Source organism: Tiliqua scincoides, chromosome 1 (assembly GCF_035046505.1).
Source record: "Tiliqua scincoides isolate rTilSci1 chromosome 1, rTilSci1.hap2, whole genome shotgun sequence".
Lineage (NCBI taxonomy): Eukaryota > Metazoa > Chordata > Lepidosauria > Squamata > Scincidae > Tiliqua > Tiliqua scincoides.
Window position 1 is genome coordinate 76,228,226 of NC_089821.1, and position 144,179 is coordinate 76,372,404.

The window sequence follows — 144,179 nt, forward strand, 5'->3', positions numbered from 1 at the left end:
CTAGAACAGTAGAGGGGACAAAAGAGTCAGGTAGGGAAAAAAGCCTGCTTGCGACCCACTCTAGGCGTGCCACTCCCACGAGCAAGTGGGCAGTGAAAGGAAACCCCTCTGCACATTCTGTTCTCATTGCAGCTGCTTTCACTGCCAGAGGGGTGATTAAAGGGCACGTTTGGGGGTTTGATGGGCTGGTGGCAAGGAGGTGGACTTTCCCAGATCAATTCAGAAGCAAGCTTTCAGGCCTTTAGTGGTACATTCTTCAAATAAGCCCCAAAAGTCATTTCCGAGCCTGAGCCGGGATAACTGCTCTGACATCTGTAGTACAGAGCCTTTTATGATCCTCATGTCTTCAGCTCCAGTTTTGATCTAACCAGATCAGACTAGCATTCTCAGTATGTTTGCCTCCTTACCCACAGTGGCAGACTTGGGGCAGGGTGGGGGGGGCAAAGTATTATTTAAGGCTTCTCGGCTGCTGCTGAGTGCTGCGTGAGGCTCGATTATGCCTCAGAGAGTATCCTGGGGAGGGGGGCGTGCTGGAGGGGGGCGGCTTGTCAGGGCGGGCGGCATGTCGCAGACCTGCCCCAGATCGCAATGACGGCAGGTCCACTACAGCTTACCCGGATCTTGCTCATGAGAAATACATTCACTGCTGATGCAACGACTAGCAAAGATTTTAAATTCACACAGAGGGTTCAGAACAAAACTGCAAAGATCACGTTTGCTTCCTAAGCCCTGTGAGAGTGTTGCAGCTCAAGAAAATGTGTAGCTGCTGGTTTTCAAACAAGTGTCTTTGTTTATGTCTTATGAAAATCTCACCTTCATTTCTCGATGTTAATGATTTAATTTAAATTATAAAACTGTACAATAATTGCATCTAAACTGTGCCCATCCTGGTTTGTTAATTCTTTTTAGAATGCTCCAGAATGCCATCTCTTGACATTCCAGTTTATACTGTATTGTTGCTTTTAAAATAGAAATAAAAATACATTTATATGTCTGGCCAAGACAGAAATGAAGTACTGTTGTACCTTTACAGTCCAAACCTGTGCTCCTCCTCCCCCCACTGATAAAGGTACACCAAATTGGCTCATGCTGTGTCCTGGGGGAGGTTGTCCTGCTGGGCTCCTCTAGGTAAGGGAACATTCATTTCCTTACCTGGGGGTTAGCCTCTGTGGTGTGGAGGGAGTCTATTTGGATCTAGTGCAGTGGTTCTCAAACTTTTAGGACCGGGATCCATGTTTTAGAATGAGAATCTGTCAGGACCCGCCGGAAGTGATGTCAAGATTGGAAGTGACATCATGACGCAAGAAAATTTTTAACAATCCTAGGCTGCAACCCCACCCACACTTACCCAGAATAAGTGTCATTTACTTTCATTGTTAAAATTATATACATGGTAGCCTCTTAAAAGTACAGATCTATAACATTTCCCCAAATGCAGTCACATACCATGGAAGCATCAAGTCTAATATAGTAAAAATAAAATATTGAAATAAATGGGGACCCACCTGAAATTGGTTCATAATCCACTTATTGCATCCTGGTCCACAGTTTGAGAGACACAGATCTAGTGAAATTGCTGGCATAGGTCTACATGATCCGGGGCCATGGGATTGGTTCCAGGAAGGGGGCTAGGATTCGACAGATGCCACTGCTGCTCAACTCACCCCCTTCCCAGACCCAATCCACCCTCCCATGTCACTGCCCTGTTCTGTCCTTCCTTACCCCGTTCGACCCTCCCTCCACTTTCCTGCCTCCCTCACTGACTTACCTGGGTCGGTGGGTCTTGACAAAGTCACTGCCATATGCAAGGCCGCTGCAGCCTCCCCACTGATGTTCCAGCAGTACATAGCTCTGTGTGCTGACGGAAGCCCTTTTGCGACTGCTATAAGACAGTTGACACTGACACTCTTTTTGCCAGAGTTAAAGCCCAGTAAGATTGAGCTGTTATGGTGTTAGGTAGTCAGACTATTGTTGCTACCACTGCCAGCTCTGGTGCTGAATGAATAAATATTTTGGGGCATTCTTGAACTTATACAGGCACATAACAGGGTATAACATCTAATTTTGTGTGTGTGTGTGTGTGTGTGAGAGAGAGAGAGAGAGAGAGAGAGAGAGAGAGAGAGAGAGAGAGCACATGGCAAAGTATTCTTGAACTCAGTGAAGTTTCAAAAGAAGTTTTGAAGTTCTAATTCTACAGTATATCAAAGTCCCATGGAAGTGGGCAAGCTCTTGGGTGCTCTTTCTACTTATTTACACGAGGTACTGTAGTGAAATGTCAAGACCTCCCTGAAGAACACCTCCATCACTCCAAGCTGATCACCAAACTCTCACAGGTCCAGTAACTTTCCCTGGAGAAAAGCAGAATTCAATTTCCCTCTAGCTGCTATTAAAGCAACCATTTCGCATTCAAAGGAACAAATAGCAGCCTCGAGGTGGGCACAGACTAATGGGTTTGTTCAAAAGCCACTCCACAGTCCATGTAGCATGAACACTTTCCCCACAGCCCAAGAAAATTGCCCAGACTAAAGATGTCATCAGTGGAACAATCGCACAAGCATCCGTTTGCCTTTGATGCTTTGTGATTGCCTGCCACCGCCGATCTGCCGAGCAAGAAAATTCTCCTTGTTAGGTTAATATATAATTCCTCCCGGAGAAAGGATGCTCTGGAAGAATTCATTCCTTAAACCTGTAAACAGTAGTTTGATGAGACAGTTCACTGAATCACTTAATGACTGAATCACTTCATCTCTTTAAGGAGCTGCAGTTCATTTAGCTTTTCATGGATATTTTATAAATCATCCATTGGAGAGAGAATTTTGGACGTTTTGCTTCTCTACAAAACAAGTTTTGATGCAAAGGAAGGAGAATATGCAAGAGATATGATGGAAACCTTATGTGAACCTCATGTGGTTCACACATCACCCATTCACTCATTCTTCTGTTTATCAAAAAGTCAAATAAAATACTGATTTTCATTCCTGTGGAGGTCTTTGCCTTTCTATGCATTGTAACAATGTATTTTAGGTCATCATAGCTTATGCAGAAAAAGGAGTGTTGCAATGCCATTATTTTTTTTCCCATGGCCTGGTCTGTAGCATACATATATAGGATGGGATGTTCACACAGCCCTACTAATTTCATGTCCTTAATCATACTTCAGTCCTTTTTGTTTGGCAAATGTTGGTGCTAATAATAGCAAGAACACCAAAATTAAGGGGAAAATGCCAATATTTGAATGGTTTGCACCTGCCAATTACTCCTAGTACCTCTTATAATGTAATCATCGTCGTCATCATCTCTTTATTTTTTAATTTGTAAATTTGAATGTTTGGGTGAAGCAAATGACTATTTTAAGAAAATAAAAATCAGATTAAAAACCTCTATCCACTTCTGGACTTGTCCCACCATCTTGGGGACTCCAGCTGTCCCATCACAATCCTGGTGGGGGAGCAGCCATTGGCATCATACAGCCAACATATGGCTGAATGTCCAGTCCACCCACAGTCCCCCAGGCCATCAAGGCACAGGGTTGGCTGCTCCAATTCGGAGTCATGCTTCCCTGATTATTCTGAAAATACATGGCTGTGTAACTTCAGCCCTGCCGGGCAAATGATACCCCTGAGGTTTCAAAGCTGATTCCAAAGGCTGATGACAGAATTGGATGGAAACCCAAGTGGGCAGAATTAATGTGGTCATTCGATTCACAGCTTTTACCAAAATCCATCAGGAGAAAACAATAACGTAGGGCTCCCATTACCAATGTCTTATCTGCATATAGCAAATATCTTATCTGATGTATACAATTCGTGTTATAGATTTTCAGATTTGTTTTCCCTTTGTATGTCTTGATGGAGCACTAGGTATGAATGTATATAGTTCTTTCGTCACTATTACTGATACACACAAAACAATCTTGCCAATACACATATGTAGACTGAGGTTTTATGGATAATGCTCATTTGAATAGCTCTGTCTACATCTCCAGTTTGTATTCTTTATATGGGTTTTGCTTATTTATTTTCATATCAGCATTCAAATACATGCCATTTGTCATTCAGATTGCCCTCTAAATGGCAGCAAGCAGTATCTTATATAGGATATGGAGAGTGACAGAAATATTTAGAAATGCACTTAGAGATGAAGAGAGTCAGAATTTACTTTGTCAGCATACTTGAACATACAAGTATGTTTGTATACACCTCTAGATTTCTAATCTAGGTCTTCAGCTTGGGGTTCTCCTGGATTCGCAGCTGCTCCTGGATGCCCAAGTAACAGCTGAGGCCGGGGGGGGGGGAGTTGCCCAGCTTTGGCTGGTGCACCAGAGGCAACCATACCTGGATTATTCAGATCTGGACACTGCAATTCATGCCACAGTAACATCAAGATTAGACTACTGTAGCACCCTCTACATGGGGTTGCCCTTGAAGACAGTTTGGAAAATGCAATTAGTACAGAATATGATGGCCTGAGTGATCACTGGAGGTAGGCAGTTCAACTCTGTCAGGCAGTGGTTCAACTTCGGTGGCTGCACTGCCTGCCAATTCGTTTCTGGGCCCAATTCAAGGTGCTGGTTTTGACCTTTAAAGTCCAATACAGGTTGGTGCCAGGCTATTTAAGAAATCACCTTCTTCTTTTGTAATCTGGCTTCTCCTCTCTGGTCATCAGAGAAGGTCCTCTTGCAGGTGCTGTTGCCCATGAAGATAGGAGGTGTGACAGCAAGAAACAGGGCCTTCTCAGTAGTGGCACCAACTTTATGGAATTCCCTCCCCCTCAGTTTATGAACTGCTCCCTCCTTAGAAGCTTTCTACCAGGGTCTAAATACATTTCTTTTCAGACTAGTCTTCTGATTTTATTATAGTTATTTTAATACCAGATGTCAGGTTCGCTGGGGATGTATTTTACAGGCTTTGCCCTTCCATTGTTTTATTAAGTGGTAACTGCTTCTAGTTTGCATTTTATTTATGATGGTTTAATTGTGTTTTGTAATGTTTAATTGTAAACATTTGTAATTTTAATTATGTCTTCTAATGTTTTTTAAGCATTTTATAATCTTATGGTTCTGTAAGCCACTTTGAGAGGCCTACAGGGAGAAAATGGGTACAAATTTCATAAATACTGCTTTTACCTAGAATAGGCAACGCGCGTTTGAGTGTGGTGGTGGGGGGACCTTGTTTGCAAGTTATTCTGTTCTCATGCTGCTACCTATACTTTTTCTATTGTAGAATCTGGACTCTTGCATCCCTTACTCAGCGGCAGTAGATTTTACCATTTATTATACATAATGAGGTCATTTTATCATGAACAGGAATGCTTCCAAAACTATCCTCATCCAAATTTCTCCCTGGATTTTGGATTTACAAATTATCCAGTTATGTTTCCAAAGTGGAACCAATGCATTTGGAAGCCCCCACCATCCCATTCCTGTCAATCATATGATTTGATCGTATGCATCAATATTTTTTATGAGTGGCATTTTCTTATGGATGTGTGCACTTGATAAAACGTCACAACTAACCCCCCCTCCCCAACAATGCCATTGTACATTTAGTTGTTCTCTATTGTGGCTGTTCACCGATACGCAGGCGAACAGGCATACTTCAATAAAACCTCCCGCAAAAGGAATCTTTGCAGCACATAAATTCAGATCCAGATTTGTTTTTTGACACTCTTTAATCAATGCACATATAATGCACATCGGGGACACAGAGGGGGGGAAAAGGTACAAATAAATGAAGGGAACTGAGAGTCGATGCAAACTGCGCATGTTTTTATTCTGGAATTAATTGTAATAATTATCCTAGTTAAATAAGAATTCAGGAGAAGTGATGCCTAGGGCACAATGAACTCGAGAATCAGTAAAGGAACAGAATGGGAGAAATACTTTTGTGCCTAATCATGACACATGGCCTGAAGAAATTCCCACTCAATGAGAAAGAGGCCAGGTTCATGAGAACACTTGCTTTGCCTTAACAGCTCCGTGCTGTGTTGCTCCCACTGAGAACCGATTTACCCTTCTCTGCAGTGCAATGGGAGCCACATCCTTAGAGCGCAACCCATCAGTGGAGTCAATGATGTGATTGCTTCCTCCACAAATGTTGTTCTCGCTCTCAGCTGGTGCAACATTTGCGTGGGAAGGAACTACACCCTCGGTTTCATCTGCGTGATTCCTTCATATATGCAATTTTGGAGCAGCAAGAAATTGCAGTATGGAAATCCATCTCCCACACCTCTCTGTGGAAAAAGGAATCAGCCCTTAAAGGGGAACTAAAGTATAAGGGGAAGCAAAGGGAAGGATTTTGAAAAGCGTTCTGCTTGGACTTCTGTGGTGCATGATAACAATGTCGAGCTCTGAAAAGTGGTTCTGGTACTGAAACTAGGCTTGAGATCAAGGATGACAAACTTGTGTCATACAGAGGGCTGAATTTAACATTCATGGTACCTGCTGAGGGCTGGAAGTGACATCATTAAGAAGCAAGTGACATCATTAAGCAGATGAAATAAGCACGTAGAAACTCATTAGCTGCAAATGACGGAAGAGAAAATGTGCCAATCTTGTACATATTTTCAAGATAGCAGTGGTGGACCTCCCATCAAGGTGCCCTGGGATAAAGTGCCATGAAGCTGCCCCCCCCCCCACGTGAAGCCACCCCCCACTCACCTGATCACCACGGAGCCTCGTGCGACTCTAGGATTGACAGGAGAAGCCATCTGAGTCTTCCCCACAGTCTTAAACTGTGCTTCTGGAAATTCGGAAGCACAGTTTCCAACCACATTGGGAGCTTCATTAGGGCTTCCCACGCAGTCCTGGAGGTGCATGAACTCTGTGCCCAGGGCTTTTGCCCTATTCTTCCTATGGGAGGTCCACTGCTGTGACAGAGACCAATTATTAAGCAGGGAGAGCCCAATTATAATGGGGGCTGGATAAATTGCTTCTGGGGGCCATATTTGGCCCGCAGGCATTATGTTTGACACTCCTGCTCTAGATGCTGGTGGTCTAAAATGAATACATCTGATTGTCAGAATGCACTGAGTGTACACATAATTGGTCTTTGTTTGCCAAAATACATAGGGAGATTTGAAATGAATCAGTGTTTCTGAAATTCACTTATATGTACGCTTATATTTCAACCAGCTTTTTTTCCCCCTGCCTTCCAAAGAAAATTAGTTAAAATGAGTTCCTCAACAAAAAGAGGAAGCCATTTTGTCCTTAAGGCAAATATTCCCAGAGTGGGAATCTGGGGAAAACTAGCTAAGGGTGCGGTCCTATCTTGCACTGGAACAGGCAAGCCAGGAGGCTTGCACTGTATCTAGCATGAGATAGGGCTCCACAGTGGAGTGAGATAGGGCTCCACAGGGCTTACCCCTGGATAAGCCACTGCAGCCCCTAAGGGTCTCCTTGGACTTGCTCCATCTCCTGAGATGGCACAAGCCTGAGGAGAATGGAGCAGCTTGAAGCCACTCTGTGCTGCTCGGGAATGGGGGTTGGGAACCGGCATAAGAGCCAGATCCCAGCCCCGCCACCCGCTCCCTGCCTGCCCGCTCCAGGGCTGCCCATCACCTGCCTCCCCGCCCCAGAATGCCTCCCTCCCGCCTCCTCCCCACCCACCCTGAAACCAGGCTCACCCAGCAAGCCATCACGGAGGCTGGATGCAGCCTCTGTGTGCCAGTGCACCTCTGTGTGCTGGCACAGCTTGATGTAGAGGCGGCATAAATGTGCTTTACGGTATGTTTGCGACCCTCCAAGGCGTCTAAGTCTTGGTTAGGATTATGCTGCACGTTATACAGTACTAGAGTTTTTTCTGTGAAGGAATGAAATAATCAGTACAGGCATATAACAATAAACACTGACCAGCTTATCAAGGGATAATGAAGTAAGAAAAACTATAGAAATAGGGACAGTATGTCGTATCCTCACAATATTTTGTGATTGAAATGTGACACATCAAGTGAAAGGAGAAGAAGAAGAATCTAATAGAAGATAGACAAGGAGACAATAAAAATGGATGTGGCTGTCATGGAAACAGGTGACACGGGGTCTAAACACACATGATGATAGACAGATGGAGAGGAAGTCATTTGTTGTCCCATATATCTCATGACAGGTAAGTGCCTTTCTAGTCAACAACATTTATTCATTTGATTAAGTATCACAGCACACCAGACATGAGCCAAATTCTTGTGAGCCTCCACTTTTATATCAAAATGTGCATATTTGATGCAAGCGAACCATAGCTAAGCCGAGTGCACGCACTTTGAAAGTGTTTCTCTGTCTATGTCCTGGATGCTGACCACAGCTGAAACAGATCTGGGCAAACAACTCAAGCCTTAATTTTGAAGGCTACAGGAACTGAGCAGTCCCCAGACTTGCCCACAGAATATAGCTCAGAGAAGATCCTGAATCTTAAGAGGAAGAGGCCTGTACAGTTCTTGAATTTTCCTCAGTAAATCTGGGAAAGTTCCCCAGTTAGGCTGAGCATAGCTTAGGCACAGTTTCTTTATGTTCTCTTAAAGTTCCCTCCCTCATCTCCTGTGACTTTGGCAGGGATGGGGAAGGTGCAAGGAGTCCAGTCACATGGACTATGGAAAGAGTGCTTGTATATTTAATTGCTCAAACTGGGATGCTCGCCACTCCTTCCCCCAGTTCTGTCCCACATTTGGGTAAAGCAGTAATTTTCAACCTTTTTAATCTCACAGCTCACTGACAAGGCCCTAAAATGTGTGCCTAAAAGGCACACCATCAGTTTTTTGACCACTGACAAAGCGCACCATGCTGCTGGTAGGGGGCTCAAATCCCCAATTGCCAAACTAATAAATTACCCTCCCCCAAATCTCGCGGCACACCTGAGGACCATCCATGGCACACCAGTGTGCCACAGCACAGCGACTGAAAATCGCTGGGGTAAATGGTTTAAAAAAAATATTACACAAGTAATAGTTAAACTGGTGCTTCCCAAACTTTTTAACACTGGGACCCACCTTTTAAAATGACAATCTATCGCAACCCACTAGGCAAAAAAAAAATCTCGAAATATTTATCTATTTACTATCAATAAATTACTGATTAGTACTTACCGAGGCCCTGTGCTCCAGAGGCTGCTACAGACCCTACATATAGTGTGTGTAGAAATGGAGTTCAAGGATTGTTCCCCAAAACCTTGGCAGTCATTCCAGGGTACATAGAAGGCTGAGCTGGAGAGAAAACTGTGCAATTAGGGACTTCCGGGCCAAACACAAGGCTGAAACTGGGTTCACATGTGGTCTACAGCGTGCCAATTACTAGAGAAAATGGGGAAAAGGACATTTTAATATGGGGTGGTGGGTCCTGACCCACAGTTTGGGAAACACTGTGTCAAATGATTCAGAACGAAGCTATTTGCATATGGAGTTACTTCTGGGTATAGCTGCATAGAACTGGAACTCACGCACTCACTTCTCAGTCTTCTTTCTCCCTTTCTCCTGAATCCTACTTTCTTAACAGTACAATCCTAACCTGCCCTGGAGCAGGCAGGCCAGCAGGCCTACACTGCATCCAAGGCATGATTGGGGCTGAAAGTGGTTCAGCCCAGGGCAAGGGGAATTCCTTTCCCTTAGTCTGGGTAAAGCGACAGCAGCTGTAATGGGGCTACTCGATTCTGCACCACCTCAAGAGGTAGTGCAAATCCAACCAGCACAGGACTGCCCCAGGCTGCTCGGGAATGAGGTTAGGATCCGGCATAACTGCTGGATCCTGGCCCCACCTCCTGCTCCCCATCCACCCCCAGGAAAGCCTGCCGTCACCCGCCCCAAAATGCCTCCCTGCAGCCTCCTCCCCGCTCTCTCCAGACCCCCCCCAGCCCCTGCATTAGCCGAGCTCAGCCGACACAAACTTACCCCACCAGACCTGGATCCGGCAAAGGGAGCAGCACAACTCCTTGTGCTGGCCTCCCTGACTCTTAAGTCAGCACAAATGTGCCTTATGGCACATTTGCGACACCCCTGGGTTGGCACAAGTGACTTGTGCAGGCCTAACCTGGGGGTTAGAATTGAGCTCTAAGAGAACGATTAAGGCCTTACCTCGGGAGCTTATCATCGGGAGCTCTCCCTACCTTTGAGAATGCGTCGTTTTCCCACAAGAATAGGACTAAGGTTGATTGCTGCTGATGCCATGTTGAAAGTTGCAACTTTTTCAGAAGTAACATGTCACAAAACACAGAGCTCTGTGGGGCAGCTTTAATAATATCTGATGTATAGAGAGTAGTAATATTATCCATACTGAGCTATAGCTCTGAGAAAATGCTTAGTGGATAACGCAAACCAGTCAATTTGCTCTACTGTGTTTATTGAAACCAGTGATTAATTATGTAATAAAAATTTCTAGGGCTCAATTTGATTTGAATCATATTTTCCAGACTTAGATATGTATTTCATTTGGGCCCTTCCCTAATATCAGTGGTTGGGGGCTGCTGGTAAGGCTCTCAGTATATGTTCAAAGGCAGCCATTAGTTCATTATTATTTAACCTGTGCAGTAAATCTGCACTGTATTATTTAACTTGCATGACTGGTTTCCAGTAGGGTTTAAAGACTTATTTGTTTCACTTGGCTTTTGAAGACGGAGGGATACCTTTTTCATTTCTTTTATGGAGTTGCTTTTATGTTATGGCTGCTTTATATCTTAAGTTATTCCTGTATCATTTTAATTGTTTTATCGTAATGTTTTTATTCAGATGTTTTTACTTTGAGCACCAGAATAGTGGAATAAAAATATTTTAAAGAAATAAAGAAATAAACTCTTCTATTTGAATTTTTCAAAAAGGGAGTAGGACATATACAGTGCTGCGCCAAGTGGTGACAAGCAGCCCAATCCGATTCTCCCTCCCCGTGCTGATGCAGCAACACTGCAATGGCTACTGCCGCATCCTGTGGGGGGTACTTATGGAGATCTTCTGAGTAAGGGAACAATCCTTTCCTTATCCGGGGGTAAGCCTCCACGGTGTGAGGTCTACTTGGACCTGCGCTAGATAAACTGCTGGCATATGTTCATGTGAAGCCACACCATGGCATTGGGTCCGGAAAGAGGTTGGGATATGGCAGCCACTACTGCCGTTGAACCCGCTCCTTTCCCTGACCTCATATACCCTCCCCTGCCTTTGCTGCTGCCTCGATTCTCCCTCACTTGCCCCTATCCCCACTCCTCCACACCTTCCCACCACCCCTGCATCCTAATCTCCATCAGTGGCTTCTTCCACTGCTCCGGAGTATGCTGGGAAGCTCCAGCCTTCCCTCTCATGCTCCAGCAGCATGCTGCCAGAGCGCCTTTTACGGCTGCCATTGACTGCTGTACAGCAGCCAGAGCCAGCAAAGTGTACATTCTGCTGCCGCCCGACCTGAGTGGAATTTGGTCGAAGGTCTAGGCAGGGGCAGCAATCCCTGGATTTCAGTTCCTAAAGTATCAAGTGGATACAAGCAGCATGTGACTTCCTAGAAGTCAGGAGGTATCCCAAGGAGTCTTCATCTCACTCTCAGTTCACTCAAGAGAGCTGTCCTGGTATTTCCCAGTCATTAACTCCCATTAAGGAAACACTACCTAGGCATCTAGAACTATTATCCAGGAACCTGAACAACAAAAAAGATGGCTGGCCAGCTGCCATTGCAGTATTATAATTTTGTTTCCTCTTTTCAACTGTAAGCAAACATCCTTTCTCCTTCAGTCATTAGTCATAATCCTCCTCTCCCCCCCCTCCCATATTTCCATGGATCAAGATGGATTCTTTCTTCATTATTTCAGTTGTTTTTTCTAAAGGAATTGATTAGACCATCAAGAAAACCATACATGATTTAAATTGGAAGGCAGAATTTTTACTTCGTCCTCCAAAATTGACATATGTATCTTTCCTTCATCCACAAAAGCTTGCTGAATTGCTCTGGAACAATTTGTCGGGACCCATAATAAATTTCACAGCATAAGCTCTGTAGATGTAAAATGACAAATTTAACTGCATTTATATTAAAGCAATTTTCTGCCCATCAGAGAGATGAACAAATTAATATGTAAACCATTAACTTACATCCAGATGCACTGCGCACGACTACTGAAATTGAGATTTTTTTTTATGTTATCGCTTACATTTTATTGCTTTCTCAAAGTAAAATGCTTAGAAAAAAATTACAATCACTGCATTTAGAGTAGGCTCATTAAGAGAATATATACTCTGAAGCAAATCATCCATGAATTATGGAAAAGTCATGTTCACAATCATTTCTTCCTACGTTTTAAATTTGTTTTGTTTGCTGTTTGTTTTACCAGTGTACAGTCAATACATTTTTGGAACATAAATATTTAAAATGTGGCTGTAGAGTAAAATATGAGTAAATGTCCTGAATTGCAGGTTGGCAGATACACTGGAGCAGGAGATTGTGATCAAGTGGTGGCTTGGTCCTACTGAACGCCTCAGTGGTGAGTCCGTGAATCCAGCTCAGAATTGGGCTGTATACCTGTGAAAATAGACGTGTTCCTATCTGGATGGGTTCTGTGCATGGGCTTCCTAACTTGATCCAGCACCTGGGGCTGCATCTGAAGTAAACAAAACTAAGATCCAACCAATCAGCCGTTAAGGAGGAAACAAAGATGTAGCACCCTCCTACTTCACTGTTACAAGCTAAGTAGTCGGACTGCAGCTTCCAGGCTTTAATATAGCAGGGCAGAATAAGGAAGCCACCCTACCTCTGCTTCTCCCTTGATCTCCACTCTTCTCTGTTGCTCTGCTTCAAGTCAGAAGGTGGCAGAGCCAGAAGGAACAGGTGAGGGAGCAAATTGAGGTCATCCGAGGAGGCTGCAGAGGTGGCCAATGGGCAAAGGGTGCCGCTGTGCCCGCCATCTGAAACAGCCCATCTCACCTTGTCTCATCCCTAGGCTGGCCCTGCTGTAAAGCCATGCTATTTGTGGACACTGTTAAGCACCCCTAATAACACTTCTGAAAATGTTCATCTTGTCCTTCACCACTTGCTACCTTAGCATCTGTATGTAATCTTGAGTCAAAATGGAAGGGAACGTTAAGGGTGGACTGTGCCTGTTATGTATGCAAGTTATGCAGGATCGAAATCCTGCATAACTGATTGGCCCAGACTTATGGCTGGCCAATCGGGTGATGGATGGAAATCCTACCATCCGATCGGCCCTCTAGTTAATGTTTCAATTGCACCAATCATGGGGAGTCTGGGCGGAGCTGAAGGGTAAAAAAGCCAGGAATGTTTAGCTTGTGTCAGGTTCATTGCCAGGTCCTGTTCTGAAGATGGAATAAATGTATTGAGCTGTTATCTCTATGCCTTCCTTATTTTGCATGGACCCACTATATAACAATGCCTCTCCCCGCTCACAGTGGCCACAGAAGCACCAACTGCCTTGCGAGGATGAGGAGCACCAGAAGAGCAAATGCTACTGATTTTATGATGATTGTTAAAGCATAAACAATCATCATAAAATCAGTAGCATTTGCTCTTCTGGTCCTCCTCATCCTCGCAAGGCAGTTGGTGCTTCTGTGGCCTGTTGGCCAAGACAATTGGATCCTGTTCCCATGAGGGCAGCTCATCATCCTACTGCAAGGACATCTGCGTGCAATCTTAAACTGTGCTGGAACAGGCAGGCTGACTAGCCTGGGTTGTATCCAGTGCAGGTTTGGTGTGGCCCTGGGCGCAACTCAGAGTAAGGGGATTTTAGTTCCCTTACCCTGAGCAATGCCACGGACAGCCCTATGTAGCTAATTGTATCTGCGCCTGCAATTTTGCGGGCACAAATCTGAGCAACCCAAGTAACATTACTCAGGCCTGGGACAGGGGTTGGAATTTAGCCTGCACTGCTTTGGCAGCCCCCCCCCCACTGCTCTCTCCCACCCCCTGTGCCAGCCTGCCATGCCGGCTCTGCTGGGCCAGCACTTGTCCATGCGCTGGCCCGGCCTCCTCCTGAGTAGCCATGAAAATGCTTTATGGCACGTTTGTGACACTCGGGAGCTGACACAAGAGACTTGTGCCTGCTCAGGGCAGCAGTAGGATTGCGCTGTCAATCTGGTTACTTTAGCAATGAGAATGGTTTGCCCTCCATAAACGCACCAAACAGAAACGGACTGCAGAAACATTCGCTCCATACAAATGTGGAGAAAAAAAAAATGCTTAGTAGGGGTGAAGATGGAATGGTTACAATTTTGTGCTCTAGAATCATCCATAGTAACAATCAAATCTTAAATAAATTCGGCACATTCCTCTTATATTGCTACTGCTACAGTGTTCAAAGCACTTCATGTACGTTATTTCAGTAAACCTCACCAAAAAGTAAAGAATTAATTATATTTCTATCCTACCCTTCCTCCAATGAAATCAGGATGGCGTTCAACTGAGTCAGACAATAGATCCTCACCCCCTCTGCTGGGTCTGGCATGCAGCAGCTGATTAAGCACCCAAGGCCATCTGACCAGATCAAAGGATGGGCAAAAATGGTTGTAAATCCTCCAATCAAATGGAACTGTGACCAGAGCCAGCCCACTTATGAGGCCAACAGAAGCAGTCACCTCAGGCAGCAGATTGGTGGAAGGCACACTTCCCTGACCATCCACTTTCATCCATTGCTCCTTCCTGATTTGGAAGAGAAAATGAGGAAGGGAAGAGAGTGCTGAGCTAGAACTTGGCATGCAAGGCATCAGGAGGACTTTGGCTGGCTGTGCTAATGTTACCGTCAATCATAGATTTTTCATGTGTAAAGATGCACGATTTTAAATTTCCCAGTTAACCTCAGCCTGACCAGTAAGATAAATGAAGCAAGGGAGAAAGGGCTGTTGCTAACTGCTGTTAGCCCAATTCACCACAATGCAATGGTGTCAATGCAGTATCCACTGAATCTCATAAAGGAGTTTTGGCCCCCAGGGGTCTCCTTGGGGGAAGGGATCATTTGTTCCCTTGCTCTGGGGTAAAGCCCTGTGGGCCCACTGAGTCACTTCAAATCACTGGTACAAATCCACATTGACTCATGAAGGTGAACAGGCCCAGGAAGGGGGTCAGGATTTGTTGGGTGCCACTGTCACTGAACCTGTCCCCTTCCTGGGTCTGATCCACCCTCCTCTCTGCCCCTATCAGCATCCCATTCTGCCCCCCTCCCTCTGGCCCTGAATGCAGCCTTATCTGAGCCAATGGGTTTCTGTGGTGTGTCATCACAGGGACCCAGCCGCTAGTCGCTTCCAGTGATGGCTGTGCTCTCTTGTGCAGTCACACTTGACAGCTGGAAAGCACACTATATGCTGGCAGAACACACTGATGGCAAAGTGCACCTTTAGGATTGGGTCCTATACCCATTTTGCCCTCCAAACCCCCTCCTCTTTCCTTTACCCCTAGTTTTCTGTTCATTTGATCAAACTGTGTCACTGTCTTCAATATAAACTAAAACTGTATTTTAAAACATTGATATAGCACCTTTATTTTAAAATCAGTATCGCCCCTTAATTTCATTCTCTGACTAGATGGGCCTATGGCCTGATCCAGTGGGGCTGTCCTTATGTTCTTAAATTAATGCACGCACGTGTGTGTGGCCAGAGATTTGCATATCTAGAGTCCTTTGCTTTTGATGGACTTTGTACTTCAAATCCCTAACTAAGAATTATTTTGTGATAAACTTATCTAAGCTTCCTCATCATTAACTCCCTGAAATTATAGTGTCTGAAGATGTTTATATGGATTAGCTAAGTAATCTCATATGAGGCACAAACTGCAAACCAAAGTGAAATTGAGTTCCCAACTGACTGGGGAAAGTAATTAATGATTTAACTGCACAACTGTTAGTGGATCTATAATGCAACTTAAAAGCTAATTGGGAACTGAACAGCCTGAGGAGAGAGTGAGGCGAGTGGAGTGAAGCCACAGTGCCCTTTCAGGAGCATTTGGTCAGCCTGCTGTCAAACGGAGTCAGAAAATGCTCTGCCTGTGTGGCTCAGATGAGGCGGAGGCTAATGTCCTGTGGAAACCCCTGGCAGTCTTTAAGGCTCCTTTTTTTGGTTGTTTCTGGTGAAGCAATTAAAAGAGCAGCACAGAACCAGCTTACAGAAGTTCTTCTGGAAGGTTCTATCCTCCTCCCTGTCCCTTGTGCTCAATGCTCTGTACTTGTACCAGAGCCAAGATTGGCAAGCCATCAGCAAAAAGAGAGTCACGAAATGCACTTTTTTTTTTTTGCCTCTTCACATCCAGGTTACCTTAATTGGTCTCAGGAGGCTTTCTCTGCATGCTGACTTCCTCCACTGGCAGCTGGTAGGCACCTTAGGGGGAGAAAAAAAATTTCCTTCATCGTACCCCGGAGAGAATGCCAAGTTTGTGGCCTTTATTGGGATTTTGATTCATCGCAGACCCAAAGAAGAAATCTGCACACTATGGCCTCAAGCAGAAAACTTGGAATTTTGTTCATATGCCTGAGATTCTCCATTAAAATAAAAAAGGGTCTAGCTTCTGGTTGTTAAAGGAAAGAGGGGGCTGGGAACCAAGTGCGAAATGTATGGCAGTGTGCCCTTGTGTACGAGGAACCAAACAAGGGATTCTGGGAAATGATGGTGCTGCTCTCATTGATAGTTGATCTGCACAGTTAACTACTCATGCAAGTGTTCCATGACTTGAATGAACAGTGTAAAGACTCTGTGGATTCAAACTGTTCCAAGAGATGATGGGCTTCCTTAGAAACTTACAAAGCGTTCTTGGATGAGGATATTCAGATTTTAAAATCTGAACTAGCTAAATGGCTGGTACCGATTCGAGTAGACCCATAGGGAACTATGCGGGAGCAGAGGAGCATAAATGAAACATTATGTTACTTCCCTCTCCACCCCTGCATGCTCTCTGGCTGCCCACAGTATGCACACAGCAGAGACTGATCTGCAGGCAGCATTTAGTTTGGACTGGGCTGTAAATCAGTTATTGGCACATGCAAGTGAGAACTGCCTTCAGAGTCAGCGCTTTCTTTGAAGTTTTCACCATAGTGACTCCTGCAAGCAAACAGAGAACCCAACTTTCAAATGAAATAATGACTTGATTCTTTGGCAGTGGGAACTATTTAGAAGCAAAGCTTCTAAGAAAGCTCTGGCTGTGTATACAGCTGCGGCCCATATAAACGTACAGCTCCTTGGGCTCATGGCCAATATCGAAAGCTGCCGTGTATAACTGTACATGTATAAGCCCCATCAAAGTCATTGGAACTTGTCTGTGCATAATCAATAGGAACAGAAGCAAAAGTCCCCTAAAATTATGAAAATAATCATAATCAGGCTTAACTCTTTTGTCACTATTACCACATTAGTAAGGTGAACTGTGTATTGCGATATATTTCAAGCAAGCTGAACGGCATCAGACTTTAATCCTACAGAAATGCTCTATTTGTGTGATTAAAAATGACTACTGGAAAAAAAAAAATCCATAATGCTAACCTTGTGTTCCCTTTTTTTCATTGTGAGCTGTAAAGAGCTCAATGCTGAATGCTCTGTGGGGATTACAAAAGGCCATCAGTTCTTCCTTCCCAGTTATTAATCCCAGGAAATGCCCTGAATTGCAAATGCGGCTGCTTGAATGACTGTGTGCTTTGACTAATTGCATATTAATTTGAACACTGTTTGCTAAAAGCACAATGTTGCTACTGGGCAAGGGGAAAGATAGGTGAGAGAGAGAGAGAGAGAGATGATTTGATATTGAGCAGTATGTTCCATAAAATAAGCTTGTATACAAGTACATTTTTCTATTAGTTGCAGAGCAAGTTACAACAGTTTTCTGGGTAACTTGTACACACACACACACACACACACACACACACACACACACACAGAGGTGCACCTTCATAAGTTAATCTTGTGTCTAGCAAAATCTCTTGGGGAGGTTTTGATAGAATTTGCTATCTTTGAGGAAAAAATTCCAGAACTGTTTTTGGATCAACCCTTCCCATGGGACTAGTTTTAGGTGGAACACTTTTCAGTTGTCAAACATAAACAGAGTCCCTTAGCAATAGAAATATTCCCTAAACATATCTCGCAGGACTACTAATAAAGTTCACAAAAATTGTAGTTTGAGTGATGTATCTGGGGATTTTTTGTTTTTTGTTTTTCAGCATTCTGAGTGGGATGTGACGGCTTTGTTTACACTTTTATTTGACTTTAAGCTGTATGCCACATGAACAATCATGACTTCCCAGGAAGAATCCTGGGAGCTGCAGTTTGGTGAGGTGCTATGGATTCTAGATCCCCAGATGTTTCCTCAAAACACATTCTACTCACTGGGAAACGAAAGCAACTATTTATTCTGGCCATGAGGTCAGGTGGCATCAGAGGTCAACCAAGCCAAGCACTAGGTGAGGGTTCCAACTCACCACAGGCCCACATAGCCAGGCCATTCCTTGAATTCTTAGTAACAGGGGCAGGGTTGCATCCCCAATGCATCATCAGGGATGAGTGGGAAGTGCTATGGGGGCCCAGTGCAGGATTTTGCCCCAGGGTTCCCAGCAATGATGTAGAGGTTAGGTATATCCACAGACATCTGATATGTGGGATTTTTCATTTCTACATTGGGAAGAAACTGGATTTGCAACATGCTTAAAATAACCAGGCCAGAAGAGGGGGGAGGATCCATCACAGATTGCCTGTGCCAGATCTTATCCCCTCTGGCAGAAGCTTCCCCACCCCCTTTCTCTCTTTGGACTTGCGCTGGCAAATGTGCTGACACAGGTCTGAGCAGATGCATTGTGGGTACACAGTGGTAAGGTAATTTAAAACCCTTTTCCCTATTGAAGCTTCCTACCCCCTACCCCCCCCCCCCATGCAGCTTTGCCAGTTTGGTGTGACTGCAGTGGTGGAGGGGGGAGAATAAGATTGGGCTCTGAGTTAATTCTGTTGACACTTGAATTTGTTGTGCTGCTTTTAGGTATCAGTATTTGCTGAAGGCCAACTTTGGGTGGCCCCCATCAAGGTTGAAAGATGGGATAGACAGTTTGGATTGTGCCTTGAGAAAACTGCTCAAATGAAGTAGAGACTGGTGGCATGATATCCATATCGCAATTTTAAAAAAGAATATAACTGGTATAGACAATATAGTGATTAGTGTTACTTTCCAGGAATGCTCAGAGAGGAGGATGGGCAATCATCTTTTGAGAAAGAAATAAAATTGTGCAGGCAGATAGAGCAGAACTCTGACACTGAGAAAAAGAATTCTAGGGCCAACTCTGTAAAGCCATATACCATATACAACCTTAGTACTTCATGATATTGTCAGAAATCCAAGCTGTCACAGGGTCATTGTGATCAACATGAACAGAATTGGGAGAATCTGTATTGAATGAATTAAAGTTTCACCTGTTCTTTAACATATATACACTTAAATAATTCACTGATAAAAAAATATGACCTAAGGAAATGAGGAACCATCCTGTGTCAAGTATGTTTTCTGATACCTATGTTTCTGTTACAGCCTCATGAGGGAATGATGGTGGTAGATTTGCCAAGGGCTGCCCATTATGGCAGGCACAACAGCGAACACAGAAAATGAAAGGACAAAGGATGCTACTGATGTTACATCCGAACGATACCCTTTAATGAGTTCCAGTATCTCCATGGCAGGAGGTATCTGACAGAGATTTTGAGAGATCTGCCTTGCTCTGTTTGACAACCACAGCTATAGGGGTTGACGGGGAGAAGTCCAGAGACCATATTGAAGAGATGGAGACAGTTCTGGGCTGGGGACCTGCATCAAAATGGTGAGCTCAGAAGTCCAATTAGCAAAACAAAAAGCAGATTCCGGGTAATGACCAGAAAGTCAAATGACACCCTTGACCATGTGTTCATAAGACCTGAGGTGCAGAAAATAAGACCACTAACAGATGTTGATGCCACCATTGTTGCAGTGCAAAAAGCTTTGCCGCTATGGCTGGACAATAGGAACACTCAGACCTATTTTGAGACATTCCTGCCCAACGTTGCATATACGCAACAGGGACCAAATGCATACACCTGTGGGCTGGGTAGAAATGAATTAAGTACTGTACACTGTAGTGAGTAACTCAAGCTGTAATCCAATTACCCTTACCTGACAGCCCAATCCTATACCTCTCTCCCCAATGATACAGCTGCACTGATTTAAATCCCCCTTTCTCTTCTATAAGCCTCCTGCCTCGCAATGGGTCTCCTTGAACCTGAGCCAGCAAAATTGCTGCCACAAGACTGAGGAGAGAAAGAGGGTGGGGAGGCTGCTGCTGGAGGGGATGGCATCTGGTACATGCCTTCACTGCCAGATTTACCCACTCTTGCAGCCTCCCTGCCACTGTTCCTCTGCTCTACCCAACCAGTTTTCTCCCCTCCACACCCCTGTTCTGCTCTCCCACCCCTCCCACCTCCCCCAGCATCCTACCTGCCTTGGCAGGAACACTGAGTTCCTCCTATGGGTGCAGGAAGGCTCTGGCCTTCCTGTTGGTGCTCTGGCAATGCGCTACTTCACATGTTGCAGGTGTGCCTTTGGCAGCAGCCATAAAGAAGATTGTGCAAGCAGAATGCTAGTTCCACCAGTGCTTGAGTCTCACTGAACTCACTGGAACGTACTCTTGAGTGGACATGTATAGGATTGCATTGTTTGTGATTTAACATATGTGGTCATCTATCTTCAGTTGGTATGATGAACTTGTTTCTCTAGACTGACAGTTCCTAGTCTTAAAATCTCACCATATAGGCACACTTCAATCAATGGCGGATGACATAAAATCAATGTATGTGCAATAAAATAGACAAATAGGTGAATTGCTTGAGGATGTAAAAGCACCATACAAAACAAGAAGATGTTCATGAAATCTGCAAGCATTTGAGAACCTTCCAGGGGATCCAGCCCATCAAATTTCAGACAGATGGGACCAAGGGAGCCTGTTTTAAAGGACATAAAAAGGTCATACAGACACAGCTTATCTAAATGGCTGCCTAAACTATTGATAAATAACAATAAAAACTGATGTAGTGTCAAGTTGCATTCTTTGAACCTTACTTGGCAATCTGCATTTCTTCAACTAAAATGCTTCAGAACAATGTCAAGGCAATGAGTGTATCTCAGTGAATGTACCCTAGCTCTAATCTGCTGGGCAAAGGGGCATAAAGACCTGTCTAAAGGGTCAAGGCAATCAACCAATCCCTGCACAAGGCAGGCTGCAGAGTCAACCGTGCAGATACTGCTAAATAGTGGGTCCATGTGAATAAAGGAAGCATAGAGATAATAGCTCAACACATTTAGGGTGCAATCCTGACCCCTTATGGCAGTGCTTTCTTTCAGGATGCAACACATGTCCCATTGGCACCACTATGCCAGTGCTGGAAAGCACTGACATAAGGGGTTAGGATTGCATCCTTATTTCATCTTCAGAACAGAACCTGGCAATGAAAACACAAGGTAAACACCCCTGGGTTTATACCCCCTAGCTCCGCCCAGATTCCTCATGATTGGTACTATTGAAACACTAAACTAGAGGGTCAATCGTACAGTAGGATTTCAATCCACACCCAATTGGCCAGCCATAAGACTGGGCTAATCAATTATGCAGGGTTTTGATCCTGCATAACTTGCATACATAACAGATACTATCCCCATATCTTACTTATTTTCTTTTTGCTTTCCCCTCCCCCAAGGGTTGTTGTTTTACTGCAGTTTTTTTTTTTTTTTTTGCATAAGCAACTGTTTCACTGCATTTCTGTGTACCATTATCATTCACTTTTGTGTAAAGTTTTTCTGTCCTTTTTCATCAGTGGGGTTTTTTTTTGGGGGGGGGAGACTCATTGTGTTTTCTTGAGTGTGCCTTTTTTCCTTTTTCTTAGTCAGAATTCTCAAATGCTTTTATGGCTAAAGGCTATTGTGACTGGGAATAAGTTAACCAATTGAAATGGGAAGCTTTCACAGAATGTAGAGAAAAAGGATGGAAAAATTGAAAGGTAAATAAATAAAGTTGAAAATAAATCAAACAGCCTAAGCTCAAAGAAAAGAGGTCGGTCCAGTTAAAATTTTCTGAATCTGCCTAACCCATTTTGTGTCTAGTACTAGAGTCACTGATTTTTGGTCATTCTAGAAAGTGTGTGTGTGACCAAGGATTGTGTGCATGTGGGATAATTAAGTGCTAGATATACCACAATCTCTTTAATTTGTCTTATGATGTCATTTGAGAGACTGACAGCTGAAGCCTATGCATGTCTACTCAGAAGTCAGTCCCATTTGAGTCAATGAGGCTTACTTCCAGGAAAGTGTGGATAGGATTGGGCTGGCCTACTGTAATCCTATACATACTTTCCTGAGAGTAAGCCCCAATGAACACAATGGGTTTTACTTCTTTGCAATGCATAGAATTGTGCTGTGAGGTTATTGCTGGTGCCGGTCCAAATTGACGCATGGGGACAGCAGGGGCTTACCCCTGGGGCAGGGAATGAATATTCCCTTCCCCCTATGAGATTTTTGAAAGCCAAAACTCCTCTGTGGGATACAGCAGAAGCCATGTTGGTGCCGCTGTATCACCACACAAGAAATTAGGTAGGGTTGGGGGTTGCCCGGCAATGATTTAGCAAGAGGAAAGATCCAAAAGATGTGAGAGGAACAAGTCTATGAAGAGCATATTAAAGTTAAGAACACAAATTTTGTACTGTAGCCAAAGAGTGAAGGGAAGCCAGTGATGGATATTGGGACTTCATCTAGTTAATTATTTGACTAAAATGGCTGAATTTATGTAAAGACCCACACAGATGCGTACACATGTCCCCTAGATGGTACATATATCATTTTATATCAAAAATGCATTGAATATGTTCCCAAGCAGGGGACCTCCAATTTCACCTCACAATGTCACATTAGACAGAATGTAGTGGTAACTATAAACCAAGCTCTTATCACCTGCCCTAGATGTCCTACTGAATAATAGCGGTGCTGGTGAGAGGCAGCTTTTACCCACAGAACAATCTTACAAGCAACCTGCTTTATTGTTTCCTCTTGATTCCAGGGCTGTGTGGAACCCATTTTCAGTTTGACTAACACGATCAAAAATGGTTTGCTATCGCCTCTACATTGGATTCAAAATTTCACCTCAGGCAACTTTTTCCTGGTAATTCTAACTTAAAACAAGTGCTGACATTTCCAAAGAAGAGAGAGGTGATTAAACAACAATTTAAACTTACCTGTAGCAGTGTGAAAGCTGCTTCCCCATGGTGCATTCTTCTGCTAACTATGTGGGTGGGGCAAATAATATGAATAATGTGATTTTCTCATGTGAAAATCACCCAGCAGGGGTTCCTACACCACTACAAGTAACTACGAATTAAGCATTTTTCTGCATTTTAATTCTGGTTAAGAATGCATGCAGTCTAAATGTCTGCAGTGCATTTGATCTTGAGCTTTATTTTTTTTTTCATATCCCCTACACATATAGTTTTCCACAATCATTACTCAAAAGTAAGTGGCTAAAAGTGAAGCTCTGCAAAGTGGATAATTTACAACAAAATGTATGGTGGTGTCATGAGATAATCATATCCTTTGGGTGTACATTCAAGTCAAAAGACTTTTTAGAGTTGGGAAATGTAGTTATCTCTACTAAACACAGTCCCTAGAGAAGTAATTCCACTCTGAATACGGTATAATTGACTTTGTAAGTGGTCAGCACAGTGAAGCTAAGTGGTGCTGAGCTCAGTAGCATGCCATAACTACCAACATCAGTCGCTTAATTAGCCGTTTGCATGGTTTCTTCTGGAATACATACCCTTTGGATTCAGCTGAATGGTGTTTCGCCAACAAGAGCAATGTTCAGTGCCTCAATTATTCATTCTCCAAACAGAGAGAGACCGCCGAAGAATCTGATGAAGTAAACTGGTCAACTGGCCAGCTGGCTCTCAATTAACACAAGGTGGAAATGTTAATCTGTTGAAAGTGGTGGACCAGGAAAAAATGCCAGCCAATAACTGAAAAACAGGGGACATTCAGCAATGCTTTGATGCTGGGTGAGCTGTGAATGGCAATAAGAAAAGACATCCACATTGTGATTTTCCTCTAAACTTAAACTCTCTTTTTTACAGCCCAATCCCACAGAAAGCAGTCCCATTGCCAGAACTAGTGTTCCGATGGCAGATGGTGTTTTGTGGCATCGTGAAAGGTGCTCTGGAAGCCCATGGCGCTGTGCACTTTTTGATGGCCTCTGGAGAAGCTGCAGGAGCCCAGAACATGCCACCTGACAACCAAGTGTTCACTGACAATGGTGAGTTGGCAGTAGGAGCAGAATGGGGCAGAGGATGGTGGAACAGTAAGAACATAAGAACATAAGAACAGCCACACTGGATCAAGCCATAGGCCCATCTAGTCCAGCTTCCTGTATTTCACAGCGGCCCACCAAATGCCCCAGGGAGCACACCAGATAACAAGAGACCTCATTCTGGTGCCCTCCCTTGCATCTAGCATTCTGACATAACCCAGTATAGAACGGGAAGAGACAGCTGCAGGCGTGTTGGAGCTGATGCAAGATGGCCACCAAGATCTGGTGCCCACTGAACTCAGCATGTGCATGCTGTGTATGCCAATCAGTGGTCACTAGTTGCATGGAACAGAGGCAGATTAGGGCTTTAGAGTTTAATTTCCTGTGTAGGCCTGGTTAATAAAACCACACTCTGTTTTCTCCATTTTGGGGACACTGTGGCTTATCCTGTTGTAATGAGAGAGTGATGCAGGCTGAGAGAAGAGAGGACTAGAGGCTTCCCCTCTCCTGCAGGGGAAGGGCTTGATCTGGGGTGGACCTGCCCTCAAGGAGCCACCCATGTTGCCAACACTACTCTCATACACATGCACATGTCTACCACTATATATGTATACACATGCACAGTTCAGTTCACAGACCTGAGGTTTGCCCAGCCCAGAACTAAACTAAATTGGAGAATGTAGAACTTAAGAGGCTGAGGACCCAATCCTATTCAATTTTCCAGTGCCGGTGCAGCCATGCCAATAGAGCATACGCTGCATCCTGTGGTGGGGAGGGCTATCATGGAGGCCTCCTCCAGGTAAAGGAATATTTGTTCCCTTTCCTCAAGACTACATTGTGGCTGCACCAGCACTGGAAAGTTGGATAGGATTGGGCCCTGAAATGCCCCTCCTAAGTAAAACACTGAAATGACTCTGGAGGATATTTACCTTCTTAAGTACATGCCTAATGTATAGGTTTGAGCTGCCTGGTTTTAGATTTAGTAAACTTATTCCTTGAGGTCCTGGTGCAAGAAACTCTTCCTTACTCTTTCAACTTCTTACATACTTTGATCCAGAGGATCACTGTCTATTTTTCCACATCAAAGGCTCGTATGTGGGAAGGAAATAATGGGACAAAAGAAGCACCTGCCTCAGTGCAGGAGGCCGGTCGATTCAACATATTCATGTGATGTAACCTCACAAAGAGCTTGAGAAAACATTGTCTATACCTCTGAAAAAGCCCTATTCAGTGCAGGTCAGTTTTGTGTTGCTGTTGTTTTTTTGGACTGCTGAGCAGCCATTCAAGTATTCAAGCAAGACAAATTATTACTGGAAGAGGTAACTTTGCAACACTGAAAAGAGTCTCACTCTTTTGTAGCAGCAGCCAGTGATATTGCTTAATACGTGAAGTATCCCTTAGCTTTTTGTATGAGCAGCCCCTAATAGCAGTGTTTAACTGCTTTTAGTAATAGGATGAGAAGTTCCCTCCCTGTATTCTTTCAATGTTTGTTTCTACTTTAGAACCGCTTTGTGAACTTTTTGTTGAAAATCGGTATATAAATACTGTTGTTGTTGCTGTTGTACTTGGAGTGAGTGCAACTAGTCAGCGTGGGCTTCGTACTAACAGCCTGTTCTTCTCATGGTCAAAGAAACCTCTTCAGCCAACACTGGCCTGTGCATTCAATGTTTTTTCCAGGCTTGAAATGCACAGTGTGGTCCTTGATCACAAGGAGGTCTGTGTGCATAAAACTGAACCCCACAGACAGAGTTTCAAGATTGAAACTCAAAATGTCTTCTTCAACCATTAGCTAGGCTTGCCATCCTCTCCCAAGTACATATGCCTTTTGTATATACGGTGGATTTTGAGTGAGAAATATTCTACCTACCAAACCAAGAACTGTAAAAGAAAACAAAATGGTAATATCATACCATATATAAACGCAGGCCGGCGTTTCTGGCCTGGCTTCCTCCCGAGAAGGCGCAAACGTGCCTAACGGCCAGTTAGGATTGCACCCTAAAACTAATAGCGTAATTTTGGGCCCAGTCTAATCCAACTTTGCAATGCCAATGGAGCATCCTGCAATGGGGAGTGGGGTGCAGCCACAGAGTCCTCCTCAAGGTAAGTGGGTATTTCTTCTCTTACCTTGGAGCTGCATTGCCGCTGCATCGGTGCTGGAAAACCAGATAGAACTCATCCCCCAGTCAAAATTAAGCACCTTGAAGTAAAACAATTTCAATGGGAAAATTAAAGAATCCTGCATGTGTTTAAACCTCTATCATTGAAATCAAAAAGAGCTCAAAATGCTTATCTTTGGCTAGATTATTTGTGATATTACGTTCAATGGCATGAACAACACCTAAGTGGCTTGATGTTGGGAAGATCAGAAACATTTTATGATATTTGCAGTATAGCCAAGTCACCTATGAGCTTGGTCAGACTGAGTACGAAAGCGTTTAAACGCTGAGTCCAGAACTCACAAGAATTGCAAAAATGGCATTAAAGCACATCAATTTAAAAAAACAATGTCCCTTTGCTAGGTGATTTAAAAACAGCCTTGCTTACCTTTGTGATGTAAGACAGAGTCATTAGGCAAATCCATCAATCAGTCTCTCTCCAGGCACTTAGAAAGGCTTCACTCCAAACCGGCAACCCCTCCCTTTACCCAGCGCAAAGCACTGGGAAAGAATGCAAAGTGATTATCTTTCTTTCATGTGCTCAGGGGAAGGGAGGGGTTGTTTGCCTTGGAGTGAAGCTGTTCTGAGTTCCTGGAGAGAGAATGGTTGATGGATTGCAAGCCAGCAGCCCTCTCTTGCATTAAGGAGGCTATTGTTAAATGACTTTTTCCTTTAATAGAAAGAGCCCTTCAAATCACATAAAACCACAGATGAAAAATCCGTGGATAATTAGGTTATACCTGGATGTTACTCTTTACATCCAAATGCCTTCCACTTCCTTTGTATCATGTAATTTTTTCTGCTCCCATTCCTCAGTCAAGGCTAGTTGTCCTAGGAAATAATATACTTCTTGAAGATGGTATTCAGAGGACAGGTATTTTTCTCTGCATCTCTATAATTACTTTCTGCACATACAAGCAGAGTATAGAGTATTTCAATCAGGTTTGAAGTGATACTATAATTCCCCACACTACCCTGAGTGATTTGTACTTCGTGGGATGTGTGTTGGCAACCTTCAGTCTCGAAAGACTATGGTATCGCGCTCTGAATGGTGGTTCTGGAACAGCATCTAGTGTGGCTGAGAAGGCCAATTCGGGAGTGACAATCCCTTCCACACTGGGAGCAAGTGCAGTCTGTCCCTGGTCTGTCTCCCTGGCTATGGGCCTTCCTTCTTTGCCTCTTTGCCTCAGACTGTTGGCCAGGTGTCTCTTCAAACTGGGAAAGGCCATGCTGCACAGCCTGCCTCCAAGGGGGCTGCTCAGAGGCCAGGGTTTCCCACCTGTTGAGGTCCACTCCTAAGGCCTTCAGATCCCCCTTGCAGATGTCCTTGTATCGCAGCTGTGGTCTACCTGTAGGGCGCTTTCCTTGCACGAGTTCTCCATAGAGGAGATCCTTTGGGATCTGGCCATCATCCATTCTCACAACATGACCGAGCCAACGCAGGCGTCTCTGTTTCAGCAGAGCATACATGCTAGGGATTCCAGCTCGTTCCAGGACTGTGTTGTTAGGAACTTTGTCTTGCCAGGGATAAACAGTGCTTGAATATTCATTTGGTGCTTTAGGCATTTTACTTTGCCATTTTTGAGCAAAATCCAGAACACTCATTATGCCAGTGCAGACCCCCTGCATCAGCCTAGGAGTGTCGTAAACATACCATAAAGCACGTTTGCAATGACTCTGGAGTTGGCTAGGCCAGTGCAAAGGCCTGTGCTGGCTCACAGAGTCCAGATCCAGCTTCCACACCACTGGCACAGGGTATGTTTGTGCTGACCCAGCCAGGCAGGTGTAGGGGGTGGGAGAGGGTGGCAGAAAAGAGGTGGGGAGGTGGCATTTTTGGTGGGGGGAGTGCAGGGTGGAAGGTACGAGATTGGGCCTGAGAGAGATTGGGCCTCGTAGATTGGGCCTGGGAGAAGGGTGGGTCAACAGCAGCAGCTTGCACCTTATTTCTAACTTCCACTCCCAGGCTCCGCAGCTTTACACAGGCTGCTCGAATTTGTGTCAGTGAAATTGCTGGTGTAGATCTGAGTAAGGTAACCCCATAGGGGTGGCTGGGGCATTACTCAGGGTAATGAGAAAAATATCCCCTTACACTGAATTGCCCTGCAGCCAACATCTAACTTGTACTGGATACAGCTCAGGTCACTTGGCCTGGCTGTTCCAGTGCAAGTTAGGATTGGGCTGCCTGCCAGTTTTCTCTTTAAAATACATTTCTATGTTGCCAAGGTAAAAAAAAAATAAGTTATGATATGACCTATCTTGAGCATGAGGTAGATGCAAGAATGAATAAACAACCAAAATGGATAAAGAATTTTACTGCTGTTCAGTGCATCAGAATCCAACAACAACAACAGGTCTTTATATACCGCCTTTCTTGGTCTTTATTCAAGACTTTATTCAAGGCGGTTTACATAGGCAGGATTTTATTTAAATCCCTTATTAAATAGGGATTTTTACAATTTGAAAGAAGGTTCTTTCTTTCAAGAACCACTACATTCAAGGTGTTTCGTTCCGATCTGGCTTCACATTCTGGCCTCCATCCTCCCACACTCAGAGCAGATGGAATAACTCAGCTCAGCTTTTCAGCTGCTTCAAGGTCGCACGGTGCCGGTGGCCTCGAACTGGCAACCTTGTGGATGTTATCTTCAGGCAGATGGAGACTCTACCCTCTAGACCAGACCTCCTGCCCAGACCAGAATCCAGCATATGTATAACACTAGATGTGCGAGTTGTACAGTTGACCAATAGCATGCTTGGGGAGGCTAAGATTGGCCGAAGCAGACTGGAAAAGGGAAGGATTGCAGCACAGTGGTAGAACCCATGCTTTTCATGCAAAAGGCCCCACATTCAATCCCTTGCATCACTGTAGAGGGCTGGGAAAGACTCCTTGCCTGAAACCCTGAGAGCCATGGCCAGTCAGCTGTGATGAAGTTGGCCAATGTTCTGAGTCCGAATGAACTAACTTCCTGTGTTCCTCCAGGATGTCACTCCAAACAGAAGCAAACACTGGGAAATAGCCAGGGTGGAGAAAATTATATGGAAGCACGTGATTGTTGCAGCTCTCAGAACTGACTCCAAATCAAACACTGATGTAACAATAATTATTGGTGCTCAGGTAGAGTTCTAGATAAATAAAAATAATACACATAAACTGAAGGTAATTTTGTACAATATTTCAATAATTTTCTGCATGAAACACAGTTTGTGTACACTGAACCATGATTTCTTGTTCTGTTATGAATTTGTTCTGGCTGGTGCCCAAGGTCATGTTATGTCATGCCAGCGCTCAAAAAGGTTCTGGATTTTGGAGCATTCCGGTTTTTGGAATTCTGGATAAGGGGTAATCAACCTGTATGACCTTCATCACTGCATTGCAGATTGAAGGGGGAGGTTGTAGCTGATGTAGAGATTTTCATAAACTCTACCCTGCCCCATAGGTTCATGGCTAAGGTGAGACTGGAACTTGGGACTTCCAGGTATTGCAAATACAGGTCCAGCCTTGTTATACACTGATTTTTTATACACGGATTTGACTCAACACGAATGGCCACTGCAAATGAGAAGGAATGTGCTGATCCCTGGAGAAGGGGAAAAATGCACCCCTTTAAAATCAGTTAAAAAAACTGAACAGTCCTTTAACAATAGCCTCCTTAATGAGAGAGAGAGAGAGGGCAGCAGGCTAACAATCCATCAATCCTTCTCTCTCCTTCGGACCCCTCCCGTCTTCCTGAGCATGTGAAAGAAAGGTGATCACTTTGCATTGGTGAAGGGAGGGACTCAGTGAAGCACCTTTGTAAGCGCTTGGAGGAGGACTGATTGATGGATTGTCTTCTTAAGGACTCTTACCTTACATCACAAAGGTCAGTAAGGCTGTTTTTAAATCACCAGAGCAAAGAAACTTTGTTTTTTAAATGGAGTTGCTATAGTGCGTTTTTTGCCATCCATGTGAGTGCTTGGAACGGAATCCACGTGAATAATGAGGCTCAACCTGTAAAATCATATTTCATAAATTCCACTTGAATCAGTAGACCTAATTTACAGATTTCAACAGTAGCTTGGTTGACTTCAAAACAGAGAACTGCTCACACAACTGCCATTTTTGCTATCATCAGTGGGTGCCCTGTGTCCTGTAAAGGTAATCTTCACTTCCTATGGGCAAGGATTTTAACCCAGTTCAGCCCAGCCCACAGGTGTACACATTTGATCCCTGTTGCGGATCTGCAACGTTGGGTAGAAATGGCTTAATTAACCATAGAAAATCACATCTGACTTTTTGAGTTTTGCTTCACTACTTTGCTGTTTCCCATGTGTTTCAGGGGTGTATGTTGGTTAATTAAAATTAATTGCATAGCATACCTTGCGATTGTGCACACTCTCTCATGCTTCTACACAAGGGAAGGTTCTTCCAACTATTCCAAGTGTAAATATTCCGGCAACTTTTTTTAATGAAAGGGGGGGAGGGGAAGCTGCAGTAACAAACTTGGAGGTCAGACCCTGTTCTTCTCCCAAGTCGTGTTTTACGCTACACAGCGCTGATGGAAAGATATCACATAAAAGAAACAATCTGCCTCTTCTCTAACTTTTATGCTCCCTGACTGGCACAAACAGATGAAATTAAATGTTTTGTGCGCTTTGCTAACAGTGTGCCTTGGGGGAGCAAGCTTGAACAGGCAAAGATGAACAGAAAAAAAGAAACCCAACAGTGAGGTTTCATCCCAAGTGTTTTAGGGAAGAGGGAAAGAGCGGTGTAAAAAAAAATTATTTCAAAGGCAGGAGTTAAATTGTTTTCCTGCAGTTCCTAAGGGCAACATCTTTCTGTGTCTGACTTGTTCGGAAGTCAGCCTGTTTTCACACAACGAGTGTCCAATCTGCATATAAGCTTCTCACTCCTTATTTGGCATGATGCTCACTCAGAAATATGGGAACTACTGCTAGAAGAAACCATGTAGGATAAACAATGTGTACTGACATCACACATTAGACAGGACCCAGGTTAGTTCCTCTAGCCTGAGCAAGGCTAAAGGTTACTGACCTATATGGAGACTTCCAGTAGGTGGGCTATAGAGAGTGATTGACTCCCAAATGCACAAAAATGCTGCATGCCTTCGGAGTCTCTCTTGGTGTGTGACATAAATAAGCACAGGTGAGCCATTGTATCCAGGAGGGCTCAAAAATGTGGCTTCTCCTTTCAAATGGATTGACCCCCTTTTGAGTTTGACTCAGCTCCCCAAAGTCTAAATTTGCACATTCTGTGGCAAATTCTTCTGCCAGGTCAGAAGCCTGACCAACTTGTTTCAGAAAACCTTGCACCAGAAACCTTATTAGGATTAGCAGGATTTTGAGCATATGCACATGAGTCAAACCATTGGCCCATGTAGGTCAGGATTTTTGACCCTGATTGGCAAATTTCAGACAAAGGTGTCTTTCCCAGCCTGACCTGGAGATGCTGAAGATCACATTGGGGATTTGTGCATGTGCTCTGCCATAGAGCTATTGCTCCATCCTAGATTTTTATGAAACTCTCTGATGGTCTAAGGCACATGATGGGGAAAAAAACCTCTCTTTTTATCCCATCTCTTATTCCACAAACAATCTGACTCAGGAAAAATACTTATGCATCCCATATATAACAGTCATTTTAACTCACTTATTTCTCTGAAAGCTGGATCCATCCATCAAGTCTCTACAAAAAATACTTTTCAGCACTTTGGAGTCACAAGAAAGAACCCTTTATCAGCATTGTTTTCTATGCACACAGGCACATGCATGCACAAGCAACCATAATTGCCCTGTTCAAGTTGCTGTGTTTCATCTCTTAGCATGTAGAGCAGTTCGGATGATGCTCAGCACCAGCACTTCTCTGGAAAAGGGGTTGGGGTAGGAGGAGAAAGAAAAGTCTATTTCTGACAGTTGCCATGTGCAAATGCTACAAGAGTCCTGCGGGGAATCCTACACTCAATTTTCCTTCTTTGAAAAAGCTCTGGGGCCTGGTTAGGCCTTCCTGACATTTTAGTTTCCTGATGGGAAACTAAAATGTCCCCAGCAGCATAAACTCACACGTTTTAAATAAGTAAAAGGGCCTTTAAAACTCAATGTGATACAAAGGCATTTTATCTAGCAGGCATAGCTCTGAATAGGCAATGACAGGAGAGAAGAAATTCAGCATAAGACTTTCCATTCTGTGTCACACTCTGTTTTGTAGTGATCCAGCTCTTTGGGGTCAAGGTGCATGAGGCCTGTGGTCTCCCAAAGAAAGACGTGACGCCCATGAAACCCTCACCCCAAACTAACACTTACATAAAATTCAGAGCCCAGCACTAGGGCATCTCCACCCCTCAAGGAACAGGAACACCCCTGATCCCCTTCAAAAAATCTGATAGCTAAAACTCACTAGACAAAGAGCTCCAGGAAGCAAATAGGCAACAGCTAAGGTGGTGAAGCTGCAGCAAAACACCAGGAAGGAACACACGAGGAAGTAAACTAAGCCATTACAGCTGGACTTCATGATCCAACCCAGATACATGTACACTTTGTCCTTTTCAGAAGCTGTTAGTCTAGCTCCATGGACAGGCCTGGCCCAAGCTGTGCCTGAAATGGCATGAAAGCGCCCCCCCCCTTTTTTGTTATCTTTTCCTGTACACTTTGTACCCCACTTCCTCTCTCCATGCTCCCATCTTCACAATTCTCTTTCTGGTTTTCTTCTTTCAAGAAGACTTAAAGCCCAATCCTACACCTGACTACTCAGAAGCAAGTCCCATTGTAGCCAGTGTGGCTTACTCCCAGGAAAGTGTGGATAGGATTGCAGCCTAAGTTGCCAGAATGAGCGTTCTGTCGGTGTAAGATCCTTTACGGCTGTCGCAAAATGTGACAAGCATTCAGTGCAGAAAGAACTCTTCTCACTTCCATGTTTCCTCTTCCTCTCCAGCCCTGTCTTCCTCTTCCAATTGCAGGCATAGAAAGAGAAGGAAAAGCAGTGGAGGCAAGGATGGAAGTGAAAGCCCTCCAGCACTCTGCTGCCTGAGGGCCAAATCCTACCCATTTTTCCAGTGCTGGTGCAGCTGTGCCAATGGGGTGTACACTGCATCCTGTGGTGGGGAGGCAGTCAAAGAGGCCTCCTCAAGTTATGGGAACATTTGTTCCTTTACCTCAGGGCTGCACTGTAGCTGCACCAGTGCTGGAACGTTGGCTAGGATTGGGCCCTGAGGCAACTACTTCAGTTGGCCCCATGGATGAACCTGTCCTGTGAAAATTCACAGTAAAATATTTACTGTGAGCAGTAAATAGGCAGAGAAGAGAGCCCCAGGTTAGGGTGATCAAGTGTTTGGACTCAGTATAAGGCAAATGTGATCTTATTTGTGTAATCCACCTGCGTCATCCCCTGGGGGCTGGGGATAAGAACAGGCCCTCAGTTTGGCTGTACTTGTCGTAAGAGGCGACCAAACAGCCACCAGGTAGATGGGACTCGTTAACCTGGGAAAGCAGCTCATCTGAGAGAAGGAAAACTCTGACCTCAAACCTCCACTGCCTTGTGGCTACATCCAGTTGTGGAAAAGGCTTCAGGAGTCAACCTCAAGGCAAAATCAGGAGCCGGAGTCCCTGAGGCAGTTCGCGGCTGTACACAGCCACAAATCCTGCGACGCCGCTGGAACCAACCGTATTGGCCTCTGCCTTTCCATTGGACCATTCCAAGCGATGTGGAGAGGGGGGATTTGCTGCATGGGTAACAGCCTATCCTCCATACCTACTTTACCCAGGCTTTGCGCACTGGAGAGGAACCACCATTCAGAGCGCGATACCATAGTCTTTCGAGACTGAAGGTTGCCAACATCACGATCTTATTTATGTTTTTCTCCTTAAAAAAGCAGGATTACTGCTTAAGTAGGTTTTGTAGAGATGTTAAAACAATGTTTTAAAAGCCCTGTTTATAATTCAGTTTCCAGTGAATTTGATGGAGGCAATGGAATGACATCCTGTGGGCCCACCCAACTGCCAACATTTAGCAGTAAGTCTGAACTTACAGAAGCCCAGTCACATGCCCTGCACCAGTGGTCACCAACTTATATGCTGTGACACCCAAGGGGTGCCACAGGATGTCCCTGGAGGCCTCTACCTCCTTCTTCCCAGCCTCATCTTCCTGGGTCTCACACAATCCAAGATGATGGCACCCAGGAGAGCCAGGAAGAAGAGGCTATCATAAAAGAAGGGTGCCATGACCACACCGTTTCAGAACTGCTAGCCTACACACAGTTTTCAGAACTGCTAGCCCACACACGCACATCTTGGCCTTGTGTAGGCCTTCTTCATGTTTTCAGGAGTGCATACATGAAGACTGGGAGGAGGGACAATGGACACAATCCCAATTCTTTCCTCCCACAACTGAATGTGTGAAAAGGATTTCAAAAAGTTTGTCATTTGTTTATCATGATACCATTCATGTTCACAAAGCAAGCATGGGTAGAAAATATTGTTGATGCACTAAGGGTGCAATCCTAACTCCTTATGCCAGTGCTTTCCAGCACTGGCATAGCAGTGCCAATGGGACATGTGCTGCATCCTGCAGTTGGGTGACACTTATGGAGGCTTCCTCAAAGTAAGGGAATGTTTGTTCCCGTACCTCTGACTGCATTGCCCTTATGTCAGTGCTGGAAAGACCTGACATAAGGGGTTAGGATTGCGCCCTAAGCCATCTTAAAGTGCATGTTCCTCAGTGATCATTTAACAGCTTCTGTTACAGTGGCTTTCCACATGAAATCTTTTTCTACGTCTGTACCTGTATCCTTACATAACTGTTGAGGGAGAGTACAGGATGGGGTGGAGAAACCCCATTGCAAGTAAAATGATCGTTAAGACAAATCCCTTCCAAACGAACTGAGAGAACGCCAAGTTTCAGCATTTGGTTATTGTTTTCCTTTACCCCAGGCTAGCACACAGCTGTACACCTCATAGGAAAAGACAAACACTGTGACCATTTGTGCATTAATGGGCTCATCATTCATGGAGAGCTCAGGATCATTATGTATCCACGATCTTGTTTTTGAGACATAGATTTGAGTGCTCTCACAAATAGAATTGCAGAGGCAAATCAGGACAAAGCTGGTAAACAGCAAAAGAAACTTATGTAGGATTGATAGTATCCCATGAGACAGAGGGAATTTGCATGTTCAGAGATATGCCAAGAGAGTAATGAAAGTTCCAGCATTTGGGGATGTTTTTTTTCTCTTTATATACTGCAGGAAAATAGAACAAGCAAGCATCTGAGGTTTTTTAGGTTTAATTCTACATGGTTCTGTGAATTCTCCAGTCATTGGAGACATTCAGCTATTGAGGCCTCAAACACCAGGTGTATGAAGCTGTAATCATTTAACTGGGCCTTTTTAATCCAGATTCTTACATTATTCCACACATGCGTTTTGTGTCCCTGTACCATATGTTGGTGTTTTTCAACCTCCTGTTTGCAGATTGGTGCTCGCCATGCAGCAAGGGAGACAATTCCTTTGTTCTCCAGAAGCTGTCGAAGCTCACAGTGATGCATGAAGTGTAAGGATGGTCTAGTGGGGACAACTGGATTATTGATTGAGTGCCAATGCAGTGGAGAGGACAGCTACTTTTGTCTAATTGGAGTACTATCTTTATCTAGATGGACGTTTTATAAGTAAAGGTTAGCTCCAGCAAAACAATGGAAGGAAGATTCTACACGGTTCTCAAAGTCAGTTTACATGGATGTTAGGAAAGAAATATCTCTCAGAATTTCCACTGTGATGTAGCCAGAGATGTCCCTGGGGTGGTTGCCACCCAGTACGGTGCTTACCTGGAGCAACTCAGCATTTGGAAGTTCAGGGACCATGTAATTATGTAATCACTTGCCCCTGACTTTATGGGCTACCACATTAGTTTAGATGCAAAAGCCCATCTTCTGACCACTTCCATTCGGCGATCTTCAGCCTGCTCTGGGCAAGAATTCTGTGTTCTTGCTGGTGAGTGGCAAAAACCCCAATCTTCTGTGAGAGAGTCAGGTGCTGGGCCCAGAGCGGGATGAAGAGGCTCAGGATGGAGGCTCAGGCCTTTCTGAGAGTGACACCAACCTAGTGTGGCCTGCACCCCCGTCTTGATGCTACTGGGTATGGTTCCTCTGATTTTTGCAGACTAGTTATGTGCCTGAAAACATGTGGTAAATTCAATTTTAGCCAGGATGTCAGAATTGGTCAGTGCTTTCAGGCTTCAACCTTTCAGACATCACAAAAGACTACGGTGAGAGACAATGTGTGAAGCAATTTCCGTGGTTTGGTGGAGCCAACTGAGGGCCCAATTTTGTCCAATTTTCCAGTGTCCGTGCTGCTGTACCAATGGGGTAAGCACTTCCTGTGTTGGAAGGCAGTCACAGAAGTCTCCTCAAAGTATGAAGACATTTGTTCCCTTACCTCGGGGCTGCATTGCGGCTGCACCGCTGCTGGAAAGTTGGGTAGGATTGGGCCCTAAGTGGCTGTTGTATAAACAGGGGGCACTTTCATACAAAAAGGGCAATTTTTGCTCATCTCTCCCTTTATGCACTTTACTTTCCTGGAGGGCCTCTTGCAATCTTACTGATGTTGGGACTCTCAAAGCCATGCTGTATGGCTAGCTACAGAGCTGGTGTAGATCTGTGGAGTCCCAATGTGGCCGCCAGGAAGGTAATTAAAGTTTTTCTTTTGTTACCTCTCTAAGCTGGCCTAGTTCCCAATTGCCATGCAGGATGTGGGAAATGGTGCGCTAGTAGCCCTGCATTGAGTGCACCAGCGGGAGCGATAAGTGTCAAAGCATGCCCCACAGGAATAGAGAGGGGGTTATTGGGCAATTGGCTCCCAGGCAGATAACAGGGAGCCATACAATACTTTCAGGGTGGTAGCAGGTTTATTATGTGTGCTCTGGAAAAAACTCAGGGTCAGAAGTCACAGAAAAGACTCAAGGTCATGACCAGAAACAGGTGAATATTTGGTACAGTCCTTCTATCAGAAAAAAGGAGTTCTGATCGTCACGTGCCAGGCTACCACTTTAAGGCTGTAATCCTATATGCACTTTCCTGAGTCAGTCCTACTGAATTCAATGAGACTTACATCTGAGTAAACATGCATAGGCCTGTGCTGGATGTTGGTTGTTCACAGCAGCATTTTTTATTTCGTACAGAATCTTACAATTGCCTGCAGAGAGCAAAGCCTTGCTGCAGTTATACATCTTGCTCTGAACTGCATCATTCTATGATCACTTCTGTGCATGTGGCATGGAGCTCTTAACTTGTACATCACAGCTCCCTCACCCAGCTTCCAGGCAGCCGGAGGTGGGGAGGGGAATGCTTTAATAGAAGATGAAATGTGCTAGTTGATATGCATAGAATAGCTTTTACCCCATGCAGAGCCACATTCTGTCTGCAACATTAGGTATGTACAGACTTCCTGGGCATGCAGCTTTTCACGTGAAGGACAATGGGGAGCGGGTGTGTGTGTGTGTGGGAAGAATACAGTGGGGCACTTTCCCCATGTCTTGATCATGCACTCAGTGTTGGAAATACTCCAGCTTCTAAGATTTAAAATCTAACAAGAAATAAAATAGAACTTGAAAAGTCAAATGTGCCACACAGCTTAGTTCAACTCAATTTTTTAGCCATAGGAAATTGACCAAAGTGTAATCTGATGGCAAGATCATGTTCATTGCAAATATGAAGCTGGTCAGCATATTGAGCTTCTTCAGTGAGAGATCTGTGCTCTTGGGCATCATTAAACACAAATGCAAGACACATTGAGTCAGGCTCCCCAACTGATTTAGGGAAAAAAAAATACTGTGACACTAATAATACAACTAATAATAAAAGTTCATTCAAAAAAAGGCTAGGTAATCTACAGAGCACATTAAGCCGGTTTATAATCTAGCATAGGCTGTCTAAAATAGACCATAAAATACAAAAATGCAGTGTGTGCATTTAAGATGTTATTAAAATCAAAGGAAAAATCCTGGGCCAGCAAATATGTTTACAGTGACATGATACTTGGCCCCCAAAAGCACTAATGATTCTAAGGCACAAGATGCTGCTCATCATTTAACCTTACATAGTGAATACAAATGTGAAGATGATGGACTAGTGACTGGGCAGGTGGCTGGAAGCAATGACTGGGTGTGGGGTGCAAGGACAAATTTGCAGCCTTACCCAAGCCATCACTCAAAGCCAGTGCCTCAGTGGGCTGCCCCTGCAAGTTATTTGGTGGCAAGTGAAAAACATGTTCTCCATATTTCAAGGTGCTCTCCTTTCTTTGTTCACATGTTCCGGGCTTGAGCCTTCTAACTCAGAAGTGGACAGCTCAATCATAACCTGCACTGGAATAGGCACGCCAACTGGCCTGCACCATACCCAGGGCAGTTTAGGAGATGGTTAGAGCACAACACAGAGTAAGGGGATATTTATCTCCTTACCTTGACCAGTCACCTCAACGGGGTTACTTGGATCTGCATCCACAAAATCACTGGCACAGATCTGAGCAGCCTGCTGTAATGCCAGGCTGCTCGAGAAGGAGGTTAGGATCTGGCCTAAGTGCTGAAGGCTGGTCCCACCCCCCTCCTAGGCCAAGTCTGCCCACTGTTCCACCCTTCCCTGCCCCCAAATGCCCCCATTCCACCCTTCTACCACCGTCCCGAACCCCCTGTGCCAGCTGTCCTCAGCACAACCTTACCATCTTGGGGCAATGCGGAGGCTGGATGTGGCCTCTGTGGGCCAGCGTGCATTCTTGCACCAGACCAACCCACTCCAGTGTAGTAACAAACGTGCTTTATGACACAGTCATGACACTCCCGGGACGGCGCAAGAGTCTTGCGCTGGCTGAAGAGAGAGAGTTTGGATTGTGCTCTGAGCCAGTACAAAGTCCTAGTGAGTTCTGATTACAATCTGTATATCCATTTGTGAAGTTGAAGTCATCCCTGTATATTCTTTTTGGTGCAGAGAGTAACAGATGAAATATCAAAGTATAGTACACGTAGGTTTCCTTGGGGAGGGGCTAATGTGTTTCCACCTCCACCTTCCAATTAGATAAACTTTTAAAAAATCCCTGGAGTAACTGTGTTTTTGAAATCTTTGCAGTTATTGATTGTGAGAGCTCAGGCTTCAGTTGAATGAAACCCCTCGCTAGTCCTTGCTTCAGATACTGAGATGCTCAATGTTATTACAAACATTCTAGGACGTGTGCACCAACTTGCGTATGTGAAGGATCTTTAACAGTTTGCTTGTGGCAAAGCCACACTATATATTGGCACTTAAGGAGTTAAAAAGGTAGAAGCCAAGAATATGAAATGAAATGAAGATTATTGAGGGATTAACAGCAATCTTAACGGGAGGAGGAAAAGCAATAAAATCAAGTGGAGGCAATGGAACAGGCAGGGGCTATATAGAAATCCCTGTTTTGCAACTGAACTAGGATGAGAGAGTGCAGACAGACAATGTGTTCTGTGATTGGGGTGGGGGGGGCAGAGAGAGAGAGAGAACACATTCTGTGCCTGCCCCCCCACCCAATCACAGGTCCTTAGAGGGAAAGGGGAAAGAGGGAGAGCAACATGTTTTGAAACTGATAACAATCTCTCTATGGAGTGAGGAGGGGAAAGGAGTAAGAGAGAGAAGCAGATGTTTCCGTGGCCTTGGAGAGAGGGAGGCAGATGCTTAGTTAATTGTTTGTTTAAAATATTTATATCCTGCCTTTCCTTCCATAAAAATGGGAAGTCTAAGACAGTTGACTACAAAGGTAACATGCAATACAACAAAAGGGGAAAGAGAATACTGTATGTATGAAACGACAAGGAAGTCGGGGAAACACACCTTGTACAATTAAAAAGAGATGGAAAAATACAGACATTCCAGGCATTGATTGGTAGTTAGATTGATTGAGTGATGGTGGTGGGGGGAGGGAGAGAGATATTAAAGGTGGAGACAGATGTATAGATTAGCCCTGCGGCTTTCAAACCCGCAGTTTGAGTTTGAAACCCGCAGTAAGTCTTTGCGGGGGGAGGGGGGAGGCAGCAAGCGTAGGGGGAAGGCAGCGAGGTGATCCCCAGGATCATGTCCCTCAGGGGGCTGCAGGGACTGGGATGCAGTCACCAGTCCCAGGTCAGGGAAAGGGAGAGTGGAGCGTTCCGCTCTGCCTCCGCAAAAGCAGAAGCGGAGCGCGATCGCCCTACTCTCCCTTTCCCTGAGCTGGAGCGCCCTGCAGGTGCTCGCACAGGGCTTCCCGCACACAGGAACGGCTGCTGCAGGGACTGGAGGGTGCACCCCAGTCCCTGCAGCCCCCTCAGAAGGGAAAGCAGAGCGATTGTGGTCCGCTTCCGGTTTTGCAGAGAGGGCACGATTGCTCTGCTTTCACATTTCCTGAGCTGGGGAGCCCTGCCTAAGGTTGCACAGGGCTCCCCACACACCTGGGAGGCTGCAGGAGGCTTGGGCAAGTGCACCCACGCCCCTGCAGCCCCCCTGAGCGGCGCAATCCTGTGGATCACGCTGCTGCCTTCCCCCCGTCTCCAGGCTACCCCCTCCCCTTAAAGGGGCAGAAGCCAGGACCCATAGGCTGGGGTGTCACAATGCTCCAGTTTGAATACCACTGGATTAGCCCAAGAAGTGGAAGATATTTGAGATACGGAGCATAGCTTTCTTTGCACCACTGTTTTGCATGGTCACCAAAGTATCCGGATGAATAAAGATGTCTGAATGCATCACAGCAGGAATTTCAGACATCAAGACAGACTAATGAAGGAAGAATTTGAATTGAGCTTTCCAAGATAGAGCAATTGTAAGCTTTTTGCACATGCAGTGAGCTAATCTGGATTGGCTCAGGGGTCATTGTCCCCCCAAAGTGCAGATTCTTTCCAGGCATCTTCCCATCGGTCAGTTTCCTGCTCAGCTTTACCTGCTGAGTAAACTTCTTGGGTAGGAGGGAACAATAGGCTTTAGTTTGGGGAGATGGCAGATGTCTAGACTTGGATGAAGTGGGCTAATTTCTACAACCACCAAAACTAAGGTGAGGATGGAGTGATGCTGGGTCTCGCATTGGCTGAGGGTCAAGATCCTTTGTTCTTTGGCTTGTCCAAACAGCCTTCTTTCAACTTTGATAGCAGGATGGCACACTGTTTCTTTAGGTTCAGATAGGATTTCAGCCTAAGTGGTGGTCCCCTTCCTTCATGTGGCTTTTCGTGGAGAGAAGGGGAATAGGAAGCGAGAGAGAAAGGAAACATGGCTCCTTAACCATGCCTGATCTTCATCCTCGTCCCAACATTAACCCTAGATCAAAATACTTATATAAAGCATTTAAGATGAAGACAAGGAACCTCTGCAACCATGTCCATGAAGTTTGAAGGGCTCAGAAATTGCACAAAGTATCAGCGTATGTGGCTCGGACTTGGCATTGAGGACTATTGCATTAATATTCTTAATCAGAATAAGATAATATTTAATATTGTTTTAGAACATAAAGATAGATAGCACCGTGCAAGTCTTGATTACATATTAGACAATGACAATGTTGCATTGTGTGCACGTATGGGAGGAGAATGTACATGGTATGCATGAATACAGATAGATTGTGCATATGGGCATGTGTGCACTGAAGGTCATTTCTATTATTCCACCTAATATTAGGAGAACCATCATAAAATATAAGTGTGGCAGGTATAAATTTCAGTTCTCGCTGTACATGGTGCCAAACAGTCTCCAAAGCTGGTCTGAAAATATAACAGCGATTTTGTAGCATTATGCTTTAATGCCCCGTCTGCTGTTTCTTTCAGTACAGTTAGTGATCTTATAGCTAATGTGCAAGAAGAAAGAGAAAGAATAATGTTATTAGAAGTGGGGCTAGTGTACCATGCAAATCTTCATGACAAACACTGTCCATAAACCCCAACGGATGATAAACTGTATGTGGTAGAAGAGCCAAGTGATTACACTATTGGAGTCTGCACACACCGGCACACATACAAACAGGAACAGCTTTGAAGCCATTAGTGGAGCTCGAAAGAGATTAAGAAGCATGCACAAGGGCTACAAAAATTCTATTTTTAAGATGGAGTGTGAAAGAAATGGAGAGTCAATGAAGTGAAGAAGCACTTTCCAAAGTACTATCTTTTGTTTAATCTACTGTATACTCCTCCATTCCATCTTTGCCACACTCTCATGCAAAAATATGGAAAAGCACGCTCGCGCCAAAACAAACGTATTCTAAGAACCCACAATCAAGCAATAGTATCTCACAAAATGACCAAAAAACAACAACACTCGATTCAGTTAAAAACCTTGAGTACTTTCATGTGGGCAAGACTGATAGCCACGTGCCCACTTATATACAAACAAGATGAAACACAATATCTCTTCATCTCTCCTTTGCAAATACAGAAAGCCTTTCTGTTTCTCGCCTCTTGCCGTTCATTTACAGGATCAAGCATCTCTCCCGTTCCAGATTTGGGTAAATGGATGTTTCTGCATTCTCCAAAAACCCTCACACACCATTTCCAATACTCATTTTGTTTTGTTCCTCTGGATTCCTCATACATATTTTAGGCGCCTGAGTCATGCATCTGGATGTCTGGAGATTGGAAAACTATAATAAGGACAGTGGTGGACCATAATGAAGATGGAGCATCCTTATGAAGAGGCTGTGCACATAGGTTAGGAAGGCAGAATATATCGCAGTCATAAGATTTTATGTGGAAGGCAATACACAGAAATGCAATAAAGCCAACTGATGGACAGACGGAACAACAGCAATAAACATTAATATGAGAAGCTTGAGACTTGGGAGTCGTACAAATTATCAAAAATCACACTGGTGGGCAGACTGATTCTCAAAGCTCTCCACTATGTGGGTCATTTCTTATGCTGGACATTACAGCTGCCACAGCAAACTATACCAAGTGTGACCAAAAAGTGTGTCACTACCAGCCCAATCCTAACTGGCAGCCCCAGTAGCGTAGCTAGCAAGGGGCAGGGGGTGGTCCGCCCCAATTACCAGCCTTGTGGGGGTGACACCACAAATGACTCAAGATCGCTAACATCGTGGAGGTTACAAATAACCTCATCATGGTATATACCGTTGGATGTGGAATTTCCAGCAGAACACAATGGAGAAAACCAGAGCGAAATATCTCCTTTCCATCAAAAGTTATGGCCAAAATACCGGAAACAAAAAAATGCATGAAGCCCTATGGAAAGTGAAACAGAGCCATATTGCGCGTTTACTCGTGAGTAGGCAAGCATGCCTTAGTCCCTTGGAAAGGGCAGGCTGAGAGGAATTCAACGACACCATAATGGTTCCTATCCAATGAAAGCAACCTTCAAAAAACACCCAAGAAGGAAGTCCCCCCCCCTAAGCAGAGGAATGTGTTGAGCCTTATGAAAAATGAAAGTAAGCCACATGGTCGCATTTACTCGCAAGTAAGCAAATGTGCCTTGGCTGCTGGTCAAGCCAGGCAAAGGGGAATGTAAGGCTAGTAGCCTGGTCCCGATCTGATGAAAGTGGAGTTCAACAAATTCTCCAGAAGGCAGCACCCCCCTCCCAGATAATAAAACAGAGGCTTGAACTGGTAAGGTGAATACATATTTGTTTTTAGACTTGCAAAGCCAGGTGGGTCCTGATAGTGATATGGTTAAAACATAAGAATTTACATTGAACTGGGCACTGGGAAGGGCTGGAAATCTCACTGATATTTTTGTGGGCGTGTTATTGCAGGCAGGCTACAGGGAAAATTCACTTGGTGAAACAGGGCTGGCTTCCCCTTATTTAATTATTTGTTTTTCTTTAATTTAATTGTTTATAATTATTTATTTTAATTTGCTTGATGATGTCACTTCCAGCCATGACATCACTTCTGGTGGGTCCCAGACAGATTGTCATTCTAAAAAGTGGATCCCAGTGTTAAAAGTTTGAGAATCACTACCTTAACTCAAAACAGACCAATGAGACGTCCTTGGAGCAGGTGACACCCTAGCGACCAAAATTCTGGAAATCGTGGCTTTTGGAAATAATACCATCATGTTATATACCATTTGATGCAGAATTTCATCCATTGCTTGTGGGGAAATATTCACTGCATTTATTTTCTGGCCATTATTATTATTCATTTCATGTCATGACTATTATTATCTCTGTCTCACCTGCCTCACAAGGTTGTTGTGAGGACAGAATAAGGGGAGGAACCATGTGCACCACCCTGAACTGCTTAGAGGAAGGGTCGTATAAATATGTGAATGAATTACTATAATAAATTAATAATTAATAAATTAATAATTAAATAATTTATTAATTATGCCATATGGGGTGACAAAAATTTATGAGCCCCGAGTGTCAAATGACCTAGCTATACCACTGGGTAGCCCAATCCTGACTGCTGCAAGACCGCTGGGTGCAGCGGCACCAAAAGGGCTACCACTGCATCCAGTGGTCCAGGGGAGTCCACCAGAGGTCTCCTTGAGGGAAGAGGATACTTCTCCCAAGTAAGAATGCAGGCCTCGCAATGGGACTCCTCAAGTCTGTAGCAGCTATTTCGCCAGCACAGACTGGAGATCTGTGTCAGGCTTTTCAGCCCAACACAGAAGACAGGATTGGTGGAGGAGGCAGTGGCGTAGCTAAGGGGCTGCAGGGGGTAGCAGTTGCACCGGGCATCAAGCTTTAGGTTGGCAACAACCTGAGCTTGACACTAGTGACCAATGTTGTGAAAATCTTGGTATGTATGAATAATACCATCATGTTATATATCATTGGAAAGGTAATTTAATGCAGAATGCAATGAAACAAACCACATTATAATATCTTTATTCTATCAAAAGGTATGACCAATTAACCAGAAAATGAAAACACAACTCCCTTAAGGAAAAAAAAGTGGATTTCCGACCTGTGAAACCAATTGTTCTGAGTGCCAATGAGATGTTATGATACAGCATGGAACCGCTAAAGTGTTAATATGTGTCAGCTCTCATTTCCAAGTATCATAATACAGTTACCCCTGTTAACTGGGTAAAGAGGAACTCTCAAGTGGTGCTCCTCTTATATTTAGCAGTGGGAGAATAACTGTCCCTCTTCACCCCAGCACAGTGTCTTTAACCAATAAGGGGCAAATGTTTTATTTACTTAATTAAATTTGATTTAGTTGTGGGGGGGGGGGGCTTTAAAATCTTCTTTGACCTCAGGTAGCAGATAGATGCCTTAGCTATGCCACTGGCTGGGAGAAGGCAACAGAGCAAGTGGGTGGTGAACTTCTGGGGGGGAGGAGACAGGTTTTCCCCCAATTCGCACTTTTTAAAAGCCCGGGTGCAATGTCACTTCCAGTTGTGAAGTTCCGGTTGGGCATCATTTTGAGCTCTGCACTGGGCTACGTGTTCATTAGCTACACGACTGGGAGGAGGCCTCTACCAGTCCCATCAGTCCTACCCTCCTCCCAGGTCGGTCCCTCCCCCTGTACCGCCCTCTATCTGTCCAATTCTGCCTTCCTCACTCAGATAAAGCACTCCACCAACCAGGGCAAAGACTTACCATTGACTGCGCTGTGGAGTCACCTTTCTGGTACTGAGGTCAGCGCTGGCACTTCCTTCTCACCTGGTGCCATAAACATGCTCTACACAGCACATTGACAACACCTAGCACTGGTACTAGGATCCAGGGATTGGGCCCATGCATCAGTGGCATGCACACTTTATTCTGCAGGGAGGGTAAACCTGAAAGCCTCCTTGAGGTAAAGGAACATTTCTTCATGGCATTGACATCCTTACTACCACTTGCTTTAGCTAGGCCTGTTCTTAAGATGTTCTCGAGAACCAAATGTTCTCTTGCTCAACTGAGATGTCAGCTTTTGAAGGTTTTCTACCTGTGAACAAAAAGAGTTCTCCTATGTCTTCTGGCAAAAAGGTACACATTGTATTGCCAGTTACAAAAGATTTTAAAGTCACTCAAAGCTGGGAGCCAGACATGTACAGCATTTGCATGGAAATTTCTAAATAACTGGACTGCAGCAGGGGCTGCAGCATTTGTCCTATTCTACAGAGTTCTTAGTATAAAGGTTAATCCTGCCCAGAATGGCTGACATTTACTGGCAAAGTGTTTAGTAGGGTATCCTAAATAATCATCAGGAGAGATAAACTGAGCAAGGCAAGTCACAAAGAACAGCCTTGAAAGTTATAGCAAACCCTTTGCACTGGATTCAAAGTTTGGAGAATAGACATTGTTGGTCTGATTTCTGTTGTATGAGAAAGAGTCCAAAAACATGGCAATTAATAATTAGATCCAAGATCCAGGTCTACAGAGCTTGCGTCCTGAGTACACTTCTGTACTGCAGCGAGGACCCAGGTCTACAGAGCTTGCGTCCTGAGTACACTTCTGTACTGCAGCGAGTCATGGACTCGTCGCTCACAACAGGAGAGGAAACTGAACGCTTTCCACATGCGCTGCCTCTGACGCAACCTCGGCATCACCTGGCAGGACAAAGTTCCAAACAACACAGTCCTGGAACGTGCTGGAATCCCTAGCATGTATGCACTGCTGAAACAGAGACGCCTGCGTTGGCTCGGTCATGTGAGAATGGATGATGGCCGGATCCCAAAGGATCTCCTCTATGGAGAACTCGTGCAAGGAAAGTGCCCTACAGGTAGACCACAGCTGCAATACAAGGACATCTGCAAGAGGGATCTGAAGGCCTTAGGAGTGGACCTCAACAAGTGGGAAACCCTGGCCTCTGAGCGGCCCTCTTGGAGGCAGGCTGTGCAGCATGGCCTTTCCCAGTTTGAAGAGACACTTGGCCAACAGTCTGAGGTTAAGAGGCAAAGAAGGAAGGCCCATAGCCAGGGAGACAGACCAGGGACAGACTGCACTTGCTCCCGGTGTGGAAGGGATTGTCACTCCCGGATTGGCCTTTTCAGCCACACTAGACGCTGTTCCAGAACCACCTTTCAGAGCGCGATACCATAGTGTTCGAGACTGAAGGTTGCCAACAACAAATTAATAATTAGAGGTAGGCTTGAAATTAAAATCAGTGCTCGAAGTATAGGTGAGAAGCTACTTGAGTGAAACTGAAAGGCTGATTTTGAGTTTTCATACCCAAATTCTGAATATGAAGCATGTGCATTAAAAATGGGGTTTTTAACTATCATTAATGAACAGCCAAAGCCTATCCCTTGCAATGTTATAGCATGCAGTTGTACCCAGGGAGAGTGAATTGCATGCTGTGGTGGTGGTGGGGTTATCAGAAAGCCTGCACGAGGTGAGTACAAATATTTCACTTACTTCTGGGAAGGCTGCCTGATTGTTGATGTGTCTCCTTGGACCTGCACCTACCATTTTGCTTGTGCATCTGAGGAGAGCCAGAGGGCAGGGCAGGTTGGAAAATGGGGATAGGACACAGCAAAACTCACTGCCACTAGATTCACCCCTTCAACCTGTGACACACAGACCAATTCCTCCCTCTCCCCACCCAGTTCCTCCCCTTACCCTCTCTATACATGCACTGCTCCCCACACCACCCTACCTGCCCTGGTGCTTCCAGTGTCCCCAGTAGTGGGGATCTGCCACTCACGTCATGTGAGACCATCCAATGCAGGTCACTAGTGCAAGCCTGAGGAGAGAAGGGGGAGGTTATGCACCATCACTGCTGGATTTACCCCTTCTTTCAGCCTTCCCACCCCTAGTTCCGCCCCCCCCTGCCCCACCCAGTTTCACCCCCCCTGCCCCTGCTCCACCCTCTTACCTGCCTCAGCAGATCATTTTGGGTCATCTGTTGACCCAGCCTTCCTACCAGCTCTCCAGTAGCACCCAACTCAGGGCCCAATCCTATCCAATTTTCTAATGCCAGTGCAGCTGTGCCAATGGAGCATGCACAAATGGGAACATTTGTTCCATTACCTTGGGGCTGCATTGCATCTGCACCGGTGCTGGAAAGTTAGATAGGATTGGGCTCTCAGTGAAGCTGTGGGTGCTTTTCAAGTGGGTGCTCCTTTTTTATTCAGCAGGGGGAGAGTAACTGGCCCACCTCCCCCCAGCAGTGTCCCCCCAGCATTTGTGAAAACATGCAAGAAGTTACTGAATCAATTGAGGAAAAGGAAGTAAAGGGCAGAGGGCAAAATGGAGGGTGATGAATTAATCTATTCCCAGAGGACTCTTCTAGCTGACAATAAAAATGCATAGTAGATGGGGGGAGAACTTGGAAATGTAGAGTAATCAGTGGAAAGCAGAAAAAAACACACACAAGAAATTGAAAAATCAAATGCAGGACAGAATACAAGAAACGTTTGCTTTATTCTCACTGCCATTTTACATCCTTATGGGAAGAAAACTTTTATTTTCTCCTAAAATAAAATGGGCTAATGATCAAATGATTTTGGCTGTCCTATCCACATCCACCTAGGAGTAATTCCATTAAACTCAGTGGGACTTCTGAGCAGGCACACATAACACTACACTGTAGCAACTCAATCCAAGGCATGTCTACTTAGAAGTTTCATTGTGTTCAATTGGGCTTACTCCCAGGGTAGTGTGTATAGGAGTGCAGCCTAATAAAATTCCCCCCCCCCACTCCATTGTACCAGGGATTTCCATGCACATCAGGAGGTACTACCAGGGGTGGGTAGATTCCCACTACTCCATTTCTTTGCTGTTCCAGGGGTTCACTCTGCTCTGTATTTCATGCCTTCCTCATTCTGGTTTAGCTAGGATTTCTAAAATTAAATCAGAAATTGGCACATATGCTGTTTGTCACAGGCAGCTATTGGTTCCTTCTGTTGATTTGCTTCTTTTCCCTTAACTACTTTATGAATGTGCACAGATAAAACTAGGGATGGAGACTGATCCCCTGGCTTGGCCTGAAAAGGCTTCCTGATTATGTATGTTCCAAGGATGTTTCCAAATTAGCAGCACTTTGGGAGCAAAAGCACCTGATCCCGACTGCCGAGTCTTCCCCATCTCCTGTTCCAAGGCTCCCAGAAATTTGCCCTGGAGTTGAGGGAGGTAGCTGTAGATGCTGAAGGCGCTCTAGGCTCTCCCTCCACCATCATCACCTCCCTTTTAATGTGTCCCAAGATACTCCAAAGCTTACCTGGAAGCAGCAGGAAAGGTATCCCTAGTAGGTTAACAAGAGATCTTAAGGAAAGGAAAAGGTGTGTGGAAGGTTTTAAGGTCACAGCATAAATTTGACTACATGTGAGGGGAAGGCTGGGAGAAGGGTTGAGAGACCAAAGGTTACCTGGCGTTGAGACACCTTCAGAGGTGTCTCAAGGGCAATAAAGCCAGCAAACACCAGTCATAGGGCTAGGTCATTAGGCAATCTGAACCAAGGGCTGAGAACAGATGCAGAAAAGGTGAGCCTAGAATTCCATCCAAGCAGTCACTTGAGAGACCTGAGAAGGAGATGACATATTGGAGAAAAAGGGCAGGTAACGTCTATGATATGCTTAAGGCAAGGATGATAATTTTGAGAAGGTGTTTGCTTGGGTGCCAGTATGCACTGTGTGAGTTAGAGTTCCGGAGTCACTGCATGGCTCTGGTTCTGATTTCAGCCCAGCACGGCAGCTCAGCTTAAGGATGTTTTAATGTGGTCACCAGGCAGATGCGGCTCACAGCGAATCTAGAATAGACACACTCTTAAGTTGGGAAAGGCAGGGGTAAATATAGGGCTTCTGGGGCTTGAGAAGGCAAATCGGGTCAGCCAGGGTAAGAAAACAGATAGGAGGGGCAATGATGGGCAAAGAAAATGTTTGTGGACATAGTCAAGAGTAGCCAGACACAGACACTTCAGCCCCAGAGTAACTCCATCTTGCTTTTACCTGTAAGACAAAGTCTCAATTAAGGCACAGGATAAGGCAAACAGGAGCAGATGATTGAATACGGTAAACTGACATAAACCACTGGGTAGGAAAGAAAGGGTCAGCAGGTTTCTGAAGGCTTCCAGGCTCACCTGATTGAATTAGCAAAGGTAGCAATCTGCCTGATTACATCTGGCAGGAAGGTTCCAATGTTTGCTGGGCTCTTCTATTCATGGGAGGAAGACACAGTATTCACAAATGGCTCACTAAGACTTCCAGTATGTGGTCAAGGCTTTTTCTCCACTGTAGTAGAGGGCTCTGGGTACAAACTTGAGTCTCTTGGACAGTGCTGCTAAGCTCTTGTCAGGAGCCCAAGCTGGGGTGTCCCCCCTGTGATGTCCATCTTGGGGGCAGACTCAAGGGGTGCAGTGTCTGCTGTGCAGTCCAGGCCCACCCAGTCTCTCCCTGACCAGCACTAAGAACGGGGAGCGGAAAAAAGTGGTTTGTTGGCCTTTTTTACTTTAGTTGAGGTTTTTACATTCATCTGTGGGGCCCTGTTTCATCACAGGAACCCTCGGGGCATTCCCCATACTGTGCCAGTTAAAGTCCATAACAATCCCCTCAAAAGGGGTCAGTTACTCTCCAGTAATCCTCACCATGAGTTGTGGTGGGTAAGTTGTGCTCCCCGCTGGAAGGTCCATACACCAGGGCAGTCTCCTTGGGATGGGGTTGCCTGGAGAGGGGTTGGGATTGCTTGCTGAGCCCCTTCTCATTTCCCCAGGTAATTTCTGACCCAGTGGTCACCAGGTTCCTGGTCCAGCCATATGGGGAATAGTCCTCCCCCCAGGTAACAGGGGTCAGGCTAGATATGCTCCTGGGGTCCCCTCCTGTTGGGATTCTCCAATTGCCCTGGGGGGCTCCCCTCGGCCAGCCTGTGGCTGTCTCCAGGCTGTGTCGGCTTCCAAGTTGCAAGGGGCCCTGCCTCCCTCCTCTTCTCTATCTTTTCCCTATCCTCCCTGCTGGAGCTCAGGAAGGTGCTTCCTCCTCTGGTCTCTTCTTATCCTCCTGAGCAACCCTTCCAGCCCTGCCTCTTCCTCATCTTGCCTCGGCCTGAGATCTCAGGTCCTCCTATTGCAGGCCCCACCCTACTTGTTAAAAGGGGTAGCTGCAGCTGGGTTGCCCCACCCAATGGGTGAGTAGGCTGGCTGCATTCATGGCCCTAGAGCCTTACTGTCTCTGTGTGGCTCCTTGGGCTGGGCTCCTTCTCCCTCAGCTCATCCTCCTCCTTCCCTGCTGTGGGTTGCCACCCAGGGTAAGTCCCTGGGTGACACCCCCATACAAGGGTAGCAGACTATGCTGCACCTCCAGAGCCATGCCCACCTGGCTTGTCTCTTCTGAACTACCTTCTTCCTCCCCTAGACCTCAAAGCAGAGGCAGAAGGAGGTTTATAGCACCCACCTCAGTGCTTTCTCCAGCCTCACTGGCTTTTAGGACTTCCTTTCCAGTCAGCCATCCTCATCCCTGGCCCTCTCTTTATATTCCTCTGACTGGTCCCTCCCTGCTTCCACCCACCCAAACGGGTCACCTTCAGGGTTCTAAGCCTCTTCTCGTGGGAGGTGGGAAAGGAGGGCTTCTGCAACCACTTGCCGCAAATTGCTGCTTCTCATCTATTCCACACATGTGCCACTCACCTGCCAATGGCCCACACCCTGCCCCCTTGATGCCTTTCCAGCCTTTGATATCCTATGCCCTTTTTTGACCTTGATCCACCTACCCCAGCCACCCTGGACTTGCACCAGCAAAGTAGCTGGTGCACATCTGGAATAGACCCACCAGGGGAGTGCAGCCTTACCCTGATGTTCCCTTACCTCAAGGAGTCCTCCAAAACCTGAAACTCTTCTGTGGGATAGAGTGCACACCCTGTTGGTGCAGCTGAACTGGGACCAGGGGAAATTGGTAGGATTGGGCTGTCTGTTAATTCCCTGAAACTCAAAATCTCCTGTTGGCAACCTTCAGTCTCAGAAGACTATGGTATCGCGCTCTGAAAGGTGGTTCTGGAACAGCGTCTAGTGTGACTGAAAAGGCCAATTCGGGACTGACAATCCCTTCCACACTGGGAGCAAGTGCAGCCTGTCTCTGGTCTGTCTTCCTGGCTATGGGCCTTCTTTCTTTGCCTCTTTGCCTCCGACTGTTGGCCAAGTGTCTCTTCAAACTGGGAAAGGCCATGTTGCACAGCCTGCCTCCAAGCGGGCCGCTCAGAGGCCAGGGTTTCCCACTTGTTGAGGTCCACTCCTAAGGCCTTCAGATCCCTCTTGCAGATGTCCTTGTATCGCAGCTGTGGTCTACCTGTAGGGCGCTTTCCTTGCACGAGTTCTCCATAGAGGAGATCCTTTGGGATCCGGCCATCATCCATTCTCACGACATGACCAAGCCAACGCAGGCGTCTCTGTTTCAGCAGTGAATACATGCTAGGGATTCCAGCACGTTCCAGGACTGTGTTGTTTGGAACTTTGTCCTGCCAGGTGATGCCGAGAATGCGTCGGAGGCAGCGCATGTGGAAAGCGTTCAGTTTCCTCTCCTGTTGTGAGTGGAGATTCCATGACTCGCTGCAGTACAGAAGTGTACTCAGGACGCAAGCTCTGTAGACCTGGATCTTGGTATGTTCCGTCAGCTTCTTGTTGGACCAGACTCTCTCTGTGAGTCTGGAAAACGTGGTAGCTGCTTTACCGATGCGTTTGTTTAGCTCGGTATCAAGAGAAAGAGTGCCGGAGATCATTGAGCCAAGGTACACAAAGTCATGGACAACCTCCAGTTCGTGTGCAGAGATTGTAATGCAGGGAGGTGAGTCCACATCCTGAACCATGACCTGTGTTTTCTACAGGCTGATTGTCAGTCCAAAATCTTGGCAGTCCTTGCTAAAACGATCCATGAGCTGCTGGAGATCTTTGGCAGAGTGGGTAGTGACAGCTGCATCGTCGGCAAAGAGGAAGTCACGAAGGCATTTCAGCTGGACTTTGGACTTTGCTCTCAGTCTGGAGAGGTTGAAGAGCTTTCCATCTGATCTGGTCCAGAGATAGATGCCTTCTGTTGCAGTTCCAAAGGCCTGCTTCAGCAGAACAGCGAAGAAAATCCCAAACAAGGTTGGTGCAAGAACACAGCCCTGCTTCACGCCGCTTCGGATGTCAAAGGGGTCTGATGTGGAGCCATGTGGAGCCATCGAAGACATCAAAATAGTAAATGATGAATGCAAACATATATATACACCAACTTAACAATAAGTGTACATTTTAAATGTCTCTTGTAAATCTTGCTACTGTTATTATTCCTTCTTAATTTCAGGACAAAAGTTCTCCAATCCAGCTGTGGTAAAATAATCCCTTTGTCATCTTCTGTCTACTGGCATTTTCATGGAAGGCTTTTTCTCATCATGGGGCATGTAAAGCTTGTCATTTGTCAAGAACAGAGCATGGTGTTTGCCCATGTTGACAACACAATGAGATGGAGCTCATGTGAGGTGCAGAAAAATCTTTTTCTTTAAAGAGAACTTATGATGAATCTGTCACTAGCATGAAGTGGAAATAATAATGTTACCGTCTATAGATAAGTTGGCTAAGCACAAAACAAGCAAACAAAAAACCTCACAAAATACCAAGCAGAGGCAGGTGTACTTCTCTGAGATATCTCACACCTGTTTTTTCTTTAATTGTGAAGAAAGAAAAAGTAACTTTCTGGGTAGTGTGAAGATCTCTCAAATAATTACTTCAGCTGGATCTCTTCATACATCTTTGTGGGAATCATTGTGATTTGAGCTGAAATTCAGATGTTAATTGCATTCAGTACAGTAGCTAGAGCCGTAGCCCCCCTAACTCTCTCCCAATTCTTATGCCCTCCCAAATCCTAGCTCAAAACTTCATTTCAAAGGACCAATCAATTGAAAAGCTTGGGGATCCACTGCCCACTTAGGACCAGATCCTATTGGGCCAGTGCCAGTGCTGAGTGTCACAAACATGCCGTAAGGCACACCTGCAACATTCACTACATGGTCACCAGCTCAGCACCAGTCTATACTAAGCCTGGGCCAGCTGGAGGCTTGTTGCACGTGGCCCAGAACTCTTCCTTTCCTCTGGGCAGCGGAGAGGTGAATGGGGACAGGGGGAGGCATTCCTGAGTGGGGGGAGGGCAGGGGGAAGGGAGGGGGTGGGACTTCACCAGATCCAGACCCCTGCGTTGGGCCTCCCAGCCCGACATGGGACCACTTTACCTTGCACCAGCAAAATACCCAACATAGAGTGAATTGCAGGGCCTGCTTCTTTACCTGGGGGAATGTTGAATGTCCCCTTCCCCCAAGGAGCTGCCAGCGGCTGCCCAGTGGCCATTGGATGCAGTGGTCGCCATTCTGGTGCCACTGCTTCTCTGGGCACCCTGCTGCTCAGGTTTGGGCTACCCACCACCATGCGTTTAGTGTAGTGGCCAGTGTGTCAGACTGAGTCAGGAAGGTCCATCTCCCAAGTTCTTTATGGGAGATCCGCATAGTTTCCTGGGTTGCCTTGGGCCAGTCACCACCTCTCAACCTGACCTATCCTTCCAGGTTGTTGAAGGGATGAAAGAGGGGGCTGCCTACATTCATGGGGGCTGTCCTGAACTGCTTGGGTGAAGGATGGAATAAAAGTTGGACATGTGCCTCTTTATACCATTATCGGAGGACTGAGGCTTCTTTAGACAAGGGTGGCCCAAGCCAATCCACCAAATCTGACTATCCACTCCCTACGCTGCCAGTGATTACTACCATATTTATTCTGCAATAAGAGCAAATGGAGGACAAAGAGATTGCTGGATGCAACTCCCCCTTCCTGCCTCATAATAACTGGAGACAGAGTTTAGAAGCCTCCACGAGCCAAGGTGGGCCAGGATTCAATGGGCAGATAATAGGCCAGGCAGTACTGTGTGTTGTTTTTTTTCTACATTCTCAGCTGTCAATAACTGAAACTCATTTATTATAACAGGACAAGAGGAAGCTCTGGACACTTCTGCTGTTAATCCAATTCCCCAAGCCAAGTCCAAATCAGCATGAATCTGAGCGATTTTATTGACAAAGAACTCCACAAAGCTGTTGTAATGAGCGACTGAGGGCTTTAATGTGCAAGATGAACTGAAGCCCAGTTGAAATAGCTCTTACTTCACTCCAAAAAACACCCCCCCCCAAAAAAAAAAGAGGACATGACTCTGCACAAGAGCTGTTAAAGGCAAACCGGAACCACTGCATCTGTGGTATTTCCTCTGGAGTTTTCTTGTCAAAAAAAAATGCTCACTTTTGCCATCACAGGAACACCACTCCAATGGGGATTAATTTGTTTCTATCATTATTACCAAGTCTGAGTAAGTCTGACAGAGGTCAATTGTAGGAATCAGCCCTTCTTTTTTAAGTGAAGTCAATTGAGGGGCTTTGTTAGAAGTGCCAATTCATTTCAAATCAACGTGTGATGTGTTTGTGCACAGCCATTTCAAAGAGCCCTGTTGAAGGATAAGCCTCCGTTTCCATCTCGTTCCTCTCTGAGAGCATCAAAGAAGGGAATAATTGGCAAAGAAGTCATATTATTTTGATTACACCTCTTGGAGGTGCCAAACACATTTCCTTTATCTCTTTGAGACTAAGGTGCTTCCTTTAAAGAGCTGCTTAAACAAGGTCCTGAAAGAACCATCGCTAGTTTGAAGACACAGGCCACAGTTGGGAGCCACTAAATAAACATCCTCTTGGAATTCCCATCTAAACATTTAAAAAGAAAATTGTATTTCATCAAAAAAGGATATCTGCTTGTCGCTTGCTTTGGGAATTGCTTGTATTCCTTTGGCAGGAATTGACCATAAAAGGCCTGTATGGCCACACCTGCCTATCTGCAGACTTCTGAGGGGAACTCCAAAAACACATTGTTTGCAGCCCTAGATCTGCATCGCTATTTATAGCCATAGATTCAAAGGTACAGTAGAACTGGTGCCAGTTTTCCCCAAGCAAAGGCATTGGGAGCCAACTGAAGCCAATATGCCATGCTTGCTGGCCCATGTGTTTGACATGGGGTATAGAGAGACATCTGGGGTGCAAATGGGATGCAGAAAGACTTATGGGCTGAGTAAAATGAGGTGGCTAACAGCCCACTTCTAGCCCCCGCCACTCCATCGCCTGCAGCCATGCCAACAGAGCGCATGCTGCATGCTATGGTGATGGGGCGATCAGCCAGTGAGAGGTAAGTAAAAAACTTTTTATTTACCACCTGACAGGCTACCTGATTTCCCATGGGTAGACCCATACCAGATATTTTGCTGGCATTCGTCGGAGGAGAAGAAGGGGTGGGTGGGTTGGAAAAATCAGGATTATGATCCAGCGTGCACTTTTGGCAGTGAGATCCACCCCCTCCAGACTGGTCCCTGCCCCTGCCCACCCCACCCCACCCCAAACCACCCATGAACCACCTCCACCACCATCTTACTTGGGCCAGTGGAGTGTCCAGCTCATTCTGGCGCATGGAGCCTCTGATAATTTCTGCCGGTGGCTCCATCACGTGCAACGGCGGTATGCCATTTGAGCCACTGCAGGGCCAATTACAATAGCAGGTTGATAGATCGAGCGAGAGCACAGCCCCAGAGGAATGCAGTGGTTTAGAGAATGTCTAGGGCAAGAGAGAGAGAGAGAGAAAAGAAAGTGCCAAAGGGCACAGGAAGAAAACAGTGAGTGAAAACTGTAACAAACAAAGATTTTTTCCCCCCAAGTAATGTGGTTTGAGACCCTTCTGTTACTAAAAACAGGTCTCCGAGTGATTTGGCTTGCCCTACTCTGTACTGCTGCTCTGCATCGGTAAGGAATCTTCCTGCATAATGTGATGCTTGGAGCATCCTCTGACAACTTGATTTGGTTTGATACAAACAGCTGGTCTGATGCAAATACGGGGGGGGGGGGGGAAATTCCATCATGAATCAGCAATAGGTCAGCATGAATCATTCCTGCAGTGATGTACTTGCCTCTAAAAATGGTTTGAGCACAACTAGGGCTCCACGTGGCTGCAAGAATATTAGAGCCAGTATGTATTAGCCAGATTATGTGGTAAGTGTCCACTCCAGTAAAGTGCAGTGCTAGTGTGGGTATTGGTTTTATTTATTATTCTCCATTTTTATACTACCCTTCTTCCAAGGAGCTCAGGGTGGTGTACATAGGGCCCAATGCTAAACAGTGCACATTGGCTTACCGCCAGTGCACACTGTTGCAAATGTGCCTTAAGGCAAGCCTGCAGCCCTCAGCGTTGGTCCAGTGCTGATGCTAACTCAGTGCCAGCCAGCACTGGGCAAGTGCCGGTGGACCACCACTGCTCCATTGCAGTCGCCCGAACCACCTCGTGGCAGAGAGGTAGGTGGGGAGGTGGGGAAGATGTGTTCCGGGGTAGGGCAGGGAGTAGGGGAGGAGGCTTGCTGGGAGAAGGGAGTGGGGTGGGAGGGAGGCAGGACCAGAGGAGCTTCACTCTTTTGCATCCAGAGGAGGCTGCAAGCCCAATACAGAGGCTCTTGATTCTATGGCAGCCCAAGGGTTGCTGCAGAAACAAGTAGCCCCATTGCAGGTATCGAATCGAGTAGCCCCATTATGTTTCTGCACTGTGGCAGACCTGGTGCAATGGGAAGCTCAGAACTGGGCTAAGAGTTACTCCCCTCCTTTTGTCCTTACAACCCTGTGAGGTAGGTGAGGCTGAGAGAGAGTGACTGGTCTAAGGTCACCCAAAAAGCTTCATGACCAAACAGGGATTTGTCTACCACACCGTCCTGCTCTTTGCTGTATATTTGCTGTATGGGTTAGCCATATACAGCAGTATTGCTAACAGCATGGGGAATAATGTCTCCAAAAGTGGAGTGCTGGACGAACCAGGGGTATAGAATAAATCATTAATCTAATAGGCAGGAAATGGGAGTTGATTGGCCCAGAATGAACTGCTCCCATAGGCTGGATTGGCTGTCAATTATGCTGGGAGAAAGAGTGCTGTAATGAATCATAACTAAAGAAAGCTACATTATAGGAGGGAGGACTGTATGTGGGGAACTAATTGAAACATTCCCATATCCCCATAGGAACATATGAGTGTTTTTCAAGATACTCAAATAAAAGGGAAGGGTACATATGCTTTATACATATGCCTGGAAATTACACAATATTTTACTCTTAGCCTACTTTCTGAGAGTTTGCATTTAGCAGCTGCTTGAGAAAAGCAAAGGAACTTGGAGCTTAAACAGCATCATTTAGCATCTTATTGATACTTAGATTTTGCAGCTTGTATTACAGAATACTAGTGTTCTGGGTCAGGCCCATACATCTTCCAGTCACAAAAAGAGATGGGGTGTGATATAAAATGCTTTTCGCCTGAGGGAATGCAATGGGGATTTGATCAGGGCAAGGATTTGCATGAGCAGAAAAGCAATTTGCACCAATTCCCTCTCCATTGGCAGCCACTTGCCGTATCACAAGCTACAGGTCCAGACTATTTATACACAGATTTGACTCAAATGCCCCCCTCCTTGAATTTGCTGGGTCTTACTTCCAAGTCATGCATTTTGGTTTGGATACTGGCATTGGTTCCCCATAATACATGCTCATGATTGCATACCCGAGTTCCATAAATTACCGGGATCATTTTGCTTCCCATCACCTATGCTTTGACTTTTCTTACTATGGCTTTTAAGGGGGAGGGGGAGAGGCAAAAAGAGAGATGTGGGATAAACCCTTAATTGGGTGTGTGGAAATTAGGGTATGACTAGAGGTGTTTGTTACTGGTGAGTAAGATAGGATTTTACAGCCCGGTCTTACTGAACACAATGGGTTTACTTCTGAGTAAAATAAATAACACTGTTTTCAAACAGCTTTAGGAAGAGTAGATAGAGCAGGGGTGTCAAACTCGTTTCTTAGCAAGGGCTGAATATCATTCATGATGCCTACTGAGGGCTGGAAGTGATGTCATTAAACAGGTCATAACCAAAATAAGTACTTTTCAAACTTAGGAACTCATTGACTGCAAATGACAAAGGGAAAATATGCAAATCTTGATCATTTATCAAGATACAGGAGAGCCCAATTTTCATGTGGGCTGCCCTTTCAGCAGTAGCACCTCAGTACTGCTCAGCAGCTGAGAGCCTGAGGACCAGATAAAAAGCTTCCACAGGCTGCATCCGGCCCCCAGGCCTTACGTTTGACACCCCTGAGATAGAGTCTCTTTTCCCTCTCACATAACACCTGAACCAGGGGACATTCACGAAAATTGAGTGTTGGGAGAGTTAGGACAAACAGAAGAAAATATTTCTTTATCCAGCTTGTAATTAGTTTGTGGTACTCCTTGCCACAGGAAGTAGTGATGGCATCTTGCCTGGATGCCTTTAAAAGGGGATTGGACAAATTTCTGGAGGAAAAGTTCATCATGGGTTACAAGTCATAGTAGGTATGTGCAAACTCTTGCTTTTCGAGGTAGGCTGTCTCTGATTGCCAGATGCAGGGGAGGGCACCAGGCCGCAGGTTGTGTCTGTTGTCTTGTGTGCCCCCTGGGCCATTTGGTGGGCTACTGTGAGATACGGGAAGCTGGACTAGATGGGCCTTTGGCCTGATTCAGCAGGGCTCTTCTTATGTTCTTATGCTCCTGCAAATGAGAAGTAATGTGCTGATCCCTGGAGAAGGGGAAAAATGCATTCCTTTAAAATCAGTTTTAAAAACTGAACAGTCCTTTAACAACAGTCTCCTTAATATGAGAGAGAGAGAGAGAGAGAGAGAGAGAGAGAGAGCAGCAGGCTAACAATCCATCAATCCTTCTCTCTCCTTCGGACCCCTCCCTTCCCCCTGAGCATGTGAAAGAAAGGGATCGTTTTGCATTGGTGAAGGGAAGTGCTGATGGATTGTCTTCTTAATGACTCTTATCTTAGAGTCAAAAGGTCAGCAAGGCTGTTTTTCAATCACTGGAGCAAAGAAACTTTGGTTTTTAAGTTGATTTGCTATAGTGCGTTTTTTTTTTAAATCCACATGAGTGCTTGGAACGGAACCCACGCAAATAATTAGTCTCAACGTGTATTTCCAGTGGTCTCTCAACCCTCAGCATCCTCTTTCAGGGAGGGTCTGTAGAATGGAGGAGAAGATGGGGAAAGTCCCAGTACATACATGGTGTTCTACTTGTCTTTGTCTGATCTAAAGCATAGTGTGTGACAACAGTAGGTTAAAACATAATGAGACCGTTGCTAGTCTTGCTCAAAACGTGTGACGCATGTAAAGCTTGTTCATATAAGCACGACGTCTAACCCAAATCATGGCAGTTTTCAAAATGATTGCCAGAAATTTAGGATCAGAAATGGAAAATGATTGATTCATAACTGAATTTTAAAAAATCATGGCCCTATCTAGGTCATCTTAAACCCGAGAAGGAGGATTGGCCCATCCATAAGGCCTACTGAGGCAATTGCCTCAGGCAGCAGATTGGAGGGGTGCCCATCTCGGTCTGCCTACTTGCCTCTACTGATTCTTCTTCCACTTCCTGGTTTGGAAGAAGAAGAGAGAAACAAAGAGAAACTGTGAAGGAGAGGACGGTGCTGAGTTAGAATAAGTGGCGAGCAAGAGAAGCAGAGGTGGCCACCTCAGTGGGGAAAGGGGCAGGCCAGCTCAGGCATTAGGCACTCTTGTGCTAGCCCTGGCTGGTTGGCAACCTTCAGTCTCGAAGCCTCATTTGAGGAACTGAGCTCTGGAAGGAATCCTGTACTTGGCTACCACTAAACATCTCTTGCACAAAGTCAAATGCAAAGGCATTCAGGGAAGGTATACTTTCCTTGCCAGCACATTTTCTGTGTTCCTAAACCTGCTGTTTGGGAAATCACAGACTGCATCGGGAAAGTCAAGATGTTTGTTTGGGGATGGATTATATGTTTTTTTACACCGCCAATTGTAACTGTTTGCTTCCTTGCCTGTAATGAAATAAGAAGATAATGACTTCTTCATTGTTCACTAATTGTCTGCTAAAGATGAGACACAGTCAGCCAACTGTAAATTGCTGCTTTACTGTAATGCGTGGAGATTTCAGTGCAAATAGTCACCAATACATCTGTTCCTTCATAAACTCAAATGTTCTGTTATGAAAAGAAGCTGATGTAGGGAGCGATTAAAAAAATAACCAGGATGGCTTCTGTGGCTTCAAACTTGGCGAACTGTCAGAGCTGCTTTCAACATCTCTGAAGCTCTTCTGTGGCTGCAATCCTTAAAGTAAGTCCCACTGAGCACAATGGGATTTACTTTTAAGTAGACACGCATAGGATTGTGGTGTAAGGATGCGATCCTAACCAACTTTCCAGCACTGGGGTAAGGGCAAAGAAGCTCAGAGGTAAGGGAACTAACATTCTCTTACCTTGAGGAGGCAGGATAGCATATGCCCCATAGGCACAGCTATGTCAGTGCGGGAACATTGGTTAGGATTTGGGCCGTAGGGCGCAATCCTAACCCCTTATGTCAGTGCTTTCCAGCCAATGGGACATGTGCTGCATCCTGTAGTTGGGTGTCACTTCTGGAGGTCTCCTCAAAGTAAGGGAATGTTTGTTCCGTTACCTCAGAGCTGCATTGCCCTTGCTGGAAAGCACTGACATAAGGGGTTAGGATTGCGCCCTTAGTCTCAGAAGCTAAGCCAAAGTGAACCTAAATTACAGGTTCTTCTCTCATGATATTGTGCCTTAACACTGTTGCCCTGAAGATCAAAAGAAGCTATACTCTTGTAATGTTTTAACCTCATCATGCCTAATTGTCTGTGCTTTCACGAGCATGCAAAAATATATATACAAGAGAATAACGTTTAAGCATTGTTAAAATTTTTATACAATCCTCGATTCAGTGGAAATGCCAGCAATTCATGCACATGTAAAAATGTCTTCGTAAAATCATCATTATCATCATAAGTTCTTTTAACAGAAGAAAGCCATTGACAAAACTGAAATGAAATGAAAATGAATTTCAAAATTCAGTTTCAATTTGAAAATTCAAATGGAAAATTTGAATTTGAAAATGAAAATGAATGAAACTGGTCACAGTTTTTTTTTACTTTTCACATGCCTCCATCTGTGTAAAAGTCATGGATTTTGCTTTGGAAACTCTTTCCCCCAATTTCCCTTAATTTCCCTCAATTTTCCTCTTTCCCTGACTTTTCATAAAGTCAGAGGCATGGATTCCATGAACATAAGAACATAAGAACAGCCCCACTGGATCAGGCCATAGGCCCATCTAGTCCATCTTCCTGTATCTCACAGCGGCCCACCAAATGCCCCAGGGAGCACACCAGATAACAAGAGACCTCATCCTGGTGCCCTCCCTTGCATCTGGCATTCTGACATAGCCCATTTCTAAAATCAGGAGGTTGCGCATACACATCATGGCTTGTACCCCATAATGGATTTTTCCTCCAGAAACTTGTCCAATCCCCTTTTAAAGGCGTCTAGGCTAGATGCCAGCACCACATCCTGTGGCAAGGAGTTCCACAGACCGACCACACGCTGAGTAAAGAAATATTTTCTTTTGTCTGTCCTAACCTGCCCAACACTCAATTTTAGTGGATGTCCCCTGGTTCTGGTATTATGTGAGAGTGTAAAGAGCATCTCCCTATCCACTCTGTCCATCCCCTGCATAATTTTGTATGTCTCAATCATGTCCCCCCTCAAGCGTCTCTTTTCTAGGCTGAAGAGGCCCAAACGCCGTAGCCTTTCCTCATAAGGAAGGTGCCCCAGCCCCGTAATCATCTTAGTCGCTCTCTTTTGCACCTTTTCCATTTCCACTATGTCTTTTTTGAGATGCGGCGACCAGAACTGGACACAATACTCCAGGTGTGGCCTTACCATAGATTTGTACAACGACATTATAATACTAGCCGTTTTGTTCTCAATACACTTCCTAATGATCCCAAGCATAGAATTGGCCTTCTTCACTGCCACCGCACATTGGGTCGACACTTTCATCGACATGTCCACCACCACCCCAAGATCTATCTCCTGATCTGTTACAGACAGCTCAGAACCCATCAGCCTATATCTAAAGTTTTGATTTTTTGCCCCAATGTGCATGACTTTACACTTACTGACATTGAAGCGCATCTGCCATTTTGCTGCCCATTCTGCCAGTCTGGAGAGATCCTTCTGGAGCTCCTCACAATCACTTCTGGTCTTTACCACTCGGAAAAGTTTGGTGTCGTCTGCAAACTTAGCCACTTCACTGCTCAACCCTGTCTCCAGGTCATTTACAAAGAGGTTGAAAAGCACCGGTCCCAGGACAGATCCTTGGGGCACACCGCTTTTCACCTCTTTCCATTGTGAAAATTGCCCATTGACACCCACTCTCTGCTTCCTGGCCTCCAACCAGTTCTCAATCCACGAGAGGACCTGTCCTCTAATTCCCTGACTGTGGAGTTTTTTCAGTAGCCTTTGGTGAGGGACCGTGTCAAACGCCTTCTGAAAGTCCAGATATATAATGTCCACGGGTTCTCACAAATCCACATGCCTGTTGACCTTTTCAAAGAATTCTATAAGGTTCGTGAGGCAAGACTTACCCTTACAGAAGCCATGCTGACTCTCCCTCAGCAAGGCCTGTTCGTCTATGTGTTTTGAGATCCTATCTTTGATGAGGCATTCCACCATCTTACCCAGTATGGATGTTAGGCTGACCGGCCTATAGTTTCCCGGGTCCCCCCTCTTTCCCTTTTTAAAAATAGGCGTGACATTTGCTATCCGCCAATCTTCTGGCACCAACTTTTGAGGGACAAGTTGCATACCTTAGTCAAGAGATCAGCAACTTCATTCTTCAATTCCTTAATAACTCTTGGGTGGATGCCATCAGGGCCCGGTGACTTATTGATCTTTAATTTATCAATGAGGTCTGAAACATCTTCTCTTTTAACCTCTATCTGACTTAACTCCTTGGTTAGGAGGGGCCGTTCGGGCAGCGGTATCTGCCCAAGGTCTTCTGCCGTGAAGACAGTTGCAAAGAACTCATTTAATTTCTCTGCCATCTCTAAGTCTCCTTTTATCTCCCCTTTCCCTCCCTCACCATCCAGAGGGCCAACCGCTTCTCTGGCGGGTTTCCTGCTTCTAACATATTTGAAGAAGCTTTTATTATTCCCCTTAATATTGCTGGCCATGCGTTCCTCATAGTCTCGCTTGGCCTCCAGTATCACCTTCTTACATTTCTTTTGCCACAGTTTATGTTCCTTTTTATTCTCCTCATTAGGGCAAGACTTCCATTTACGGAAGGAAGCTTCCTTGCCCTTCACAGCCTCTCTAACGTGGCTGGTTAGCCATGCGGGCACCCTCCTGGATTTAGTGGAACCCTTCTTTCTTTGCAGTATACACCTCTGCTGGGCCTCTATTACTGTTGTTTTAAGCAGCCTCCATGCACTCTGGAGAGATTGGATTCTTTTTACCCTCCCTTTCAACCTCCTTCTAACCAGCCTCCTCATTTGAGGGAAGTCCGCCCGTCGGAAGTCAAGGGTTTTTGTTAGAGATTTGCCCGGTATTCTTCCCCCAACGTGCACGTCAAAACAGATCGCAGCATGATTACTGTTCCCCAATGGCTCAGTAACGTTTACATCTCTAACCAGGTCCTGCGTACCGCACAATATTAAATCCAGAGTCACCTGTCCTCTGGTGGGCTCCATGACTAGCTGATCTAAGCCACAGTCATTTAACACGTCAAGAAATCCGGTTTCCTTATCATGACCAGAACACAAATTGACCCAGTCAATATGAGGATAATTGAAGTCCCCCATGATTACAACCCTGTCCCTCCTTGTCACCTCCCTGATCTGTTTCCTCATTTCAAGGTCCCCATCAGATTTCTGGTCTGGAGGATGATAGCACGCCCCCAGTATTACATCACTGCACAAGCCTGGTAATTTAAGCCACAGAGATTCTACGGTGGAGTCGGACCCACCTTCAATCTCTACTTTGCTGGATTCTATCCCTTCCTTAACATAAAGGGCCACCCCACCTCCAACATGCCCCTGCCTGTCCCTCCTGTAGAGTTTATAGCCCAGGATTGTGGTATCCCACTGATTCTCCGCATTCCACCAGGTTTCCGTTATGCCCACTATGTCAATGTTTTCCCTTGTCACCAGACATTCCAGTTCTCCCACCTTTGCTCGTAGACTTCGGGCATTCGCATAAAAGCATTTGTACATGGAATGCCCCAGGATGCGCTGCTTATTCGCTCCTTTGTCCCCGCATCCTCTCATTGTGCCAAACCGTCTATCACATCCCATCACACTACCTTTCCCAATTTCTTCTCCTACTCTGCCTTTGTCTTGTTCTCTAACCTCCCCATCCTCATCCCATGGGGATGAGGAGTCCCGAACCGGATGCCCCTCGGCTCCTGTCAGCCTTCCCCCAGGGATCAGTTTAAAACCTGCTCTGCCACCATTGCCACCTGCAATCTATGGATTCACCCTTGCATTGAAAACAGGTTTGAAGGTTAAGTCCTTAAGAACCATGATTTAGATTAAGCCTTGATCTCTTTATAGGCAATACAATTCCTTTGGGAACCTGTATTTGCCCAACAGGGAATGGAACCCAAGTTAGTGCCTATTTATGTCCTATTGCAGAAAACTGGGAATAATTTGAAATATTAAGTCCCAAATTTTTTCACACCTGCAATATGGAAATTTTATCATTTCGCTAAGAGCCAGTGCAGGATGTCCAGAATATAGAGTACCTAATATGAACAGTTGTGTGTGAAGGTAACATGATCAGCAAAATCAAAGTCCTGCACAGCGGGACTTTGAGAATCAATCCAATGTACAGGTGGGACCTCAGTATCCACTGGGTTGGCATCCATTGATTTGACTCACCACTCATACAGGGTTCACCTTGTTACAAATGCTTTCTAACAAGGAAAAAGCGCAAAAATCCCATTTCCTACCCTTGCACAGTTAAACTGCCCTGGTTGTAAGCTTCTCAGTACAAAGACAGCTTTGAAGATCCAGGTTTTTTGCTCCTCCATTGTCACTCTAGATAATGCACTGCATTCAGTCACTAGATGGGGTGAATAATGAAATCTAAAGGAATAATTTCATTCCATTAGATTCCATTATTTACCTCATCTAGTGGCTGAATGCAGTATAGCATCTATACCAGTACTTTTGGGGGTGACAATGGAGGAGCAAAAAACCTGGAAGTGGGTCTTTGAAGTTATTTTTCCACTGATTTGGTATCCACTAATTTTTTTTTTAAATCCACTGGAACCCCAGTGGATAATGAGGCACAACCTATAGTAAGCAAATAGTTAGCTTTATTGCTTTCTAACATTTTAAACATTTTAAACATTTTTAAAATGTTTCTAACTTCATTCATGTTAGAAGCCTCCTTTGAGTGCCCACAGGGTGGAAGTTTTTCCCTTACTAATATGGAATATCCTTAATAAGTTTTCTGAGTAAACAGTGAGTGCTTGTTTGATGACCAGCATCCCAGGGGAACCTTTGAAGGTTTGGCTAAACTATCTGGCAACTCAGTGATTGAGGGGAGTCTCTTTGAGCCCTTTCCTCTCATTCTGCTAGCTGCCAGAACATTCACAAGCGGAGAGATGGAGGCAGAAAAAAAGCAGGAAGTGCTTGGCGGTGTGTGCCAAGGTGAGCCATGTTGGATGTGGGTGAAAATCTAGGGGTGTAACTTAGGAACTGGTAGCTAATGTAGCATCCCTTGTGTAGAGCCTTTGGACAAACCCCTCTTGCCCTTGGGGGACCATCATGACAATAAGGATCAGTGTTTTGAACTTGGAAACACATAAGCTGTCAGTCCAGTCACATGCAGATGACGTGTTAGATAACTTTAACAGTGATGCTGCTTCATGAAACTTAGGGTACAATCCTAACCAACTTTGCAGCAGCAAAGTAAGGGCAGTGCAGCTCAGAGGTAAGGGAACAAACATTCCCTTATTTTGAGGAGGCCACTGTGAGTGCCACCCAACTTCAGGATACAGCGCACATTCCATTGGCACAGCTATGCCAGTTCTGGAAAGTTGGTTAGGATTTGGGCCTCAGACTCACGACTCAAAGGGCTTGAAATTTTTTTGAGTCAAGTTATGATGGGTGCGTGCTATGACTCGTGAGTCACGTCATGGGATCTGTGACTAGCAACTCAATCTGTGACTCAAGCTTAGTGACTTGGGCACATCCCTGCTTGTAATTAACAACGAAGTCTGATGATTCAGGATGAAGGTCTGGCCCCCCGAGCCTGGTGGGAAGATTTGCACTGATGATAGAATGGGAGTTTGACTTCCCTTTAAAGAACAGACTGTCAAGTAACTTTCTTTTGTTGCTCTGCAATACTTTGGTTGCACTGCCCTCAAAAATACAATGTAGTTAAGAAAGCTAACAACATTCAGCAAAATATAACTTAAAAATAGAGAATGTTGCAGCTCCAGAGAAAGCAAACATAAAATAAAGAAATTGGGATTTAAAAACAAAACAAAAACATGCCGGAAACTTTTACCTACAAGGTTCAAACAAAGAAAAAAGGGGGCCATTCATCAAAATACTTTCCTCCTCAAATGAAAGTCTTGCCAGGGGGCCATCGACAAGCCTTTACTTTGAGAAAAAGAGGAAAAAAAACATTTTCAGCAAAGGTAGAAAAACAAAAGCCAAGACTTCAAAGCAAGCACTCCAATACTTTCAGTACAAAGACTTACACCAAATGAGGTAAAATAGATGAGCACATCATTGAAGATGTCAAGAAGGAGATGCTGTAATGGTGGGGAAAAGCTTGAGCCGCCCTGAAACACACACACAGAAAAGTCCTTCTAAGCTGAGCTACAAGCAGGATATATTGAATTTCGCTCTTCAAAAACTTTTTAGGATCCTTCTTCACCACAGTTGGTTTGTTCAAAGTGGGTTGGCCTGTTTCAAAGGACAAGAGAAAAAGGAACCTGACTTTTCCCCAATGGCCACTGCAAAATCAACCAAACAGTTACAGTGCAAAGCCCTACGGGATTTGTTTGGTGGTGGTTCTGGTGATCATGACGCTTATGGCAGGCACAGCTACTGATTGAATTTTGGCCAGCCGGAAGGCTGCTGCATGTCACCAGCTTAGCTGCTTTGATTTCAGATACATCCAGGCCAGGCGGAAGATCAGGGAAAGTACAGCAATATTTATCTATTAATTTATACCCCACTTCATCTCCCTGAAGGGCACTTGGCTTTCACCCACTTGACTTTCATTGCTTTGCTCTTTCAGCTATTTTTCATTATAACCACATTTCAAATTTCTTCCATGTGCTTTCTACTTTTGTCAGATTTCATCCAAACTTCCATGACGTTTATCGACATTCTTATACAGTACAACTTTGTTATCCACGGAGGATCACTTCCAGGATCCCCCACAGTTATGTGAATCTGTGGATACACTAATTCAAGCCACTTTCTGTTTGATGGGCAAACTGGAAGTGGCTTTCCCCCAGTATGCATGGCATCCATGGTGAGTTCAAATCTGTGGATGCAGGATCTGTGGATACCAGGGATGCACTATATTATTTTTCTTTTGTTTCTGTTTATTAGATTTCACATACATTTGCCTAGGTTATATAGTTCTTTGCATTTTTCGTCAGCCAAAATAAATTTGCGTGCTAAATAAACCTATGCTTTGACATTCATCCATGTTTTACTTTTTGTCCATGCTCTGGTCCCTAACCAGACAAAAGTGCAAGGTATTGCTGGATGGATAAAAGAAGCAAGGGAAGAAGGAGTGCTCTTGGAAAAACACTCCAGAGACAAGGAAAGAAAGCCAGAACGATAGGAAGAGGAAATTCTGTGAGATATCAGACAGAGAAAGGAAGCACACTTTGGCTAGGAGCTGCAGAGCTGAGAGAAAGCCACATGATTGAAAATAATTCACCCAAACGTTGGCTGCAGGCTTCCACGAAAGAAATAATGTCGTGATTTCACAGAGAAATGAAGTGTGCAGTCTACATATGTGATGAATGGAATCTTTCCACTGAACTATTTCCACTTCACTGGCCAGGCTGTGAAATTCTGCTTGCCGACATATACCTTAAGCACCATCCCTGTGTTTCAGAGGCTGCCTTCTCTCTCTAATAGTGTGTGTGTGTGTGTGTGTGTGTGTGAGTGAGAGAGAGAGAGAGAGCGAGCCATTCTTTGGTCCAGGCTGGCATCTGGACTACCCTGGTACGGTCATATTCCAGGTCTTATACTGGGCTAAGGGGGCAGGGAGGATTCTAACAGGGAATGGGCAGCAGTCTGTTTGGGACCATTTGCAGAGAAAGAATCTCAGCAATAAACACTTGTTAAGACCATTCGGGTTTCCTTATTTACGCTCAGTCTCATTCCTAAGAGTTTGCGGCACTCTGCTACAATCAGCAAAACAGAAGCGGAAAACATCTCGTAATGAGCCGACGCTTGTTTTTTCCCCAACTCCAGGAAATGAAATGGCACAATCAGAAGTCACCCTGTGTCACTGCTCTCAATCTCCTCTTTCTGTCCCTCTCAGGAATAGATCATTGCATATTTTGATGGCTCTGATCTGGAAGCCGATGATGAGTCTATCAAATAATAATGTAACCACCAACTTCATTTATTAAACTTCAGAAGGACTAGCCGTGAAGTGTAAATAGAAAAATCGCTATCTCTGGACGCCTGTGATGATAATTGCGGTGACAGCCGCAATAAATGACAGGCAGTTTTCTCTCAGAAGATAAACATCCGGTTGTAGTTCTGGGGCGATAACGCCAACAATGAGAGCGTTGCGCAAATGCACCGCTTATCACCTAGGTCGCTAGGAAGAAGGGCCTGGAATTTGGAAATCCAATCCCAAAGAGGGAGGAATGTTGAAAGCTGATAAATTATATATCTCGATATTGATACAAGTTAATTGCAAATATGTGTTGATTTATTCTCGGTCAGAACAGTCGCTAAAACGCTGCTGTAAATTAATGGACCCAGATGGTGAATAATACTTGCTTAACATTCTGTCCTGCATCCCTCGTGTGGATATTACCTTCACTCAGCATTCATAGCTTATATTTGTATTATGTTTGCTTCTCGTAAACATCTCTCTCTCGTTGTGAACCCGTCCTATCATTTCATCAGGAAATGGAATAGAGAAGGAGAAAATTTCATTACAAGTGCTGCAGCTTTGAAGATGAACTGTAGATGACTCTCATTTACCCTCCTACCCTCCTTACGACTGAGATGAGTTTGGAAATGGAAGCATTTAGGGGGTTTCTCTTAAGAGTAATAGCATGTCGAATAATATAAACTACCACTTATTGCCAATCTCACTTATAGGAGATTGTATTTCCTATCAGCCCAAACATTTGTCCTGAGCTCATTTGTTACTATAGTGTTCATGGAGATTCCTTTTCAGTAGCTGTGGTGAGAAGTTCAGCAAAGCTGGATGTTTATGTCTCTGGTGGCCTCCTTTGAGCAAAGACATTTGTTCTCAGGGAAGCCACAGAATTGGCTATGACGGCAGCTTATGCATACTCCAGTTGGTGGGGTATTGGAGCATTTTGCCTCAATGCTCAAGTACCAATTCTTCTAGCATACATATATGCCTGTTTACTGATTGCATTTGTATACATTCCTTCGTATGTCCTACCCTGTATTTTGTCGAATAGGTTTCCTAAAACAGCTTATCATTTTAAAAAGTAGATTGCTATACTATATAAATAAAATGTGGGTGCAATCCTAACCCCTTATGTCAGTGCTTTCCAGCACTGGCATAGCAATGCCAATGGGACATGTGCTGCATCCTGCAGTTGGGTGGCACTCACGGAGGCCTCCTCAAAGTCAGGGAATGTTTGTTCCCTTACCTCAGAGCTGCATTGCTCTTATGTCAGTGCTGGAAAGCACTGACATAAGGGGTTAGGATTGTGCCCTGTAACTGTTAGGGTCCAGAGAGGGGCCACCAGCCTCTGCAAGCTGATCCAGGGCAGTAGATCCTAGTGGTTAGTATGCTCATTCCCTTCCTGTACCCCACTCTCTCTTGTTTGAACACACAGCTTGCTAGGGGAAAACCTTGGTAGATTGAATCCATTGCCATCAGGCCGGGAGATCAGGCTAGCCATAGGGACTCCCTGGGCAGAACCCCTCCAAGAACACTACTGAACCTCAGGGGAAACTGTCAAAATCACTCTCACATTAGTCCATGCAGAGTGAGGGGATGTGACAATCCACTGAATTTTCCTTACCAGGAATCAGGCAGACTCAGAGTGAAAAGTAAAAGGTTTATTAGACTGAGAAGGGCTGAGAAGGAGTCCACCTGGAATGAAGGCATTCTATGGAAGATTAGAACTTGTATTTGTAAAAATCCCTTATGGGGATTTAGAAAAGCCTGCCTATGTAAACCAACTTGGATTAAAATTGGAGGAGAAATCCAATGACAAAGAAAGGCAGTATGTAAATACTGGTATGATGATGACGATGATGATATTTTCATACAGTCAGTTAGATTTGATTTACGAACTGCTCCCGCTCTTGAAACCTTCTGGCAAGGCATGAAGACTCTTCTTTTTAGACAAGCCTTCTGAGTTCCTGGCATTTTTAACATCTTTTAACACTTGGTTACAGACCTGGGTTCTTTTATATAAACTGCTGCTGTTTGCTCTTTTACACTTTTTATCTGACTGCTGTTTTTAAGATGTCTGTTTGTTAATATGTTTTATCTTGTTTTTTAAATTACTGTATTTTTCGCTCCATAAGACGCACCTGACCATAAGACGCACCTAGTTTTTAGAGGAGGAAAACAGGAAAAAAAATATTCCGAACCAAATAGTGTAATAAAATATTTAATAAACTATAACAGAACATTTGAACCATGTAAAGTGAACAGCAGTCAACAGTGGCATTAAGAACCATTATCACTGTCATTAACAAATGGAGAGACTTAAAGGTTTGAGTACTCTAGTTTTCTGGAAACCCCAAGAACTCATCAGCGCTAGAGTCAGAATTTATGAAGCTCACAAAAGCAGGTGCACACAAATAGGGAATCACATTATCTTTCTGCTACAATTATATTCTGCCAAATCCCAATCCACTGGGCCTTGTGCCCACTTAAGGCTGATCAGTCCCCCTTGTGCAACTCACCAGTGCAGCAAGCAAAAGTGAGTCCAGTTCCAGTCCACAGATGCCAAGTAAATCACTCCCATCAATCAGAGTTGCCAAATCAGAGTCCAGAACCAATAAGCCAAATTACAGTCCAAGGTCAGTCAAATCCATCAGCGTATCCAAGTCCAGTCACAATCCACAGTCAGATTCCAAATTCAATAAACCCAGTCAGTCAGTCAGTCAGGTCTCGTCTCGTCTCGTCCCTCCAACCTGCACTCCTTCAAAACCCACAAACCCTTTCTGCTTCAGGTACTCCTTATATCCCTGAGGGCCCTATTGCCTTCAAGTGGATGCAGCTGTGCAGCACACTCTGCTGGATGCCCAGGCCTTACCCTTACCCACTGCTGACACCACATCTACCTCCTCGCCAGTTCTTCCGTGATTCCAATACAAATGAACAAGTGGAAAGTCCAACCACAACTTGAATTCTCAAGACACAACAAAGCTTTGGATTTATGGTGAGAACCGAGCCTTACCTGGGGCTTGTGCAATAAGCAAACACTGGCATTCTGACCAAGGAGACAGTTTTTTCTTTGTGATGGGGGGGGGCTTACATTCAGATGCTGGATGAGGTGAGTGAAAGCGCCCCTCCCCTGCTGTGTGAGTGTGGGGGGGGCAGAGCATCTGTGTGTGTAAGAGAAGGGGACAGCCTGTGTGTGTGAGAGAGGGGAGAAAGTGTTTGTGTTGCAGAGAAGTTGTGAGGCTCCAGGCTTGGGGTGGGGGGAAAGAGAAGCTGTGATGCTCCAGGCTTTTTTTGGGGGGGGGGGAGAGAGGCTGTGATGCTCCAGGTTTGGGAGGCAGAAGAGAGAAGCTGTGATGCTCCAGGCTTGGGGGGAGAGAGGATATGATGCTCCAGGCTTGGGGGGGAGAGAGAGGCTTTCCTGGGAGTAAGCCCCCCTGACTCTAATGGGACTTACTTCAGAGTAGGCATGCACAGGATTGGGCAGCGAGACTGCCACCCCACCCACGCTTTCCTGGGAGTGAGTCCCAGTGACTCTGTGACTTACTTCTGAGTAGACAAGTGGGCTTGGGCAGACTGCCACCCCACCCACGCTTTCCTGGGAGTGAGCCCCACTGACTCTGAGACTTACTTCTGAGTAGCCTCTGACTGCCCCGGGGAGCAGAGCAAGCGGGCAGGGGGGGGGCCAGGGCTGGGGCGGAGGTTTTTTTTGTTGTTGTTTTGGTTTTTTTTTTTGCAGTATTCGCTCCATAAGACGCACACACTTTCCCCCCCACTTTTTTGGGGGGAAAAAGTGCGTCTTATGGAGCGAAAAATACGGTATGTTTAGAATTTGTGTTTTTAATCATTGTTGTAAGCCACCTTGGGTCCCTTCAGGGAGAAAGGTGGGATATAATAATAATAATAATAATAATATAATGTTTTTGACTGGTTTGTTTTATCCAGACATTGAATAGTTCCTAAGGACCTGGGATGTCTGGTTTTTGTCCCTTTTGCTGTTATAAATATCTTTGCAAGATGTAAGCTGTTCCAGTAAAGCTGCTTTGTGTAGTTGATAGAAGGCAATTTCTGTGGACCCTATGCTGTTCAGGTGCTCTTCAAAGTGTTTTGGAATAGTACCAAGGGCGCCAATCACCACTGGTTTCACTTTGGTCTTCTTCTACCACAGTCTTTCCATTTTTACACGCAAATCTTTGTATTTTGCTATTTTCCCCAGCTCTTTTTCTTCTACTCTGGTATTCCTAGTATTGTTATATCAATGATTTTGATTTTTTTTCTTTCATCTCAACTACAGTTGTATCTGGTGTGTTGTGCGATAGATGTTTGTAGTAGTAGTTGTTATCCCATTTTTGCACAGGCATGTTGTTTTTGACTGGATTTTGTGTATATATCCACCTATTGAGTCCTTCACAAAGGCCTAGGATAGGCAGCTATTTTTTGTTTTTATATTGGTACGTTACAAATATCACCATAGTATATGTGCTGGTTCTAGTAAGGTGGCCTTTTGTAATTGACTGAGAGCCCTATCCTGTGGTTGGCCACAGTCGCCAACATACCGTAAGGCACGTTTGCGGGGCTCCCGCCGGTGCTAGCCCAGCGCCGGCTGGTGCTGGGCTAGCACTGAGCGGTGGCCCAGGTTCCGCGGCTCAGCGGTCTCCTGGACTGCCGTGCTGCAGAATGGGAGGCGGGTGTGTGGACAGAGGTGTGGGGGAGGCGTTCCAGGGAGAGGGGAGAACGGTAGGGGTAGCGGGAGGTGTGCCAAAGGGCAGGTGGGAGGAGGATCTGTGGAGCTGAGCTCTGCAGGATCCAGGGCGCTCGTGGAGGACTGTGCGCCCTATACAAGCGCCATTGTGGGGCTGCTTACCTTACTTGGGGGAAGGGGACGAACGTTCCCTTCTCCCGAGGAGCCTCCTGCTGTAGCGCAGGAGGCACAGGATTCGGCGGCAGCCCTTTTTGGTGCCATCGAACCTGGGCACTCTGGGCAGCTCAGGATTGGACTGTGATATATTCCCCTGGCTGTCCCACAATGCTGCTCTGTCTCTTTGTTTAAATGCATTATTATTATTATTATTATTATTATTATTATTATTATTATTATTATTATTATTATTATTATTATTACTTTCTCTCAGAACTGTGGCCTGTTGATAGGGTTGACTATTAAAAAAACAACAACACTTAAATATGTCCTTATACAAACTTCATTGTCTTCTAACTTCCATTTGCTCAAATGGAAGTGCAACAGAAGGGGTAGGTTTTGCTGATCCCCTCTCTTTCTCCTTCATGCCCATTCCGTTTAGTTCCAGATAGTTTCCTGGCTGATTTTCAGGGGCTGGAGGAGTTTGCTGTGGATGTGGACATTCCCAAGTGGAAATTTATTTTTTTTCTGTCTGTGCTTGGGTTATGATCTTTTTGTTGGGTATAAGGTAGAAGTGGAAAACATTAGATGTGGCACTGGGAAGCAGATGGGGCACAAATATAATTTGCCACCTCTATGAGAATGTAGGGACAGGTGGATACAGGCATGTTCAGTGGTACTGTGAATGAAAGAAAAAATTGAGGGGGTCCAATAGAGAAGGAGAAGGACCAAGAAACTGACCAGAATGGAGGACATTGTAAAATATCACATCACACAAGCATGTGAAACTTTCCATGAATGTCAGTTCTCATTTAATGAGATATTAATTTTCACATGTCTCCTGCTCAGTAAGCTTATAGAGGCTCCTGCCTTTCTCTGCTTCCTTACACCATATATAAAATGAAGATTACAGTGCATGAGCATGAGAATTTTGGACTGAAAAAATTATAGATTAAAAAAAAAAAAAGATTATTGGGCATTTCTTTTCAAGGCAGGAGCCAAAATAAATTTTAATATTTATGAAGGTGTGTGATTATTATTAACATTATTCTGCTTTCCTCTTCTACTGTACTCTCTCTCCCCAAAGCATCAGATACGAAAACTGGAAATATAGTGTCAGATGTCAGTGGAAAATTAATTCACTGAAAAATAACAACAGCATTCTCTGAAGGTATATTAGGTTGATTTTTCCCCCCGTAATGCTTCAGAGTAGCATATGGCTGGTTTAGATTAATAAACAATAGGCAGATTCTGTGCACAAGCCATCAAAAGAAAATCTGTGAGGAACCAGCAACAGAAATATGATCAGTGGAGATTGGAGGTTAGATTGACAGTTGAAAGGAGAATAAAGAGACCCAGCAATTTTCATAATAAACTGAAGTGACTGGGTTTTTTAAAGCTATATTTCTGAAGAAATGCTACATGGACTCGAGCTGTTTCAAAACTTTTTGAATAAGTTAGAATCAGAGCCTTGCAAAACTTGGTAGCATCTAGGCATCTGTTTGCCACACACTGGCCTTTTATGGCTAATTCACGTTTCACAGGTGTCAGTTGTGAATGGCACATGCGCACATAGATGTGATCTTTTCAGATCATACCTACCTCCCGGTAGTATACTGCAGAGAAAATGAGCCATCTGAAAGTATGTGCACCAATTAGAACTGATGCATGGTGCATATACTGTTTTTGTGTTCAAGTTGAATTTCAGCTTTGTGTTGACGTTTGCTTGAGAGGAGAAATCTTTCATGAACCCCTGAACTTTAGTACCAAAAGTAAGGAATAAGGGCCCGATCCTATTAGGTCTGGTGCCAGCACTCTACCGGTGCCACTAAAACAACTGTCGCAAAAAGTTCCATAAGACAGAGCTCCCAGTGGTAAGTTTTGCCACCACCCAGTGGTAGGATGTTTTGGGGTGGAGAGATGGTGAAGAGAGGACAGAAACAGGTGGAGGACCATGGGGGGAGGGTAGGAGCAGGCCCAGGAAGGGGGCAGAGGCTCTGCCACCGTACAGGCTCTGCCACTGTATCCTAACCCCCTTCCCGGGCCAGGAAATCTGACATGGGTCTCCACGAATCTGCGCCTACACAATAGTTGGCACAGATCCAAGGAGACACATTAGGACCACCTGAGTCTTGCACGGGGTAAGGGAACATGTCTACCCTGAGGAGACCTGGCAGTGCTTCCCTGGCCTCATTGGATGCAGCGGTTGCCGTTTCGGCACCACTAAAACCCTGGGCGCTAGGGAAACTTAGGATTGGACTGCCCATCAGCCTTTGAAAATCACAGCAAGTAACATCATCAAAGAAAGTTCACATTCCATAGCCAACTTCCTTGCAAGCAAGCTACATGGAAATCAATAGAATGACTACTGTGCAAATGTATCAAAATCAAGCATTTATATGAGCGGTATTGCAACGCCTATGGGGAAAACGGAAAACAATAGTAAAAACAAAGGACGCCTGACACAATCATAATATAATGTAATAACCAGGAAACATTAAAAGAAGCTTAAAATATCTGAGGAAAGTTCTCTACAATCCCATATGGAAAGCAAACCAACCCAGAAAAGCAATTTGTTGCATAACCCGATATACCAACTGGATGCAGTTCGGGTTTTGTCTATATTGAGCCCTAGAAAAGTCACATCAAATGGACTTAAGCAAGATGTAAATCCACACAGATTGTACCAGTTAACCAAGTTCAACTTATGATTTGCAGGCAAAAGAGGATTATACATTGATTGCTGTTCTGAACTTTCCAACACATTAAGGAGATCTCAGAGGGTGCCACTGTTTTTCAGCCAGCTGCATTAACTGCTTAGAGATGACCAAATTAGTTCAGATGCACAAACATCTGTACTTTAATCTATCTGGATATAAGTTTCATTGATTTCAATTGAATTTACTTCCCAGTAAGTGTCCTTAGAATTACAGCTTTTCAGATTGTTCTTTTAACCCCTGGTCGTGGCCACTCACACACTCTACTCTGATTTAAATTGGCAACTCAACTGTCTTATTTTGTGGTTTGTCTGCACACTGTGAACACCCACATTTGTTTTGATGCATGGCCTACACCACACTGAAGGTTCCTTGCGAGGTCATTTCCTTCTGTACTCTAATATACTGTACTAGATATATATATATATTGAGCTAAAAAATACAGGAATGTTGCTTTAGTAAAAGTTACCACAGTGAAGTCAAGGCAAAGCAGGGGAGGGGATCCCCAGAACTTCTTGCACAGCAGAAGCAGAGATGTCATCAGCAGGAGCAATCTGCTGCCGCCTTTGAAACTTTTTTCAAAGGTCTTTAGCCAAGAAAAAGCACCACTCAGTAGAAGGCAAACAGAGAAATTTGCCTAAGGGCAGCAACTGTTACCCTGCACATGCCTGATCTTGTCTGAAGCTAAGCAGGGTCAGGCCTGGTTAGTACTTGGATGGGAGACCGCCTGGGAATACCGGGTGCTGTAGGCTTATACCAGAGTCTTTCGAGACTGAACATTGCCAACCATCACCATCTGAGGGCCTTCATGCTCATCAGCTATAGTAGGGCAAGGGCATACTTTTCAGTTTCCCTGTTGCACCATTTGGAGAAAGAGAAGAAGCTAGAATGGTTCAGCATAGAGATTGAAAAGCCCCACTGCACCCATCTCCACTTCCTCTCCTCAGGTTCTGAGCCTGCCGAATGATTTCATTATGTCACTGTCAATTACTTTCAGGTCGTCCCCGAGTCAGTCACACAAGGATCCTGGTGCCCCCCTGGCACCAGTTGGACTGCCCTGATCTAGCCATTACCTAGCAACGTTTCACGGTGTGGTCAAGAAGAAAACCAAGACAGCCTCTCTGCAAATGAGAAATTACTGGTATGTACCAAGGACACTCTGTGAAGGCAGTCAATAGCACCTGATACATCTTAGGAAATGGCCTTTTAATAATAATCAGCCTGGTTCAAAAACTGTTTAAAAGCAGACTTTTCACTTGTTCAAAATATGGCTGTGGACATAATACAGATTCTTGATTGTGAATAGGATTTATGGGGATAGTAGTTAGCCCATAGTAGGGATGTAGTTGAGGGGGAGTGGGGGGGGGAGCTTTGGGACTTTTCCTACTGCAGAAATGGTGACACCATCAGAGGAAGTAGGTCAGTTGTTACCATTGGTGTGTTTTTTAACATTAGCAGAAGAGGACCTCAGCAGAGGAGAAGCATCAGGCTCATTGAAAAATTGAGCCTTAATGTCTAGATCAGGGATTGGTACCTTTTTCTTTTAAGGGGCTGGATATTTGGCAGTGTCATAAGGTCACTTACATTTCTGGGTTGCTGAGCAGCTGAATGTGCCCGCACTGAACTTGGCTTGGGTGGCAAAGCTTCCCTTTCCAATTGTTGTGTGCCTGACAGGGAATGGTGGAGTGGAGTACTTGTGCTGTGGAGGGACTCCTGAAACCCAGTTCGGCAGCACCGCCACTTCCCATTGGGTATGCGGTGACTGGAGTGGAGGGCTTTGTCTGCCAAACTAAGCTCTGCGCAGGCCAGACTTTGGCTTATGGGCCAGATGACTTCAGCTAGTAGGCTGGATCCAACCCATGGTCTGTAGGTTGCCAACCTCTAGTCTAGGCCACCATCTTTCCCTGAGGGAAAAGCTACCTGAGGGACAATATGGAACTTATAGTAATTAATCCTGACTAACAATGTGTTATCATATGGATTTAATGTTTTGGGTAAACTGGGATTTAGAAGGATAGAGGTCCTGCACATGCTCTTTTTAGGTGGCTAAAATCCTGTGTGTATGCATGTGTCCATGGGCATGCAACATTGCGCACCAGGTGTTATAGATGCAGAATTATTTGAAATGCACCCTACCTGTTAGTAAGTGGATTGAAAAATAATTTGAAACCATTGTATTTGAAAACCCAAGCGTGCCTCAATGTATTAAAAAAGCTGACGTTCGTTTCTAGCCTATATCTTGGAGTGAAATCAAGCCAGCTTATTGCCTAAACAAGACACGCTGCAATTCAATTTGTGCTGTTTGAGGCTGGCAAAGCCCTGGTAAATATTTTATTATCATTTTTATTATTTTTTGTAAATGCATAAAGGAGCTAAAGAGATTATAGCCATTTCAGTATTTCTGTTCCTACTTTATGACACCTCCCTTCCTTCAAACATTAGATGAAAAATTGTGCAAAGTTTATCCATAATGTGCAATGATACAGCACATAGATTTTAATAGAGTGTGTTACTGTTCGCAGCTTTCCTTAAGCAAAGTCTTATGAAAATGGATTTCGCAATGTACAAGACTGGATGTTTGGACGTTGGCAAGGTCGGAAGAATATTAAAATCCATAATCATAACACTTTGTTACTTTGTCTTTTGCTTCCAGGCCTCAAACTCTCATCGTCCTAGGACCTGATCCTTCAGATGCTGCTAAATCTATTTAATTGAGGTCTGTTGTCAATAACGAATGATGTAGGAATGAACACTAATTTGCAATCAAGGCCTGATGTGAGACAAAAATTAAAATTGCAAGGGCAGACTGAAAGAGTAATTAATTCAGATTTCAACAGTGTATGGAGTATAGCACGTTCTAAGTATTATTCGAATTATTGTTGCTAGATTAATGATGAGCAAGAATACGAAATACTTCTCAATTATCAGTAATGAAACATGCACTTATCATTAGTAACATGAATTGGTTCTGCTGAAGTTTGTTGTACCTGGCCAGCTACAGTAGTCCTCATGTAATAAATTTATGATTAATGTTAGAAACTCACAGTCTATTTGAGGAAGTTTGGGGTCAATATACAGACGTATACAGGTCCAGCCTTGTTATACACGGATTTTTTATACACAGATTTGACTCAACACGAATGGCCCCTGTAAAGGAGAAGGAATGTGCTGATCCCCAGATAAGGGGAAAAGTGCACCCCTTTAAAATCACAGTTTAAAAAACTGCTTTTTACTGTTGCAGAGAGACAGTCACACAAGTGATTACAGGTATAACCTAAGTATCCACAGATTTTTATATCTCAATGCAATGAGACTCGCCCTTTAAATTAAAGGAAAACAGTCTTTTAACAATGGGGGGGGAACAGGCTGACAATCCATCAATCATTCTCTCTTCAGGCAGCTTCAGTCCAAGACCCCTCCCTTCCCCCTGAGCATGTGAAAGAAAGATACTTTGCATTGGTGAAGGGAGGGATCGGAGTGAAGCCTTTCTAAGCACCTGGAGAGAGACTGATTGTTGGACTGTCTCAATGACTCTTTCTCAACATCACAAAGGTCAGCAAGGCTGTTTTTAAATCATTGGAGCAAAGAAATGTTGTTTTTTAAATTGATTTGCTGTAGTGCCTTTTTTGCCATCCACATCAGTTCTTGGAACAGAACCCTCATGAATAATGAGACTCAACCTGTATATTGATACGGTATCAGTTGTCACCTAGTGATACCAAGATGTCTGAGTTTCAAACAGGGCCACTTTTTCCATTATTGATTTCATGAGTACAAATATTTAGAATCCAAAATGATAAACAAAGTTGTCTTCCAAGTTTCTAAAGTTGTCACTCTCTGTGATTGAGTTCAGTGAAATCAAGCACAAAGGTCCATCACAAAGAATGATTGTGCCATTGTGAGTTAATTCTCATTTAAATAATGTTAAAAATATACCCTTCCATTGGCCGTTCCATCACTGTTCGAATACGTACCAGGGTAGCAGTACAGTGAGCATGACCAATGAGTGGCACACTATGCACACAATATAACTACTGAGACAGTTGCTTCAAATGGAGGACCATACATGCATAAACCCCATTTGTGTAGCTGAGAGAAATGTGTGTGAATTGAACTTGTATGGAGCAGGCCTCCATGCTGAGTGCTCACCTCATGTATGACGTTATGTTTATTTGATTACACATACTCCCCCGTCACACTGACCTAGTAAGTGCCCAAATGGGCCCTAGTATTGTAAAGAACCTGATGGATGATTGCTTGTTCTAAATATCAGTGCACACACCATGAAGAGGTAGGTATTCTTTAAAAAAAATTATGTTTCACACCTGTGAAACTTCTTTCCCCTGAAAAATACCAAGATTATCATTATCTGAGTTTCCGCCTTACTTCTTCGAATAAAAAGTAGAAACAAGACAGAAATTCTGATAAATGCATCAATAAATTTGACCATAAGCATTTTTTTCAGGAGTAGTGTAAATGATGCACGGTATCACATCTTGTATACTGCAATAATTCTCAGTTGTCAGCACCCCTACTTCCACTTCACTCACAGTCAATATGCTGATTGGATCTTGTGGTCCCTGAGGTCAGAATGGTACCTTTGCAGGGTGGCCACCAACAATCAGATGGGACCCAGCTGCCCTGGGTCACCCAGGCTATTTAGCAGCTCCCTGCCTTTTAGAAAGGCAGAGAATGCGGGGGAAGGAAAGAAGAAGTGTATGTGTGTGTGGGGGGGCCTCTTCTAGTCCTATAGTCTTGTGGTTCCTCCCCTACTTCCTTTCTCCCTTCTCACCATTCTTCTGCCTTTTGAAATGTCAGATGGTGGAAATGAGAAAAATGATGAGGACAATGAAAATGGCGGTGGTGAGGCAACCTGGAGGCAGGATGGGAGGTTATCGGGAGAGGGCACAGGTGAGAGTGGGAGAGAGTCACAGCAAGAATGGGAGAGATGTAGAGAGGGTGCAAGGGAGATGTAGCAGAAGCGCAAGGGAGATTGGGGTATGGCAGAGGGGATATAGGGCAGATGGGACAAGATGTAGGGGGCTGGTGCAGATGAAATGCAGAATAAAAGGGAAAATGTGGAGAGGTGGTGACAGGGATTATGTGGAGGGATGGTAGCGGGAGCATGGAAGACATTGGGAGGCTACCATATGCGCAGTGTATTTTATGTCTCACAGGGGCATCAGGTGAACGTGGTCTAGGCCTGACTCTCACTTAACTGTATAAGCATTCATTGAAAGACTGAGAAATATTTGTATAGTGCTTCATATAAGTTTTATCTTGACGTAATCCTTACAACAACTGTACTGTATTATTATCCCCAAATTGCAGGAGGGCTGACAGGTTTGCTAAAGACCACCAACTGAGTTAATGGCAGAGGTGAGACTCACAGCTCAGTCTCTGAGCCATTAAACTCAGGGCTGGCTAAACTTCCAATAAGAAAAACTATCTGTTACCATGCCTTAACCATCCTGACTTACAAGTACCAACAGTTAGTGGGAATTGTTAAGAGGTTGTTAATTCCCCTAAGAGAATCTGGAGTATGAACTATTTGTAAAAGGGAGGGAGGTTGAAAACCTGCCGTTCTCCTATTTCACAATGTGGCTTTTGATGAACTTTCAGCCCGATTAAATGTGCTCTAGATCTACATATGCTGCAGAATGGAGTTGTGATGAGATGTAAGCTTTATTAGGTGGCATTTGAACAATAGATGTACAATAAAACCATAGAACTGATGTGCACATCTGCAGTCCCCAAAACCGTCCCATCATATTGGCATAAAATCAGAAGAGTGGCATTTGCACAACACACTTTTACCAGAATTGGGTGGGGGAGCAAGTTGTCTGGAAAGGCTTTTTGAGCTGCAGCCCATTCATGATACATTTCAAATATGGCCCTTGGGTATGAATCGGGAGGCGTCCCCTGCCAGGTAGTTGCAGATAGATATTGACCTTGCATGATTTACTCTGGCTGGTAGAAAGGCAAAGTGCAAATTCAGGAAGCCTGGTTCCCACTTCCACCCTTCTAAATGCGAGATCACCTCCCCTGCTTTTCCAAATGACTCTATCTGCCACACACAGATGGATGCACAGCCCTTGAAGGTGAGAGATAAGGAAGAAGGAAAGGTTCCCTGAGAGCAGAAAGGGAGAGATGTAAATGATTAACTGAAAGCAGGTGTGACATCAAGGGGAACTGAAATGCAGGGGAAGGGGAAAGGAAGGTGGACTGTTTAGAGGGGGACATGCATCCTTGGAGGCGCCCATGCTCATTAGCCATATATTATGAGGATGTGCACTATAAGACATTCAGCCTGTCACACAATTGCTGCCAACAGATTAGGGCTCAGGAGTAAATGTACACTCAATTACATTTGTTTGTTTCGGTTTGCCACAGTTCGATGCCTGAAAGGAAAGAGGAATCAAAGAGAGAAAGAAGCACTCTCAACCAAACAGGCAAGCTTTATTAAAATCACATAAAACTAACGAGAAGCTTTTCTTAACAGCAATCAGATACGATGAGCACTTTCGTAAGATGATTTCATTCATTGGGTCGAACAAGAGAATCACCTCATCTACTTTGAAAAATTTCCTTTAAACTTTTTTTTCCCTTTCCAAACTACAATACTAGACTGGACAAATGTGATATGGCTGCATGAGTTCTCACTTTTTTTTTTTTCTTCAAAAGGCACTTCTGGTGATGCTTTGTTAATGCAGAACAGATTTGTTTGAACTTAATGGACTAATAATTAATCAGTTAGAGACAGATATTCACCAATAAAAAGTCTCTCATATATAAATAAATACGTATGGCATATGTGTGTAGTGCATAAATAAAGTCAATCAATCAATCAATCAAACCTTTATTAGGCATAAACATAAATAAAGTCTATAGCAGTGGTTCTCACACATCTAGCACCGGGACCCACTTTTTAGAATGAGAATCTGTCAGGACCCACCGGAAGTGATGTCATAACCGAAAGTGACATCATCAAGCAGGAAAATTTTTAACAATCCTAGGTTGCAATCCTCCTCACACCTACCCAGGAGTAAGTTCCATTTACTATCATTGTTAAAAGAATATACATCATAGCTTGTCAAAAGTACAGGTCTGAAACAATTCCTCAAATGCAGTCACATACCATGATACATCAAGTCTAATATATATAAAATAAAATATTGAAATGAATGGGGACCCACCTGAAATTGGCTCGCGACCCACCTAGTGGATCCCAACCCACAGTTTGAGAAACACTGGTCTATAGTACATAAAGTAGGAAGGCCTAATTCTTTTTATTATTGCAGTGACTATGGAAAATTTTGTTGTATAGTACAGTAATAATTTTGAACAGAGAGACCTAATAACAGAGAGGGAGAGAGAGAGAGAGAGAGAGAGAGAACCATAATGACAGAGCATGCTAAGAAGGTAACATGAGAGTTTGAGTGTTCTGGGAGGAAAGTTATGTACGTGTTATTTACTCATCCGTTTTAAAATCCTCTTATACTGAAGGCTAAATCAAGGATAACATATTTAAGAAGGAAGGCTAAAGTTTAAGCTAAAATTTAAAAACTAACTGAACATTTAATTCCTGTAGATTTAGAGTTCTCTGTAGGTTTGCTATAAATTTAGCCCACAGAGGCAGAATTTAATTCCTTCAAAAGCAGTTACTAATAAAATCCTAAGGTCTAGAATGAAAATGACAGCAGAATGACTGAGTTGAAACCTGAGATGCTAAAATGGACTGTACCTCTCCAGACTGCAGATGGGGGAATTGCTCTGTTTTGATGATGATGATGATGATGATGATATCCTGCCTTTCCATCCACAATAGGGCACCCAAGGCGGCTTACAACATATAATAGAATCATATTAAAATACAATAAGACGATAATAAAACAATTTAGCAGTGCAGTAAAATGACAATAAGTAAGACAAAAACCAGCAGTATAATTACAAAGCACAGCATAGAAAAAACAGCAATCAAAAGCAGCATAGAAAACAAAATACAGCACTAATAAATACAACAATCAAAGAAATGCAATGGTATAAAATACCAAAAAGTGCAAGTCAAACAACAACATTATTATTAATGTTAACAATGTTTATATACAGATGATGCATCTGTATATGTGGGAGATCAGTTCCCGGACCTCTGCATGGATACCCAAAAACATGGATAATGAAATCATTTTCAGTCAAAAACCAGAAGTGCCCTTCTAAGACCTCCAGAGGCCTTTTTGAGTGCAGCCTTTACAGACCTCAGAAATGCCCCGGAAAGCATCAGAAGGCCGCTTCCAGTTTTCAGCAAAACCAGAAATGGCCTTCCAGCACTTTTGGGGGCCTCAGAAAGTCTTCCGGAAGTCTTAGAAAGGCACTTCCATTTTTGGCCAAAAACTGGAAATGGCCTTCTAGGACAGCGCCAGTCGCTTTTGGAGGCTACTGGTTGGGTCAAACCTGGCCCAGTGTGGATCCAATGCGTTTAGCCAGATCCGTGAATACAAAATCTGCAGATAAGTACGCTCAACCTGTACTGCTTTTCCACAAAAAGAGGTTCACAAAGAGATTTACACAGCCAACAACAAATAAAATTGGCTACCTGCCCCCCCCCCCCAGAGCTCACAGTCTAAAACAAGGCATTCATGAGACACCAGCAGCAGCCACTGGAAAAGACACAATACTGGAGTGAACAAAGACTGAAATATAGTCAAATGTTGGTGCATCTGGTTGTAATTACAAGGAAGGCTTCCAAGGATCAAACTAAATGTGCTGAAGAAGAACCATGAATAGAATCGCAAACAGTTTAAAATGTTTGGTGGTTTTGTGGGTGTTTGTGTGTGTGTTTCAGATTGGGACCATGATGCCCGCAAAAGTGGGTCCTTTTTTCTTGTACCATTTTCCCAGCTGAGATTATCCCCTCAAAAAGCTTCTATTTGCCCCACAGAACAAAGCCGCTTTGTGTCTTTAACAGCCCAATTCTCACAGAAATCCCCCCCACCGACGCAGCTGCACCCCTGGAAATCACACTGAATCCTATGGGGAGCAGTCTTGGAGGTCTCTTCTGGGTAAGGGAACATTTGCTCCTTTGCCTGGGCGCAAGGTGTTAATGCCACACTGGCTCTACCAATTTGATTGGTGCAAGTCCGAATGGACCCAGGAAGGCAGATTGAAGCTGGGAAGGGGGACAGAATAATGGTGGCACATATAGCACCCCCTTCCCAGCCTTGATCCACCCTCCTCCCTGCCCCAATCTCTGCCCCATTCCTCCCCCGCCCTGCCCCATTTTGCCCACCACCTCCCTCCCTCCCTCCCTCTGTGCTGACTTACCAGCACAGGGGGTCATAGATGGGCTGCTGGCATGCAGCTGTGACTGCTTGCAGCAGCAACACAACTGTACAAAACAGCATGTTGCCTTTGTGACAGCCTTAAAGGGCTTGTGCTGTTGTAACATTAGCTCCCTATTTGCTTCTTGGAGTAATATGCTTAATCACACTGGAAACAGGTTGCTGGTCTTTCTCAGTTTGAATCTGCAGGGTTATTCCTAGCAATAGTGACATAAAACAATGTATTCATTGGCACACAAATGACACAGAATCTGTTAGGCTTCTTTTGCACAACAGCTTTAAACTGCAATCCTATACATTTTTACATGGGAGTAAGTCCCATGCAGCTTACTCAATGGGACTTACTTCTGAGCAGACATGCATAGGATTATGCTCTGAGAAATAAGCTCACAACAGAACAACAGCTCCTCTTAATAAGCACCCAGGTTGTTGTCCCATGTGTGTGGACACTGAAATCTAGTGTGCAGGACTGATTGGAAGGATCTTTTTCCACCTGATTGGCACATCTGCCTCTTATCAGGTTACTGATTGGATGAGGAGGAGGCAAGCTACAAGCCCCGCCTCTATATGTGTGTGCAAGTGTCTGAAAAATGGAGAAAGAGAGAGAGAGGAATCAGACAACTGGCTTACCAAATAATTATACACAAGCTTCATTACATTACCACTTGGTAAAGGGTTGGCTGCATTCATCCTCAATTGCCTGGAGCAGGTTCTTGGCAGACCATGATGTGACAACATCTGATTGGCCCCAGCAATATTATCCACCATCCAGTATTTGCATTTGCAAAGCATTCTATATTCTAGCTACAGTTACAGTATGTTGTTGTTTAATTTGGACCTCATTTTGAAATTATGCATGAAAACTCATACAAGTGTGCATGTATTTTGGCCATTCAGATAAGCTAGATTCAATATTCTCTGATGTCTGCTTTGGCTTCTTTTTCATATCTATATAAGCACTTCCCCAGTGTAATTGTGATGTGTAATGACATATAGTGTTAAGTAATATTTCTGCACAGTTATACAGATGCACATTTAATATTGATGCGTTGGTAGAATGTAGGAACATTCATTCGACAGCAAGGTTTTAGAGATAAGCTTTTCTGTCTATGCCAGTGCGTGTCTTTCACTGACATTCTATGATTAACTAGCGTTGTTAAAACAATAGCAGCCATAATTATTTTGGTGGAGGATCTCAACCCTTTGCAATTATATTTTGCATTTGGGGATTCTGAAAAAGTTGGTGCTGGAGATGTCCTTTCCTTCGGTGACATATTTGTCTTTGGTGAAACATATATATTGGTGTTGCTCTGATGTTGTATTTGAAAGATATATCTGAACGGTAGAGAAAGAGGAAGCAAGACTAGGTTGAGCAGAGGGAGTGCCATGAAGATCAGGCAAAGGATGCTAACTGGGGTTTGGACAAAAAACCCCGGAACTAACACCTTTAGATTTAGGGCATGATTCAGATCCATTTGTGTGGGCTCAGCGCTGACACGCAGTGTTGCAAACATGCCGTAAGGCAAGACTGTGATACCTACTGCTGGGCCAGCGTGGGGCGGAGGATGGGTGACTGCCGCCCAGATCTCCAGGCAAGTGCCAGGAGGTGGAGAGGTGGGTGGGGGTGTGAGGGGAGGTGTTCCAAAGCAGGGGGAAGGCAGGGCAGGGGGAGTGAGTGGGGCAGGAGAGGGTGGGATTGGCTGAGTTCAACTACACCAGATCCATAGCCCCACATCTGGCCTCATGGCTTGACATGGGGCTGCTTTACTCTGCACCACCTAAGTAGCCAGCGCAGAGTTGAGAAGCCCCACTGCAGGGCTGCTTCCCTTACTCATGGGAAGGGGACGTTTTGGCGCCACTGCACTGGGTGCTGGGCAGCTCAGGATGGGGCTCTTAATCTCCAGAACACCTAGTCTTGCCTGCTATTCAAATTGTGCAGGCCTGAACAAAATGGTGGCAGCAACACTGCAACTACTCACCTGAGGTGAGGACATGACCTATTTCTGGGTTGTGATATGCCTATGGAAGACCTGTGATCTATGGCTGGCATTGCAGAGCTCAACTCTATCATCAGGTCTGATAAAATATGTTTCGATTATGCCCTGAATATCTGTGTGTGCATTCAGCTCCTGGACTGAAAAGTTTGAAGATGCGTCCCAAAATATCTGCCAAAACAAGACATGGAGGAAAGTAAAGATAGGCCTTCCAGCAGTCAAGAGACTGAGTTTTTACACTGTGTTCTCACTGATTTTTCTACCCTAACATCATATTCTCTACACACCCATGTCACAAATACAGTTATTTCAACGTCCATTTCAGTTACTAAAGCTGTGCGCGGAAACTATACATACAGCTAGGTCAGGTTTCATGGATTTTCTCTTTCAAAATGGTAAAAGCTTCCACTGAATCAGGCAGCAAATTATCCAAATACTTTTAAGATGTTTTGTTGGGACCATTTCCAGCTTCAGAGCCCTGCAATCCCTGAGCAATTTATTAAGGGGCATATAGAAAGAGACATGCCTAAGAAAAGCTACCCAGACTTGGAAAGAGGAATCCCCAAGTAAGCAACTTCTTAAAGGGGAAGCCTAGAAACAGGAAGTTCACTTGGGAGGGTGCACAGTACAATGGGAGCAAAATTAATGACAATTTTTCCAGAGGATGCTGAAAATTCCAGGTGTTCTTTGATTTATCTACATTTTAAAAAAGGAAAAACATACTGAAATTACAGATTTGGATCAGGAAAGGAGCCACCAAGATTGCGTACAATGACAGAGAGACAACATCACAGTTGTTGGAATTACACAATCATTTTCCTATCATGATCAGTCATCCAGATTGAGTCGATCTGTGTTCCAAGATAAATACTTCTGAGAAGGACTTGGGGCACGATCCAGGTGAAGTTAATTAAACTTTGGCTGCAATCCTAACCACACTTTCCTGAGAGTAAGCCCCATTGAACAAAATAGGACTTCTGATTAGACCTGCGTAGGATTGTGCCCTTTGTTAATCAAAAGTCTGCTTTCTCTGACACAGACCTGCCTGCCATTTCAGTTCTTCTTCAAATGCCTTTCTCCAGGGGCTCCAGTTTTCTGAGGTCAGGTGTTTGAAACAGGAGAAACAACCTCTTACGCCCTGGCACCAAATTATGGAACTCTTTCCCTAACCAAGTCCACCTTTGGTGATCTTCTGAGTGCCAAGTAAAGTCCATTCTGGTCTCTTGTGCTTTGAATAGTATTTGAGAACATTTTAATAAAGAACACTCTGCTCTCTCTGCTGCTTGTAACATGTGGTTTTGCTGCTATTTGGTATTGTATTTTTAATTTGTGCTTTTGCTGTTTTGACCATTGTTGTCAGGTTTTTTTAAGTCAAAATTGGAATCAACATGCTAGAAATAAACAAATAGAGAAATGAAAATGGAGTCCAATGATTCAAGCACGAAAAGATCAATGGTCCCTTTGACATCAGTGGGTTGGATTGTGCTTCTGTTTTCAAGTGCAGCTTGTGCCTTTCCTTCCTGCAGTGCATCCTGATTAAGAAGTTATTTTCCAGAACTAGAGGAAGCCGAGCTGAAGACATCATTGCTCAGCCACAGGATTTGGTAAGTAGGCTGGTCAGAGTGGCAGCATGCACAGTATAGGAATTAATACCCCTCTTGTCATGAAGGATTTTCATCAGAAGGAAACTCAGAATGTTCATTTAGCTGGTGCAATTAGCTAACAGCCCAGTCCTAACTAAGGGACCAATTCTATCCAACTTTCTAGTACTGGTGCAGCAGCAATGCAGCCTGGAGGTAAGGGAACAAATGTTCCCTTGAGGAGACCTCTGTGAATACCTCCCCACCAAAGAATGCAGCGCATGCCCCATTGGCACAGCTATACTGGCCCTGATAGGACTGGGCCCTAAATTCCCACATGGCAATGCAGCAGCACCACCAGGTGAGGTGATGCACTAGGCCAAGAGGGAAGTGCTGGTGAGCATGGGAAAGGAGCAAAGGAACAAAGAAGAATGTTCTGGATTTTTCCAAATATTTTTGATCTGCGGATAACTAAAACCATGGATACGGAACTCATGTACATGGGGAGGGGGCTATTGTTTGTCTTGAGGTAGAATTCCTTCCTGACCCAATATGGGGAAGAATTACAGCTAAACAGGCCACAGCTATAACATCCCATGGAAGGCCGAATATAAAATCCCAAACATCCCAACTAACTTCAAGTTATTACTGTACATAAGTGATTGTGTGATCTTGTCCTGAAGCGACTTGATGATGATGGTTACAGATAATTTAGCAGAGCAGAAAGAAGGTGAAAGTCAGTGTAGTTCTGAAGATACCGCTTAATCATTTTGAAACAATCCTACAGGGAGATAAGTGTGGAATATCACCAAGGACAAAATGAGTGAATAAATGAGCGCACGTACCAGAGTTACAGAGTCTTAGGTTGTAAGCCTGCAGGCGGTCTGCGTCACCCCTTAGGAAAGAGGATATTGTATCAGTGTTACATGTGGGTGAGAAGAAAGGAAGCAGAACACAAGTGACAGCAAACATGTCAGTAGCCTGAGACGAACCACACTCTCTGCTGTGCATGAGAAGTTGGGTGTTGACGCACTGAGGATTTCTCAGTGCTGTTCTGCTAGGGTATGACACTGGGAAAATGCTTGTATATCTCTTCTAGGCCATGTCTTCATCCATGACATATGAGCAAAGTGTGACACTTTCCAATAGGGTTGCCCAAGTGTCAGGATGTTGTGACTGCATTCCTATTACACGGAACAGTCAGATAATCAGTAGCATCACTAGGGTTTGCATCAACTGGTTTTAGAGGCCAGTGTGTCACCCTATGATGGACCTCCTCCCATGCAGTGGGTGGGGCAACACCCTGGGCTGCATATGTGGTGATGTGACATTGCCCTGCCCTTGCTGGATTTTTGGCTGTAACTTCTGCTATAATCCAGATATTTCCACATGGTTTGTTTCATTGCATTCTGCATGAAGTTACGCATTGATTGATATACAATGTGATGGTGACATTCGAAAAATAGCAAGATTTTAAAAAATTTGGCCGGTAGTGGTGTCACCCCCCTGTGCGCATCACCTGATGAGGCCCGTGCACCCCCCACACCCCCTTAGAGACACCACTGCAGATAATACAAAATCATCGTCCAGTTGACTGTCCTTTCTCTAATCGTGAGTCAGAAGTACAATTTTGGCTGTTCAGTTCTACAGATATATAAATAGCCACAATGGCACATAGAGCAGCTCATGGCAGCAGAGCTACAGCAGCATCTGGTGAGTGCCATTCTGCATTTCAGTTCCAATTTCTTCTTTTCTTTTTTATAAAACTCACGGCCAAAGGCTCAGAGCTGCTTCGTACATGTACGGTCAACATCATCTGAAGACTGCAAACACCAAGCAAAGGTTTGTGAATAGGCCCTCACAAATTTAACAAAAGCAGCATCACCCCAAATACAATGCTTTTCATTCAATATAGAGTAAATTCCCACATTCAAGTATTAATTGTCAGTAATCAAGGTGAACCTACTCTGGGTACATAGGATTTTGTCACTGTAGCTGGCTCTGTCCTTGAGCTGTCTAGAGCTGAGTTTGAAGATGCTTCAAAAAATTTTCTTGGTTCCCTGTATAGGATGCAAGCCCAATTCACACTTATCTGGGAGAAAGCCCTATTGATCAGAATGGGGACTTACTTCTGAGTAAACATACATAGGATTGCATTTTCACTGTCCGAACAGACATCTGTTTTCTGTGCCTTGGACTGCTTCCTCTACATTTTGCCTATTTTTTTTTATCCAAATGCAATAAATAAATAAAATAAAGAGGCCCAAAGTCTGGGTGGCCTGCTGAATACAAGTCTCCATTCCAGTTGAGCAAAATATTAGGCTGAATTCCTTTGCATACATTTGATAACCACCTCTTTTTAGGGCCCAATTCTATGGTGCCCAGCACTGGCACCATTGACTACTACAGAGTTAGCAGCACACCATAGCTCGGTGGAAGAGCACCAGCTTGTATGGAAAAGGCTCCAGGTTCATTCCCCAATGTCTCCATGCAGGGCAGAAATTTCAGTCTCTGAGACATGTTGCTAGTCACAGCTGGATGTACCAGTGGTCTGACTCGAAAGAAAGCAGTAAAAACCTGGAGAACCAGGTTGGTGTAGTGGTTTGAGAATTAGGCCTGGAAGATCCAGATTCAAATCACTGCTCAGCTATGAAGCTTCCAGAGTGACCTTGGGCTGGTCTCTCTCTCTCTCTCTCTCTCTCTCTCTCTCTCTCTCTCTCTCAGCCTAACTTGCCTCACAGGGTTGTTGTGAAGTCAAAAGGTGAGAAGGAGCTACATATATTGCCTTGAACACTTTGAAGGGAGTATAGAAATGTGAAAAACAAAATAAAATGCAGAATTCTGTGTGTGCATTCTGTTATCCAGAAAGTTATACAAAACTTTCTCACCCAAAGATAACAACTTGATCATTAAGAGATGTTTACTTTTCTTACAAGCACAGTGATCACTGTTTGCTTGATGAGTAAAAACCAAAGTCATTGTTCATTAGAAGAAGGAGCCCAAGTGCCCTAAATTTGCCAGAAACTCCATGTGATTTATAATTAACTGGCTCTCCAGGAGGGACCTTCAGCCTTGCAATGAAGCTCCACGAAAGGAAATTTATCACTCTCTGAGAATTATTTCCCCCAAAGACCTATGAAGGAGGAACAAAGATGATTAGGGACTCAAAATGACTGGGTTGCCTACCTAACAACATCCTTCTGGGGATCATGGAATTGGCCCCATGAGTGAAGAATGAACTTTACATGTTCTTCTAGTCCTCAAGAGATCCTGTTAAAAATTTCACTGTAGTTCAAAATGGCCAAGAGGGGGAAAAAAATATAGATGAGCTGCCTGGAATGGAAGCCCTGATGGATTTTTAGAAACTATTATGTAATAAACTTGAACTTTAAGCAGATAAAACGCTTAAAATAATATCAGTGATCATTATATGTGTCCAACCGCCATATCTTTTTCCCCCCGTCAGAACTGAGGTTTAATCTGGCAAAATAAAATTAAACTGATTCTCAAGGTTATGATGATATATTGTTCATTGTTGCAGACTGAGGATAAGCAGGTGAATTAGTCTTTCAATGGCGTGGGTACATTATTTAAGTGCACAAACCACCATCAACTCTTATCACTGACTCCCTGCTCATCTCGGTCCCTTATGTCAGTGGCTTCCAAAACCCCAGATAAATAGATCAGTGTTGTAATTAACGTTTAAATCCCTTAAAGCTATATTGCTGTAATAGGGTTGCCTGAATAGGTGCAGAGACAGAACTGGTACAAGTTGTCATGTGGTTTGGTTCCTGCATCAAAATCTTCGTTTGGTGGTCCACAGTAAGTAACTGAGGAGTAGCCATTTCAGGTTGGCAGCAGTCTGATTGAATTGGGAGATCCACATTCCAAGGTTTGCATGAAATGATTTGCCATTTTTCAGGTTGTGATGTAAAAAAAGGTACAAATGGGTTAGAGTGATTTTATCTAGTCACGGTGTTTCAAGTACTCATTTGGAATGAGACACTGATTCAAAGTTAGATAAATAATCATCAATCATCAAAGTTCAACCCTGCTTCTGGTGCCTGCAATTGGAAGGGCAAATAAAATACCCAATGCAAAGATCTGCTTTAGAATATCTAGCCCAGGAAGATTCCATGATAGATTTTGGTTTTGTGATCATTCTAAATGTTCTTTCTCTCTCCCTCCTTCCCTCTATCTCCACTGCTGTAGTATATAATAGCTGGTGCATAAATATGTCAAGTGTAAGATCACTTAGGGCCCAATCCTACGGAGCGTGTGCCAGCTCACCGCCAGCACTCACTGTCGCAAACGTGCCATAAGGCATGTTTGCGGGCCCTAACACCATTTTCAGTGCAGCTTCAGTCCCATGGGCCAGGCAGCTCAGGATTGGGCTGCCCATTATCGTCAAGAAAAATTAATGTTTGCAAAATTTTAATAGTGGAATGGAATCCAATGAAGCATTTTAGCGCAAATTTCAGAGCAAGGCAATGGCAAAGCTCACAATTGCACAGGCTTTCTGTCACTCAAAAGTTATATCTATGTCACCATGTGCAAAATCTTCACAAGTGATATTGACAATGATACCAAAATCAAGATTTCAGATTATTTTTAGCTTAGTGAACTTCATACCTTTATGCCAGATCTCTATCTTGATAGCTGACCTTATGTTTTTGCTTTTTTTTTCTCAGTTTAAAAATAGTTTGCAGCTGATAGATATATCACGCTGTAAAGGGAAAAGACACTATGAACATGAAAAAAAGCAATCAGAAAAAGAAAACAGAGATTATTTTGGAGTAGTTGATGGGAGGCGCTAGTGTAGCTAGCCACCCTGGAGCTCAGGGCAAAGTTTGAAATGTTGTCCCCCCCCATGACATCACACCTGGAAGTGTGACCCCATTTTTTTTAAAACACCCCATGTTAAAACACCCCATGTTTTTAAAAAATATATATTTTAAAAGCCAAAAAGCTAAATAGGCGATTGGCTTTGGGGGTAGGGTTGCAGAACAAGGGAGTGGCCAGAAGTTCTTGTTGAAAGCAGGCATCACGATCTCTGGTAGCTTGCCAGCTGCCCTTTCTTCTCAGCTGGGGGGGGGGGGACACGACGACAACCAGGAAGGCAGTGAAGCAAGGGGGTGGTTAGTGAGCAGCCAGAGACTGTAATTGCTGCTTTCAGCTCCAGCGAAAAAGTGGTGTTTTAACACCACATTTTTGTTCGTTTGTTTGTTGTGGTTGAAAGCAGCAAACATGGACTCTGGCTGCTCACTGCCACCCCCTCCTTAGCTGGGGGGGGGCAGCCAGGAGATTGGTGGAGCAAGAGGCGGCTGGCAAGCAGCCACAGACTGCAATTGCCATTTTCCTTAGGAGAAGGGGATGGTGATTGTGGATGGGGCAGTGCTGGAGGGCAACCATGTAGCCCCTAGGCAGGTAGTGTGAGACAGTTGTCCCCCAAGCACTCCCTTAGCTATGCCATAGATGGGGTTGAAGCATATGCCAGAGCAGAGGCTCCCAAATTCCTCCAAGGGAGTTGGGAACCTTGTAAGTATTGGCAGGGGTGGGGCGGGAGCCAGGGGGTGGGCTCAGAACAGCCACGCAGAGGCTCGCAGAGGGGGCCACAAGCCTCCAATACACTCATTGAGGTTTCACAGCCTTCCAGGTACATTAAAATATCACAGGGTACCCACAGCGTCGTGATCACTGTGGTGCCGTTGGGACACCCTTCCTGGGCCCCTCCCTTTAAGGGGGAATGGCCTATTTTGAGTTCCCCAGGTAGGTCGCGACCCACCAGTTTGGGAACTGCTATGCTAGAGTCTAGCATGTTTTAAAAATAGGTTTTGGAAACCTGTTGGTTGGGAAAATGAATGAGTTTATTTTCTTCATATTATTATTATTATTATTATTATTATTATTATTATTATTATTTATATACTGCTTTTCAACAAAAAGTTCACAAAGCGGTTTGCAGAAAAAAATCATTTTGATGAAAATGTATGTTTTCTGGGGACGCAAAGGGAAAAGAATGGATGAATTGATGTTGTTGTTGATGAAATTAGTTTTGTTTGCATGGTTGCATAAACTTGTTCTGGACGCTGGCAGTACAAATACGTTTTTCTCATCAGAGACAACAGTGACTGTGTTAATATGAGCCAGAAAGCACTTGTCTGTTGTTACAAAGATATATGAAGCCACACCACACAATAGTTATTATCACAATATCTGTCTGTCCCACACTTCCTTCCTTCCTCCTTCTCTCCTTCACTCACTCATATTCCAGATTCAAAACTCTCTCTCTCTCTCTCTCTTACTTTCCACATCCAGGTTTCCCAGACTGTCTTTGTCCCCTATATGGTCATTTTTACCCCACCTTTCCCTTTTACAGTAAAAGGACCAAGGTAACTAACAATCCAATCCTATAGACTATGTGCATTGCTGGAACTCGCATTCTGGAAGTGCACCAGTTTTTATGATGTCATGAAATGTGACATATGTGCTGCCAGGCCAAGGCCACAAACGATAAGCAGTGAGGTGCATGTAGCAGCAGTTGCTGGAACTCCACTGGCCCTGGTAAGATGCTGGTAAGGTGTGCCATGTAGGGGATGGGGAGGGCAAGGAGAGTTTCTGGGCAGATTCAGGGAATAGCAGGAGGTGGGGAGCAGGCTGAAGGGATTGGACCTCTGCAGCAAACATGCATGTCCCATGTTTTTCAGCCTGCGCTGTTTCCTTACTCTCCTCAAACTTCTGCCAAGAAGATCTGTGACAAGATCTGTAGCGCTAGCATATGCCAATGTACGTACACATGAGGAATGACTGCTGGAGAGGCGTGTGAAGGGTGAATGTATGTTCCTTTTGCTGAACTGACAGCCAGACTCTAGGAGTCAACAGGGAGAATCTGCGTATGCATAACCTGAATCTATCCTTTGTCTTCGTGACAGTTGTGCAACATTCCTCATTTTGGCTTTCGTGCAGATACATTTGTTGTAATGGCTTTATAAATATTTCACCCATCACACAAGCATGCTGTGATATTGAAGAGGAGTTCCTCAGACTGTATTAAAAAAAAGAAAAACAAGCAAATAAAATGTGAGCACCACCTCTCTTTCTGTCAACCCCCACTGACACAGGAAGCTTGTAGCCTTCACCCCGAGGACTGTACTGCTTTCAGCAAATAACTTCAGCTCACAGCCCAGTCCCGTGAATTGTCTTTCACTGCCTCAGTGCAAACAAAATGTGTGCCTTGAAAGTGAAAATATCACCTGTTTGGAAAGTATGCTATGTTCTGTCCCCCACCCTTATAACAAGTTCAAACAGTTTTGGATGTTCTGGGACAGAGAAAAAAAAAATCTATGGGATATAGCTTAAGAGGCCATTTCTGGTCCTTCTTTCATTTTCACTCATCACCATTCTCTGTCCCCAGATATGAATGATCCATAAAATGTATGAGACTTTAATCATAGTGCCTAGTTTTTAGACAGAATACTAGCAAAATATTTAATATAGTTAAGGCCTTTTAAAAAGTACAGTATTGTGATCCCTTGCCCTGTCAAGACACATTTTAAACAATTTTAAAATGTTTAAACAATATTTTAAACAATTCTCTTTTGTTGTGTTTATTACCCTCTTTCCCACTTGATCTGAATCTGTTTGATTAAAAGGTATATTACAAGTGTGGTAACTAGGTAAGGGGATGATTCATGGGATGTGTCATGGAAAGTCTGCATGCCTTTTGCACGAAGGGGAAGTAGAGTAGTATTGACACAGTTGAAATAGGTGTCCCTTGCCTTAAGGGATCTGTGAATTACAAATGGAACTCATCTATCTCTTTCAATATTATTAAGAAATTGATCATTCATTTCTGTTTAGGCAACTTCTGATTTTGTAATGGTGTGAATTTTGACTTTGTTCCGTTCTCAGAATTACATCCAAGTTGCCATAAAAGAGTCAATTCTGTAATAATTAGCTCAATTCACTTCAAGGTGGGTTGATTAGGTTTCCAAACTTTCCAGTGCCTTCAGAAGCATGAAATAGCTTACAGATCACAGAGTTAAATGTACAGTTCTAAAACTTAATTCTTAAATAGCAAATTCGTAAATTAGTATTTGATAACATTCTAGATCATCAGATCTAAAATATATATTCTAGTGAAACTTTGATTTAGAAAATTTGCATTACCATTACTATATCTGTTGTAACTTAAAACTTGTTCTTGTTTGGGATTGTTATGTATTAGCATGGCAATTATTATCAGGGCCAGCTCAGGAACTCCTGTCACCTGAGGCAGCATGCCAAATGATGTCCCCCTTACCTAGTGATGTGCCAGCCTCTGCCCCTCTTGACACTCTCCAGGGGTGTCCAAACTTTTTGGCAGGAGGGCCACATCATCTCTCTGACACTGTGTCGGGGGCCAAATTAATTTACATTTCAAATTTGAATAAATTTACATAAATGAATATATTAGAGATGGAACTTGTATGAATGAATGAAGGTCTTGCAATAGCTCAAGGCCTATAAAAATCCTTGCACAAAGCAAGGATAGCCTTTCCTTCACTGCCACTGCTACATCACAGATGTGAAACAGCAAGCAGTGGAGGGAACCCTTGCCCCACAGCTCATGCGAGAGGTCAAACAGTCATCTTCACACTGAGAGCAGTTGCATCAGGCCAGCATGGGCTCCAGCAAGTCTCTGGAGGGCCAGATGCTCATTGGAGACTGGGGGTTCCCTGCGGGCCAGATTGTGAGTCCCTGAGGGCCACAAGTAGCCCCCGGGCCGGGTTTTGGGCACCCCTGCTCTAGCCGACAACTCACCTCTCCTTCACATGTCTGTTTTGTCCCTTCTTCCTTTTCCTGTTCATAAGCAGAACTTCTACCACTCCATCCATTGCCAGATCAGGGCTGGATCAGGCTGGATCAAGGGAGGGCTGGATCAAGGGAGGGTCAGTGACGGTTCAGGGTGAGAAACTGGCTATTGGAATTATAGACATAATTTGAAATCCTAAAGTAACCATTTGTAAGTGTAGGTTAACTTACATTAGTATACTTACAGAGAAATCCTGTGCAGGTCTATCAGAAGTAAGCCCCACTGAGTTCATTGGTACTTACTTTGAGGTCATTGTGCATAGGATTGCAGCCTTATTTATTTAAAACATTTATAGTCTGACTTTCCAAAAGCTTAGGGTGGCTTTTTACACGTACCTAGAAATAAGAAAAAAGAATATACACTCATACACATTATTATATATGAATACTACATGCACATTTGCTGGGAAGCAATTATAGACCAGTCCAGCATGTCTACATGTAACAAAGACATGCATGCATATATTGGTGTGTCAGAGAAATTAGTGATTCAAAACAAGTCTGGAGATCGAAAATTGTTCTGGCTTTATTAAAACAGTGCTGTGGTGAGAGCCTAGTGCATTTGACCCAGATTTTAGGATTCAGAACACTTCTTATAGCACTAAGAAACAAAGAGATAGCAACAGAAAAGCATATTTGTCAATCAATCACCATAAAAGAACAAGTGGGACATGACTCCAAAACAGCCTGTTTCTTGTTGCCAATAAAAGTCAACACTTCTTACAGGGCTTGGAACATCAGGAAGAAAACACAGGCCACAAGGTCCTTTGATAAGCCCCTATGCATACCGGAGGGGATGAGCTCTTTCCATTTCCATTACAGTTTCACATAAGAGTAAATCAGGGCCACAGGTGTATTTGACTCTCTCACTTAAAGGGGACGGTGATTTGATGCAGACAAGATCAATTCTGAGACGTGTGCTTTTTAACACAAGGAAAGGGGCCTAAACATATGGCAAATACAACTTAATTAAACTTAATCAAATTTTTTTCCATCAGTGTCAACTTTCAGTTCTGTTTGGAAGCCCTCCACAAAACCCCAACATAGTTAACCTCAAAACATGCTGCAAAATCTATGGGAAGCCATCAAACGATGTGCAAATGCAGAAACGAGCCAGAATTTCCTCTTGCGGCCACTTCCACTGCTGAAGGGACAAGGTGTTTTTCAGTTTGATTCAACAGATTGTGGCCCATGGGATCTTCCAGGCCTCCCAAGCAAAATAGTAAAATTACTAACTTGAGAGGAACAACACAACCCCTCGAGGGTACAACAGACAAGAGAATACTCATAAAAACAACTGAAATGGCAGCTGGGATGAGAAAAGAACACATGTTGCTTTGCCATAACTTCCAAGGATGGTTCTTATTTCTCTTGTTAAGTTGGAACTTAAATTCTATTCATTAAAATTGCTTGGTTCATAATTTAAAAAAAAATGTGTCAAGTTAAACCATACTGATCTCCACCAGTTTTTTTTTCTTTTGTGAAATTGCTAAAAATCAGGTCATTGTTGAAGCAATTGCATACAAGTAAAATATACATTTCAGGTTCACAACAATGTCATCCACAGTGCCTAATTATCTTCCCAACCTCTCCATTATTCGTACCTTTCTCTCTAATTTTCAGAGCGTGTCACATTGTCTTGCAGAATTTATAACCCCTGTCTTTCAGAGCACTTCCAGACCCATACCGTGTTGGGGGAATAATTCCTATCGTGTAGTAATTTAGAACATATTCAACCCACTGTGATGGATTCTACTGCTACTTATACCTGCTACTTTTATCCCTGAGCAACCCTCGAGACTTTCTACCATTGATTCTAATCGTACATCCCAAGAGCAGAGAGCAGTAGCAGAATAAATGTGCTTCCCAGTGTTTGTAGGATTTTTCCTGCCTGATTTTTCTCTTCTCTCTCTTTTATTCTTTAGCTGATTATCTATGCTCTTGTTAAGCACCAGGTGCCCATTCTTTAAAATCAACTGGAAGAAAAATGATTGCTTTCTCCAAACTGCATTTTGCTTATTTATATGGTGCTATTATTATTAGCCATTTAATATATTTCCTGTTCAGAGTGGATTGGAAAGTGACAAATGGAGAGAGGAGTGTATTATATGTCAAATAATATGTCACCTGAGCCTCTGGGACCAGGAGGAAAAAACAGAGAATACCTGTACTAAGAGGGTCTGAAATCCTGCCTAATAGGAATCTATTACTTTATTTTTACCCAGGTACTCTCCAAATAAGCACATGAGACAAAGGCTTGGTGTTAAATAGGGTCACTTTATTAACTTTAAAATAGAAAAACTGCATCAGGGTGCTACCAGAAAAATCACAGGCCAATAAAGACGGGCCAATAAACAAGGGAAACAGACCTGGCTATTACCTCCTCCATGCATAACAGGGTTAACCACTTGGCTCAAAGTCTACCCTGGCAGCAGCCTGATAGTAACCTGGTTAAATGTGGGAACTCAGTGGGATACCGCAATCCCGGGCTATAAACTCTACTGGAGGGACAGGGAGGGGCGTGTTGGAGGTGGGGTGCTATTTATGTTAAGGAGGGGATAGAATCCAGCAAAGTAGAGATTGAAGGTGGGTCTGACTCAACCGTAGAATCTCTGTGGGTTAAATTACCAGGCCTCAGAAGTGATGTAATATTGGGGGCGTACTATCATCCTCTAGACCAGAAACCAGAAGTGAACCAGAAACCTTGAAATGAGGAAACACATCAGGGAGGTGTCAAGGAGGGACAGGGTTGTAATCATGGGGACTTCAATTATCCTCATATAGACTGGGTCAATTTGTGTTCTGGAAAAGGAGACTGGATTCCTTGGCATGCGAAATGACTGTGCCTTAGAGCAGCTAGTCATGGAGCCCACCAGAGGACAGGTGACTCTGGATTTAATATTGTGTGGTACTCAGGACCTGGTTAGAGATGTCAATGTTATGGAGCCATTGGGGAACAGTGATCATGCTGCAATCCATCTTGACATGCATGTCAGGGGAAGAGCACCAGGCAAATTTCTCACAAAAACCCTTGACTTCTGACGAGCAGACTTCCCTCAAATGAGGAGGCAGGTTAGAAGGAGGTTGAAAGGGAAGGTAAAAAGAATCCAATCTCTCCAGAGTGCATGGAGGCTGCTTAAAACAACAGTAACAGAGGCCCAGTGGAAGTGTATACCGCAAAGGAAGAAGGGCTCGACTAAGTCCAGGAGGGTGCCCGCATGGCTAACCAGCCATGTTAGAGAGGCCATAAAGGCCAAGGAAGCTTCCTTCCATAAATGGAAGTCTTGCCCTATTCTGGAAAATAAAAAGGAACATAAACTGTGGCAAATGAAATGTAAGATGGTGATACGGGAGGCCAAGAGAGACTATGAGGAACGCATGGCCAGCAACATTAAGGGGAATAATAAAAGCTTCTTCAAATATGTTAGAAGCAGGAAACCCGCCAGAGAAGCGGTTGGCCCTCTGGATGGTGAGGGAGGGAAAGGGGAGATAAAAGGAGACTTAGAGATGGCAAAGAAATTGAATGAGTTCTTTGCATCTGTCTTCACAGCAGAAGACCTCTGGCAGATACCGCTGCCCAAATGACCCCTCCTGACCAAGGAATTAAGTCAGATAGAGGTTAAAAGAGAAGATGTTTCAGACCTGATTGATAAGTTAAAGATCAATAAGTCACCGGGCCCTGATGGCATCCACCCTAGAGTTATTAAGGAATTGAAAAATGAAGTTGAAGAATGAAAACAGAGAGTGGGTGTCAATGGGCAATTTTCACAATGGAGAGAGGTGAAAAGTGGTGTGCCCCAAGGATCTGTCCTGGGACCAGTGCTTTTCAACCTCTTCATAAATGACCTGGAGACAGGGGTGAGCAGTGAGGTGGCAAAGTTTGCAGACGACACCAAACTTTTCCGAGTGGTGAAGACCAGAAGTGATTGTGAGGAGCTCCAGAAGGATCTCTCCAAACTGACAGAATGGGCAGCAGAATGGCCGATGCGTTTCAGTGTTAAGTGTAAAGTCATGCACATTAGGGCAAAAAAATCAAAACTTTAGATATAGGCTGATGGGTTCTGAGCTGTCTGTGACAGATCAGGAGAGAGATCTTGGGGTGGTGGTGGACAGGTCGATGAAAGTGTCGACCCAATGTGCGGCGGCAGTGAAGAAAGCCAATTCTATACTTGGGATCATTAGAAAAGTTATTGAGAACAAAACGGCTAGTATTATAATGCCGTTGTACAAATCTATGGTAAGGCCACACCTGGAGTATTGTGTCCAGTTCTGGTCGCCACATGTCAAAAAGGACATAGTGGAAATGGAAAAGGTCCAAAAGAGAGCGACTAAGATGATTACTGGGCTTGGACACCTTCCTTATTTTCTTTACTCAGTAATATTTTCTTATTACTTTACTAATAAATATTTCTTTACTCAGCGCGTGGTCGGTCTGTGGAACTCCTTGTCACAGGATGTGGTGCTGGCGTCTAGCCTAGACGCCTTTAAAAGGGGATTGGACGAGTTTCTGGAGGAAAAATCCATTATGGGGTACAAGCCATGATGTGTATGCGCAACCTCCTGATTTTAGGAATGGGTTAAGTCAGAATGCCAGATGTAGGGGAGGGCACCAGGATGAGGTCTCTTGTTATCTGGTGTGCTCCCTGGGGCATTTGGTGGGCCGCTGTGAGATACAGGAAGCTGGACTAGATGGGCCTATGGTCTGATCCAGTGGGGCTGTTCTTATGTTCTTATGTTCTTATGAGGAAAGGTTACGGCGTTTGGGCCTCTTCAGCCTAGAAAATAGGCGCCTGAGGGGGGACATGATTGAGACATACAAAATTATGCAAGGGAAGGATAAAGTGGATAGAGAGATGCTCTTTACACTCTCACATAACACCAAAACCATGGGACATCCACTAAAATTGAGTGTTGGGCGGGTTAGGACAGACAAAAGAAAATATTTCTTTACTCAGCGTGTGGTCGGTCTGTGGAACTCCTTGCCACAGGATGTGGTGCTGGCGTCTAGCCTAGACGCCTTTAAAAGGGGATTGGACAAGTTTCTGGAGGTAAAAACCATTACGGGTTACAAGCCATGATGTGTATGTGCATCTTCCTGATTTTAGAAATGGGGTATGTCAGATGCAAGGGAGGGCACCAGGATGCAGGTCTCTTGTTATCTGGTGTGCTCCCTGGGGCATTTGGTGGGCCGCTGTGAGATACAGGAAGTGGACTAGATGGGCCTATGGCCTGATCCAGTGGGGCTGTTCTTATGTTCTTATATTCCTATCAACACCAACCTGGAAGGGTTGAGTTGGCGATAAGCACGGGCCCCCCAAGGCAAGCCCCTGGGACCTTTGCCTAGACCACCAAAAGGCCACCAGCCCACCTCACCGATCTGGTCAAGCATTGTGTGAATGGTACAGGCAAGCCTCCAATGATTTGACAGCTCAGTATGGACACCAGATTAAATTCAGGGGGGTGGGGGTGGGCAATGGGTCCGGGAGGCAGATGCTTAGGAGCTTTCCCTCCAGATTTCCTATTCCATTTGGGCATGATAAATCCCTGCTGTGTTCAAGTTTTAACCAAAGACTATCATACCAAATTGATGGTGGGGGTAATTATTGATATCTTGCTTAACCCAAAGACAGCACACCAGAATACGGAAAGGGGTCCCTGGTGATACCTTGCTCTAAGAAAAGATATCACCCCAAAATTGAGGGTGGGATTAGTGGTGATATATTGCTTTAATATAGTATATTGCTTTAATGTGGTATCAAAAGCATGGCCTTTCCCAGTTTGAAGAGACACTTTGCCAACAGTCTGAGACAAAGAGGCAAAGAAGGAAGGCCCATAGCCAGGGAGACAGACCAGGGACAGACTGTACTTGCTCCTGGTGTGGAAGGGATTGTCACTCCCGGATTGGCCTTTTCAGCCACACTAGACGCTGTGCCAGAACCACCTTTCAGAGCGCGATACCATAGTCTTTCGAGACTGAAAGTTGCCAATACCAATACGGTATCAAAAGACACCACACCGGAATTAAGAAAAGGGGTCCCCGGAAATATCTTGCTTTAACCAAAAGACACCAGAGAATTGAAGGGAAGGGGTCCTTTAGGCTATATTGCTTTCATCAAAAGATATTACCCCAAATTCAAGAGGGAGGGGTTGAAAACCCAGCTTAAACCACAGATATAGCCCCAAAGAAGAAAGAGAAATCCAAAGAGGAAAAGGTGTGAGACAGCATTCAATAAACGTCCCATGATGAGTCCTAAAATGGCTGACACTCCTTCACAAAATGGCAAGTGATCTTCCCTGCAGGAGTCTACTCAATATAGCAGCCATTCCCCCTGAAAAAATGGCCAGCCGACCTACACTAATCTAAACGTGGGGTCACGATGGCCCAGAGGCCATAAATGACCAAACCGTGACTTCCAAAAGTCAACCCTGGCGTCAACCACAAGGTCCGGGAAAGCAGAAAGTGTCAAATGAAACCACCCACCAGTCCTGAACCAGAAGACTCCTCAATAGGAGAGGCACAGAGATCAGGGAAAAGTGAAACTGCAACCTTCGCGCCACCTGCACACAAAAGGAGGAGGGTCGCAGCAACTCGGAGGCCAGCAAAACCAAGCCACAACTTGTCCGTAAGCACCCACAGCCACAACACCCATGTGGCAAAGCCTGGCGAATGATGCAGGCAGAAGGGAAAAGGAGCTCAGCAAAAGAGCTTCATCCAAAAATGTAATGCAAATGAGTGGCAAAGCATGAGCGGTGGCACATGAGATGCACCTCCCCTGAGCAACAAGGACTCACCCCAAAACCCTTGTCCCATGCTGGGCAGGACTGGGTAACTGGTGGTGGCACGTCAGGTGCACCACCACAACTGTACAAATCGGGTGGGCAAACTTTCAACTTTAGGGCTGCTGGACCTTTAATGATAGTGCAGAGGAGGGAATTTCAGCAGGTGCAACTTGTCATCTGTGAAATGATAAGCTGCACCTGCTGAAATTCCCTCTTCTACACAATTGTTAAAGGTCCAGCAGCCCTAAAGTTGATAGGTTGGCTACCCCTGATATGAATTATATATTATTGTTATTAGTTCACAAACATGCTTAGAGTGCCATTGATTAAAAAAAATATTTTGGGTCCTGAGAAGGTAGAACCTCATGAATTATGGCAAGTTCAGGGCTAATAGATAGAGGCTAGTTTGCTCCTGCTGCTACTACTGACTGGCACAAGGGGCTGAACTTGTACTTCAGTTCTAGTGCGGGAATGAAATTGCTGCACAGAGAAGGAAGCAGAAGAACAACCCAAATTGCTCTGCCAACACCCACCGTGGGTAAAGAAATATTTCTTTACCCAGCGTGTAATTAGTCTGTGGAACTCCTTGCCACAGGAAGTAGTGATGGCATCTTGCCTAGATGCCTTTAAGAGGGGATTGGACAAATTTCTGGAGGAAAAGTTCATCACAGGTTACAAGTCATGGTAGGTATATGCAAGCTCCTTGTTTTAGAGGTAGGCTGCCTCAGGTTGGCAGATGCAAGGGAAGGCTCCAGGATGCAGGTTGTGTCTTTTTGTCTTGTCCTGAAGCATTTGGTGGGCCACTGTGAGATACAGGAAGCTGGACTAGATGGGCCTTGGGCCTGATCTTCTGATGTTCTTACCCTACAACCATAGGGCAATGGAATCTATGGGGGCTCCCCAAAGAAGAAATGGACCGGGGTACCCTGCACCACATGGCACAGTGCACTAGGGATGTGGCATATTTAACAACATAGCTCCTTAGTATGTGCATAGTATGTTCATGGGCTAGACTGTGAATTCAAGCATGTGTAGTAAAAGAATGAAACCAGACAGTGATGGGCAGGTTGGGTTCAGGAGGGTGTGGGATCAGCACTGCTGATATGTATCATGTATTATTCCCCTTCCCAGCTTGATCCACTGACATGGATCAACTTAGACTTGCACCAGCAATATCACTGGCACACGTCCGAGTTGACTCATTGTGGCTGCTGAGAATTACCCTGGGTCAAGGGGGTCCCCTTACATCGAGGAGACCTCCAGCAGTCAAAAAAAAACCAAGTGGCATCACTGGCCTGGACATTAGGTAAGATTGGGCTGCTGATCTGATTCCAAGCTGATAAAGACTGAGTTCAGCACACAATGTTGGCTTTCACACAGCTGCATCAACTGCTAGCACAGAAACTAAAAATCAGTCTGGGATAGACTGTTTCCGACAATGGCTGTAAATGTCTCACAGCCCAATCCTGAGCCAAAAATGGCTGCCACTGCATCCTGCACACCCCAGGCAGCCACTTCATCCCCTGGCCCTGGGTAAACAAAGTAGCCCCACAATGGGGCTACTCGATTCACTGCCAACCAAAAGGCCGGTGGTGAATCAAGTACCTCTGTGTCAGGCAGTGAGCCTGACATGGAAGCTTTAGATACAGTGGAGCTTTGCTCCATCAGTCCTGCCTCCCTCCCTCCCTGCTCCCTCCCGTTGGCATGCCTCCTCCCCGCCCTCTCCCCGCCTTCCGCTTCCCTGGCATGCCTCCTCCCCGCCCTCTCCCCACCCTCCACCCGCCTCTCCCCTCCTCGCAATGCCTCCTCCCTGCCTCCCCCCACGTCTCCACTTACCTCTCTCAGCAGTCTGCATGACTGCCGAGCAGCAGAGCTCAGGTGACCGTCCAGCACTAGGGCCCACAACAATGCGCACCAGTGGTAAGCCAGGGCTCTGAGCTCAGAATTGGGCTCTCAGTTTTATGAATTGGTCAGAGCACTGGTCAGGTTCTTAAAATTTGGAATGTTCTTTTTTCTTCTCTTTTATTAAGAGCACAAGAGCCATCTGTTCCTATTGTCTTCCATAAAAGCAAATCTAACATGTAACTTGGCATGATGACAAACGTTTAGTGCCAAAAAAAAAGTGGGTGGCAGGAAACAGAGGACTTGATAAAGATAAAAGAAGACAATTGTGCTGATTTGGAAATATTTCAACCTATTTATGGACTGCCTAGGAGGTCCTCCAGAGCAGAGCATACAAGGATATACTGAACAGGGACATACTGAAATGTAAAAAATAACTTCCCACATCCTACATTGTGGATGTGGTTAAATGCCAAGTTCCTTTTTGTTTTTTTCTTTCTTAGGAGGAGGATGTACTACACCTAAAAAGATTACAAGTATAGCTGCTGCTATTCCATAGAAGCCCACTGTGGCAAGGAGGTGGCATCAGTGATCATCTGTGTGGAGGTGTGCCAGCTGTTGACATCATTGGCCAGCACCCACTCACAGACTGCTGATGAGAGTTAAGAAGCAGGAAGTGGAGCCAGAGCCTTTAAAGCTGAGCCTCAGGCTAGAGAAGGGTATAGGGTGGTGGGCAAGGAGAACAAAGGCAAAACTAAGAAAGAAGGAGGAATGTGGAGGGAAAGTACAAAGGAGACAGGAGCGAGAGAAGGAAGGAAGGAAGGAAGGAAAAGAAGGACAGAAGAATAAGTGAAAAAGATGGGTGGATGAGGAGGAAGGTAAACTGAATGGACTAAGGGAAAGTTGGAGAAGGCAAGAAGGTGGAAAGAAGGACAGGAGAAACTGGATTGTGGAGACAGACCCGTAGGCCCTTTTGCTTCCATTCAGGCATGCCACAAACCCATATAACCTGTGTCACTTGAGGCACTTCAAGTCTCAAGTTCCTCTGTCTCTTTGACCTTAAGAAAATGTTTTTGGTCTGCTTTTGCACAGGAAAGAAAATGTGATAACATTATCTTACAAGCCATCTCCTTTCTTTGACCAAGGTTAGCAAACACCATGAAATTCACCGATCTTGGCGATCCATTTAGGTTCTTGAAAAACACTGAGGGCTTCCAGTCCGCTATATAAGAGCACAACCTCATTGATTCCTCTTTTAATTATTATCATGCCAACTCTTTGGACACTGGGTAAATTTATATTTGGAAAAAAAGAGGGAATTGGATTCAAAATTCATAGTTGTGTTAAAGCAGAAATAGCTAGCAGACCTAGCAAAATCAATAAATTTTTGTTAGATCCACAGCACATGCATTTAGCCAGGAAATTGTCGAATGTTTTCTGGTGCCATGGCAACAAGCAGTCTGCATTCTCATGATATCTTTATCCCTGTAATGTTTTTGCACCAAAACACCTCCAATGGTCTCATCAAATACACCTCAATATTCATGAGAGTGAAAATATTAAAAAGAGCCCAATCCTATTCTTCCTCCACCCTGCTGGTGCAGGCATGCCAAAAATGGGTATACTGTATCCATTGGGGGGGGGGGGGAGAGAGACTGAGAGGCTTCAGAGGCAAAGGGGGATTTAAATCTCTTTACACCTCTGTAAGTCTCCCAACTGCAATGGGTCTCCTCAAACCTGTTCAAGGAGAGAAAGGGGGTGGAGAGGTGCTTAAAAGGGGATATGATCACCGCCAGATCCACCCGCTTCCACAGCCTCCCTGCCCCATCAAAACCCCTCCCAGCCCTGTTTAATCTCCAGCACAAGGTTATATTTCCCTGTAAATTCTCCAGTGGTAACTTTTTCCCTATCAAAGGCACTCTTCTGTGTTGAAATCAAATGTTCATACTATTGATCTATAATACACATGCATCTTGATTTCACTGTTTGGGGAAATGGAACAACTATGGTATAATGCAGGATCCTGTTGTCACATTCCATTTCATGGCTACCAATTCAGTGAATATATGAAGTTCCACCCATTGGCCACACCCACCCACAGATCAGCTACATATGTAGGATTCTTTTCTCACTAATGTTGACCATTCGGCTGTCAGGGGTGTGGCCACCACAGGCTTCAGCAAACCATTTTGCTCTGACGCATTAACTAGGGGGGCTGGGGCTTCATGAAAAGAAGGCTACTGTTTCATTTCTCTGCATGAAATGTTAATTGAAACTCACCCCATGAAAAATCAAAACAGCGAACAGATCTAGATTTCACTCCTAGAGAAGGAGAGTCCAAAGCAGAAAATGATCCCTTGCTTGACAGCACTGTCATGCCTTGAATGTTGTGCTCTCTGGATAAAAGCAGGAAATATCTAAGACATGGAGGGGAAAAAAAAAAGAGATCATATGTTCTGTATCACTTTATCCCATTAAAGCTATTCTTGAACATGTCTTTAGACCAAAATGCTACATTTTTACAATGACTGGAAATGAAATTGGTACACTAAAACTTCAAAGCAGAGACAGACCAAGAGACAAGTGTAGAATTCCATTCATTTTCTGATCAGAAAGAGCCAGTGGAAGTAACTTCTTTCACAGAGTGCAGGGAAAATATCAGTGGCAGCACATTAGAGCTATTACCTTACTGCGATTTCTGAACTGTCATTATTGTTAATTTCTTTTTCTGTCTCGATCACCAATGGAGACAGTGATAATGGAGTCATATTTTTGCACTCAGATGTGTTTGCTTTTTTGAGACCATTTAGAAGAAAGCAGTGGAAGAAAAAAAAAATAAAAGGGGAAAAGGACAAAATAGACATTAAACTGTGCAAGGATGTTAATGAATGTAAACAGTTTCCAAAAATGTGAACTGCTAATATTTAAAATTAGTGTCCAATCCTATGCGTATCTACTCAGACATAGGTCTCATTATAATTAATGGGGCTTACTCTCAGGTAAGTGTGGATAGGATTGCAGCCTCAATTGCTAATTAAATGCTATTATACAAATAAACATATTCCAGGGCAAAGAAGCTGATTTGGGAGTTTATGTGAGAGAGCTGACATAGAGGTCTCAAAAATTGAGGCATATAGCAATAAAAATCTATTGAGGGTATTGGGAGACTTTTTGTGGGAATTTTAAGAATTATAATAATGTGAATATAAAAGAATAATAAGAAACACCGAGAAAGCACAAATACACAAATGTAGTTTAAAACAAACATGGGCTTGCAAATTGTCCCGGGAACCATTATTTTTAAAAGTAGTAATAAATACAGGTTTGTTTGTTTTTTTCTACAAATTTGTTTTTTCAACATCAGTATGAGCTCCTGGGGGAAAAAAAACCCAAATTTGCTAAGAGAGCAAAATTCCATATGCTGAAAACCAGCCATGATACAAAAGACATTTTTTTCTCGCTTGCAGCAATAGAGATTTTTGCTGCCATTAACAAATAAATTACCAGGTCTAGGCCTGCTAATACTACATAATCTCTTAAATAACACAACAGAACATCCTAGGATCATAGGGTATTGCAGAGCCTGTAATTTCATAAATAATTCTTAATGTTTCTGTCCAAGAAATATCTTCAGCATTACCATATATATCATGCAATCTGTGAGGACTAGCACTGATATACAATCTTTAAAATGCCTCCTCCTCCAGGGGTGGTTCCAAGCAGAGCTGTGTGATGCAGTTCATGGATGCATTCAAGGGTAAGCAGATACTAAGGAGGACAGAGTTTCTGTCTCTTTAACAGCAGTATATAGAAGAATGTAGCTTCTTCCTAATGAATATGAGGTTAGGAGCTTCTCCTGCCTGGCTTCACCCCAACACACATGGGTGGAACACTAGGGAGCAATTGGGTGAGAAGAAGTGTGTGATGGGACTGGTTAGGTTTGAATGCCATCTGGTGCCTTTCTGCACTGTCAAAAGAAACACAGAACCCAACTCCGAAACTCAGAGCTGCTCAGTGCCAGCACTGGGTGTCATGAATGTGCCATAAAGCACATTCATGGCACCCGGAGAGGAGGGGCTGCTGGCGCTGGGCCAGTGCCAGTGCTGAGCTTCAGCGCCGCGCAGACGAACAGATGATGCTCCTGCAGCACAGGGTGGCGGTATTTTCAGTGAGTATTTTCAAGGGGAGGTGGGGTGTGGTTGGCAGGGTGGAGAGAGGAGAGAATCGGGCCCAGGAGGGAGTCTCTGCCACCTAATCCTCATCTCCCTCCCATCCCGGGCTGCCCAAAATGAGCCTCCTCATGTCTGCACCCACTCAAAAGTGGGTGCCGATCCGAGGAGGCCAATTGGCATCGCGGCTGCATTACCTGGGGTAAGGGAGCAAACTCTCCCTTACTCCAAGGAGACTCCCCATGGTAGCTCAGCACCCACTGAATCTGGCATTCACCATTTTGGTACGGCTGGAACCATGGGTGCCTAGAGGCTTAGGGCCACCTACCTGCCCTCTAAGCACGGTCTGATACCTCGCTGGTTATCCACATGGGGGCCCAGTAGGAATTTTTCCTGTCCCTGTGATGGGCCCTTGGAGAGAGTTTTTGCCTACCCCAGCTTGGGCATGGAGCCGGATATTGCTAAGGAAGCCATGCCTGGCAGGTTCAGGGGGCCCAGGGACGAGAAATAGGGAAGAGGTGTCAGTCCTTAGGCAAACAAGAGTTGGGAGGGAGCAAGAAGAACTTGTCTCCAGTGGCCTTCTGGCATGGAGATACAGGCCCTTGAGCCGTAATACGAGCCTTAGAGGCTGCTCAATGGAAGGCTCGCAGACCAATTCAGTTTCCTTCACCCCCCTCCCCCCTTCGCAGAGGGTGGCTTTGAGGAATCTGGGAAAGCTGCAAGGTGGTCCTGGGTTTGGAGCCAGGGTGGCTACACCCAAAGGAGGGCACAGGCAGGTCTCCTCCAAGTTAGGGGCCTGGTCTTGAGGGTAGTCATTCACTAGGCAGAACCTGCTGCCCTTGTTGGAAGGTATCAAGGACTGTTAGTTATGGTATAGAATGCTTACCTGAAATGTAAACGGCATGGTTTTGAGAGCAAAGGAAGAAATGGTTTCAGTTTTAAAAGGGTTTCGGTTTTTCCTACAAGTCAAACGGTTTGCTGAGACTGGGCAGCCTGCCACAAGATGTTCTCTTAGAACAATGTTGATACATTTGAATGAAGTCTTTGTCTTCAGAGCACAGAAAAAAAAAATCTAGCAGTTTGAATTCGGCTTGAAGTTTTAACATTGCTTTAATGTCCAGTTTGAAGACTTTCAGAGCACTAGGCTGTGCACACAAATGCTAGAAAGCAAATCTTCACACCAGCTTTCATAGAAGGATATTGGTCAGCTTAGTTTCCTCATATTCCTTGTTTTTCATTTTGAAATCAGTTTTGGGGTACACATAAGTGTGACTAACAAATAGTAATATTTTAACTGAGTTTTAGTGGACTAACTGCATTCTAGAGTTTAAAGAGACATGATATCAAAGCACTTCCGGATTAACACATTGCAAAGGTCAACTTCCCACAGAAAATGCAGAAGATAGCAGTTTCATTGTTTTAGCAGAGCTCGCAACCTTTTAGCAACAATTTTGTTGCATTTCACGGGCTGCACATGAAGGCCACAGTGGATCATGCGATGGTTATAGGTGAGGTCATTTTAAGCGAAATTGAAGTGCAGTGCCATTGGCTAACTGCTGGGGGTATATTGTATATGATGGATGTATGAGATGGCCTATTATAAAATAACGGATGTTTTGAACCCACTAATGAATTGTCTCCAAATGTGTTTCAAGGAGGGAACCCCAGATTGTAATAAAAGTCAGCTAAAGGAGGCGTTACATGCTTCTCTTCTTCCCACTTCTGGTGCAAGCAGTCTCCTTTGGAGTTTCTCTTCTCCCCATTTCTGATGCACACAGTCTCCTTTGGAGACGTGGATGGATTTACAATCTTTTGCTGATGGATTTACAATAAAAGCCTGGATTTGATCACTGTTGTCTACTGAGTTTGCTTTGGTACCTGGGATTACAGTGCAACATCTGAGATCTCTTGTAACATCTAGGATCCCTTGTAACATCTTGGTTTTTGCACCTTGTAACACCCTTACCATTTGCTGCTAAACCATTAAAGATGGCCTTAATTTGTCAAAATGGTTGTCATGCGTGTTACGTGCGGGTGATGCCTGGGTAACAAATTTTGGTCAGAGCAGCTTGTATGCAGTGGATAAAGCATGATTCACTTGATTCCCCCTTCACCATTCTTTTGTATCTGGTCGCTCTGCTTTTTTGATGTAAGTTAATAAAATGACTATATAAGATCCAGTGTTATTTTTCCATGTGAAATTCTTTCCAGGTGTCCATAGAGCTTCAGGAAATCTCAATTATCACTTAATTAAATCTCCTCGTAAGTAAAACTGATGGTATTACGTTTTAAAAATTTATTGTCGAAATGTACAGAGCCATTCCAATTTCTTTATGCACTTTTTTTCAATTTCCTTTATTTCTTTATTACTCCAGATAGCACACCACTGAAGCTTTGATTAGCTATTCGCTCTATGTAGATTGATCACACTTGGAAGCGCAGCACGCTCTGTCCCTGCTAGGAACTGCTTGGATTACAGCTAGCACACTGCCCTGTGTGGTTGATTACCAGAACTGCAGCTGGAATAAAAGGGATTCAGGGCCCAATCCTAAGAGATTGGGATTCCCTAATAAAAGGGATTCAGGGCCCAATCCTAAGCAGTGCGTGCCGGCTCACCACCAGCGCGCACTGTCACAAACGTGCCATAAAGCACATTTGTAAGGTTAGCGCCAGCCGAGCACTAGAGATGGCCCAGCTCGAACCCACATTGGTACAGCGCAGTGGGATGCCAGCGATCCACCGCCAGGCACTCCTTGTAAAGTCCCTGGTGCCAGAGAGGTAAGATAGGGTGGGGGGAGGCGTTTCAGGGCAGGCAGAAGGTGAGGGAAGGTGTGGTGGGGAAGGAAGCGTGGTGGGAGGGGGTGGAGCCAGTAGATCTCAGCTCTACTGGATCGGGAGCCCCACGTTGGGCCACGTGGCCCTACCTGGGACTTCTTGATCCTGCACTGGCTAAAGAACTGCTGCAGAATTGAGTAGCCCCATTGTGAGGCTACTTTCCTTACCAGGGAGAAGGAGATGAAAGCCAGTGGATTGGGCTGTTAAACCCTAGACTGGTTTAAACCCTAGGCCTACTCAATGTGATAACTGAGCCTCTCAGGGCAAGAAGGACTACAAAAGACTACCTGCCTAGACTGGATCCTTTTGCCTGATCGACACAGTCTCCTTGCTTCTTGCGTAAGTCTTCCTCTTTCTCCTGTCTCTGGCTCCTGGCTTTTTTCTAGCTCCTTTTTGGTTCCTGGCTGTCCCTACTGGCTGGTTCTTTACTTTCAGCCTGCTTTCTGTCCTGACCTCTTATACTCCATGATTGCGGCCCACACCCCAGCAATGAAGATCCCCAATTAGTACATGTTCTAAAGTGCCTCCACGTCTATGTTGGAGATGCTGGACCCCCTAGAGATGTTCTGAATACAGTTTGGGACAGAGACTGCTACCACAATGCCATTCCCTCTACAAGAGGAATATAGTGAATAAATTACAGGATTCTTGAGGCAGAGTTCCTTGCAGCCACATATAGTATATAACTGCTGCTGCTGTTACTGTTATCGCAACTACTATTATCTAACAGCCATTTAATGGCAGCAGTGGGATTTGTGAGATGAATACAAAAGAGAGTGCCACTGCCCACAGAGCTTATAATATCTTTTAGAAAAACAAGATGGAGTAGAGGAAGAAGACATAGGCTGGCTAGCCATTGTTGAAACGAGAATGTAGATGGACCTTGACCTGATCCACAAGGAAGCTCTTATGATGTTATGGTCAAGAAACCATGACAACAAGATAGATTGGATCTGTTGTACTAGACACACATACAAAATGTCTTCTGTTGAATCAACCATTTATTTGTGACAGCTCACTGGAGAGTACCGGGGCTGAAAATACCTCAGACTTGTGAAGTAACAAATCCAACTTAGGCAAAGACTGACCCATCTGAGCCTAGAACTGTTCAATCCCCTGAAGAGATCATACTGGCCCAGAAATGCACACGGATCTTTTGCAAATAAAATTATTTCCTCCTGTTCCTCATGGTCCTATCTCATCCCAAGGCTTTCTGGGCTTGCATCTTAGAGAGCCAAGGACAGATGATTCCCCGCCCCTCCTCCCCGGAAGAAGGAAGTTTCAGGAGAATTTGAAGGAGAGATAAGTGGCATGATAAATAAAAATGAAGCTGCCCAACGCATCTAGGGGAAGCATAGCAGAAGTCATAGAAGCACATTAACAAGTCTCCTTTCGTTCTGGAGCTGACATTCTGTTTTTCGAAATGTTTGAGCTCATTTTTAACTCAGATTCTCATGTTAACTAATGGCTGCTCCGGTGTCTGAATGATCATCAAATGTCTGTTTCCCCACTGATTTCGTTCGCATTCATGTGTATTCTGATGAGCTATCATCTGCCATTGTTCTTCTGTAATCCATTCTCTCTCCTTCCCCTCTCTCAAGGCCATGACAGTATTAATCCCTGGTTAGAACAGCATGATCCAGATCAGTCATTTTTTTTTTAAAAAACCCATCATTACATGCCCAGCTCAGATAGCTGTTCAAATTACAACCTTGTTCTTTTTTGATTACAGTGCCTGACTTGAAAGGCAATGCAGAGAATTCAAAGGGAACTATTGCATTAAATTCCAATAATTGCAACAAGGACTCCGTTTGTTTTCCTATCCCCCTTCCTTGTTATAATTTGTGCTACAAAAAAGGGTTTTGTGCTATGATAGTTCAAATGCTGATTATGCTTATCTGGAAGTACCTGGAGGACATAGCTGAGGTCAGGTTATACCCCGCATTCCATCCCATGATGGATAGGATTTGCTAGAGAATGGGTAGAGACAACCCATGAACCGAACTGCAGTGGGCCATTATGCACAGATCCACAGTGGACACTGTCTGATGCTATGTGCCAATGCTTAGAAATGGGTGAGTTGCAGAATTATTCACCTGGATTAACCAGAACATTATCCAAGTTTCTTCTCAAAAGCAATTGCAAAGAACATGGATAACTCACCAAGTGAAGCCAGGATATTTGATGTTCTCCACCATTAAAAACCACCTTACAGTTGCCTTCCACCTTTTCCTTACCTGTTTTTAGTGGCAGGCAGCAGGAAACATTGGAGCAGGAGCTCACTCACTGCAGTGGTGCTGCTGAGAAGCTTCATGTCCTTCTAGGTGAGAGCCAAAAGACTACAGTGAAGGAAGGCACAGCTAGTGTGAACACCATGTAGGATCACCGGGCACTCTTACCTAGTCAGCAACCCTGGACCTGCATCAACTCTAGCCACCACTTGTCATCAGCACTGCATGTGTCCCACCAGTAACAGAATGGGGGCTCCCCTCTTCTTGGTTGCTGCTCAACAACCACATAGAGATAATGTTAGAGATAATGGGCAAAACAAAGAGATAGCAGAAGCGCAAGCCTGCAGCTGCAGCGCGTGGTGCTCAGAGCACAGGGAAGGATGCCAGACAAAGGAGGTAAGACCCAGGGAAGTCCCAGCACCACAGTCTATTTACAGGCAGTATTTACAAGTAGAAGGCAGTCCCAGAAATCGGCACGCAGATGCAGTCCAGCAAACAGTCCAAGTAGTCAGCAAATCAGGTGTCGGTCCAGCAGCGATTTGTGCAGCAACTCACTCCTACAACCCACACAGTGGAGTGTGCTTGTTGGACATTTATACTCCTGTCAGCCAATGGGAAACACCATGACCTCATCACTGAGGAATGTCATTGCATCATCCTGGGCAGGGATTGCATCAGCTTTTCCCATCTCTCCTGTGCAATGACTCAGCACTTTGCCCTGATTGGCCCTTGCCCCATTGTCTGACAGGTAGGCTTACATTTAGCACACACACATCAGCAGTATGGTAGGCCTGCCTTATCCAGCCACCAAATTGCCTTAATGTATGGGGCACATACAGTAACAGCATCAACCTCTGCCCATCCTCTTATACATCCTTAACCACACTGTGTGCACACTGCCACTATTGAATGAATGATGCTCAACTGAGGCCACAATCCTAACCAACTTTCCAGCAGCAAGGTAAGGGCAATGCAGCTCTGATGTAAGGAAACAAACTTCCCCTTACCTTGAGGAGGCCTCCCTGACTGCCACCCAACTACAGGATGCAGTACATGCCTCATTGGCACAACTATGTCAGGGCTGGAAAATTGGTTAGAATTTGGGCTTGAGTCCTATAGAGCTGATTGGTTCATCTTTAATTGCAAATAAATATGGATACCCACAAGCTTTCAGTTATGAGTAATTTGTTGTCCTTTTGCTAAATCAGGACTATTGTTTTTAATTTTCCCCCATAATTGCCTATAATGTTCTTAAAGTAGATAGAACATACAGTAAGTGTTTGAGGTACTTCATATTCATAGTAAATGGGTGCCATAAGTGACACAGGCTGATGGCGTATGTTAAAAATGTAATTTCAGAATGCATTTTCTTTCTATGGGTTCACTCAAGTTCATTTCAGGATGCATTTGGAGAGTTCTGATTCGTTCTGAAATGATTTAGCGAGAATTCCAATTCATCTCCAACCCACCTACTCTCATTCATTTTTTGTAACTTTTTAAATATTAAAAATGCACGCATGAATGAGGTTCCAAAAATTAGTCCCATTTGTAACCATTCATTCCATGTTGCATCATCATTTCAGAGCACATGGAAACGAAACTAAAACGTGACTCTCATGATTTGGTTTCCATTCATTTTGAAACCAAATGCACATCTCTGCCTTGTGACAGTTCTGCACATGAGATGGACAACCAATGGATGCAGGCTATGCATAGTCAGGACTATGCTCCTGCCGTTCTGTCCAGCTCTACACAGCTGTAGGACAGATAAGGAGAGGAGATTAAATTTTCATTCACAGGCAGCCCAGTAATAGAAGGCATGACAGTTAACCATACCGTTGTTGGCAACCTTCAGTCTCGAAAGACTATGGTATCGCGCTCTGAAAGGTGGTTCTGGAACAGCGTCTAGTGTGGCTGAAAAGGCCATATTCGTAACCATACCATATTTTAAGAAACTAGCTATATAATTGAGAATTGTGTAGGCTTGTGGCAAATAATGTTTCCCCCCCCCCCCCTAAAATATCTCCTAGACCAGTGGTTCCCAAACTTTTAAAAAATAACACTCTGTCAAGACCCACCTAGCTTCATGAGACTATAAAAAAAAAAAAGAGTTTACCAGCTTTGTTAGCCTCTGTTTTTATCCTATTTACTATGGTGAGGGAGGCACCTTCTGGAGCACTTGTTGATTTCCATGTTCATCAGATGGGGACCATTCCAGCGGCCTTGCATTCCTCTTCGCCTGACCTTCGATAAGAGCCGAGGCACCTTCACCTACTCACAAGTAAACATGCATGTGTGGTTCAGTTTCGCTTTCCGTGGGCCTCAATACATTTTCCTTGCTTATCGGTTTTGCAGCCCACTAAAAATTGGGTTGTGACCCACAGATTGAGAACAGCTGCCCTAGACAGTTCTATGGCAGCTCTGGCTGAATTGGTATTGTGTGTTGCAATTGCCGGAGGAAATTACATACCCTCCAGCCTTCTGAGGCCATTTGCCTGTGCTGATAGTGTGTTTATTCAAGCCATGTGCTCTTTTATAGGATCAGCCCCACAGACAGTTAATAAAGATTCACTACATTTATATGGTTCCCTTTTATTGTCTCCAAAGCTGCAAGTAGTGTCCCAGCGGATGCTGCTGCTCTGCTTATACAGCCAAGCAGGGATATAATTCTTATACTGTGCAGCAGTGGTTGGGCTTCACATAATGTCAGAAGTCAGGGTAAATGTCTGCTATACTAACCAGTTAAACAGATTCAAGGCATATTGGGCTTTATACTGTGCCAGTCGTTTATCTTTTTATATTTATTCTACCATAAGCTAAATACTGTATACAAATATATATCTGGAAGCAAATTTGGTCAGCAAAAGCCCCATGGTGACCTATCTAGCATTCAGAGGGTGGGCAGCACACAGACCAAAGGAAGAGGTGATGTTGTCAGGCCTATAGTTAAAATACAGCTTGTTTTCCTGTATGTGATCAAGTGAGATTGCGGAGTCATTCCGGAACCCCCCTGCAACCTCAGATATGGGCGAACACCTGCCCCCACTCTCCGGAGCTCCTCTCCCCTTTCCTCCAGAGGGCCCTCTGAGTCTGGCAGAGGTTGCAGATATCCATCCGTGGCTTCTACTGGGCTCAGACTGAGCTCGGTAACTTGAAACATGTAACTTCTGGTTTCACAGAGAAACTGGAATGCCTTATAAGGCGTATAATTTCCTGGGAAGAAAATGGGCAGTGAAAACAACCAGGATTGTCACATTGTTTAAAGGCTGATGGCTGCACTCAAATTCTCAAAGCAGCAAAGCCCTTCAGTGCCCCAAAACATCCCCTGTTTTTATCAAAGGCATGTACTTTCTGCCCTTTCAAAGATAGGAAGAAATCCTAAGCTGTCGGCATCCCTCTGTCTCAAGGGAAATTAGGTCACCAAGCATACAATGTCCCAAAGTTCTGGGATTTCCATCCACAACAACTAACCTGTGTCCTGTTGTACAAATGACAAGGACACACTTATGCACTTACGCACACATTCAGATGGGGAAAAATAATAAAGCTTCCCCATTGACTTAACTGAAGCAGGACTGCTTCTTTATGGTGTGCAATCACTCCAGTGTCTACAGCCATATCCCCCCCCCTTTTTTTAATCTCCGGTAAACAGGTGCTTGAATTTTTTTCAACACACTTTGACCAGTGGTGACAGCAGGGGAAAAAAATGTACACCAGGGGAAACATAACATCTCACAAACACTTATCAATGGTTGAGAAAACTATTGCCTGTCTCTAGCCTTACACAGCTCTTTGTGACAATGGGGGAGAGGGAGAATTGTGATGAATCTTTATATACCTCTTTGCAGTAAAAAAAAAAAAGATCATCAAAGTGTTTTACATAGCCAAAAAACTGACATTTTTTGTTCGTTCCATCTGAATTTCCTCTTGGATTTTGGGATTTCATCTTGTCATGTCTTAGTGATCCGCCTTTCTTTTGACTAATGGCAGATCAAAAATCTTTTCGATCAGCCTTCTTCAGGGTGCTATGCAGGAGCTGTTTGCTGAAGTGCTCCGTCTGCATCATTTTTCTTTCTTTCTTACAGGTGACTATCCCTGTCCTCTGTAAGAAGGCACTTTGGTATGATTGCACGATTCCATCAGAACTGACTTAGGACCCGATCCTAAGCCGGGGAAGCACTGGTGACTGTCCTGGCAACCACCACTGCAAAAGTACTATAAGGCACTCCAGTCAGCGCTGGGCCTCAGTACCGGGAAGTTGACAGCATGGAGCAGCTATCAAGTGCTAGTTCTACCCTCCCCCCACCTTCCCCCCACCCTGAAATGCCTCACCGCCAGCCAGCAGTGGAGGGAGGGTGGACCAGGGGGAGGATTGGGCCCGAGACGAGGGTGGAGAGAATGCCCCCTTCTGAGTCCATAAAGCAGACATGGGCCTCCTTGCTATTTAGGGGGAGCAGATTCGAGGAGACTCACGGCCAAATGCAGCACTCGACACACTAAGGGTACAGGACTGGGCTCTTAATCAATGCATATATATAGTAGTGAGTTTCAACACCTAGTATTAAAAAAAAAAGATAAGAATCTAAAATTTCAACTAATTGCACATGTGCCAATTTCAAAATCTTAGAATTCTCCAAGTTGAATTAAGGCAAGCAGAAAGGAACATGGGGCAGAGAAATTCATGAAACAACAGTGGAGAAATCCGCTCATCCCTGGTACTATTGTTTAGACAGTATTTCTAGCTTCTGAGATACAAAGCAGTTTCATTCACACCTGCCTAGGTGTCTCCCTCCTGATGGTCGGAAATCACTTTTTCACACTTGAGACTCTCTCTCTCTCACACACACACACATACTCACTCACTCACTCACTCACTCACACACACACATAAGCAAGAAGCTGCTGCACAAAGAAGGCACTGAAATTGCTATATACAAGGATCTTGATAAAAGGGACAAAGCAGGGTGAACCATCTACAGGGAATTATTTGTTTTCAGGTCCACCACTTAGACTGCATGTAAGGAGGCACTGTGAACCAGAGATCAAGACTGCAGCAGGACCCAAGTACCTTACTCTCTGGGCTTGCCAAAGGAGGTTCTTTTTTCTGCTGTACATCAGTGCCTCGATTACAGATAGGCAGAGGATGGCATTGCAGCTCCAAGCTGAGAAAGGCTGGGGCAATACAAGGCACCAACAGGAGTCTGCCTGACCTATAAAACTGATCAGTTCTTTTGACTTGGCTCTTCAGCGAAGCAACACACTGTCAGTTGTTTTTACCCTAACTGGACCTGTCCCTCTGTTGCCCTGCTCACTTCCAAACCAGCAAACCCTACCATGGGATGCTGATGTCATGGGTTAAATACAGTGGGCAGAAAGTGGCATGCAAACTCCTAGGTGAGTAGGTTTTTTTTATCAAGGAGGCACTGTTAACAATGCAATCTCTTTGCCAGAGTCAATACTGGAGATATAAGTGCAGTGGATATACAATAGCAAAGGTTCCCTGGGTGTTAGGAACGTGTTTCCTATACTTTTGAAGTGACAAGATGAATAAGACTACGCTCTCAGAGTCTGGAAGCAGAGCCAAACAGAGAGGATGCTGGGATACTGAATGGCCAAGTCTCCGGCACAGAAGTTGCAATTTTGCAGAAGTCAGTTTTTTTTGCCACAGGTTTCAGTGCTGCTTACACTCATAGCTTTCCCCTCCTACTTTCAACCTCCCAGTGTCAGCTAAGTGAAAGCAGAATCTTGGAAGGTTAATTGTTGCTTAATTCTTAGTTATTTGCACTTCATTAGTGAGGTGCAAAGTCACCCTCCTCCACTGCTTTGCTGAATTCGAGAAAGGGCTCATCGCCTGGGCTGTGTTTCAGCCTTTTCTGGATCACTGAATTTGATATAGGAGGCCTCTCTTTGGTCAGGATTGCTCAGGGCCAACTCATCCATGAGGTTGCCTCAGTGGAAGATTGAGAAGTGGAAGATTGAGAAGTCTGTCTGAAGGGGCAGAAGATTCAGGGTGCCTTTCACCCCAAGTCTGCTGCCACTGTCTCCTCCCTCCAAACTGCTGCTGATGCAAGCTACTGAGGCAAGATGCAGTGGTCGGCTTCCCTCTTTCTCAAGAGAGAAGCAGATCATTTCCCTCCTTACCATGTACCAGCTCTTCATGTGCTGTTGTCAACCCTAGAAGTGTCAGACTTCTGCATTTGACAACACATGAGAAGCATGGTAGAGGTTTTATGGGGGGGGGGAGGGCATTACTGAGGTAGTGAACCTGAGATGGTATCAGGTGCCACCTCTAGATTTGCCATGTCTGTTCTCTATGACCAATGACCACACCCATGCATATAGGAGTACAAAGCAGAGGCTGTAGCATTTCTCTCAGAACTACCAAAGACCCATTTGATTGACATTTGCAGTAGCAGGCCTCTTGGGAGCTGAGAGAGGAACATGCAGAAAGACTGATGTGCTTTATCTTCTTGGTAGTATGGAAAGATAAAGGAGAGAGGGTCTCCGGCCACTCCTTTCTCAGCATTGCTGTGGCACTGAAAGTTAATTGGCCTGGTAATCTGGTACAGAAAAGGGAGGAATTGACCCATTTTTACCTTCCTGGTCATCTGGGAAGGTATATAGGGGCAGTTGTCTGGCTGGTTGTCTGTGTCCCAATGGCCCAGAGGAAAAAGCAAGCAAACCATTCCATTTTTATCCTCCTGTCTTTTTGGCCTGTTCCATCCCAAACCCTATTATCAGAAGGTTCTCACAAATTATCCACTGGTTATATTTTGTCCATTAAATTATAGTAATGATATGACTAGGATATCATGAGAATTAACGAATAAACAATCAGGCTTAAAATATATCTCCATCTATAGTAGCATGTGACACCTGACATTGAATTAGCTAAAGGCTGTGTAACAAATGTCTTTCAAACACCCATGATCTGCAGTTATCAGATCCCTACAGCTAAGGCTCCATCAACACAGCCTTTCTCCAATAGCGCCCCTTGGAGCTGCCTTTGACAATGGAAATAATTTGACAATGGAAATAATTTATTAGCCTGTTCATCAGTGTCTCTTCTTGGCATAATGTCCTTTAATTAATAGTGAAAGGAACAGAGCCTTTGTCTAAAGCAGGGGTCTCTAAACTTTTTGGCCAAAGGGCCACATCAAATATCTGGCACGATGGCAAAAAATATATATATAAAATTTAAACAAATGCATTAGAGATGGAACTTAGATGAATGAATGAATGAATGAATGAATGAATGAATGAATGAATGAATGGGCTCAAATATCCAGGATTTCTCAAAGCAAGAACATAGTCAAGGAAATAAAGGGCCTGGAGCTCTGTCTGGAGGCAGTAAGGATCTGGATGGGGGCTAACAAGCTGAAATTAAATCCGGATAAGACAGAGACTCTCCTGGTTCGGAAATCCTCGATGCAGGTGCTGGACTATCGGCTTGCACTGAATGGGGTTGCACTCCCCCTGAAGGAGCAGGTCCACAGCTTGGGGGTCCACCTGGACTCGCAGCTGCTCCTGGATTCCCAGGTGGTGGCTGTGGCTAGGGGGGCCTTCACTCAGCTTCGGCTGGTGCGCCAGCTGCAGCCGTACTTGGATTGTGCAGACCTGGCCACGGTGATTCGTGCCACGGTGACATCGAGGTTAGATTATTGTAATGCGCTCAATGTGGGGCTGCCCTTGAAGATGGTTCAGAAACTGCAATTAGTGCAGAATGCGGCGGCCCATGTGGTTACTGGAGGTAGGTGGTTTGACTCTGTCAGTCCGCTTCTCCAGCGGCTACATTGGCTGCCCATTCGTTTCCGGGCCCAATTCAAGGTGCTGGTTTTGACCTTTAAAGCCCTATACTGCTTTGGGCCAGGGTATCTTAGAGATCGCCTACTCTCGTAAAATCCGGCTTGTCCTCTTAGATCATCAGAGAAGGCCTTTTTAGAAGTGCCGCCGCCTAGGGAGGTACATGGGGCGGCGGCTAGAAATAGGACCTTCTCAGTAGTGGCACCAACACTATGGAATTCCCTTCCCCTTGACTTAAGAATGGCTCCCTCTCTTGAGACTTTTAGTCAAGGCCTGAAGACCCTTCTGTTTAAACAAGCCTTCTGAGTTCTCAGCCTTTTTAACATCTTTTCAACATCTTTTAATTTTTTACAGGCCTGATTCTTTTATGATTTGCTGCTCTATGCTCTTTTTACCTTTTTACTACTTTTTATCTGACTACTGTTTTTATGATATGTGTTAATATGCTTTTATCTGTTTTTAATCTGTTTTAACCTGTTGTAAGCTGCCTTGAGTCCCTTCGGGGAGAAAGGCAGAGTAAAAATAAAGTTGTTGTTGTTGTTGTTGTTGTTATTATTATTATTATTATTATTATTATTATTATTAAAGCACATATATGCACAACTCTGGTTCTGTTTGGTCAACTGGGCCAGAGGCTCTTGGGGGATCAGAGGCTGGCTGCGGGCCGAATAGAAGCTCTCCATGGGCCACATCTGGCCCCCGGGCCGGGATTTGGAGACCCCTGGTCTAAAGAAGAAGGTGGTTACATGTATTTTTAAAATTGACCAATTTGATGGCAGCAGTCCACCCCATTGATATATTTTAGACCAGAATAACTTATAGCAGCGGGGAGGGGGGCATGACCCCCTGACTGCACAAACTTGGAAGTATATGGGGTGACGTGATGACATCACCACCAATTACTTCCAGGTTCTTAGCCACCAAACTCATTCAGCAGGATCAGTTGGAAGGAAGCAGAGGTGGCAGTAGGTGTGACAGGGCTTTTCTATCTCCCTGCCATGTCATTCCAGCTTCTCCAAAGGGAGACCGAAAAGCTGCTGGAGGAGGCAGTGGAGGGGCTGTGGCAGGATTTTGAGGGGGCACCAAAAAGGGCCTTTTTTGAACCACGCTGTTATAGATATATTTTTATGTTGATTGGAACTGTATTACAGTTCTGTCTGTAAATTGTCCTGAAGGTTTTTTTTAAAGAAAAGTGGAGAGATAAATGTAGTGGTTCACCAGCAAATTGCTAGCTGGCGGACAGCCCGATCCAGAACCAGGGCTCATCCGCTTAAATTGAGTGTTGGGAGAGTTAGAACAGACAAAAGAAAATATTTCTTTACTCAGCGTGTGGTTGGTCTGTGGAACTCCTTGCCACAGGATGTGGTGATGGCGTCTGGCCTGGATGCCTTTAAAAGGGAATTGGACAAGTTTCTGGAGGAAAAATCCATTACGGGTTACAAGCCATGATGTGTATGTACAACTTCCTGATTTTCGAAATGGGCTATGTCAGAATGCCAGATGCAAGGGAGGGCACCAGGATGAGGTCTCTTGTTATCTGGTGTGCTCCCTGGGGCATTTGGTGGGCCACTGTGAGATACAGGAAGCTGGACTAGATGGGCCTATGGCCTCATCCAGTGGGGCTGTTCTTATGTTCTTATCTTCTTATGGAACAGGCAGGCCGATTGGCCTGCATGGTATCCAGTGTTAGTTTGAAGATGGAGGGAGAGCAACTAGGAGTAAGGGGACATGTCCTTACCCCAAGTAATGCTCCGGCCACCTCAGTGGGGCTCCTTGGATCTGTGCCAGCAAAATCTTTGGCAAAAATCCGAGCAGCCTGGTGGAATGCTAGGCTGTGTGAGAGGGTGTTAGAACCAGGCCTAAGTCCCAGGCCTGGTCCCACCTCCCTCCCGGGCCCAGTCCGCCCACTGGCTCACCTGCTGCCCTCCCTCCCCTGTCTCAAAATGCTCCATTTCAGCCTCCCCCCACCCTCCTCAAACTCCTGCAACGGCCTCCCCAGACTGGTACAAACTTACCTTGTGCCAGTCTGGATCTGGCAGGGGCAGGCCAGCACATGTCCTGCTGGTGCAGCCTGCTCCTGAGTTATTGCAGAAGTGCCTTATGGCACTTTTGCGACATTCCCAGGCTGGTGTAACTTTCTTTTGCCGGCTGAGCACAAGTTTAAGATTGCGCTCTAACTATTCTGTAATGCAAATGGAAATGTAACTTTTTCAAGCCCAAAGTTGCAAGCAAATGTGTGCCACTGTTTGCATTCAAAAGGGCCAGTGGGGGGGCCCCCCCATCACTGGCATAAATCACCAGGCTTCTAGCAGTGTGCAATGTTGACAAAAAGCATCATTCAGATTACTGCCCACAAAAGACACACACACACACACATTATCTGTCTTTGCACTGCTTTGTTGGCTTTCAAAAGTGACGCAAACCCCCAAACCAGAGTTTTAGACATTAAGTGCCTTTGACTCCCAAGCAGTTCCTGTGGTATTCCCTCCAGTAAGGTTTGGAGAAGAGGTCAAGATCCAAAGTCGTTTGAAAGCCCAGATTGTCTGTTGATGTCAACAGTGCTTGTGAGACAGATCACTGAAATTCCTGTTAGAGTGTCAGATTAAAGCCATCAACAAGTCTTTGGGAGATCAAGGCCCTCAGCGGGAACTCAGAAGCTGCAAGACAGAAGCTGTGCTTGGCTTGAGAGCTGACAGGAATAGGCGAGAATGCGGCTGCCTGGAATGCAGCTTTGGGAAACCAGTGAAACAACTGTCCAACCAAGACAAGTAGCAGAACTTGAGGCAAACCTGGAGGCAGAGATAGCTGAGAAACCGTCAGCTGATAAATTGAAGACAGGGATTATGGGGAACAGTGTAGAGAAGGGGTGCCAAGCATAAGGCCCATGGGCCAAATGTGACCCCCGGAAGCAATTTATTCAGCCCTTGTTATAATTGGGCTCTCTCACTGTGATACTTAGGTTCTCTCATATCTTAAAAATATGAACAAGATTTGCGTCATTTGGAGCTAATGAGTTTCTATGTGAGAACCATCATTTCTGACCATCATTGTCACTTGATGGTCACTTGACCATGATGTCATTTCCTGCTTAATGGTCACTTCTGGTCCTTAGCAGGCACCATGCGTGCTAACTTCAGCTGTCTGTATGAAATGAGTTTGACACCCCTGGTGTAGAGCATGAGGGTGAGGGGGGATAGGCCATAAGGGAGACACAAACTTGCCCCATGGCTCAGAAGACCCTAGTGCTACCCCTATTCAGAAAGCTACCATAGACTATGTGCAGGGGCTGACAGAACCAGCCAAGGTGTCCTGACTCCTAAGATGGCATGCCTCTGCTTGTTGATATGCTTGTTCATCCTACTCACCAATGTCCTAACTCAGCATTCTCCTCTCCTCAACAGTACCTCTTCCAATCCAAGGAGGAAAAGGAAGAGCAGTGGAGGTCAGAAGATGGAAAGAGATGGGCATTCTCCCCTCAATCCGCTGCCCAATGTGACTGGTTCTGTTGGCTTCATGGATGGGCCAGCCCTGGGGGCAGGTCACAGACACTGCATGTGTGATTGTGTATGTACACAAGCACAATCTCTGATCTCCAAAAGCTGTTTTGAAAGTAGATTCAAAAGTCTCCATCTGCAACCAGAAATACAAATTTTGGCTTGTCTGTGGTCATTTCTAAGCCATTCAAAGCTTTCAGACATTTACTTCTCTTCCACAAGTTTTGGTGCTGGAATTTTCTAGGACTAATATAGCAACAAGTTTCTATAAATAGATCATTCCCCTATGTGAAATCTAGGTATACTGGAATGACACCTAGCATCCATTCATATAGTCTTGGTCTTGTAGGCTATTTTTCATGCTTTATTAAATCTAGCATGCTAATTTGTTAAACGTGAATTGATAAAAAAAGGTAATGGGATCTCAAGAAAGCTGTTAATAGCAATTTAATTAATTAGTGCATCGTGTAGAAAGCCTTCTTGCCTATAAATGCTGTCATGGAGCAAATGCCCGTCTATTGATGGCCCAATCCTATACTTGAATTATGACAGCAGGACACTCCTCCCACCAGTGTTATACACCCTGCAATGACATGTGGGTGAAACTCCATCAGGCCAGTTCGTTGTCACTAGAAAGTGGCAGCACCATTGGAGCTGCATTGGTGAGGGCCACGGAACATGCCAGGGAAGGTAAGTTGGTGGGAGAACATTTCATGGGCTGGGAAGAAGAGGGCAGGGAGAGTTTCCGGATGGATGGCAAGACAAGGAGTGGGTTGGAGGAGGTAGATAGCAGCAGCAAATGAACACACTGGATCCTCTCCCCCTTTTTCAGCTTGCTCCACCCCCTTTCTCTCATCAGACTTATGTTAGCTATGTAGCTAGCATAGGTCTGAGTAGACACAAAGGCCTTTTGGGGCCTACCCAGAGCTAAGGAAAAATTTCCTGACCTCAAGCAGGAATTCTGCTGGTCATTTAAAGAGGTCGTGCAGCTCCTCAGCTGCCCGGGTGGGAAGTCTCGGGACTGGAGGATGTCATCCTGGAGAGGAGGGAAACAATCCCCTAGGGAGGACCCCTTCTCCAGGGGATGGGCCCATATCCAAACGCACTCGGGATACTCCTCAGCGGGAGGGGGGTCAGGGGCTTCTTGTAGTGGGGGATTCGATTATTAGAAACATAGAGAGGGGGGTTTGCGACGGATGTGAGGACCGCATGGTGACTTGCCTGCCTGGTGTGAAGGTTGCGGACATCACTTCTCGTCTAAACAGGCTAGTAGACAGTGCTGGGGGAGAGGTAGCGGCTGTGGTGCATGTCGGCACCAACGACATGGGCAAGTGTAGCTGGGAGGTCCTGGAGGCCAAATTTAGGCTTTTAGGCAGGAAGCTGAAAGCCAGGAACTCAAAGGTAGCGTTCTCTGAAGTGCTACCTGTTCCACGCGCAGGGCCAGCTAGGCAGGCGGAGATCAGGGGTCTCAATGTGTGGATGAGACGGTGGTGTAGGGAGGAGGGGTTTAGATTCGTTAGGCACTGGGGAACGTTTTGGGACAAGCAGGGCCTGTACAAGAGGGACGGGCTCCACTTGAACCAGAATGGAACCAGACTGCTGATGCATAACATTAAAAAGGTGGCAGAGCAGCTTTTAAACTGATCCCTGGGGGAAGGCCGACAGGAGCCGAGGGGCATCCGGTTCGGGACTCCTCATCCCTATGGGATGAGGATGGGGAGGTTAGAGAACAACAAGACAAAGGCAGAGTAGGAGATGAAATTGGGAAAGGTAGCGTGATGGGATGTGATAGACGGTTTGGCACACTGAGAGGATGCGGGGACAAAGGAGCGAATAAGCAGCCCATCCTAGGGCATTCCGTGTACAAATGCTTTTATGCGAATGCCCGAAGTCTACGAGCAAAGGTGGGAGAACTGGAATGTCTGGTGACAAGGGAAAACATTGACATAGTGGGCATAACGGAAACCTGGTGGAATGCGGAGAATCAGTGGGATACCGCAATCCCGGGCTATAAACTCTACAGGAGGGACAGGCAGGGGCGTGTTGGAGGTGGGGTGGCCGTTTATGTTAAGGAAGGGATAGAATCCAGCAAAGTAGAGATTGAAGGTGGGTCCAACTCCACCGTAGAATCTCTGTGGGTTAAATTACCAGGCTTGTGCAGCGATGTAATACTGGGGGCGTGCTATTGCCCTCCAGACCAGAAATCGGATGGTGACCTTGAAATGAGGAAACAGATCAGGGAGGTGACAAGGAGGGACAGGGTTGTAATCATGGGGGACTTCAATTATCCTCATATTGACTGGGTCAATTTGTGTTCTGGTCACGATAAGGAAACCGGATTTCTTGACGTGCTAAATGACTGTGGCTTAGAGCAGCTAGTCATGGAGCCCACCAGAGGACAGGTGACTCTGGATTTAATTTTGTGCGGTACGCAGGACCTGGTTAGAGATGTAAACGTTACTGAGCCATTGGGGAACAGTGATCATGCTGCGATCCGTTTTGACGTGCACGTTGGGGGAAGAATACCAGGCAAATCTCTAACAAAAACCCTTGACTTCCGACGGGCGGACTTCCCTCAGATGAGGAGGCTGGTTAGAAGGAGGTTGAAAGGAAGGGTAAAAAGAGTCCAGTCTCTCCAGAGTGCATGGAGGCTGCTTAAAACAACAGTAATAGAGGCCCAGCAGAGGTGTATACCGCAAAGAAAGAAGGGTTCCACTAAATCCAGGAGGGTGCCCACATGGCTAACCAGCCAAGTTAGAGAGGCTGTGAAGGGCAAGGAAGCTTCCTTCCGTAAATGGAAGTCTTGCCCTAATGAGGAGAATAAAAAGGAACATAAACTGTGGCAAAAGAAATGTAAGAAGGTGATACGGGAGGCCAAGCGAGACTATGAGGAACGCATGGCCAGCAACATTAAGGGGAATAATAAAAGCTTCTTCAAATATGTTAGAAGCAGGAAACCCGCCAGAGAAGTGGTTGGCCCTCTGGATGGTGAGGGAGGGAAAGGGGAGATAAAAGGAGACTTAGAGATGGCAGAGAAATTAAATGAGTTCTTTGCATCTGTCTTCACAGCAGAAGACCTCGGGCAGATACCGCTGCCTGAACGGCCCCTCCTGACCGAGGAGTTAAGTCAGATAGAGGTTAAAAGAGAAGATGTTTCAGACCTCATTGATAAATTAAAGAATCAATAAGTCACCGGGCCCTGATGGCATCCACCCAAGAGTTATTAAGGAATTGAAGAATGAAGCTGCAGATCTCTTGACTAAGGTATGCAACTTGTCCCTCAAAACAGCCACGGTGCCAGAAGATTGGAGGATAGCAAATGTCACGTCTATTTTTAAAAAGGGAAAGAGAGGGGACCCAGGAAACTATAGGCCGGTCAGCCTGACATCCATACCGGGTAAGATGGTGGAATGCCTCATCAAAGATAGGATCTCAAAACACATAGATGAACAGGCCTTGCTGAGGGAGAGTCAGCATGGCTTCTGTAAGGGTAAGTCTTGCCTCACAAACCTTATAGAATTCTTTGAAAAGGTCAATAGGCATATGGATTTGGGAGAACCTGTGGACATTATATATCTGGACTTTCAGAAGGCGTTTGACACGGTCCCTCACCAAAGGCTATTGAAAAAACTCCACAGTCAGGGAATTAGAGGACAGGTCCTCTCATGGATTGAGAACTGGTTGGAGGCCAGGAAGCAGAGAGTGGGTGTCAATGGGCAATTTTCACAATGGAGAGAGGTGAAAAGCGGTGTGCCCCAAGGATCTGTCCTGGGACCGGTCCTTTTCAACCTCTTCGTAAATGACCTGGAGACAGGGTTGAGCAGTGAGGTTGCAAAGTTTGCGGACGACACCAAACTTTTCTGAGTGGTGAAGATCAGAAGTGATTGTGAGGAGCTCCAGAAGGATCTCTCCAGACTGGCAGAATGGGCAGCAAAATGGCAGATGTGCTTCAATGTCAGTAAGTGTAAAGTCATGCACATTGGGGCAAAAAATCAAAACTTTAGATATAGGCTGATGGGTTCTGAGCTGTCTGTGACAGATCAGGAGAGAGATCTTGGGGTGGTGGTGGACAGGTCGATGAAAGTGTCGACCCAATGTGTGGCGGCAGTGAAGAAGGCCAATTCTATGCTTGGGATCATTAGGAAGGGTATTGAGAACAAAACGGCTAGTATTATAATGCCGTTGTACAAATCGATGGTAAGGCCACACCTGGAGTATTGTGTCCAGTTCTGGTCGCCGCATCTCAAAAAAGACATAGTGGAAATGGAAAAGGTGCAAAAGAGAGCGACTAAGATGATTACGGGGCTGGGGCACCTTCCTTATGAGGAAAGGCTACGGCGTTTGGGCCTCTTCAGCCTAGAAAAGAGACGCCTGAGGGGGGACATGATTGAGACATACAAAATTATGCAGGGGATGGACAGAGTGGATAGGGAGATGCTCTTTACACTCTCACATAATACCAGAACCAGGGGACATCCACTAAAATTGAGTGTTGGGCGGGTTAGGACAGACAAAAGAAAATATTTCTTTACTCAGCGTGTGGTCAGTCTGTGGAACTCCTTGCCACAGGATGTGGTGCTGGCGTCTAGCCTAGATGCCTTTAAAAGGGGATTGGACAAGTTTCTGGAGGAAAAATCCATTATGGGGTACAAGCCATGATGTGTATGCACAACCTCCTGATTTTAGAAATGGGTTATGTCAGAATGCCAGATGCAAGGGAGGGCACCAGGATGAGGTCTCTTGTTATCTGGGGTGCTCCCTGGGGCATTTGGTGGGCCGCTGTGAGATACAGGAAGCTGGACTAGATGGGCCTATGGCCTGATCCAGTGGGGCTGTTCTTATGTTCTTATGTAGGTCTACATTGTTGCAGGCGCCATTCTGAAGGTCCCTGCAGTCTCTGGAAGGTCTCTGCAGCATTCAGAGATATTTTAGCACTTTCTACAACAGAGTCTATTCTGTTGGCTTCCTAAAAGTCTCTGCTGGATTCTTCTGATGATACCCTTCCCCCCTCCCAGGTACCCCTTGAACCTAACCCCATAGGATCAATGGTGTATTATCTGCAAATTCCCTGTCCACTAGGGTTTCCAGGAACCTATCTCTAGCGAATAACAAGAACTGACTGTAGTTGTGAATCTCATTTTGAGTGTGTCATTTCACATATACACGTCGTGTTTTTTTCCCCCTTCAAAACTGAATGAAAAGCTAAGAAAAATGCTTGAAACAATTTTTTTCCCTAGTGCACTCGGCCACACTATATCATCTTTCAACCCTTTTTGATCATTTTCTAACACAGGTTTAAGGAGCTGTATTCTATAGTTTCAGACTGATACAAGAAGAGTAAGAGATAATGCAACATATAGCTGCAACCATTCAAGCACGTTGCATGGTTACATCACTGAAATCTCATTGACGTAAATGGAACATCAAAGTGCACAAGTATATGCTAAATTGCGCCCTTGTAGCTCGTTCTTTTAAATTCTCTCTAACACTGACAAGTCATCAAGAATAAATCCCGAAGCTAGAAAAGTGAATCACTTAATTCTGTTGTCAGGTTGACCCACTGCCTACACCTACAAAGTTTTTGTACTTTTGGTAGTACTTTTTCTCAGCTACATCCCTGCTACCACTACAGTCCATAGAAGTGGACCATAATAAAGCTTGCAATAGCTATACATTGCACAGCATGTACCCTTGATCAGAACATCAGGTCTCCTACTTACACAGCTCTTTGTATGTCAATTGACCAACACCCAGTTAATGCCTGTGACATACAGCAAATGGCATAGAATTTATTTCCTCTGTGAAGTGGAGTGGAGAAGGGAGTTCATTCTAACTATGAAACTACAAAACTATAACAAGGTTAAAAAGTGAGAGATCTCAAAAAGCAAAATGTAGCAAGAGGGCCCCTTTTAGGATTCAAAATTGAAGCCATGGGTTATGTCAGGGAGTCCAGGGCAGCTTTCCAGCATCTTTAATTGGGCCCTAGACTGGTTGGTCTATCGAATTGACAAGAACATTCCCGGTTTGTTCTGTGATTTCTGCATGTGTCTTTCCGGATGGGCCTGCCATCACTAGAAATGTGATTGGTTGCTCCAGCTAGTGCCACTGCATTTGATCTATGTGTCTTGCCAGAACTGCTGTACAGCTCCAGACGCTGATTTCTCACACAGAATGAGGTTTCCTTGCATCCCATAGGCTCCTGATCCCCTGTGCTTCTGTCCTTTGGGAATTCTCACCGCATGTTCACTGGTAGTCTCCTCACATCTCGTAGGCATCCCTGCATTTCATTTCCATGAAAACATCCATGTCCATGCCTTTTAGAAGATGTTAACAAAAAATACTCTGCCCTTTAAAGTTCAGTATTAGATACTGAGTGCTTATTGCTATCTTGCTATCAAGCTCATTGTAGCCTTATTTACTGTTTAACACAAAACTGACCAAACCCAAGCATGCTCCTTTCACCAGCACAACATTGTCCTGCTATTTCATGAAGCTTTATCCCAGGCTTAAATTTTAAATGTGCGCTCTCCTTTGTCAGTGCTAAAGTGCACATACAGTGTAAGGAAATGAAAATAAACGTGTGAACATGAACAATTTCCTTCTACAAGAAGTCTGCCATGCTCCCATTCATCCTGATAAGAACATAGGAACGTAAGAACAGCCCCACTGGATCAGGCCACAGGCCCATCTCGTCCAGCTTCCTGTATCTCACAGCAGCCCACCAAATGCCCCAGGGAGCACACCAGATAACAAGAGCCCTGAATCCTAGTGCCCTCCCTTGCATCTGGCATAGCCCATTTCTAAAATAAGATATGGTATATCTTATAAGATATTCTATCGCTACCCCTACAGGGCACATCACTATGTTAGCCCTACTTTTTATGCTAATATGTTTTCCATTAATCTGCCTAGAATGGCTGTTACAAAAGATGTGGAACTGTAAACAAAGTGGCAAATTAATGACAAACAAATGGCAAAATGTGTGTAAAAATACCCAAACCTGGATCTTCTTGAGCAGCAGAGTATAATAAAATAGTGCTCTAATATCAACGCTACTTGATCTTCTCTTCATTGTTTTCATAATCTCCAATCTCATTCAAATATAAATAAATCCATGTGATTATTTAGCTGAACTGGCTTCAGGATTAAGGGCAAAACAAATTAACAAATGATAAGCCAGTTCTCTGGAGACATGCCGTGATTTTTCTTGCTCTGACAGTTCTGATTAAACTCCTTTCAGCTTGAGATAGTGAAAATTCCAGCTGTATCTTTATTTTCAGTCGCTAATACAATTAATGAGCTTCTTTGAGTAAAAAACGTCCAAGAATGAAAAATGTCCTCCAACTCTAAGGGCTTTATATCCAATTTAGTTCTGAGTAGCAGGTCCTCCAGCTACGACAGTTCAGAACACAACAACTCAGCAGTAACTCATGCAGAATCCCAAGCAAATCATATTTGGTGATGGAGCATAATGCTGATATAGCTTGCCTTCGGGGACCAAACTTTGTGTTTTTTTCCCCACCTACTCCAGACTGTTTGATGGGGTTGGTGGTATTTTTTTAACCAGGTCAGTCACAATTGGCAGCACTAGTGTGGGACAGGGGATTTAAGAACAGGAACTGGTGTGCACCTTGATGTAAGCAGACAGTCAGAAGGAGTCCAGAACTGATTTCCAAAGTCTCCCCAGCTCAGGGAGGCAGGTTCGTAACTCTCCAATGGGATTGTGAAGACAAATTCAAAGCTTGGGTAAGTGGCCCAATTCAGCTGCCTTGACCTCCTTTCCAGGAGTTGACACTGAGAAGTTGGGAATTGTCAACAGATGATTTACAGCTTGGAGTTGTGGGGGAGGGAGATCGCTCAGGAAGGAAGACTGGATAATAGCTGGCTGTCTCTTCCATGGTAGGAGAACACAATAAAGGGGCATCTAGATAGAAAAGATCTGCTGCATGATATGCTAATTGGTTATATGCTGTCCTTCTGAGGCCTTCAGATTCTTTTAATACCAAGTGTGTGTGTGTGTGTGTGTGTGTGTGTGTGTGTGTGTGAGAGAGAGAGAGAGAGAGAGAGAGAGAGAGAGAGAGAGAGAGAGAGCAGTTCTGTACCCCTGCACATGTGATGCCCAAACACTATCAGGTTTATTGAAAGGCTGCATTGCAACACAGCTCAATGCTTTTCAGACATTTCATTTCAGTTCTAAAATTATTTTAACCGTTTCTTCATCATGCTCCTCTTTGGATCTACAGTCTGTGACTATCTAAACTATCTCACCAATTGTATAAAGTTATGTAGTGGAAAGGCATAAAATGAGTTCCCTTCACTATTTTAAAAACTCTTTTTCTATTTCCCATATCACTCACAGCTGAATTCTATCCCCTGCCTGCCAACAGAGCACATTCTGCATCAGTGGCATAGCTATGCTGGGGCCGGAGAGGTGTCAATTGCTCCCCCATGGCAAAGTGCTTGTTTTCCTCTGTCTCGGCTGGGGGCAACAGCGCCTTCCTTCTGGCATGCAGAAGCACCACGAAATCGGCCCACGCACCCACCCTGGCTCCTGAATGACTCCAAATGCAACTGTTTCCAGGGCCAGGGCCGCACAAGTGTAGGAGAGAGAGTGACTGCTAAGGTGTGGGGGTGACATGACAACACGGGGGGGTGTCATTGAATCACTGTGCCTTTGGATACTGCCCCCCCAAGCTACGCTACTGTGTTGCATGCTACAGTTGGGGGGGGGGAGAAACACCAAACAGCCTGAAAGAGGTAACAAACATTTTTACTTACCTCTGTATAGACCACCTGGCCTCCAATGGGTCTCTTCAATCTTACGACAGCTCTTCTACTGGCATAGATATGAGGAGGTGGGTCCAGGCTGAGAGAAGGGTAAGATCTCAGCATGCACCACTGCTCCCCACCCAGCCTGCTTCCCCCTCCAAACTGCCCATGATCCTCCTGAACTGCCCCCTCCATTACCAGCAGCAGTGGAGGATGGCAGGGGTTCAGCTGGCCATTTGCACAGGTGGCCACAGCCTGCTGAATGGCAGAGCAGCTGTTGCACCACTGGCCTGGGACTTATTGTGATGGATCATGACATCTACCACCTTAAGCAGAGCACAGCATTGGGCCATTTGACTAGGCTATTAGCTGTACAGGAAAAAAAAAATAAAACTACTACATAAGGACATGGGGAAGATAGTTCATAATTATGAATGTAAGCAGAAAAAGAGCTGGTGCAGCAATAGGACTAAGAGCCTGACTCAGGGCTTCCCTGGTCCAAATCCTGCCTCTGTTATGAACATTGTAGGTGGCCTTGGGCAAGGCACTGCCTCTCAGCCCCAGCTGCAACATGGAGGTAAAACGACTTACCTTACAGGGTTGATACAACGATTATGGGCGCAATCCAGCCCCTGACTTGGGCCTGCGCAAGTCCCTTGCACCGGCCTAGGAGGGTCGCAAACATGCCTTAAGCAGGAAGCCAGGCTGACACTCAGAGAAGCGCCAGCCTGCGGAGGCTGACACACGCCTCCGCACCGGCTTCCTCTGAGGCCTTGCATTGGCCTGGCTGCGCCGACGCAAGGCTCTGAGGTAGGTGGGGAGCAGGGAGGAGGCAGGAGGGAGGTGTTCCTGGGTGGGGGGAGGGTGGGCAGTGGGCGGTTCTGGGGCGGGTCGGTGGGAATTATGCCGGACCCCAACCCCCGTTCCCAGTGAGAATGGAGCAGCTCCAAGCCGCTCCGCTCTCCTCTGACTTGTGCCACCTCAAGAGGTGGCGCAAAGTCAGAGGAGATGGATAGGAGCTAGCGGTCCTTACCCAGAGGTAAGGGGATATGTTTCCCCTTGCTTCTGGCTGAGCCACTTATGGCCCCTATCCTGCACTAGATACAGCACAAGCCTCTTGGTTTGCCTGTTCCAATGCAGGATAGGATTGCGCCCTATATCAAGATGATACCTGTAACGTGCTTTGAACATCTGAATGTGCTTTACAAATGCTAAGTATTGTCACGAAATGCATTGCAGATGGGCTCCCAAGCCGAGTGCTCACCCACACCCTGTCGAATCCATCTAACTAGTTTCTTATGTATTCAGCATCTCATGGATTTCGCAAACATGTTAGATTTTTTCCCCACAAAAACTCTAGAGTTTACAACATCACCAGCAACTTTGTTCCAAATTGTGTTATTGATTTTTTTTTTTCTTTAAGAATTTCTTTTTCTGAATATAGTCTCAGATAAAAATATCAAAGGGAAAGATCTGGACAAATTGCTTAAAAGGTAGAGATCGCACTCATGTAACTAATTGGTTTACATTTCACCTTCGTGGGAAGTCAGGATTCCCAAACCTTTCACTCGCTTCCTCCATCTCACCAACATAATTAGGCTGGAGCAGTGGAACACACATAAATGTTTTGATTCCCTTCGCAAAACTATAGGCAAGGCACAGCAAATAATGCATTTAGTCCTAACACATCTTTCAGCAGCTTTCCTGCCAGACTTTTCTGTATTTTCCTGTCCTTTGTCATCAAAATTTGGTATGTCTGAGAGTTTTCCCATCTGAGTCTTTCTATATAATAGTGAGTACTCTTGTGGATGTCTTTATCTGAATAAGGCTAAAGGAGGGGGGGGGGAAGAAGTTTGAGTTTTCCTCCAGTGTTTTAGTTTGCATGTTATAAATGCAGTACCATTGTATAAGAGTGTGTAACTAGGCTGCATCCAAGGACATAATTGAAGGACAAATTTTATCCCCTCTTTGGACCATGGTGTCACAGCCTTAGTCCTAACTTCATCCCCAAGTGAAACAGATACGCATTAATAAAGCACTGCAAAAAAAATCAGTCTGGATACAACTGCATTCAGATATTTTTGGTGTGTTGATGTGCACTGTGCTCCTGCAAATTGGTAAAACACCACACAAAAATGCAGTCATGTCCAGACATGGACTGGATGCAGTCATGTCCAGACTGATTTTTGAAGCATTTTATCAGTGCACCGTACACATACTGCTACTTGCTACACTTTCCTCTCTTCTTCCTCCCAGGAGCTCGGGTGGCATACACAGTTCCACCACCCCATTTACCTAGCAACAACCCTGTCAGCTGAGCTAGGCTGAGAAAGACTGACCATTGAATGTTGCAGCTTCATAGCTGAATGGAGATTTGGCACATGGGTCTTTCTCTAGTGCTAGTCCAATGATCCTAAATCTACACCATACTAGTAATTTAGCCACAGGGGTAGGGAAGAATTGAAAGCTCTAATAAGCTATGCATGTGTAGTGCACTGTCTGTTTCCAAATCTGGAAACAAACAGCAGAACAATAGAGAATTCCTAATGGATCAGCACCACTTTGGATATGAGACGGTAATTCAGAAATCTGAAATTCATGGAGCAATTCTGAGAAAGAACTTTGGAAGCATCTCTCCTCATTAATTGGTGGTTGCTGCTTTCATGAGATCCCCAGTCTACTGCAGTAGTTCACTATCACCACCGCAAAGCCATGGCTGATGTTGCTACTATTAATGCCTCTAATGAATTGAAGATATGTGTTTGCCCTAAAATTAGCAGAATGCATTCTGTTCACTGCAGGAGAAATCATTACGGAATATTTGAATAACAATAGTATGTACATGCCATAGATTGGATTCTTCACACATTTAATTAGCAAGATTGGATGTGAACACTAAAGTCAGTTGTTTGTCTTTTATTCACCATAATCATCACAGGCTACATAATATGAATAATAAGAGATCTTTATTGTTTAGTATAACAGCAGCGGGCCTCTAAGCAGGCCATCGAAACATCCAGTACAGTGCAATTAGGGACGCCTAACAAAGTCAGCGGTAAAAAACATGGAAGCTGGATGGAATGAAATAGCTTCCATTTTGTTTTCAAGTAACATTATTATTATTATTATTATTATTATTATTATTATTATTATTATTATTATTATTATTATTATTATTATTAATAAAAACATGTATATACAATTTTTACAACAATGACAAAACTGATCAAAGACGTTTTACGGAGCATAGGAAGAAGAAGACAGTGCCCTGTCTCAAAAAGATTCACAATATAAAAAGAGACACAGAGGAGACACCAGCAAACAGCCACTTAGAGCACAATCCTAACTTGCTCTGGAACAGGCAAGCTAGGAGGCTTGCGCTGTATCCAGTGCAGGATTGTGGACAGCAGCAGCTTAGCCAGAGGCAAGGGGAAACTTTTCCCCTTACCCCTGGGTAAGGGCTGCTGGCCGCAATGGGTCTTCTTAGACTTGCACCACCTCCTGAGGTGGCACAAGACCGAGGAGAGTGGAACGGCTTGAAGCCGCTCCATTCTCCCCAGGGACAGGGGTTGGAATCCAGCATAGCTGCTAGATCCCAGCTCTGCCTCCCACTCCCTGCCCACCCACCCACCCCTGGGGCCACCCATCACCCTCCCTACCCCCCCGTCCAGGAATGCCTCCCTCTCTTTCTCTCCCCACCTCCCTCACACCTACCTGTCACCCTTGCGTCAACTCATCCGAGCTGACACAAGGAGCCAGGAGGAAGCCAGCGCAGAGACCTCCGTCGGCCTCCGTAGGCCAGCGCTTCTGGGAGTGCTGGCCTGGCTTCCTCCCGAGGAGGCACAAACGTGCTTTACGGCACGTTTGCGACCCTCCCAGGCTGGCCCAAGGGACTTGGGCTGGCTGAACACAGGGTTTGGATTGCGCCCTTAGAGTGGCACTCTGTGGGACACTTCTACTGCTAATTATAAGTGAGGCAACACTTTAAACACTGTCTCTTTGCCTACATAGCAGGGAACAGAGCTCTTGCACCTTGTATAACACTGTTCTTTAACCTTGTGGTCAGGGCCCAAATGGAGTCACGAAGACTCGGTTGTGGGTTTGCAGAAACTTACAGGAATGAAAAATGTTGAAAACCACTAGACTATAGCACCACCAGGTAAAGGGGGTGGCATCTGGCGTACGACTTCAGGCGCCAAAGGTTTGTGTCCTGGTTCTGCTCTTGTTCTTAGCAATGGTGCTAAAATAGCTTTCACTGGTGCCAGGCTTCGTGGTAACCTTTTCTGCTCTCTCTGAGAAGAATATTTGGTTACAGTGAACAGTGCTGGGAGAAAGGAATGGGGGCAGGGGTGGCTGGTGACAGGGGCAGGATGGGTGGATTGGGTCAGTGGTGGGTCCCCAGTCTCATACTTCCTTTATTTGTTGGGTCGTGGCAAAATAAAAAGGTTTAAGACCATTGTTGTACATAATATTTCAGGGAATGCTTTAGATTTTGTTAAGGTAGTTTCCCTTGGGGAAGGGAAGCAAAGAATGCCCAAATGTCACTATTGGTTTATCTCTAGGCATCAGACAGCTACATTACAGGCTGATAAAATGCCTTTTGGGGAGGAAATAAAATCACAATGAAGAGGATTTCTCTCTCCATATTCTTATGGCAAACTAGTCTTTGAAGAGGCCCCTGTGAGGTAAAAAGATCGTGCTAAACTGTCATTTTGCACAGTTTTGCTATTTAGCAAGAATGCATCATTCACAACTTTTCCCAAATACTGTACAACTTTGGGGCATATTTTAAAAGACCCCTTTCAACTACTGCTTCATTATATAAGGCAATAAGTATCAATTTGTGCCAAATCCTATCTTACTTTCCTTTCGCCCCTCTGCCGCCATGTAGGTTAAGCTCAACAGCACTCTTATTTGGAAAGGAAAACACCAACATAAAATTAGAAATAAGTAATCGCAAAGAAATGTCCATTATGGTAACGTTTGTAAAATTCTCTCCATATACTCTGCATTTATGCTCAAGAAGCACATGTAAAAAAAAAAACTGTAGCAAAATTCGATGTGTATCAGAATCTCAAAAGAACCCCTTTAAAAATATAAGCAGGAAACAATACATCCAGTTTTTTTTTCTTTTTTTTCACTACAAAGAGCACAAGGCCTCTGAGTTAAAAGATTTATGTATATCGAATTTTATATTGCTAACGGGGTGAGGGGGTTAAGCCATCAATTATGCAACTGTAAATGAAAGAATCAGTGGTAAGAGAAGCAGAAAATTGTATGACTCTGCATGACTGTTTAGGAAAGGGTTCAAGGTGAGCTGCCTGCCTTGTTTTCTTAGGCATTTTTGAGGAGCGCACCTCAGGATCTCAAGCACAATGTTTGTTCAGCGGGGAAAAGCCTGTAAATGCTTGTTTAGTGTCCCAAGAGACTTACAAATAGCAGTCTACAGGAGAAGAAGAAAAAACCTAAAGAAATGGTGGCAATGTTTCAAGCAGTAAAATTCATCAGAATGGTTGACAGAGAAAATATGCCCTGGTTTGCAGCTGACTGACAGATGGTGCTGTGATGTTCCACTGTGATAAAAGGTCCACCCACCCAACCACCATTCTCTTCCACCATGGCAGCAGTAACAAATGTGAATTGGGCATTCCAGGTGGCTGCCCAGTTTGCATGCTACCTCCAAAAAGGGGAACCTGGTTTTCTCCTGTGATTGGAAATATGCATAAAGCACCAAGTTAGCAAATGGTGTCTGTATGGGTGAAGGGGAGAAGAGCATGCTTGCTCTTTGAGGTAGACTCTGCCCCCACCTTCAAAAAAACAACAACTGCTGGACCAGGAAATGGATGAACTGAGGGAGACATTTCAGGACCACTTGGGGTTGGATAGGTAGAGGACACTTGGACAGATAGGTAGAGGAGACCAAAGTTGTAGAAAGAATTCTTCAAAGATGGGTGGAAAAAAATCAGGGAAATGTTGCTGTTCATTTCAACCTTAGCCAGACATTCCCACATTTTGAACATTTCCTGATATTTTTCACCAAATATGAACATCATCAATTACAAGGCCATAAAGCTCAAGGAACATGAAAAGTATATCCTCTGATTGCTGGTTTCTTGCCACCACAGGAACCACAGTTTTGTTTTTGTTTGCTTAGCTTAGTACAAACTAAGATTGGGCAGGAGAGAATGTGTGAAGGTGGAGTTTTGGAGACACCAAACCAATGCGTTTCATTAATTCATCTCATTTCTCCTAGACTTAGGGCGCAATCTGGAGTACCCTTAGGCTGGTGCAAGTCCCTTACACCGGCATGGGAGTGTTGCAAACGTGCCATAAGGCATCTCCTTGAGAGTCAGGGAGGCCGGCGCACGGACCTGTGCCAGCTTCCCCTTACCAGAGCAAGGCCCAGACCAGTGAGTTTGTGCCAGCTGAGTCAGACTGGTGCAGGGGTCTGGGGATGTGAGGAGGGCAGATCTGGGGTGTTCTGGGGTTACGGGACGGCTGGGCCCATTATGGGGTAGTGCCAGGATTTGGCAATTAGGCCGGATCCTAACCCCCCTCCCTGGAGGCCCAGCCTAGCACCAGGCTGTTCAGATATGTACCACCTCTTTCAGTGGCACAGATTCAAGTAGACCCATTTGGGCCACTGCCATATTACCCAGGGCAAGGGGGAATGGATTCCCCTTGTCCAGGGTTACTCCGTAGTCAGCCCCAACCCCGTGCTGGATATGGAGCACGTAGCTGGCCTGCCTGCTCCAGCGCAGGTGAGGATTCGGCTGTTACAGTGCAATCCTGTAAGATTTATTCAAAGTCCTGTTGTGTTTAATGATATTTACTCTGAATAAATGTGTCTAGGATTGCAACTTCACTGAAATAAATATTTACTGATAAAATATATGGACGGTACAAGTGTATGTTCATTTGAGAATGAATAGAAAAGTGAACCCAATATGAAGCATTCTGAATTGGCACTGAATTGGGCCCCAAAGGATGGTATAATGCACATGATACAACCATCTCACTAGGGAGGTCACAGGTCTAGGGAAGTTTCTCTTAATTAAACAACAGTTTCCACAATTAAGTTTCTGCTGTTTTTGTTTTTTTTAAAGATCAAACAGAGCATTATTCTCAAACCTTCTGCCTATTTAGGACATTGCATGAAACAGCCAA